Here is a 134,902-nt window from a genome sequence, read left to right as displayed (position 1 = left end):
CAAACTAAATACTGGTATTAGTAAATGAATTATATTGATTGAAATAAGTAGAATTGCTCATCCAGTCATTTCATAACTCCCAGGGCATATTCCAGTTCTTGAATTGAGAAAATCTCCAGCCTTTGTTGAAAGATACTATCCTCTTCCATTTGAACATAGTTCATTGTTCAGAGCTGTATGAACAGACATTTTGACCCTGACGTGATTTGAACATGCGCCCTTCTGATCTGGAATCAGACGCGTTAATTCGCTGGGCATCTTCCAGTTCTTGAATTGAGAAAAACTCCAGCCTTTGTTGAAAGATACTATCCTCTTCCATTTGAACATAGTTCATTGTTCAGAGCTGTATGAACAGACATTTTGACCCTGACGTGATTTGAACACGCACCCTTCTGATCTGGAGTCAGACGCGCTACCGTTGCGCCACAGAGTCATACTTTGGCTACAATTTATCGGCTAACAAACTAAATACTGGTATTAGTAAATGAATTATATTGATTGAAATAAGTAGAATTGCTCGTCCAGTCATTTCATTGTTTTGTAACTCCCTGGGCATATTCCAGTTCTTGAATTGAGAAAATCTCCAGCCTTTGTTGAAAGATACTATCCTCTTCCATTTGAACATAGTTCATTTTTCAGTGATTTAGAAACTGACATATTGACCCTGACGTGATTTGAACATGCGCCCTTCTGATCTGGAATCAGACGCGCTAATTCGCTGGGCATCTTCCAGTTCTTGAATTGAGAAAATCTCCAGCCTTTGTTGAAAGATACTATCCTCTTCCATTTGAACATAGTTCATTGTTCAGAGCTGTATGAACAGACATTTTGACCCTGACGTGATTTGAACACGCACCCTTCTGATCTGGAGTCAGACGCGCTACCGTTGCGCCACAGAGTCATACTTTGGCTACAATTTATCGGCTAACAAACTAAATACTGGTATTAGTAAATGAATTATATTGATTGAAATAAGTAGAATTGCTCGTCCAGTCATTGCATTGTTATGTAACTCCCAGGGCATATTCCAGTTCTTGAATTGAGAAAATCTCCAGCCTTTGTTGAAAGATACTATCCTCTTCCATTTGAACATAGTTCATTGTTCAGAGCTGTATGAACAGACATTTTGACCCTGACGTGATTTGAACACGCACCCTTCTGATCTGGAGTCAGACGCGCTACCGTTGCGCCACAGAGTCATACTTTGGCTACAATTTATCGGCTAACAAACTAAATACTGGTATTAGTAAATGAATTATACTGATTGAAATAAGTAGAATTGCTCGTCCAGTCATTTCATTGTTATGTAACTCACTGGGCATATTCCAGTTCTTGAATTGAGAAAATCTCCAGCCTTTGTTGAAAGATACTATCCTCTTCCATTTGAACATAGTTCATTGTTCAGAGCTGTATGAACAGACATTTTGACCCTGACGTGATTTGAACACGCACCCTTCTGATCTGGAGTCAGACGCGCTACCGTTGCGCCACAGAGTCATACTTTGGCTACAATTTATCGGCTAACAAACTAAATACTGGTATTAGTAAATGAATTATATTGATTGAAATAAGTAGAATTGCTCATCCAGTCATTTCATAACTCCCAGGGCATATTCCAGTTCTTGAATTGAGAAAATCTCCAGCCTTTGTTGAAAGATACTATCCTCTTCCATTTGAACATGGTTCATTGTTCAGAGCTGTATGAACAGACATTTTGACCCTGACGTGATTTGAACACGCACCCTTCTGATCTGGAGTCAGACGCGCTACCGTTGCGCCACAGAGTCATACTTTGGCTACAATTTTTCGGCTAACAAACTAAATACTGGTATTAGTAAATGAATTATACTGATTGAAATAAGTAGAATTGCTCGTCCAGTCATTGCATTGTTATGTAACTCACTGGGCATATTCCAGTTCTTGAATTGAGAAAATCTCCAGCCTTTGTTGAAAGATACTATCCTCTTCCATTTGAACATGGTTCATTGTTCAGAGCTGTATGAACAGACATTTTGACCCTGACGTGATTTGAACACGCACCCTTCTGATCTGGAGTCAGACGCGCTACCGTTGCGCCACAGAGTCATACTTTGGCTACAATTTATCGGCTAACAAACTAAATACTGGTATTAGTAAATGAATTATATTGATTGAAATAAGTAGAATTGCTCGTCCAGTCATTTCATTGTTTTGTAACTCCCTGGGCATATTCCAGTTCTTGAATTGAGAAAATCTCCAGCCTTTGTTGAAAGATACTATCCCCTTCCATTTGAACATAGTTCATTTTTCAGTGATTTAGAAACTGACATATTGACCCTGACGTGATTTGAACATGCGCCCTTCTGATCTGGAATCAGACGCGCTAATTCGCTGGGCATCTTCCAGTTCTTGAATTGAGAAAATCTCCAGCCTTTGTTGAAAGATACTATCCTCTTCCATTTGAACATAGTTCATTGTTCAGAGCTGTATGAACAGACATTTTGACCCTGACGTGATTTGAACACGCACCCTTCTGATCTGGAGTCAGACGCGCTACCGTTGCGCCACAGAGTCATACTTTGGCTACAATTTATCGGCTAACAAACTAAATACTGGTATTAGTAAATGAATTATACTGATTGAAATAAGTAGAATTGCTCGTCCAGTCATTGCATTGTTATGTAACTCACTGGGCATATTCCAGTTCTTGAATTGAGAAAATCTCCAGCCTTTGTTGAAAGATACTATCCTCTTCCATTTGAACATAGTTCATTGTTCAGAGTTGTAGGAACAGACATTTTGACCCTGACGTGATTTGAACACGCACCTTCTGATCTGGAGTCAGACGCGCTACCGTTGCGCCACAGAGGTCATACTTTGGCTACAATTTATCGGCTAACAAACTAAATACTGGTATTAGTAAATTAATTATATTGATTGTAGTAGAATTGCTCGTTCAGTCATTGCATTGTTATGTAACTCACTGGGCATATTCCAGTTCTTGAATTGAGAAAATCTCCAGCCTTTGTTGAAAGATACTATCCTCTTCCATTTGAACATGGTTCATTGTGGCAGCGACACGAAGTGGACCATCTTGCTGAAACCGGTCAACTATAGTCAGGAGGTGGTATGACCGTTGGACCATAGGCAGGCCGGTTACAAAGTCTAGAGAGATGTGGGACATGGGTACGATGGGGCACTGGTAGAGGTAGCAGAAGGCCGGCAGGAGCTTGGTGAGAACGGCTCGGTGATGGAGTCCTCCCCTCCCACAAACAGACGGGAACAGGGCGTCTGGTTTAATGTTGTGGGAACCAGGCCGGTAGGACAGAGAAAAGTTGAACCTGGTGAAGAATAGGGACCACCTGGCCTGCCGGGAATTCAGTCTCTTGGCTGATTGGATGTACGCCAAATTCTTGTCAACATTTAAAAAATAAAATAATATGCTTTTCTGCATAAGAAAACACTCGGATGAAAATTGCTGTTAGGTGTATTTTAGACTAAATGATTACATTTCTTCACCATGCTTCAGGTACACCTTTGGATGAATTACAGGTAAACTCTCTGTGTGTATCAAGCCTTTTGAGGAAAACTGGTCTCAGTCCTCATCATCCCAAATACAAATATCATTAGAGGCAAAACTGACTAACGTGTATAAAACCTTTCAGGCTGGCAATTTACTTTAAGAATTTTAAGTATTCTGCATCTACAACAAGTCTTAAGCCACCGGTTATACTAGTGTGTAAAAACATATGCATGAGTGTACCTGAGGATAGAGGCACTTCGGTTAGGTCGTAGATCTCCTCAGCCGAGTCTTTATCTTTCTTCTTCTTCTTCTCCTCAACGGGTCGAAGGAAGGAGTGCTCCTCAGGGTGACGAATATCTGTGTAGGTAACAGAGAGGAAATGGATGCAGAAGTAATTTGTTTTATTAAACAGACTGGTTCCATCTTTAATCAAAGGCTGGAGATTTTCTCACCCCAAGAACTGAAAAATGTAGTATAGTATGCCAAATGCAGTGTGCCAAAAATACCAGGATGTCCTTCTACCTTCACATTTTGCAGTGTACAAGTCAACATGCTTTCTTGCTATTCTGATCCACAATCCTTTGCACAGCAGATATATGATCATGAGAGTAAAAATTTAAGGCGCGATGTAAGAACAAAGTAGTATGTACCAATTGTTAGCATACTGGAATCAACAATAAATACTGTACTTTGTAAGGGCAGCTGAAGTATGTACTAAAAGTAAAAAGAAAAAGTGGAGGATTTGGAACGCAGCCAATGCTAAGACTGGACAAGCAATTTGATGGAAAAATACTGAATGCTCAACCACAGCAGAGGACAGAGGTGAACAGCTGTTAAATAAACAACTCCAGATCCATCTGTCTCTCTTGCAAACTACCATCTTTATAAACAAAAGAGGAACTGACCCAGAATAGTTCCTTGCTTTGAACTGTGTATAAATACCACGGAGGAGGCAGTCACTCCTCTGAGCAAGCATGAAAGCATTACAACCTGCATGTGGGTTTGAACATCTTTGTTTGTAAGATGACTCTGCTCCTTCTTACAAGAATATCGAATTAAACTCTCATTTGATTTTGATCCTGACTTCCTGGGTTTATTTAAAAAAAATGTTCCCAACAGAATTTAACTGACATAAATAAATACGAGCATTTAAAAATAAATAAATGGAACTTTTCTCTAGACTTGGATGTGAACATAAATGGACAAATAGAATTGGATTAGATTAATTTACAGCCTCAAGTGTTACACTTTTTGGTGAAAGAGTTAAGAGACAGAGTTCATACAGCTCTGAACAATGAACTATGTTCAAATGGAAGAGGATAGTATCTTTCAACAAAGGCTGGAGATTTTCTCAATTCAAGAACTGGAATATGCCCAGGGAGTTACATAACAATGAAATGACTGGACGAGCAATTCTACTTGAATAATTCATTATAATTAATTTACTCAGTACGAGTATTAGTTGTTAGCCGATAAATAGTAGCCAAAGTATGACTCTGTGGCGCAACGGTAGCGCGTCTGACTCCAGATCAGAAGGGTGTGTGTTCAAATCACGTCAGGGTCAAAATGTCTGTTCATACAGCTCTGAACAATGAACTATGTTCAAATGGAAGAGGATAGTATCTTTCAACAAAGGCTGGAGATTTTCTCAATTCAAGAACTGGAAGATGCCCAGCGAATTAGCGCGTCTGATTCCAGATCAGAAGGGTGCATGTTCAAATCACGTCAGGGTCAATATGTCAGTTTCTAAATCACTGAAAAATGAACTATGTTCAAATGGAAGAGGATAGTATCTTTCAACAAAGGCTGGAGATTTTCTCAATTCAAGAACTGGAATATGCCCAGGGAGTTACATAACAATGAAATGACTGGACGAGCAATTCTACTTATTTCAATCAATATAATTCATTTACTAATACCAGTATTTAGTTTGTTAGCCGATAAATTGTAGCCAAAGTATGACTCTGTGGCGCAACGGTAGCGCGTCTGACTCCAGATCAGAAGGGTGCGTGTTCAAATCACGTCAGGGTCAAAATGTCTGTTCATACAGCTCTGAACAATGAACATGTTCAAATGGAAGAGGATAGTATCTTTCAACAAAGGCTGGAGATTTTCTCAATTCAAGAACTGGAATATGCCCAGTGAGTTACATAACAATGCAATGACTGGACGAGCAATTCTACTTATTTCAATCAATATAATTCATTTACTAATACCAGTATTTAGTTTGTTAGCCGATAAATTGTAGCCAAAGTATGACTCTGTGGCGCAACGGTAGCGCGTCTGACTCCAGATCAGAAGGGTGCGTGTTCAAATCACGTCAGGGTCAAAATGTCTGTTCATACAGCTCTGAACAATGAACTATGTTCAAATGGAAGAGGATAGTATCTTTCAACAAAGGCTGGAGATTTTCTCAATTCAAGAACTGGAATATGCCCAGGGAGTTACATAACAATGAAATGACTGGACGAGCAATTCTACTTATTTCAATCAATATAATTCATTTACTAATACCAGTATTTAGTTTGTTAGCCGATAAATTGTAGCCAAAGTATGACTCTGTGGCGCAACGGTAGCGCGTCTGACTCCAGATCAGAAGGGTGCGTGTTCAAATCACGTCAGGGTCAAAATGTCTGTTCATACAGCTCTGAACAATGAACTATGTTCAAATGGAAGAGGATAGTATCTTTCAACAAAGGCTGGAGATTTTCTCAATTCAAGAACTGGAATATGCCCAGTGAGTTACATAACAATGCAATGACTGGACGAGCAATTCTACTTATTTCAATCAGTATAATTCATTTACTAATACCAGTATTTAGTTTGTTAGCCGATAAATTGTAGCCAAAGTATGACTCTGTGGCGCAACGGTAGCGCGTCTGACTCCAGATCAGAAGGGTGCGTGTTCAAATCACGTCAGGGTCAAAATGTCTGTTCATACAGCTCTGAACAATGAACTATGTTCAAATGGAAGAGGATAGTATCTTTCAACAAAGGCTGGAGATTTTCTCAATTCAAGAACTGGAATATGCCCAGTGAGTTACATAACAATGCAATGACTGGACGAGCAATTCTACTTATTTCAATCAATATAATTCATTTACTAATACCAGTATTTAGTTTGTTAGCCGATAAATTGTAGCCAAAGTATGACTCTGTGGCGCAACGGTAGCGCGTCTGACTCCAGATCAGAAGGGTGCGTGTTCAAATCACGTCAGGGTCAAAATGTCTGTTCATACAGCTCTGAACAATGAACTATGTTCAAATGGAAGAGGATAGTATCTTTCAACAAAGGCTGGAGATTTTCTCAATTCAAGAACTGGAATATGCCCAGGGAGTTACATAACAATGAAATGACTGGACGAGCAATTCTACTTATTTCAATCAATATAATTCATTTACTAATACCAGTATTTAGTTTGTTAGCCGATAAATTGTAGCCAAAGTATGACTCTGTGGCGCAACGGTAGCGCGTCTGACTCCAGATCAGAAGGGTGCGTGTTCAAATCACGTCAGGGTCAAAATGTCTGTTCATACAGCTCTGAACAATGAACCATGTTCAAATGGAAGAGGATAGTATCTTTCAACAAAGGCTGGAGATTTTCTCAATTCAAGAACTGGAATATGCCCAGTGAGTTACATAACAATGCAATGACTGACGAGCAATTCTACTATTCAATCAATATAATTAATTTACTAATACCAGTATTTAGTTTGTTAGCCGATAAATTGTAGCCAAAGTATGACTCTGTGGCGCAACGGTAGCGCGTCTGACTCCAGATCAGAAGGGTGCGTGTTCAAATCACGTCAGGGTCAAAATGTCTGTTCATACAGCTCTGAACAATGAACTATGTTCAAATGGAAGAGGATAGTATCTTTCAACAAAGGCTGGAGATTTTCTCAATTCAAGAACTGGAAGATGCCCAGCGAATTAGCGCGTCTGATTCCAGATCAGAAGGGCGCATGTTCAAATCACGTCAGGGTCAATATGTCAGTTTCTAAATCACTGAAAAATGAACTATGTTCAAATGGAAGGGGATAGTATCTTTCAACAAAGGCTGGAGATTTTCTCAATTCAAGAACTGGAATATGCCCAGGGAGTTACAAAACAATGAAATGACTGGACGAGCAATTCTACTTATTTCAATCAATATAATTCATTTACTAATACCAGTATTTAGTTTGTTAGCCGATAAATTGTAGCCAAAGTATGACTCTGTGGCGCAACGGTAGCGCGTCTGACTCCAGATCAGAAGGGTGCGTGTTCAAATCACGTCAGGGTCAAAATGTCTGTTCATACAGCTCTGAACAATGAACCATGTTCAAATGGAAGAGGATAGTATCTTTCAACAAAGGCTGGAGATTTTCTCAATTCAAGAACTGGAATATGCCCAGTGAGTTACATAACAATGCAATGACTGGACGAGCAATTCTACTTATTTCAATCAATATAATTCATTTACTAATACCAGTATTTAGTTTGTTAGCCGATAAATTGTAGCCAAAGTATGACTCTGTGGCGCAACGGTAGCGCGTCTGACTCCAGATCAGAAGGGTGCGTGTTCAAATCACGTCAGGGTCAAAATGTCTGTTCATACAGCTCTGAACAATGAACTATGTTCAAATGGAAGAGGATAGTATCTTTCAACAAAGGCTGGAGATTTTCTCAATTCAAGAACTGGAAGATGCCCAGCGAATTAGCGCGTCTGATTCCAGATCAGAAGGGCGCATGTTCAAATCACGTCAGGGTCAATATGTCAGTTTCTAAATCACTGAAAAATGAACTATGTTCAAATGGAAGGGGATAGTATCTTTCAACAAAGGCTGGAGATTTTCTCAATTCAAGAACTGGAATATGCCCAGGGAGTTACATAACAATGAAATGACTGGACGAGCAATTCTACTTATTTCAATCAATATAATTCATTTACTAATACCAGTATTTAGTTTGTTAGCCGATAAATTGTAGCCAAAGTATGACTCTGTGGCGCAACGGTAGCGCGTCTGACTCCAGATCAGAAGGGTGCGTGTTCAAATCACGTCAGGGTCAAAATGTCTGTTCATACAGCTCTGAACAATGAACCATGTTCAAATGGAAGAGGATAGTATCTTTCAACAAAGGCTGGAGATTTTCTCAATTCAAGAACTGGAATATGCCCAGTGAGTTACATAACAATGCAATGACTGGACGAGCAATTCTACTTATTTCAATCAATATAATTCATTTACTAATACCAGTATTTAGTTTGTTAGCCGATAAATTGTAGCCAAAGTATGACTCTGTGGCGCAACGGTAGCGCGTCTGACTCCAGATCAGAAGGGTGCGTGTTCAAATCACGTCAGGGTCAAAATGTCTGTTCATACAGCTCTGAACAATGAACTATGTTCAAATGGAAGAGGATAGTATCTTTCAACAAAGGCTGGAGATTTTCTCAATTCAAGAACTGGAAGATGCCCAGCGAATTAGCGCGTCTGATTCCAGATCAGAAGGGCGCATGTTCAAATCACGTCAGGGTCAATATGTCAGTTTCTAAATCACTGAAAAATGAACTATGTTCAAATGGAAGAGGATAGTATCTTTCAACAAAGGCTGGAGATTTTCTCAATTCAAGAACTGGAATATGCCCAGGGAGTTACAAAACAATGAAATGACTGGACGAGCAATTCTACTTATTTCAATCAATATAATTCATTTACTAATACCAGTATTTAGTTTGTTAGCCGATAAATTGTAGCCAAAGTATGACTCTGTGGCGCAACGGTAGCGCGTCTGACTCCAGATCAGAAGGGTGCGTGTTCAAATCACGTCAGGGTCAAAATGTCTGTTCATACAGCTCTGAACAATGAACCTATGTTCAAATGGAAGAGGATAGTATCTTTCAACAAAGGCTGGAGATTTTCTCAATTCAAGAACTGGAATATGCCCAGTGAGTTACATAACAATGCAATGACTGGACGAGCAATTCTACTTATTTCAATCAATATAATTCATTTACTAATACCAGTATTTAGTTTGTTAGCCGATAAATTGTAGCCAAAGTATGACTCTGTGGCGCAACGGTAGCGCGTCTGACTCCAGATCAGAAGGGTGCGTGTTCAAATCACGTCAGGGTCAAAATGTCTGTTCATACAGCTCTGAACAATGAACTATGTTCAAATGGAAGAGGATAGTATCTTTCAACAAAGGCTGGAGATTTTCTCAATTCAAGAACTGGAATATGCCCAGTGAGTTACATAACAATGCAATGACTGGACGAGCAATTCTACTTATTTCAATCAGTATAATTCATTTACTAATACCAGTATTTAGTTTGTTAGCCGATAAATTGTAGCCAAAGTATGACTCTGTGGCGCAACGGTAGCGCGTCTGACTCCAGATCAGAAGGGTGCGTGTTCAAATCACGTCAGGGTCAAAATGTCTGTTCATACAGCTCTGAACAATGAACTATGTTCAAATGGAAGAGGATAGTATCTTTCAACAAAGGCTGGAGATTTTCTCAATTCAAGAACTGGAATATGCCCAGGGAGTTACATAACAATGCAATGACTGGACGAGCAATTCTACTTATTTCAATCAATATAATTCATTTACTAATACCAGTATTTAGTTTGTTAGCCGATAAATTGTAGCCAAAGTATGACTCTGTGGCGCAACGGTAGCGCGTCTGACTCCAGATCAGAAGGGTGCGTGTTCAAATCACGTCAGGGTCAAAATGTCTGTTCATACAGCTCTGAACAATGAACTATGTTCAAATGGAAGAGGATAGTATCTTTCAACAAAGGCTGGAGATTTTCTCAATTCAAGAACTGGAATATGCCCAGTGAGTTACATAACAATGCAATGACTGGACGAGCAATTCTACTTATTTCAATCAATATAATTCATTTACTAATACCAGTATTTAGTTTGTTAGCCGATAAATTGTAGCCAAAGTATGACTCTGTGGCGCAACGGTAGCGCGTCTGACTCCAGATCAGAAGGGTGCGTGTTCAAATCACGTCAGGGTCAAAATGTCTGTTCATACAGCTCTGAACAATGAACTATGTTCAAATGGAAGAGGATAGTATCTTTCAACAAAGGCTGGAGATTTTCTCAATTCAAGAACTGGAAGATGCCCAGCGAATTAGCGCGTCTGATTCCAGATCAGAAGGGCGCATGTTCAAATCACGTCAGGGTCAATATGTCAGTTTCTAAATCACTGAAAAATGAACTATGTTCAAATGGAAGGGGATAGTATCTTTCAACAAAGGCTGGAGATTTTCTCAATTCAAGAACTGGAATATGCCCAGGGAGTTACAAAACAATGAAATGACTGGACGAGCAATTCTACTTATTTCAATCAATATAATTCATTTACTAATACCAGTATTTAGTTTGTTAGCCGATAAATTGTAGCCAAAGTATGACTCTGTGGCGCAACGGTAGCGCGTCTGACTCCAGATCAGAAGGGTGCGTGTTCAAATCACGTCAGGGTCAAAATGTCTGTTCATACAGCTCTGAACAATGAACCATGTTCAAATGGAAGAGGATAGTATCTTTCAACAAAGGCTGGAGATTTTCTCAATTCAAGAACTGGAATATGCCCAGTGAGTTACATAACAATGCAATGACTGGACGAGCAATTCTACTTATTTCAATCAATATAATTCATTTACTAATACCAGTATTTAGTTTGTTAGCCGATAAATTGTAGCCAAAGTATGACTCTGTGGCGCAACGGTAGCGCGTCTGACTCCAGATCAGAAGGGTGCGTGTTCAAATCACGTCAGGGTCAAAATGTCTGTTCATACAGCTCTGAACAATGAACTATGTTCAAATGGAAGAGGATAGTATCTTTCAACAAAGGCTGGAGATTTTCTCAATTCAAGAACTGGAATATGCCCAGTGAGTTACATAACAATGCAATGACTGAACGAGCAATTCTACTATTCAATCAATATAATTAATTTACTAATACCAGTATTTAGTTTGTTAGCCGATAAATTGTAGCCAAAGTATGACTCTGTGGCGCAACGGTAGCGCGTCTGACTCCAGATCAGAAGGGTGCGTGTTCAAATCACGTCAGGGTCAAAATGTCTGTTCATACAGCTCTGAACAATGAACTATGTTCAAATGGAAGAGGATAGTATCTTTCAACAAAGGCTGGAGATTTTCTCAATTCAAGAACTGGAAGATGCCCAGCGAATTAGCGCGTCTGATTCCAGATCAGAAGGGCGCATGTTCAAATCACGTCAGGGTCAATATGTCAGTTTCTAAATCACTGAAAAATGAACTATGTTCAAATGGAAGGGGATAGTATCTTTCAACAAAGGCTGGAGATTTTCTCAATTCAAGAACTGGAATATGCCCAGGGAGTTACAAAACAATGAAATGACTGGACGAGCAATTCTACTTATTTCAATCAATATAATTCATTTACTAATACCAGTATTTAGTTTGTTAGCCGATAAATTGTAGCCAAAGTATGACTCTGTGGCGCAACGGTAGCGCGTCTGACTCCAGATCAGAAGGGTGCGTGTTCAAATCACGTCAGGGTCAAAATGTCTGTTCATACAGCTCTGAACAATGAACTATGTTCAAATGGAAGAGGATAGTATCTTTCAACAAAGGCTGGAGATTTTCTCAATTCAAGAACTGGAAGATGCCCAGCGAATTAGCGCGTCTGATTCCAGATCAGAAGGGCGCATGTTCAAATCACGTCAGGGTCAATATGTCAGTTTCTAAATCACTGAAAAATGAACTATGTTCAAATGGAAGGGGATAGTATCTTTCAACAAAGGCTGGAGATTTTCTCAATTCAAGAACTGGAATATGCCCAGGGAGTTACAAAACAATGAAATGACTGGACGAGCAATTCTACTTATTTCAATCAATATAATTCATTTACTAATACCAGTATTTAGTTTGTTAGCCGATAAATTGTAGCCAAAGTATGACTCTGTGGCGCAACGGTAGCGCGTCTGACTCCAGATCAGAAGGGTGCGTGTTCAAATCACGTCAGGGTCAAAATGTCTGTTCATACAGCTCTGAACAATGAACCATGTTCAAATGGAAGAGGATAGTATCTTTCAACAAAGGCTGGAGATTTTCTCAATTCAAGAACTGGAATATGCCCAGTGAGTTACATAACAATGCAATGACTGACGAGCAATTCTACTTATTCAATCAATATAATTAATTTACTAATACCAGTATTTAGTTTGTTAGCCGATAAATTGTAGCCAAAGTATGACTCTGTGGCGCAACGGTAGCGCGTCTGACTCCAGATCAGAAGGGTGCGTGTTCAAATCACGTCAGGGTCAAAATGTCTGTTCATACAGCTCTGAACAATGAACTATGTTCAAATGGAAGAGGATAGTATCTTTCAACAAAGGCTGGAGATTTTCTCAATTCAAGAACTGGAAGATGCCCAGCGAATTAGCGCGTCTGATTCCAGATCAGAAGGGCGCATGTTCAAATCACGTCAGGGTCAATATGTCAGTTTCTAAATCACTGAAAAATGAACTATGTTCAAATGGAAGAGGATAGTATCTTTCAACAAAGGCTGGAGATTTTCTCAATTCAAGAACTGGAATATGCCCAGGGAGTTACAAAACAATGAAATGACTGGACGAGCAATTCTACTTATTTCAATCAATATAATTCATTTACTAATACCAGTATTTAGTTTGTTAGCCGATAAATTGTAGCCAAAGTATGACTCTGTGGCGCAACGGTAGCGCGTCTGACTCCAGATCAGAAGGGTGCGTGTTCAAATCACGTCAGGGTCAAAATGTCTGTTCATACAGCTCTGAACAATGAACTATGTTCAAATGGAAGAGGATAGTATCTTTCAACAAAGGCTGGAGATTTTCTCAATTCAAGAACTGGAAGATGCCCAGCGAATTAGCGCGTCTGATTCCAGATCAGAAGGGCGCATGTTCAAATCACGTCAGGGTCAATATGTCAGTTTCTAAATCACTGAAAAATGAACTATGTTCAAATGGAAGGGGATAGTATCTTTCAACAAAGGCTGGAGATTTTCTCAATTCAAGAACTGGAATATGCCCAGGGAGTTACAAAACAATGAAATGACTGGACGAGCAATTCTACTTATTTCAATCAATATAATTCATTTACTAATACCAGTATTTAGTTTGTTAGCCGATAAATTGTAGCCAAAGTATGACTCTGTGGCGCAACGGTAGCGCGTCTGACTCCAGATCAGAAGGGTGCGTGTTCAAATCACGTCAGGGTCAAAATGTCTGTTCATACAGCTCTGAACAATGAACCATGTTCAAATGGAAGAGGATAGTATCTTTCAACAAAGGCTGGAGATTTTCTCAATTCAAGAACTGGAATATGCCCAGTGAGTTACATAACAATGCAATGACTGGACGAGCAATTCTACTTATTTCAATCAATATAATTCATTTACTAATACCAGTATTTAGTTTGTTAGCCGATAAATTGTAGCCAAAGTATGACTCTGTGGCGCAACGGTAGCGCGTCTGACTCCAGATCAGAAGGGTGCGTGTTCAAATCACGTCAGGGTCAAAATGTCTGTTCATACAGCTCTGAACAATGAACTATGTTCAAATGGAAGAGGATAGTATCTTTCAACAAAGGCTGGAGATTTTCTCAATTCAAGAACTGGAATATGCCCAGTGAGTTACATAACAATGCAATGACTGGACGAGCAATTCTACTTATTTCAATCAATATAATTCATTTACTAATACCAGTATTTAGTTTGTTAGCCGATAAATTGTAGCCAAAGTATGACTCTGTGGCGCAACGGTAGCGCGTCTGACTCCAGATCAGAAGGGTGCGTGTTCAAATCACGTCAGGGTCAAAATGTCTGTTCATACAGCTCTGAACAATGAACTATGTTCAAATGGAAGAGGATAGTATCTTTCAACAAAGGCTGGAGATTTTCTCAATTCAAGAACTGGAAGATGCCCAGCGAATTAGCGCGTCTGATTCCAGATCAGAAGGGCGCATGTTCAAATCACGTCAGGGTCAATATGTCAGTTTCTGAATCACTGAAAAATGAACTATGTTCAAATGGAAGAGGATAGTATCTTTCAACAAAGGCAGGAGATTTTCTCAATTCAAGAACTGGAAGATGCCCAGCGAATTAGCGCGTCTGATTCCAGATCAGAAGGGCGCATGTTCAAATCACGTCAGGGTCAATATGTCAGTTTCTAAATCACTGAAAAATGAACTATGTTCAAATGGAAGGGGATAGTATCTTTCAACAAAGGCCTGGAGATTTTCTCAATTCAAGAACTGGAATTTGCCCAGGGAGTTACAAAACAATGAAATCACTGGACGAGCAATTCTACTTATTTCAATCAATATAATTAAATTACTAATACCAGTATTTAGTTTGTTAGCCGATAAATTGTAGCCAAAGTATGACTCTGTGGCGCAACGGTAGCGCGTCTGACTCCAGATCAGAAGGGTGCGTGTTCAAATCACGTCAGGGTCAAAATGTCTGTTCATACAGCTCTGAACAATGAACTATGTTCAAATGGAAGAGGATAGTATCTTTCAACAAAGGCTGGAGATTTTCTCAATTCAAGAACTGGAATATGCCCAGGGAGTTACATAACAATGCAATGACTGGACGAGCAATTCTACTTATTTCAATCAATATAATTCATTTACTAATACCAGTATTTAGTTTGTTAGCCGATAAATTGTAGCCAAAGTATGACTCTGTGGCGCAACGGTAGCGCGTCTGACTCCAGATCAGAAGGGTGCGTGTTCAAATCACGTCAGGGTCAAAATGTCTGTTCATACAGCTCTGAACAATGAACTATGTTCAAATGGAAGAGGATAGTATCTTTCAACAAAGGCTGGAGATTTTCTCAATTCAAGAACTGGAATATGCCCAGGGAGTTACATAACAATGCAATGACTGGACGAGCAATTCTACTTATTTCAATCAATATAATTCATTTACTAATACCAGTATTTAGTTTGTTAGCCGATAAATTGTAGCCAAAGTATGACTCTGTGGCGCAACGGTAGCGCGTCTGACTCCAGATCAGAAGGGTGCGTGTTCAAATCACGTCAGGGTCAAAATGTCTGTTCATACAGCTCTGAACAATGAACTATGTTCAAATGGAAGAGGATAGTATCTTTCAACAAAGGCTGGAGATTTTCTCAATTCAAGAACTGGAATATGCCCAGTGAGTTACATAACAATGCAATGACTGGACGAGCAATTCTACTTATTTCAATCAATATAATTCATTTACTAATACCAGTATTTAGTTTGTTAGCCGATAAATTGTAGCCAAAGTATGACTCTGTGGCGCAACGGTAGCGCGTCTGACTCCAGATCAGAAGGGTGCGTGTTCAAATCACGTCAGGGTCAAAATGTCTGTTCATACAGCTCTGAACAATGAACCTATGTTCAAATGGAAGAGGATAGTATCTTTCAACAAAGGCTGGAGATTTTCTCAATTCAAGAACTGGAATATGCCCAGTGAGTTACATAACAATGCAATGACTGGACGAGCAATTCTACTTATTTCAATCAATATAATTCATTTACTAATACCAGTATTTAGTTTGTTAGCCGATAAATTGTAGCCAAAGTATGACTCTGTGGCGCAACGGTAGCGCGTCTGACTCCAGATCAGAAGGGTGCGTGTTCAAATCACGTCAGGGTCAAAATGTCTGTTCATACAGCTCTGAACAATGAACCATGTTCAAATGGAAGAGGATAGTATCTTTCAACAAAGGCTGGAGATTTTCTCAATTCAAGAACTGGAATATGCCCAGTGAGTTACATAACAATGCAATGACTGGACGAGCAATTCTACTTATTTCAATCAATATAATTCATTTACTAATACCAGTATTTAGTTTGTTAGCCGATAAATTGTAGCCAAAGTATGACTCTGTGGCGCAACGGTAGCGCGTCTGACTCCAGATCAGAAGGGTGCGTGTTCAAATCACGTCAGGGTCAAAATGTCTGTTCATACAAGCTCTGAACAATGAACTATGTTCAAATGGAAGAGGATAGTATCTTTCAACAAAGGCTGGAGATTTTCTCAATTCAAGAACTGGAATATGCCCAGGGAGTTACATAACAATGCAATGACTGGACGAGCAATTCTACTTATTTCAATCAATATAATTCATTTACTAATACCAGTATTTAGTTTGTTAGCCGATAAATTGTAGCCAAAGTATGACTCTGTGGCGCAACGGTAGCGCGTCTGACTCCAGATCAGAAGGGTGCGTGTTCAAATCACGTCAGGGTCAAAATGTCTGTTCATACAGCTCTGAACAATGAACTATGTTCAAATGGAAGAGGATAGTATCTTTCAACAAAGGCTGGAGATTTTCTCAATTCAAGAACTGGAATATGCCCAGTGAGTTACATAACAATGCAATGACTGGACGAGCAATTCTACTTATTTCAATCAGTATAATTCATTTACTAATACCAGTATTTAGTTTGTTAGCCGATAAATTGTAGCCAAAGTATGACTCTGTGGCGCAACGGTAGCGCGTCTGACTCCAGATCAGAAGGGTGCGTGTTCAAATCACGTCAGGGTCAAAATGTCTGTTCATACAGCTCTGAACAATGAACTATGTTCAAATGGAAGAGGATAGTATCTTTCAACAAAGGCTGGAGATTTTCTCAATTCAAGAACTGGAAGATGCCCAGCGAATTAGCGCGTCTGATTCCAGATCAGAAGGGCGCATGTTCAAATCACGTCAGGGTCAATATGTCAGTTTCTAAATCACTGAAAAATGAACTATGTTCAAATGGAAGGGGATAGTATCTTTCAACAAAGGCTGGAGATTTTCTCAATTCAAGAACTGGAATATGCCCAGGGAGTTACAAAACAATGAAATGACTGGACGAGCAATTCTACTTATTTCAATCAATATAATTCATTTACTAATACCAGTATTTAGTTTGTTAGCCGATAAATTGTAGCCAAAGTATGACTCTGTGGCGCAACGGTAGCGCGTCTGACTCCAGATCAGAAGGGTGCGTGTTCAAATCACGTCAGGGTCAAAATGTCTGTTCATACAGCTCTGAACAATGAACCATGTTCAAATGGAAGAGGATAGTATCTTTCAACAAAGGCTGGAGATTTTCTCAATTCAAGAACTGGAATATGCCCAGTGAGTTACATAACAATGCAATGACTGGACGAGCAATTCTACTTATTTCAATCAATATAATTCATTTACTAATACCAGTATTTAGTTTGTTAGCCGATAAATTGTAGCCAAAGTATGACTCTGTGGCGCAACGGTAGCGCGTCTGACTCCAGATCAGAAGGGTGCGTGTTCAAATCACGTCAGGGTCAAAATGTCTGTTCATACAGCTCTGACAAGCTCCCGTCGGCCAAGGAGATTGCGTAACTGGTTCTGCTGCATGTCTTTCGACTCCATGGACTCCCTACGGATGTGGTCTCCGACCGAGGACCCCAGTTCACGTCCATATTCTGGAGGGAGTTTTGTTCGCTCCTGGGGGCCACCGTCAGCCTATCTTCCGGATTCCACCCGCAATCAAATGGGCAGACAGAACGGAAAAATCAGGAGATGGAGACAGCACTTCGGTGCATGATTTCCAAACATCCCTCGGCCTGGTCTCAGCAGCTCCTGTGGGTGGAATATGCCCACAATACCCTGGTCAGCTCAGCCAGTGGACTGACCCCATTTCAGTGTTCCTACGGGTTCCAGCCGCCACTGTTCCCCGCATTGGAGAAAGAGGTTTCCTGTCCTTCCGTCCAGGCTTTTATTAACCGCTGCCACCGAACCTGGACCCAGGCTTAGAGCTACTCTCCTCTGCTCGACGGACCAGTACGTCAGGGCTGCCAACCGCCACCGCACCGTCGCCCCCAAATACCTAGTAGGCCAGAAAGTGTGGCTGTCAACTCGGGACATCCCGTTACGGGTAGAATCCAAAAAATTGGCGCCTCGGTTCATCGCTCCGTTTGAGATCCAGGAAGTTATCAACTCCGCAGCAGTCAAACTAAAGTTGCCCCGTTCCATGCGGATACATCCGACCTTCCACGTTTCCAGGGTTAAACCTGTGCGGGAGAGCCCACTGGTCCCGGCTGCTCCGCCTCCCCCTCCGCCTCGCTTCATCGATGGCGGTCCTGTATACACCTTTCGCCGCCTCTTTCGTTCCCGCCGCCGGGGAAGGGGTCTGCAATACCTGGTGGACTGGGAAGGTTATGGCCGTGAGGAAAGGTGTTGGGTTCCTGCGTGATACGTCCTGGATGCCCGGTTGATCAGGGAGTTTTCACCGTCGGCAGCCTGACCAGCCAGCTAAGACCACCCCACCATTGGGGGTCCCATCTCAACTGGCTTGCCCCCCTTCTTCATCCGAAGCATCTGACGAGGAGACACCCCCGGAGGCTGAGGAGGAACGGATGGACGTTTCCCGTCCACCTCCTCCTAATTTTAATATTATCCTTTGGCAGTAAATGTGTCTCTTGCAAAAAAAACTATTTTAGATTGCAGACTTTTAACTCTATTTATAACCTGTTAGATTTTTTTGTTTTGTTTTTGCAAGCCTCTGCAATTCCAGGAAGTAAATTTAACTTCCACACCCTGCGACATGACCTTTGACACAGATTAGGTTACCCACATGTACATAAAAATTAAAAATACATTTAAAAAACATTAAGAAACATTAAGAAACATAACACGGATGTTCCAAACCACATCCAACCCTGTGAACCTTTAACCCCTTTCCCGAATGCCTCCACCCTAATGGGCAGCCCCCCCCTCCTCATGTTGATACTTCCTCTTATAGCTGACAGTCACTGTACTCATACAACACATGCTTCAGCTCGACTATACTTCTATTCCTATCCTTTGTTTTACATTACTATCCGCCATGTAATCATAAGAAGTCCCACCAAAAGTAGTTCCACCATACTTAACTAATGGCCAGTGAGCTCAGGAGGAGCCAACATATGTTATGCCGTAACATTCCAGATTATAAAAGTACCAAAATAAAATAAATATGCGTTCATTCTTCAATTTTAAACTGAAGGCTCCACATACCCTTGTCATAAAACGGCAATTACCCGTTTTGTTAAACAACCATTGCAGGGCTTATCACAAATGTAGCTGAATAGCTAGTTATCAGAGACAAATTTAACTTAAATCACCAATCCCCCTAAGGGCTGGCCTCAGTAGTACTTATTAACTCAACCTCATTTAAAGCTATTGCTTTCAAGCTTGCAACTTAAATACGCCATGCAATGTTGGTGAGATACTGAGTAGTATGGTGTAAACATCAAAAATAAAATAAAAACAACCCAGAAATAAGTGCTAGGTCAGGGCTAACGTAATTAGCGTCCCATGTGTGGTATCAGACCCCAATGTTATATATGGTTAGAAAACACTCGTGACCACCGGCACATATTCACAGAACATTTGGTCAGTGTCAGTCATTCAGTTTAAGTAGTTCGATATGTCCGACATATCCAAGATGCCCGACCGCAAATACGAAAATAAGTCATGATACCTGCACATAGTTAGTTCTGACGGATATTATCGAACATCTTCTGCCGCTTGTGCACTCCTGCAGCCAAGTCTGGATAAAATCTCACCTCCTAGTCTTTAAATAGGATCTGTTTTTTTGCCCTGGCTGCCTTCGTTACAACCATCCTGTCCCTGAAGTTTAGAAATTTCATGATCAAAGTTCTTGGTGGGGCATTTGCATCCCTCCTCTGGCCGATTCTGTGAGCTCTCTCCAGTATACACTTTGAACTTAGCGGTGCCAAATCTAACACGTCTGGGATCCATTTCTCGAGGAAAGCACAAGCATCCCCTCTTTCAGCATCTTCTGGCAAGTTCACCACTCTCAAATTGGATAACCTGGATCTTGCCTCCAAGTCTTCAACTTTATCCTCTAGCTTCGTGTTTTTAGCTTCAAGCGTGTTCACTTTAGCTTGCAGGGAGCTCATGTCGTCCTCGGTAGATGAGATTCTTACTTCAGCCTCTGCCATTCGTTCTGAGCATTCCCCTATCTCCTTCCTCATCCACTCTATTGCTGTTAGAATGCCATCAAGTCTTGTGGAAAAGTCCGACTTTAGAGAGCCTATGGCAATCAGGATTTCCTCCGCGCCAGCTTCCCCCAGCCCGGCCTCGCCCGTCTCAATAGAGGTCATGGCTGCCGCAATGCTAGCACTAGCAGAACTTTCTTTAGCTTCCACGTGTAGCTTGGATGCTCCAAAGTTTTTTAGCTTAGACTGAAGTGGTTTTGGTCGTCCTTTAGCTGATTTCCCTGCTGCAGCCGGCATTTCACCGTCTTTTCCGTGGAATAGAAACGACGGGTTGACATAAAACGTGGGTAAAATTAGGATTTATTGGCGGAGCACTGATAGTTGCGTCTTCCTAGCGAGCCGCCATAACCGGAAGTCACCTTTTCAGCTTTTCAATTTAATGATAAAAAACTAAAATAAATTATCAAGTGTTTTTCATTTCAGATTTAATAATGAAACTTAAACGAAAGAAGGACGTTTTGGGTAAATGTATATGTTCCACATCTCCAATATTTCCTTAAAAGTAATTTCCTGAAGCCTCATGGAGGTGTTTCTTTCCATTATAATGATTTAATTTCGGCTTAATGTAATTTTTCATGTAATTGCTTTTCTAGCAGCTACAATCAGTATTCCAAATAACTATTTGTGGATGTTGAATGTAGAAGCCCAATATGGAGTTTGAGTACTGTGCATTTAAAAGCAGAAAGTCCTCTATCTACAATGTGAGCTCCCTAGAACATTTGACTGTATCTATACTTCCTTTGCAGCATCCCGGCCCTGTCTGTATAATGGCATGCCTGCTCACTTTGCCGACTCACCTGAGATGGAGGCCATCTACAAGATGCTGTCAGTCACCCAGCCTCCCCCCGCCCCCGAGGTCATAGCCAAGCAGTACCGCCCAGCCAGCGTGGTGGACAAGGCCCACATCAACGGCAGGTACGCCTTCACACAAATCAGTATGGTAAACGCATCCTACAACAGTCTGTGGATATATAATAACATCATCTTGTTTAGTTTCTCTTGTGGTCCCCCTCAGAATAAAAATGTACTTTGGGGCATAGTCTCCAGTTTTCCGTATTGCTAGTACAGTCATTTAATTGTCCTCTAATTCTGAGGCCATTTTCTAGTTCTTCCATGTGAGAAAGATACAATCCTGTCTGAACACCATCAATTAAAGAGAAACCCTGACCCTGGCGTGATTTGAACACGCAACCTTCTGATATGGAGTCAGACGCGCTACCGTTGCGCCACAGAGTCTATTTCACTCAATGGTCTATCACCGCTCATCTCTTCATTCCTCTTCTATGACTACCTCCCCTGCTTGCCTGTGTTGCTTCTGGCTAGGTCACATATAGCTGTTATCTCAATGCCAATTTTGAGCGGTGCCCCACGCCAAGCCTCTGCCTAGGAAAACAATTGCAAAACCAGTGCAGAGCGGTTTTACTGCTGGTCATGTGAAGGCAGCTTAACACTAGATGGGTTAAATAGATTTTTTTGAATGTAGTTGTCTGTTTAATGTCCAATTTCATTGTTTGCTGTTACACATTGCAAACAAGTTAAGTAATCAGCCCCAAATGCGAGGGGGTGAATTAATTAATTCAGTTAAATGAGTTGAATAAATAATGGTAGGGGAGTGGCATTTAGCTAATTAAACTAATTATCAGGAACTAGTTAGAATAAGCAGCTGCCAAAGCTTAAAAAGTCTGGAGTTTAAACCTGTTAAATCTTATATGCATGTTCATCTATAAAGATATTACTAACTGTGGCCTATCATTGTATTACATTTAGTACTGTTTGAAGGGTTTCAGGCTCGAAGCACTGTCCTTTCAGCTACAGTGAGAACACTCACATCTTCATCAAGACATTTGGCTTTAAAAAATTAATAAAAATGAAACTTGAACTGCTTGTACAAGCATAAAACACAATGTATTAAAAACACGACAATTAGAAACATAAAATAAAACAAATACAGATTAACTTAGTGATAGTCATGAACAGAAATTTGTCAAATGGAAAATATGTCTTTATATACATATGTATATGTTTGATATAAAATATACATTATAAATATGTATGTATCACTGTTGGCTGTTTTGTTTTTTAATTGTTTATTTTTGATGTTGTACTTAAAACAAAATGTTTATGCAATCTCATAGTTAGTGACTTATTTATTCATGTTGAAACGTCAAGAAAGTAGCGCTCAGATACAATGATTGTTTTTTCTGCTTGTGATTGTATGTTTGCAATGGTCATATACTTATTCTCTTTCCCTCTCAGGTGGTTGGACTCATCCCGCTGTCTCATACAGCAAGGTATCCAAGAAAATGACAGAATCTGGCTTCGTTTCAAATACTTTGCCTTCTATGACATAGAACCCAAGGTTTGTGTGTGTGTGTGTGTGTGTGTGTGTGTGTGTGTGTGTGTGTGTGTGTGTGTGTGTGTGTGTGTGTGTGTACATGTTGTTTTTATAGTTATAGTAAGTGTGTTTGCCATTGCATTCCTCTGTTGATTGGACTCTTATTTTTCTCTGGCCGTGCAGTACGATGTTGTGCGTCTGAACCAGCTGTATGAGCAGGCACGCTGGGCCATCCTGCTGGAGGACATCGACTGCACCGAGGAGGAGATGATGCTGTTTGGAGCTCTACAGGTAGAAAACACTGCTGTCGAAGAGGGAATATGTGTTTCAACAGGGGAAGCATGGAAACATAAAAAAAAAGCTAAATGTAAAAAAAAAAAATAATACAGAAAGGGCAATTCCCTCATGTATCTCTTTAAATGTCACCCATATTTACGTACAAATATTTCCAATGAAATATAACTATTAAAGGTTTTAAATTTTGTTTGATATAATAATACACTTTTTACGAGTCAAATTAATGCATTTCTGCAGTTCATGCTTAACTTACTTGCATTAAAAAAGGTTGCGCCCCAGTAGCCCACCTTGTAGCGCGGGCAAGCTATATAAGAAGGTCTTTGCCGCAGCGGCACGGTGTCCGAATCCGACACATTTAAAAGGAATAAAACATTTAAAAGGAAAACAACAATTTGAGAAGTTGGAACCCTGAAATGTATGAAAATCAAAGAAGTTGCTCTTACAGTTAAACTGTCAGATACATTTAGTTGAGTAAAAAGTGCAATATTTCTCTCTCAAATGTAGTAGAGTAGAAGTAGAAAGTGGCATGAGAAAATACTCAATTAAAGTACCTCAAAATTGTGTTTGAGTACAGTACTAGTAAATGTACTTAGTTACATTCCACCTCTGCTCTCCTCTCTTACATTCAAACTCCTGTAGTACCACATCAGTAAGGTGTCTCAGTTGGAGTCCCAGATGCTGAGCTCCAGTGCAGCCATGGACGACCTGGAGTCTGCCCTGCAGTCCCTGGAGGTCAAGATGGAGGGAGAGAGCAGCTCTGCGTCCGAGATGCTGGTCAGACATATTGGATGTACTCGTCTGTCACTGAGAGTCATTTGCTGTCGGGATTATGGTGAAGTTGTCCCATCTTAATCCTGACAGAAGGAGCAGACAATAACTAAACAAATTAATTATTTTTAAAACCTCAACTGCAATTGCATTTTTTTTTTATCTCATTATTTCAGATGTGCAAAAATGTAAGTTATTGATGTAATGATTTTAAGGGACTGTAATTGTTTTAGTCTTCGACATGCCACAGGTCTTTTGGAACAAAACAATGCATTTGGTAAAGGCAAGAGAAGAGTATTATTTTATCCACTGAAAAACATATTTGTCTTTCATCCAGGAAAACATGACTGCACCAGAACTCAACGACTATCTGAAGTTATTCAGGTGAGGTCATTTTACAACTACCCATCGGCATCGGCATAGCCTATGTCCTCCTGAGACCCGGAAGAAAACATTTAGATTTTAAAATTAATTTTATAACATGTGCCTTGTAGTGGACATCGAGTCAATCTTTTCCTCAAAAAGTCAAATACAAGGCATGATTTGATAATGATACAATAATACATTTTCTTGTGTTTGTAGATGTTTTTTATTCAACATGTAAATAAATTGTCAAATGCATATTCCATGGAAGACCTTTTGCACCACCAGGTGTAGGAAATGCCTTCAAATTCCCGCAGAAGGCCTTGGTTGTTGTCTGATTGCCTCCCTTACCCGCCATGAAATGTTCTTGCTGCAATTCCCAAGATTTTTGAAAAGACATAAGATGTGCTCTGTTGTCTGCACCCCCATGTGTGTTACATCACCAGAAAGCCCAGGATGCACTTTTTACATTAGGACTGAAATAAACTGCATTCACGGTGTTTGAATCAAAGGCCTCGGTGCCATGCTCCCAACAGAGGACACAAATGAATTGCCGGGTCTTCAGTGGATTTTACAGATGTTTGCCTCTTCTTTCTTAGATGTGATGTGTGTTAAAATAGACCAAAAAACATATATTTTTCCATTTTCTAACCAATGCGAGTAGATGACATGAGCAATGTGATTGTGTGTTTCAGGCCAAAGAGGCTGACTCTGAAGGCATATAAGCAGTACTGGTTCAAGTTCCAGGATACCGCCATCTCTTACTTCAAGAGCAAAGAGGAGAGCATCGGAGAGCCCATTCAACAGATTAACCTCAAAGGTATTGAATATATTATTGTATTTTACATTATTAGGATATTTTTCTACTATGTTACCAATAACTTATCATCAGTTATCAATAAGTATGTACAAATTAGAGTCTGATAAGGAAGCAGTCCTACTTAAGCAACCTGTTTATTAACCTCTGTGTAACATAACTGCTTGGAAATTGGACCACATTCTGCAGTTTAATGTCATGTTTACAAGGAAACATCAACACACACACAGCTATACACATATATGATTAAAAAGTGAGAGTGCTGCTTTCAAGTCTGTTTCCCTCCTCTGTCTGTGAGAAGGTAATGGGGTCACTGATAATCCTAGATCAGTACTATAAACCACTTAAGGGCTTATGTTAAAAATAATTCTGGGCTCAAAGAAGAAATTAAGCATAACAAAAAAAAAGCGGATGACAACGTAAATACATAAAATTAACTGTGAGTATGACTCAGCAGGCTCAGGGGTGGACCATATACTCAATATGTCATGGAAGTCTGTCAAAGCCGAAAATGTCAAATTGCAGTATTGGGCATTGGTTTGATATTTATCCTGCACACAGGATGTGAGGTGGTTCCGGACGTTAACGTGACAGCACAGAAGTTCCTAATCAGACTCCTGATACCAGCGCCTGAGGGTATGAACGAGGTTTATCTGCGCTGTGAAAACGTGAGGACACAGACACACACACACACACACACACACAGAGACACACACACACACACACACACACACCTCTGTGTGATATCCTGACAATTTCACAGCCTCTTTCAACACCTTCATCTTTGTCTCATTATCTCACCTCTGACCCCAACGTCATGAACAGGGTTGAGTCCAATTATTTTGACATCTAGTTAGTTACTAAATCTAAATTAGATGACAAATTTTGTAATCAGTATAGTAATCCATTAAATTACAAAAATATAATATCAACTGAATACTTTTGTATTACTTAAAAATCAGACATTAGAAATATTGTACCTTTAGATTTACAAATATTATTTTTCTCTACATTTTAAATGAAAACTAAAATAATTTCGCGTATTCAGCATTTACAGTTGTTCTAATGAAATTACCCTTACACAAATAGTAATTGTCATACTTTAAATATATAATCAAAAATGTAATCAGGTAATCCTTGACAATGTAACTATAATCTAATTGCACATTTTTTCAAATGAAATCTGGGTTGATTATAGTTACTTATTTTTATAATCTGATTACCTAATCCGATTACAATTAATCCTTTTTTACTATCCACCTTACTCTCTCCCTCTCTGCTCTGTGTGGTTGTCTCTCGCCCTCCAGGAGCAGCAGTATGCTCAGTGGATGGCTGCGTGTCGACTGGCCTCCAAAGGCAAAAGTCTGGCCGACAGCAGTTTCCAAAGTGAGATCGAGAGCATCCGCTCCTTCCTGGCTATGCAAAAGACCAGGTCCGGTTCCCACGGCAACGCAGCTGCCACCGATGAAATCATTAATACTCACAGTCTGGTGTCGCCACGCTACCATAAGAAGTACAAAGCCAAACAGGTACAAGAGAGGAGAAACTTCTGATCTCATTTACAGTTTGACAATTAGCGACGGGCCAAATCACCAACTGAAATAACTTAAAGGAATACTGTACCTCCCAAACGATCATTTGTGTATATCAATAACTAGCCCTGTGTTACCTTAACTCTCGCATGCTTTCACTGTGAACAAAGAATAATTTCTTTTTAGAAAATTCTGGAGGAATTGAAGTTAACAACAGCTAAACTATATCAAAATATCTGTTTACAAACTCTCACTCATTTATCCAGTCCTATGCTCACTACTTCACAAACATATGGACATTTTCTCATGCTTGCATGCTCGTCCGGCCACCACTGTTTATGTAGGAGTGTTTTAAAAAGTGAGGTTTTAGCAAAAATAAATGTGTTTGGTGAGCATATGACTGGATTGGATTATACTGATCGAGTTGTACGAGAGTTTGTAAACGGACGTACTGCTTTAATCCTTGAATGTGTACCTTTAATTTCTGCACAGCGGCATGATTTTGAACAATTGCGATAACTGAACAATTCCGAAGCTGAACCTCTTGCCCACTTTGTGCATGAGTCAGCAAAAATATAATTACATCCAACCTTTTACCCCTTGCCTGCTCCTCCAGCTGGCCCCTCGTATCCTGGACGCATACCAGAACGTGGCTCAACTCTCACTGACAGATGCAGTGATGCGCTTCCTGCAGATCTGGCAAGCCTTGCCCGACTTTGGGCTATCATACGTCGTTGTCAGGTAAAGTTTGATGTTCAATTAAAAACTTTTCTGAATTTATTAAATTTTGTCAGAATAGAGAGATTACTGCTAAAGTCATGAGTCTATTAAGAACAAAGCAGCACTCACAAGCAGTGGTACTTTAAGAAAAACTGCATTTAAGGCCAAGAAAATAAAGCCAACTAAAGGCCCTGTCACACAGTTCTGTATGGCAGAAACATATGCCGGCGCATATGAAAATTAGCTAAAAATTTGTCAGAGTCCAAATACGTCCAACCTTTCCACAGCGGTGTTGTAGCTGACGTATACATAACGAATATATAACAAATTACTATACGTGTGTCAAACCTATTGATAGCGTATCACTTACTTATACAAAACATATCAGAGCGTCTGGCCAACGGAGCTGGAAAAGTGCCATTTGGTTCACGTCATGCTGATGCTGGAGAACGGCTAGAATGTACTCTTGTCGCAGCCTCTCAGCATCCTCCATGCTCTCTGATGCTGGGTTAATGATGGGTTGATGTATTCATCAAGACGTGCTGTGAAGAAGTGAGGATGAGCTACTCACAGGGACCGTACATACTATATTCATACCCCAATAAGCTCCCAAAACGCTAGCTGTACTGTAGAAACACGTTTAATAAGTTACTCTGTCGTCAGGCATCATCTTAACATAGGGTAGGAATAGGGTATCCACTCGTTATCAATAAATTGGCTGTAGGGTTCACCGTCAGCCGACGTAGCCTATATCTAACGTACCTCTATTCACGTACTGTATTCACGTAGGTATTCACATACTGTATTCACGTATGTCTAACGTAATGTAACTTATGAAGCACACGTCGGGTACATGCGGTAATTTTGAACATGCTCCAAACATCAGCGTGCAACAACGCACCCCAGCGTAACACAGTGAGCTCTTAACGAATACTACTTATGCCTTACCTTCACCAGCGTACACCAGCGTATTGCCGATATTTTGTATACGTTATGCATTTGTTGGGTATTCGTCAGATACATTTTGTATAAGTAAGTGATGCGCTATCAATAGGTTAGACATGCATATCTGTATATGTTCACTTTTCCGATCCGATCCGATGACAAGTTGGACGTATTTGGACTGACAAATTGTGAGCTATTTTCGTATACGTTTCCGCCATACGGATATGTGTGACAGGGCCTTTAGATCTGAAATCATTAAACCTTCCATAGGGATAAATTGAGATTTTAAATTCCTGTCAACCAGAGTAAAGCAGGAAAAGATCCACAACAATTGTCGCAAAGTTTTTGAGGATTAAAGCTTGACTTTTGTCTCAGCAAGATTTTTAGAGAAAGCAAGCTGATGATAGTTTTTGCCTTTCAGGTTTAAGGGCAGTCGAAAAGATGAGGTACTGGGCATTGCTCCCAACCGTCTGATCCGTATCGACCTGGCCGTGGGTGATGTGGTGAAGACCTGGCGCTACAACAACATGAAGCAGTGGAATGTCAACTGGGACATACGACAGGTGCTGTAATGCTTTCATCCACCTTATGTCTGAGGGAGCAGGGCTAAACAATTTAGACAAAATATCTAATTGCAATTTATTTTGACTCACAATATTGGAGGGAATGATCATTTTGACATATTTTGCAATTAACAAATATTGCGCCTCCTGCGTTTTGGATAATGCACCAGTCCATTCTGCGATTTTGATAAAATTACAATTAATTGTTGAGCCCAACATCTCAGACTTTTGATTGCAGGAATATGTGGTACTGAATTACCTAAATTTAGCTAAGGTTTTCCCATGAGTGTTTCAACTGCTTATAGGATATCTTATACAATCTTATCTAAAAGCTATTTGTGATAACTTAACACAAGATCAAAACAGTCCAATTTAAGTAAGGCAAAATTCTGCCAATGTAGGAGAGTGGCCTCATTAACACTACCCGTAATAAAAAGAGTTACAGTTCTTCTGGAACTTTTAAATGAACCCGTAATGTAATTGTATTTTTGCATTGTCTGTAATTTCACGAGTGCAACATTTTATTTAACAGGCAAAATTCAGCTTTCATCTTAAAGGAATCTCATATCTGCTCTTATTTTTATTTATTTTGTGTGTTTCTGACTCCTCCAGGTGGCCATAGAGTTTGAAGGCAACATCAACATTGCTTTTGCCTGCGTGACTGCTGACTGCAAAATCGTTCACGAGTTTATTGGAGGCTACATTTTCATGTCAACACGCAGTCGTGCGAAGAGCGACACGCTCAATGAGGAGCTTTTCCACAAGCTGACCGGCGGCCACGAAGCTCTCTAAGACTAAAACATACAAAACAAATCAGATATCTAGTGTGTCTCAACAGTGGAAAATCATGTTGAATAGAAAATAAACATTAGAACTATACAACAAATGGGCAAAATACGATTCTGTTCATGTGTAAATGTGTTACAACCCACATTGTCAATCCATCCATATATAGCCTTTGCTCCACACTCACACACACACACATCAGTGGATGGACAGCATGTTCAAATATCCGTTTGCTTCTCATGCTGACTTCCCCTTTACTTCAGGATGGACTGCTGCTGGGCACCAGGACATCAGGTCCAGGATAAGCACGCTTTACAACCAAACATCATGGAAATATAAAATCAACCGTTGCATCAGCCAGCAACAACTTTTCTGTTTTGCATCACAGTATCCTGACTTCCTGTCGCTCTGGATACAAAATATTGCTTTGTGCCGAGCTGCAGACTTATTGCCAGCAACCACAATATCACTGCCAAGAAGTAACTTGTTGAGAAAAACACATGCTATTATGAATTGTTTCCCCAAATAAACATTTATTAAAATAAATACAGCAATTTACTTTTCATCCTGTTGTCTTCACTCCTCATGGTTGTGACATGAGGAGGTAATTTCTGTTGTTTCCTACACAGGAAGCTTTTAACTATTTATCTCCCCTCACATGCAGTGTGTGTGTGTCCATATCTCACATGACTGTTACAGTAGTCCGTTAACTAAAACCACAGTGTCTGTATCCTCTGCTTTCCGACGTGACAAACCACAAATTTAAAAATGTCCCTAAAAGACATTTAGAGGCCCAGCTGGTTGTTGCCTGCAGTCTGTTTGTAACCAAGCTTATATATTTTACAACTGCATGGAGAAATTATCTTGGTAGTCGATGTGTGCCATACTTCATTTAGCAGTTACAATGCAATGGAGAAAACAAAGCATCTATACTTATAAATAAAGTGACATTTGCCAGATTGATTGAATTGGCATGTAAGAATAAAGTATGCTTCCTTAAAGCCGTCCTAATCCTTTCAATAATGACACAGGTGTTACCAAGGGAACTAGCATAAGCATCAACCAACCATGATGAGTGCAGTATCCTCTGAAGCTACTGCAGGGGTAGGATGCTCCCTGAAACACAGGACAAAAGTGACTTTAGTGAAGTAAATGGCCCTCAATCCAAGTTTTAAAATAATCTAAATTGAATGCATCAATGTGATTCTTACTTGTTGGTCTCAGACTTAAGGCTCGGCTGAAGTATTTAGGGAGAAGTTTTCCCTCTGCATCGCCTGGAGTCAGCAACACACCGTTATCTGACCAGAAGAACTCTATACCGTCTGTGTACAGATACATAAAACACATGTAAAAGAGATTATTGCACAAACATAAAGACTGAAACAAGCATATTGGCATATTAGCAGTCATTAGTGGTTGAGTTTACCAGCGAGAGCTTTGGGGACGTCAATATACACGGCTAGATCACAGTCTTTCCTCATGCCTGGTGGGAAAATTAGGATTAAGATTAAGATACACCTTTATTGATCTCCAGCGGGAAATTCGGTTGTTGCAGCAACACTAGGACAGAAATAAATTCAAATAAGTAAACTTTAAAAAGTAACATAAATAAATAATAGGAGGTACATAAAATAAAGTCAACACGTCTATATAAACAGTATACACCAGGCTAAAATATGATCAGTTTTTGTCTGTATTAATATAATAGAATATAGTGTGTCACACACACACACACACACACACACACACACACACACACACAAAAAACTGTTTACCGCTGATGACGCCTTCCTCCCCTGGCAGGCCTGGTGCCAGGTGGATGTGTGTCCTCCTCATGCGGCTCAGGCCCTGCTGCTGGATGGAGCTCCAGTTGCGGAGGTAGGAGCCATGAACGGCCTCGACAGGGCAGTCTGGAGAACCACCCAGGACCGGTTTCATCTCCAAATCCATTACCTGACCACAGCAATCGGCTTTAAATCAGATTAAGTTCTAATACACAGAAGTGAACTAACCTGCCTCTTAAGAAAATTCTTAATGGGATGATATTGTTGTTGTTAAAATATTTTAGGGAGCAGGATCAAAATTACATCTTAAGTTCTGCTGACATGTCAATCTTTGCAACAAATGAGGAATAACATAATCAAATAACCTGGTGTAAATTGGTTTATTACATTTGTATGCACTCTGTGGAACACCATGGGATTGTGTTTTGAGCTGTTAAGGGATCTCCCAGAGTTCATTTTCCATCTAAAGAAAGTAAATTGAAGTTATTGAAATTGAAGTTAGCTGGTCCACTAAATCTATCTAAAAGCAATTATGGTGTAAATTAAATGTATATACTGAATACAGCATCCACCTAGGGGGATAAGACATCCTGGCATGCTGGTTTGCTGGTTTGCCCATACTTGTACTGAATGGCCCTGACTGGCTCGAATCTGCAGACGGCCGTCCTCCAGCTGGGGGCGAAGTTTAAAGCGCTGTTTGTCATTTGTGGCCACGACTCTTTCGACGTCTTCCAATGAGTATGAGCTGAACTGCGGGTGAGCCAGGAGTTCCTCCACAAACATGAACCCATCTATGAGGATCAGAGTTGACTATGGTCACATTTCCACAATGGATTTTCTTTTTTGTACTTAATTATAATTAGGTACTTTTACTATGGATCTTAATCCAAATGGATCCTCAATGTAAAGCATGTGTGACGCACCTGTCGAGTGGGCAAACATGATTTATTCCTAAAATATAATAAATACGGTCACATTTTAAGGTATCCTATGTTCAGCTTTCCCTTCTGTTATGTCTGTTTGAACCAGGCCGAGAGAGAAAGATGATCATAGGAAATAATCTGTTGAAATATTTTATGGAAAAATAAATCTTAAATGCATACTTGCTATCAAAGTTAGTTGTATCAGAAACTGTGACCATATGAGTGAAAGGACACAGCTCACCTGAACTCATTTTAAGACCCATCTGGTTGGCTCCATGGCGAAGAGCATAAGACATGGATTTAGACAGGCGGACATCTCTGTCCTGGTAGGGGAGAAGGCATCAGTAATAGTCAGGGTTGGGTAGTAACGGACTACATGTAATTGGGATTACATAATCAGATTTCCAAAAATAAGTAACTAATCAATCTAGATTAAATGTTAAACAATGTGCAGTTAGATTATAGTTACATTGGTTAGGATTAATTGCTAACATTTTTGACATTGCAATTTTATGATAACCAATGCTATTAACTCATGAAAAGCATGTCTGACATAAAGGGTGGCCTTTGATTTAAACAAATTAGCAAAATAATTTATATAGAAGAAACAGCATCCCAAATGTTTAGAATACACACAATAATGTAATTTGTGCCAGTACTCATTTGAAAAGATAATTTGATTTGATATGCTCAAGGAATTTTTATCAGCATTGAAAATGTGATGTTTAAAGAGAAAAAGAATATGTGTGGAACTCAATTTTGTGGCTAGGTCCATTTGTTTGTACAGTATAAGGTGCAATATTTCCAATGCTTGATTTTGAAGTAATCAATAACATTACATATTTTTGTTATTCAATGGATTAGGTTACTAATTGCAAACATAGCCATTTAGTTTGTATTCAGTAACTGACTACATTTCAAAATGATCTGACCCAACCCTGTTCATAGCAGACACACACACTACTATTAAGATATAAGTATAGCTCTGGACTTTAAATATAGGACTTTATCACTGACTTTACCATAAATAACCATTCATATTGCCTGCCATGATAGCCAATATAGGTGTATCAAGAATCTCTGAACTATTAAAGGGATGGGGCAATATCCCAGTTCAAGGGCTACAATCTCTCACCTCTCCCCCACGGTTTCCTCTCCTTCCTCTGCCTCCTCTTCCTCCGCTTCTTCCTCTTTCACTGTTCATTTAAATGCTGGCAGCTCAGATATTCAAACCATTATTTAAAGCTGCCGGATATATGGTACTGATTTTAATTCAGGGAATACCACAGGATCACACTTGTTGTCGGTAAACTCCTGTAAACAAACGTGCAGCTTTTCACTTCCTGTTTATTCTCGTTATTCGCTTATAGGTGGCACTGTCGTGGCGGCCGGGCGGGTGGCGCTAGTGTCATGGGCGGCACCACAGAAGAAGAGCTGCATTCTGTCCTGGAAGAAAACATCAGGCAGACAGCAGCAGCAGGTAAAAAAATATTCAACATATCCACGAAAAATATCGCAACTCTGAATGTAAGCTGGCCATTTCACGGTACCTCACAACTCGTGCAGATGTATCAAAACAAAAACTAAAAAACTGCAGTTACTACAGCTCCCGTTGCTGGATTTTACACAGAGGCTAAGTTGGCTAACTAATGTTAGCATAGTTGAGCTGGAGCTGCCCGTTTTCTACCAGGACAATATTGTTATTTGGGACAATTTGGGTTTTCTATAATGCATTTCATGCTGTTTGCCCTGTTTGTTTTTCTCTCATGCATGCCCTTAGCTGTCTTCTTTGGACATACTGTTACAAATGAAGACGAAGCTGCCAGTGGACTGAAGACTTCGTGCAGGTCACCATGGAAACCTAACGTTAGAAACGTTAGGGATGACTGAATTGTCAATAAACATCAACAAGAGAAAGAAGCAGTACTTTCCGTAAGTCTGCTACTTTTTGTGTTCAAATGTTTATTTTACAACGTGTCCCCTAAACTATTTTTTCTTTTAGTTTTATGTTGAAACTATTTACTTGCTAGTTCAGCTAGGTTAGCTGAATGGCTAGCAACAGATGGATTACAATAAACATTTTAAGGTGTCCCAGTGTTCATTTTGTTGTGTACCGTTGCCATTGCGACCGTTCTAGTGGGCTATCTTCCATATAAACTTAACAGTAACAACAAGCAGTGGAGTGGTACAAAGCATGGAGAGGGTATTTTGTTTCTCCATTACCTTGCTGCTAGAAAATAATTGAGCATTGCTGGATTTAATTAGGTATGGTCCTAACGACTAATTTCTTTAACATTTAAACGGAAGTTCAAATTCAGTTCAGTTAGTCGGCAATTGAAAACTATGAACATATGGTTATATGCTTTTAAGTGTTAAGTGGGAACACATGTTTTTTCGTCATTTAGATGAACTGACCCTTTTTATGAATATTTTTCCAAGAGAGATGGCTGAATGTTAAATTTACAAAGTCGTTATTTTCCAAAGAAGTCACAAAATAACTGCCAAAAAATACTTTTTAAGATCAAGTCTATGCAGCTGACCACAGAGCTGTCTGTCGTGATTTATTACAGTTCCTCTCGTCTTTGTTTTTCAGGTGATGGAGTTCCCCCAGCATTCCCAGCAGCTGCTGTCAGCGCTGCGTTCCCAGCGCCAGCGGGGCTTCCTCTGTGACTGCACCGTCCTGGTGGGCTCATCCCATTTCCTGGCTCACAGGGCAGTTTTGGCCTCCTGCTCACCTTTTTTCCACATGTTCTACTCAGACTCTCCAGGGGTCATCGGTGGAAACGGCACCAGCAGCTCTGTCACTCTCGACAGCGACATTGTTACGGCTGCTGCATTTGGCTTGCTCTTGGACTTTGTCTATGAAGGCGTGCTACAGCTGGGCGAGTCTCTACCAGTGGAGGACATATTGGCAGCTGCAAGCTTTCTGCACATGAACGAGGTGGTGAGAGTCTGCAAGAAGCGACTTCAGAGACGGGGGCCACTGGCTGAGGCAGACAGCACTCGATCTGAAGAGAGCGCTGGAGCGAGAAGGGCAATAGAGACAGGGAGAGAGGGTGGAGGTGACGGTGGAGCTGAGCCAGTGGTGGCCATGGCAGGAGATCACTTGAATCCAGTCGCCATGGCAGCACCATTCTCATCTTTATCTACAATGGCAGAGAGGAGTCAGTTGGAGTCTGTGAAGTCTGAGAGGAGGACTGGGGCGGGGTCAGAAGCACAAGTTCAGACTCCTCTGAGCCCTGACATCGCGGATACAACGCAGCCAGGCATGGACGCCCCTCCTCTGCGCCCAAGCAGAGAGCTGGTGCAGGGACTCCTCACAGGCCGGTCTACCGCGGGAGGTCACGTCAGGTTAGGGTCTGGAGGTCACAGAGAGGGGTCAGCACTCTGCAGCCCTTGCAGTACCACTGAGACATACAGGTAAAAATAAAGGATGGTGCTCCGTGTACTGACGGTAATTTTTAGGATTTTTAAGTTGGTTAACAGAGATGCCCTGATTGCAATTTTCTTGACTGATTCTGTTTTGTTTTTAGTTTTTTTTTTAAAGGTGTGACCTGCTGATTCTGATTTTTTTCATATTTCCGATTGTCTTTCTTTCTAAGAACTACAACTCAGCATACACAAAACATTTTTTTTACTAATGTATGCTGATAATAAAACATTGTAATAACTTACATTTTCCCTTACAACTGCATCAAGTTACAGGATCTTTTTGTTGTCAACTCCTTGCTTTTAAGGTTGTTCCTCCACAGCTTATTTTGGAGTTACAGGTGTTACAAATTGTGAGCTTTATGTCTTCTTTACTCGTACTGAAGAACTCCCACACTGAAGACATAATGTGTGTGTTTGGCTGTACTGTGTACTGTCACCGTGTGTGTGATGTGCGTGTGTAGCTGTACTGATCCGCTGTACAGCAACGTAAAACCATCATGTGGCACACATGTGTAAATTTGACCGGCAAAAATTCTGATATACGAGACTGATCTCGATTTCGATCGGTGGCCGATCGAAAGGTGCATCTCTACTGTTTACAGTATATCTTCCTTTCTTTCTTTCACCAGCCACAGCAGTAACCAGCAGCCCTCATCTTCTTCTTCCTTCCTGGTGCCAGTGAGCCAGGCTGGCGGTCAGTCAGTGGTTGCTTATTCCCAGTCAGGACCGAGCCTCTCCCCCAGCCCCCAACAAGAAGTACCCCGACTGGCACGTGATGACTCTGTAAGGAAACCCTCAGAGGCTGAACACAGAGGTACATTAGGCAGAGAACAACAGATGGTAATGTTAATCCAAGCATCAGCACGAACCTCGCAAAACCCGACACACTTGCCACCACAGCGTGCACTTCCCCAGATTCGAATCCAGAACGCTGTGTCGCTCCAACGCCAAAACTTGGACTTCCACTCGGCTCCTCAGACCCAGTCACCTAAAGGACCTGAGGGGAATATAGGAGCTTTACCCACCAGACAAAATGAAAGATCTCAGCCTCTTATGGGCAGAGTGAGGACAAACAACAATGATGGAGAGAATGTGAACATCAAAGTGGAGGCCATAGTTATATCTGACGAAGAGCTAGAGGAGGAGAAAGAGGAAAGCAGCGAGAGGGAACCAGTGATGGAAGTAGACGATGAGTATGAGGAAGAAGAGGAGCTACACAGCCCTCAGTTTCTCGCCTGCAACCCGCAGGGCCTCTTACAAATGACCTCCCATTCAAATGACTACTCCTTCCCCCTCTCTCCCTCCTCTTCCTCCTCTGGTGCCGGCCCTTCCTCCCAGGACACTTCCTCCTTTGCCCTCATTCCTCCATCCACAGCTCAGCAGCATTCAGACCATCCTGCCTACTTCCAGGACTTCCAGGACGCTATGGGGAACTTTGTAGAGGACGTCCCCACATGTGGAGTCTGTGGAAAGACTTTCTCTTGTACATACACATTAAGGCGCCACGCCATCGTGCACACACGCGAACGTCCTTATGAGTGTCGCTACTGCTACCGGAGCTACACACAGTCAGGCGACCTGTACAGACACATACGCAAAGCTCATGACCACACATTGCCAGCCAAACGCAGCAAGGCAGACATGGAGCCCTCCCTGCCACCACAACCACCACCTCTTAGCTAACACACAAAGACACACACTATTGTACTTCTGTACTTATAATTCTACATTTAAACCGAAATCATGCAGATCTGCAACTAATTCATTTGTTGGTTATTTTCTTAATTAATTAATGTCAGAGAAATTGTGAAAAATGTCTATCACAATACTTATATTTTTATATTTGCACCCAGCAGACACCCATGCTTTTTATTCTACTGAGGACATTTGATCTAGCCTGACATTGCCAGAACAAATCGCAAATGTGAATTAGCCTCTCAGTTCATTTCAGATTTCCAAGGGGTGTTATCAACGGGTTATCAATGTGTCGTAGCGCTGAGCGGTGTAGATGGCCAATCACAGCATATAAGAAAGGAGGGACTAAAATAATAATAATAATAATAATATATTTAATTTATATAGCGTTTTTCAAGACCTCAAAGCCGCTGAGCGACGAGAAATGTAAACGGACTTCACTGTGCAGAGATGAGCTGGTATTTTATGAGGTGGTAAATGAAACTTTTGCTATATTGTCAGAAGTACAGCAAACGCATCTTACTTCTCGAAAAAATGCAGTTGGTTGTTCTTTTAGCGAAAATATACCGAGAGCAAATATAGCGACTTCAACAGAAAGTTCAGCTGCAGCAATCTTAGTTGTTTTTGAAAATGCTTAAACGCCGCTCCTCTTTAAGGTCTTCGACTCAAACTCTCCCCATATTAAATAACTGGTTGTGATTGGCCGGCAGATCTCAAGTTGCTGGAAAACTGTACAAATCGGAGCGAATAAAACATGAGCTTGCAGATCCGTCTGGTTCCCAGACAAATTTTGAGCCCCATAAGTACAGAAATACAAGAACTCATACACCGAATAAACACCAGCGATGTGGCAGGGATATCAGCATCATCATTCATCAAACTAACACGCTTTATGTTCATGTATGACCGTTGTCTCCTTAAAACATTTATAAAAGAACATTTTAAAAGGCATTTTTAGGTTTTACATTTTTTAATACATGTTGCATACATTCGTATGGGTATAAAAATTATCAAAAACTTAACTGTTGTAAGATTCAGATGTTCAATCATGTTTCAATGAATTTTGTGACTTCCTACACGTACACTGACTATTTAATCTCAAAACACAGTTAAGAGAAAGCTGTTGTGTTTTTAATTGAGTTGTAATGTTTACGACTGCTTTGTCAGTGTGCGACTCTGTGCCAGCAAAGTTTGACTGATTGATTAATAGTAGTAGCATTGTATGGCCCAATGTTTTATTTACAGGGTGAAACCATCAGAGCAAATACCTGCAAACTTTAAAATTAGAATCTGATTTGTAATACAAGCTTTTCCTTATATCAATTTTAATAAAGCCCGTTCATTAGCAGATATATACAGCATATCTGATTAAGTAAAAAATCAGCTGTGCCAAATGGCCTTTACTTTGCCTTGTTTCTTCATCTCCGTATCTCCTTTAAAATTCAGTAAAAGGTCTTTGATTAGGAATATTTTTAAATGATGCAACTGACCCAGAAATATCAAAGTAGCAGCCATAAAAACTTATTGAATTGTATGCATTTCCATTGGCTGTCCAGCATTATATACAGTAGTGTGATTATCATAGCACTGTGGCTTTCTTGTCCTAACTTATGACTTTGCTTGGCATTCTTCATCAAGGTTCATTTAAAGTTGTACGGTACCTAAACTTCCAGCCTACATGCAGTAGGATATAAGTGTGTTTGGCTTTTCTTATTGCCCATATGACCTTTCCTTCTGTAGCGTTTCACCTGTAATATGACAGAATATACAGTACGAGCATTCTTTGACACATGCAGTAATTCTGCCTTCTCTTTAAATGTTAAAATTTTATTTAGAAATTCAACTTTAAATGTGCCTAAAAGACCATTTGACACATTGGAATTTTTTGTTCTGTGCCATTTTACATGTTTTAGAGCTACAATTTCTGTATATACTAATGAAAATTGATTGTTACTGGTATTAACATACGAACAAGAGTTTTGGATACATCATCGTGTGCAAAGTCTAAATGTTACTTTGTGAATAAACACTGTTCTGTAGTAACAATGTGGACCTATTGCTGTTTCAGTGAATCACATAATTACTCAGGCTGGTCAGTAAACACTATCTTTTAGTTTTCTTTATTTGACTGCAAAAGAAAATATACAAAAATAAAAACATCTGTTACTTATTATTCTGCAATAGTAACTGAATAGCACTGAACCCGTAGCATTACCTTCACTGCCTGTGGCCAGTAATCAACAAACATTCACAGAGGTGACACCAACCTGCCACCTCTAGGCACAAAGCTTTGTCTCTCTGTTCAGTCTTCTACTGGTCCGTGGATCTGTCAAGAGACAAAATGTCAACATCTGTCAGTATCCTTGTGTTTCCAAATTATATTCTAATAAAATATTGTCAATGTAGATGCTTTTGTCGATGTCGACAGTATTTGCTAGACTGAAGAAAAACAATAAAAAGCACAGAGCCACAACAAAGCAAATTTGCATCCCAGAAATAAAATGTTAAATGAACAATATTGTATATATGAGTCGTACAGATTCTGACACAGCTTAGCATTGTCTTTGATTGAGCAGCCTTTTTAAAGTCAGCTACAAAACAAAAGAACTCACCGCCTCAGCCAACTCTGGCCAATCCATCGCCATTACAACTGTATCGTCAGAGTTCGGAGGCGTCTCCAGGTTCCAGTAGGTCAGCTTGTCAAACACAGAGGATACCTTCACCGTCCTGTCCTGAACACACATCATTTACCATCATGTAGACATAGTAACAAAATCTTCACCTACATAAATAAATCTGATTTTATGCCTTATGTTTGACTGACCCAGACTTCTGGTCAGCGCCAGTTTTTGTGACGTAAAAGATGACATCAGTGATGTTTACCTCTTGGTCAGAGCCGGACTTGTTGATCTCTTTCAGCACCAAGCCAGTGTAGCCATTTGGACAGCTGAGCTCCTGCCCCTTCAACCCACGCCCTCTGAATGACACCGTCTTCTCTGAAATGAGAAAAATGCACAAAGGAATGTTGTTGGAGACTAAAAGCTGTAACTGTGGGATAAAACTTGAAAAAAAACTTTTTTAAATCTGTGGATTATACATATGCTGTTTTGATTTATTATTATTATTATTATTATTATTATTAATAATAATAACAACAGGTAATAATTAGCACCAAAATCTTGGTCAGGTCTAACAGCTGCATACAAGTCCCCTTTACCTTAGAAACAAAGGTATCATATTGGGACCAGTTCTTACAAGATGAAGCTGCATATATGGCTCAAAACCAGTGGAAGCTTGTCATGTTTACATATTATCCTCACTAGAGTGTCCAATTAAAAAAAGGTCCCCAGTATATAGGCAGCTTTTGGGAACTTAATGACTTTCCTGCTCTCCTGAATCTTAAAGAATGAATAAAATCTGATAATTTGTGTAATTATTTTTATGGGTTTTATCTCCACTGCTGTTTTTTTATGAATATTAGACCAGTAACAATCAGCTTTAGCCTACTGTTAGAGAGGCTGAGTGTACCTAGTTTGCAGTCTTTTGTGGTAGCAGTGAGGTATTGTGACACCTGGGCCGGCCCATTGTGTTCGATCTCACAGGGCATGAGGTGGACTGGGACTCGCTGTGCCTCGCCCACAGATGACACAAGAACTCGAGTAACACTGGTGTTAGAGGACATCCTGCAACCAGAAGACAGAAGAAGACAAAACACATGAATAACAGAAAACTACACTCTTGTATACTATACTTAAAATTCCTTGCTGTGATTTGAGACGCATAAGAGGTGAAGTATCTGCTGGATCCAACTGAGATGTATTTCTTTTGTCAAAATTAGAATAACTATGATAATTTATTAACTGCAGGTGTCACCCTAGGTTAGGTGTAACTGTACGTTAATGTGATCTTACCAACTGTAATTACAGTACACAGGCAGTTTGTTCAGAACATAAGGTGTCAATGTTCCTGACTGTCTGATGTTATGTTGCTCTTGTTAGATTTAGATTTATTTTGTGTCTTTTATTTGGTATACACATTTATTTTATTTTTGTCAATTTCTTATTTTATTTAACTTATTTTATTTATTTTATTTTGGGGGGGGGGGGGATCATCTCTTTTAATTTGATTTGCTTATTTTTTGACACTTCAAATCTCAAAATGCAATTCTATATATTTTATATCATGTTTTATATCTGCGAATGCACACTAATATAATTTTATATTTTTTTCATATAGATGGAAACAAAGATGCTCTACACTATATATATTTCTAAACCGTCTCGGATTGAAAGGAGCAATAGACTGTAGCCTATATATAATCTTCTTTGGCTCAATAAAAATGATTGTATGAGAAGCTGACAATAACAACCAGCAGACTTTCCCTAAAATAAACAGTAAGCCTAATCTATTAAAGATTTTTGTCCTATTAGCATGTTTTCTCAATTCCTCTTATACATTAATAAACATGTTGTTACGTGACTTAAATATATGTTTGAGAAATATAACTACAACATTACCTTTTAGCAGTTTTCCAAACGCGTTTGTCAAATTAAATTTCCGGTTCGCGCCAGTGGCTGCGTGTGATTGGACGAAAGCGTCTTCTTCTACGATGCAAGATATGTTTGGCGGGTTTCTTCTGTTCCACCAGAGAATGTCTCCCTCTCCTGGTGAGAGATTATTTTACTTTTTTTGCCCGTCTTAGATTTATTTGTTGTCTTTATTTTTATTTTTTCTCCTTCCTGCCAATATCTTTAATGAACTTTTTTTTTTTTTTAAATACAATTTGTATTCCTATCTATCAAAAACATTTGCATGTGCACTTCCATCCATCCATTCATTTTCTAATTCACTTATCCTGGGCAAGGTCACAGGTATTTCTGCATTTTCCCTTGTTTTTAACATCCAAAATACTGCATAGGTTCTTGTACAGTAGCTAAATAGATTTCAAAATACTAGGAGGAAATTGGGATTTTTATCGCTTGGCAATTTAGAATGAAGACTTTCTAAATGCAATGCAGAATCATAAAGATCCAGATCCAGATATTTTCTATTTGATACCACCTCTTAAAATAGTCCATTTTACTTTGCTAGCAGAACCTTGTAAGACCAAGGTCTATCCAAGTAAACTGCAATCTGTGTATATTCACTTCAGGTACCTTCACACAAACACATAAAAGAAATGTTGGCATTTAGGGGCGTAATCACATAATCACCAAATCAGGAGTAATTTCTGGGGAAATTAGAGTTCAGGAGAACATTTTGCATTAATGGGGGGGGGGGGGGGGACGCGAAAGCAATACAATAAACAATTCAGCAATTAAACATAAAAGTATGGATTTGGCTATAGAAATACAAAAATACAAGGAATCTGGGTTTTGCCTAACGAATATTTTCTAGATTAAACAATTAATTGTTTGGTCTATAAAATTACAGAAAAAAGGGGAAAATGTTTCAGTTTCTCAAGGTCCAAGGGGATGTCTTTAAATGTCTTGTTTTGTGAGTCCAAACCCCAAAGATATTCAGTTTTATATGAACTGAAATAACTGAAAAATCTCCACATTTTCTGCAATTTTTGCATGAAGAATTACTTTAAGGACAAATCAATTATTATTTTAATTGGCTATTATTTTTCTTTCAATTGACTAATTGATAAGTCAACTAATCATTGCAGCTCTAGAAGGAATGAATAAACTCAAACTAAAGACTGCCCATGAGGTCTAATTATCATCCAACATTGCTATAGAAGCCAGTGTATCAGTCAGTTTTCAACAATCTGCAAAACAAAAAATAAGCAGATATAAGCAGTCTTATTATATTCTTACAGTAAGTTATGATAATCACGCCAGTAGCGTTGATTTTCTGTAATGTCCTTATTATTTTTTTGTCCACAAAATATAAACTACATATTGGGGCTTTAGTAGTATGAAGTAAAGTTGGCCCCAAAGTTCTTATTCAACAATAAGAACTTTGTTCCAGTTGGCAGCAGCATCTCTCATCGTGTGGGACGGACTAAACCCCGTCCAATGGCAGCTTTTTATCAACTAAAGTTATCTGGGGGGGGGGTTCTGTTCACAACATTTCATCCAGACAGAATCAAGCTGTGGACAAAGAGACTTCAGGGAAAGAGAAGTGATTTCCTAACAGCTGGCCAGTAGAAACCAGAGGTGAGGTTTTCTTTTCTTTTTTATAAGACAAGTACTGTTGCAGACATGTTGCTGTTCGATACCACAGGGGCTTTCAAATAGATAAAACAAAGATTAGATTTTAAAATGGAGTTAAAAATGCTTTAGTATTCCCACAATATAATCCTTGCCAGCATAACTCTTGATCTGAAAATCTTCATGTCAGTATATATTTAAGTGTTGAGCAAGTAGCAAATCCCTCTTTTAATGAATACATATCAGTTAAACTTCAGCAGTGTTGGATGAATCATTCATATCATTAAGTGGAAGTACTACGATGCAAGGATCATTTATTCTCATTGTACAACACAGGGTTGTGCAATGAAATGCAGTTATTGTTCCATTTTGCTTTACTAATACCACACTGCAAAAATACTCTGTTACATCTGAAGTCCTGCATTGGAAATGTTACTTAAGTAAAAGTATGTCCAGCAAGTATAATCAGGAAAATGTACCTAAAATGTTCAAAGTTAAAGTACTCAATGCAGAAAGATGGCGCTGTAACACCTTCACAATAGTCCAAAACACAACATTAATATAACAATAATTAAAAAAGGAAACGCATCAAACCCTCACATTTATGAAGCTCTAGCCATGAAATGTTTGACCATTATAGTTGCCAATTAATTTTCAAATCTGTACATCACTTGAGTAAATGTACTTAGTTATATTCCATAACTAAGAAAATAAACAGCTTAATTTAACAGACACTTGATGTCCCCTGAGGAAAAGTGATAAATGGAATCAATCCAGCAACATTATTATACATTTCTTAAGTGCTTCTTCTCGATACATGTAATACAGTTAGTTGACTGTTGACACGGTTTGTTTCAGTCATCTGATGTGAAAGGCCTGTGCTTGTGACTGAGATCAGACTCAGTGGTTTCACAGCTCTCAGTACTATCAAAGTGCTGCTTGTGTCTTAAGCTTCATGACATCAGAATATCATCAACCACACTTTTTCATTACATTAGACAGGCCAATCCAAGCATCCAACGAAGTTGCAGGAGAGAACCATGAAGAACTGATGTTACGTTACTGAGCGCCAGTTGGAAAGAATTATACCAAAGATCATTTCCAACAAAAAACTTACTGCAGTTTACAAAACTGGTTGCATTTACCTTTTAATGTTGTTTTTATATCAGTGGTTTTTTTTCAGCTGTTCCAGGTAAACCCTGGTTTTCAAAATCTTTAATCTACTTTATTGTTTGTTGTTATTTAGATTTAATGGATCCAGAAAATCCACGAGGTGATGGAGATTCGTCAGGCCTCATTGGTCACGTGTTGCTGCGGCTCCAGAATGCTGTCGTCAAGAGGATGTCACGCACCCGTCAGAGGATAATACATGGCTTTATTGTGGTCTTTATTGTCTTCCTGCTCCTCTGGATCTCAGTCTTTTTATATGGCAGCTTCTACTATTCTTACATGCCCAATGCGTCTTATTCCACACAAGTGCACTATTACTACAGGTGTGTATGTGAAGTCTTGTCCAGCTGCATCAGGACAACACAGACTGTAGTTTCTGTGTGTTTGATTTTCTCTTTCCTGCTTTTACTTTCACTCAATCATTCACATTTTGTGTCTGCAGGACAAACTGTGACTCTCCTGCCTCTTTGTTCTGCTCTTATCCAGTGGCCAACATTTCTCTGATGAGGAATGAGCAACACGTATGTATGAACATGAGTGTGTGCATCTATCTACACTCATGTTCTATCACAAATGTCATCTTTTTAAAATGTATATTCAGGTGCTGACATTAGGCCAGGCCTATCGGATGTCTCTGCAGCTGGAAATGCCCGATTCTCCGACCAATCAGGAGCTTGGGATGTTCATGATCAAGGCAACCTGTTTCTCTCAGGATGGAGGGCAAGTTGCCTCGTCTGCTCGCTCTGTGAGTTGTTGTTTTGTTCCACTCCTATGTGGCCACATGTGTACATACAATCAAATAGCGTTTTGTTACTAGTACCTGTAAAAACTCCAATGATTCACAGTTGCATTGTTTCTGTGTGTTTCTCAGGCAGGACATCTGCTGTCCGCCTCCAGCTCTCGCTTTGTGAGTACAGCGCTGACGCACAATAACCTTTTAATCACACAGTCTGGTCAGAGCCGGATTAGGGCTGTTTATGCTTGCTGCAGAGCTCCAGTACAACAGAAGGTGATCTCAGTGCTCAGGTGATTGAGGTGACCAACATGTGAACTAATACAACCAATACTTGGAGGTAGTAAAGGTCTTCCAGTGAAGTTAGATGTGTAAGGGATGCCATCATTAAACTTACATTTACAAAGCTAATTTAATAACAGTTAATTTTTTCTCCTTTGTTTGTCAAGTTAGGTTTTCTTTGTCATTTATTTGGGAAGGTGGTCCGTGGAAATGTAACAATCAGAAGTGGGCCTTAATTAAATGACATAAGGTTCAGAACCCCTGACTTTATTAGAAACTGCGTAAACAGAAAAACAATGAACATTGTTATGAAATCAAGTGCAACAGTGCAACCTGAAACTTCATTAAAGAGCTGTTCATTGATATTTTTAAGGCTGTATTTTGTGATGTTTTTGCATAAGATCTTTTGAATATTGTATATACTAATTAGCCTCACAAAATATTCTCTTTAAAACACCTTTCTGTCAAACCCACAGCCACAAAGTAGAGCCTCAAAACTTAAAGAACTGAGTCAACACAAAACCTTTTTTGGTTTAAACAAAAACTGAATTTAGCAGAAGTATTGTATTGCACTTCATATCACTGGACAAGGGGAGTCCACTGAGATCAGCTTTTGTTAGTGTTCGTTAAACCGAGCTCATAACCAAATCATTGAGTTCTACAGAGGGTAAAGTTTTGGCGTTTTTGAGACAACATCAGTCATCCTTTCCAAAATATTCATCATGACATCATTGAAAACATGTGCAGGGTTGTTTCAGATTACCTCGCAATGAAGTCAGTTAATGAATACAATTGTAACGCAATTGCAATTTGTAATTAGGAACGTAATTCATTGGATTAAACATAAAAGTAATCTAATCTGAATACTTTTGGATTACTTTGGATTACTTTATTCAAAACAAATATTCAGTTTTTCTCTCTAAAATGTTTTTCAAATAAAATAAGATCCCTTTAGCATATTCAGCATTTACAGTTGGTCAAATGAGATTACTCTTACTGGCACAAACTACAGGTGCACTGTGTGTATTCTACAACATGTGGGACTTTTTCATGAGTTAATAGCATTGGTTATTATGAAAAAATCTTTCAATATCTTACAATTGCCATATTTTAAAGACCTAATCAAAAATGTAATAAAGTAATCCTTTTAATGTAATAAAAGAGTAGATTTGTTCATCCCCAGGAGACTGAAGTAAATCTTTTCCATGTCTGTGTATGTCTGTGTGGCTGTATTGCCCTGCTGCTCAGAGCATGCTGCGATATCGTTCAGACCTGCTGAGGTTCCTGGGAACGGTGCTGTTACTCCCGGCCTTTCTGACCGGAGTCTCTGAGCAGAAACAAGTCCTGGAGGTGGAGCTCTTCTCAGACTACACGGACAACCCTGTGAGTCCTGCACTGCTTTGTGAATGTGTTAACACGTGTTAATGTGCTTCAACAGCAAGATGGTATTTTGTTGACCTTCTTGTGCTCAGTATGTCCCCTCGGTCACAGCCATCATTGAGATCCTGTCCAACAAGGTGCAGATCTACTCATCTGAGCTCTACATTCATGCTCACCTAACTGGTATAAGGTCAGATGTGAACACCATGCTTAATAACAGCTCTGACAGTAACATATCTGATGATGAAACAAGAAAAGAATCCACATTCTTTAAAGGGACAGTTCACCCCCAAAATCATAAATGCTATTTTCTCACCCTTGTTTCCTAGTGTTTTATTTAATTGTATATAAAAAAGAAAGAAAGTGGGAAATAAAATAACCTACTGACATAGAAGTGAGAGTCAAACTGAGAGGAAGTGGAAGTTTTTTTCAGTATTACATCACAATGTCGGTTTTTTTTTGTTTTTTTCTGTGTCAGATATTTGATGTTCAACTTCCCCCTCCTATCAGCCCTGGTGGGCATGTGCAGTAACTTCATGCTCCTCAGTCTCCTCTTCGTAATCTCCTACGTGAGGCTGATGTTGAAAGTGGATTGAGGACCAGAGCAGGTGAGAGGAGTGGCCTGTTACTGCGGACATTATTTCACTGCAGCTGCAGGGCTGCACACTCTCTGAGTTTGGTGTGAAATATATTCCTCTCAGATGTTGGAGCTCAGACTCAACAAGCTCTCAGTGCATGTTGTCCTGCTTGTTTACAGCTCAGAACAGATGCTGCTGCAGGTACAAAAACACAGGCACATCAGTCACTTGGTACTGACTACAAGAATAAATTCCTTGGCAGGTACCGCAGAACTGATGCGTCCCCTCCAGATGACCCCCCAGATCTGAGCCGGGAGAGGGCTCATCCGCACAGATTGATGAATAAGAGGACAACCTCAGGCCATTAATAAAGAGGGAGAAAGTGTCAAGAGCAATAACAAGATGTAAGGGAGAAGATTTAAGAGAGATATTGTTGAAAATGAAGCACCCACACACCTCTGAGCCGACCTGTTTGCTCTTACATCATGTACTCTATGTTTTGTCTCACGCTGTTTCAGATTTAATGTTATGACCTGATGATTTATGGGATTGACTCACCTAAACCTTGGCACTTCATACACATTGCTCATTGTCAGTGCCTTTGTATTACTTCATAGCTGTGATCCTGAGTTCAATAAAGACATAACACATGGAATTGTAAAATAATCTGATAAATATCATGAATTGTTATGTTATCCTGGCCGGTAATCTTTATTTTTTTATTTTAAAAACTACTGTTTTCCTTCAGTTGTGAAGCGTACGATTGTGGAGCTGTATCTTTGGCAGGTTATAACTATCATGCTTGTTTAAATGTTAATTTAAAATGTTTAAAACCTGCTCACTCTTTACTGCTGAGTCCACTTCACCGATATTGTGAAGTTTAGTTCTTTGAGGTATGTTTGTGTGCTTTAAAAAAGAAAAAGGAGGCATGCTTATCTGGATGCCAAGTATGATGAGGATCCAAATCTTCACAATAAAAACATTTGAATCATTAAAGTAAATGATGCTACATGTTAAAAAGTGTTAAAAACCTTGTGTTAACACCTTTAACAGAAGGTGTTAAAAGCTTAAAACCTGTTTGTTACTTGATTAAAATGTAAAATAGGATTAAAGCATGTCAGACAACCTGTATTTGCCTCTTTTTACTACACAAAAGTATCTCAAATTAAATGACTTTCAAGCCGAATTAAGTATTCTGCATTACATTCTGTTCAACTGTTGCAATAAAACCTTTAAAAAAATGTTCATCAGGCTATTAGTTTAATCTTCTCTGAAAACACTGCCCCTAAACAGTTAACACACAAAGGACACTCTCATATTTGGAGGACACCTATATGTCCACCGAGCTCTCTGGCGTGGTGTCATTCCTAGATGTCCTCGTGAAGCTTTGGAAACTTAATGACGTCACTGCATGCAAAATGTGGCAGGAAGAATGAGAGAGGGATGTAGCTCACTGACGGGCACAGAGCTTTCTAACAGGTGGAAGACACAGGTAAGGTTAGGTAAGTTAGACACATGTGATTATTTGTAGTTTTATATTTCCATTTGTGTCATTTAGTTTAGACATGTAAATTAAGTTCCTCAAACGTATTCAACACTGTGCATCTCTTGAATACATTTCCCTGTTTTTGTGCAAGCACGTGTTCATGGAGTAGAGTCGCCACCTACGCTCACACACTGGACTGGGAGATGGACATGATGACGGAGGATAACCACATGGAGGGGATGGAGATGGAGACAGAGAACATGAAAACTATGGATGAGGACTTTTCTGCCAGAATGTTAGATAAGACGCACCAACATCTGACAATCACTGAAGCGCCTTCCAGCAGCTGCAGGAGGATCCGAGTGAGATCCAGACCCAGAATCCAGTCCACAAAAAGCTTCCCCCCTTACAGTCAGTGTATAGGTGGACTCGGAGACGACATTGAAGGGGACAATGAGCTCAATTCAGAGTCAAGCAACGCTATGAGGGATGACAGAAGTGACGTCTTTCAAGGCATGGAAGGAAAAGAGGACATTGAATTGAAGGCAAGATGTTCAAAGGATGAAATGAAGGAAAAATGGAGGATAAGGAGGAAGGAGAGGCGATGGGGGAGCCATGAAGTTGATACAGATGGATGGGAGAGGTGGAGCGGGAAAAGAAGAGTAGAAGAGAAGAGCGAGCGTGAGGATAAGGAAAGGGAAGGGGGCACACACAGCACGTGGAAACACTGGAGAGGTAGAAATTCCAGTTTTGAAATAGAAAGAAAAGAAGAAGAGGATGAAGAGAGGAACATATCTCTTGTTTCAGCAGCAGAGGGACAGAACAAGGGGAGCGGGGAGACCCCTGAGAGGAAGGATGGAGAGGCCGAGGAGCTGCCGGGAATGAGAGAGGGCTCCACAACACATCAGTGGTCCTCTCCACATCCAATCCTCTCCAAGCTTTTTCACTCCTCCTCATCCACCTCCTCCTGCTCCTCCATCAACTTCTCCTCAGCAGAGAGCGATGACGTCTTCAGCGAAGGAGAGGATATTGGCTCAAAGAGGAGGGAGTACAGGAAGGTGAGAAGGGATGATGCGGTTTAAAACTTAAACATTTTCTGCCATTTGCTAGCCCAGTATATGCACTGGCATGTGGCTGCTGTAGTTTCACACGTAAGAGGCTTATTCAACTGTTCTTTGCACCTGTGGTCCTGGTGATTTGCATTGGCTTTAAAGAGGACTTTGACAATGTCAGATTTGAATGGCGTTTGCATGCCTGGCTGCTGCTGGAACAGGACAGTGGGAGGAGGACTAGGGAGTAGACTTTCTCAATGCAGTCTGCATTTTGCATTGTAGTACACAGTAAGACTGTAAGGGCTGAATAAAAGAGCGCTACATAAGAATGAGACATACGCATCTGCAATTGTTAATCTGCAATTTGAAGGATTCAATCTTATGACATTTTCTGTGTAACAGCGTCTATACTGAGCATGCTCAGGTCTACTTTTGCTTCCCTTGGTTTTTCAATGGCCATGCCTGTGTGTGGTGGAAGCTGTTTTGTGTATATACAAAACAGATCACAACTGTCGAGGTATATGTGTATGTATACACTGTTTGTAAATGCCAAACACACTGACACTCATAACACTTTTTGACGTGCACAGAGGATTTTGAACTGTATAATGTGCCCAAACAAATGCCTCTCAGTCAGCTATATATTTTCAGAGGGTACGCATTAGAGATGCTCCATAGGTCTTTTTCAGACATTTTGACTTGTCACAGGTGTAAATAATGAACTTTTAGCTGCTTCAGTTTCAGGGTCCTGGTATTTGTCATGCTGGCTCACTGTCATGGTTTACTGGGACACTTGAATAGAACAGGGCCATCATTGTTAGTAACACCTGTGCTTTGCCTATTATGACAAGTCAAAATGTCTGCTGTGAAGAAGGCCTGTTAAGGACTGGAAAATGGGAATGTGTTTGAGCAGACAGGAAAAACTCCCTAAACATGGGAGCACCATACTTCTGAGCATTAGATTGGCCAATTATTATAATTAGTAACATAATCCATTGGATTACAAAAACATAATACCATTAATAATACAACAAAAATTACATATTTTAAATAATTGATCTAAAATGTAATTATTTAATCCTTGAAAAATGTATACCCAATGGTTGTGTCCGTAACAGTTCAGCACAGTGGCTGAGCATTGTCACCTCACAGCAACAAGGTTTACCTGTTTGCTGGCCTTTCCACTTTCAAGCAGACATTCAGGTTTAGGTGAACTCTGAAAAGCCTGCAGGTGAATATGTTTCTCTGTGTGCTTATCACCTGTTGACTTGCCTCTTTAAAAACAATGCATGCTGGGATATGCTCCACACCATGTTGGCCTTGCATAAAGACTCTGCTCTTCTTTTGTGCCTCAGAGCCGCACCTGGAAAACCTACCTGACCATGATGCACTGGTCACTGCGTCGGCAGAGCTCCTGGGTCCAGCTGGCTGGACATCAAGGCATGTTCATCGAAAACAGACACGCACAGGCACTCAGAAACGACTGTGATCAAGTCTACAGATGAATATGAGAGGATATGAACACTAAAATGAACTACATTCACGTATACAACTGTGTGTATTCCCACAATATGCTGGATATAGCTCCCTTCACGTAAATATCACTGCTGCACATCACCTTTCATCTCCAGCTTTTCAGAAGCTAAGGAAAACTTGTTTTAGTTTGTCCATTGTACACTTTGAGTTTATTCAGTGTGTTCTAAAACACATTTAATCAAGTAAGGCTTGATAGAGAACTACAATATGTAGACCTGCTTGTTAACTTAAGTTAAACAGGACAATCACACAACTAATGATGGTATGGTGTAGCTAATATTTCTACTTGTTGTCCCTGCCTCGCTGATTGCTGTCGTCACCAGGTAACTTCCAGTTGAGTGAGGGAGGGGAGGTGTTGAAACTGTTCAATGAAGTGGAGGCAAAGTGCCTGGACTGCCTGATGAGAGACGCGCTGAGACCCTTTGTCCCACAGTATCACGGCTTTGTCACCAGAGGGGAGCACTGCTACATCCGCCTGGAGGACCTGCTGAGCGGCCTAAAGAAACCTGTCATTATGGACTGCAAGATGGGAGTCAGGTAGGTTTGAGAGCAATTATTTCTTTCTACCAGAGGCGACCACATGGATGGATTATGAAGCAAATGGACACCTAGGCATGGACATGCAAAAGGTCCCACCATATTTCCTACATAGAAGCAAGATAGACTTTGTGATGCTTCTGCCTTTTTGTTGTTGTTTTGAGCCCCTTTGTCGTTGCACATCTCTTTTGTGTCTCTTTTTGGTCATTTTCTGTCTGTTTGTGGTCACTTTGTCTCTTTCTGTGTCTCTTTCAATAAGAAAAGATTCCAAACATCTGGTTCTGACACATGTGCATAAAAGGAGAATGTAACCTCTCTGTGTTTTTGGGTCATTTTGTGTCTCTTTGTAGTTGCCGAGTGTCCCTTAGTAGTCATTTTATGTTTCTTTGTGATTATTTTGCATTTCTTTTCTGATTGGTACGTGTCCCTTCAAGTGACATTTTGTGGGTGAAGGCCAGGGGGGGCCCTGACTCTTTGGGCCCCTGGGCCTGTACCCGGTAGCCCTATTGAATAATCTATCTATGGGCCTCACCAGTCTTTGTAAAAATGAGTTACTTATGATTAAATTAAGGTCTAATTGGTGGAATCAGTATGTTTTGTTTTTTTTAAAGTATTGTCAGAGTTTCCTTCTCAGGACATACCTGGAGGAGGAAGTGATCAAAGCCCGGGCTAAGGCCACCCTGCGGAGTGACATGTACCAGAAGATGGTGAAAGTAGACCCGTCCGCTCTGTCAGCAGAGGAACACGCACAGAAAGGGATTACCAAGTGTCGGTACCTTCAGTGGCGGGATACAACCAGCTCTACATCCACACTAGGCTTCAGGATAGAGGGCATCATGGTAGGAGTAAAGGGAATCACTGCTCAACTCATGTTACCCAAAATATAATTATTTACCTGAACTGTATACAAGTTTTTTTTATTGTGCCTTGTCTGTGTTGTTGTGTTTCTTTCTGTGTGACTCAGATGGAGAACGGAAGTGTGCAACGGGACTTCAGGAAAATTCAGACTTTAGCTCAGGTCATGGAGGCAATGCTCTTCTTCACCAGGAGTCAGCTGGACATCCTGGTCAGTTATGTCTGTTATGGAAACACGAGTTACATTACACTACTCTTCTTTTAGAAAACATGTCCTAAATACTAAATCATATTATGACTAGTAAGAAAAACATTCTTTTGATATGTATGTGTCTCCAGTTGCTGCCCTGTAGGTGAAGTGAAGACATGATCGAAGCCATATTTAGCTTCCAATACATAATCACTGAACTAATGCCTGCAACAACACTCCAAACGGCCATTGTTTTTAAAAGCTTTTTTTTATGTATTTATTTGTCTTATAGTAATATCTTAAAGGGGGGGTTCAAATAAAATAAAAGCGATAGCACATGATTAAAAAAGAAATATTCATCAATATCCAGTGTGTCTTCTTGGCAAATGAGCATTACAAAATGTATCCACTGTTACAAGAAGTGTTTTACAGACTTTATAATTGTGTAGATTAAATAAAAAGCCTAATCTAAAATTCTGTTGAACTGAAAAGCACTGAAAAACTTCATCATTCAACTAATTAGCCTCCAAATCTTTTCTTTTTCCTGTCATTTCTTTATTTGATGTCCACTCTCCTCAGTTTATTACGTTAATATTTTACCTTTATCTGTTCTGCTAAACCACAACTCTACCCCTATGTGCTCTCAGAAAGCGTACCACTCCAGACTCCTGGCCCTGAGCGATGCTCTGAAGAATTCACTATTTTTCAGAACCCATGAGGTTAGCAGCGACAAATCTTCTCTTTTTAAATTCTGATTTTAATTATATTAAAACCACATTGAGAACAGGGATCTTTATGCTGATCAGATTTCAGAATCTTCTTATAATGAATCTACATATATTCTTTTTCATTTGCTTGTTTATCGTCAACCCACTTTTTATTTTTGTATTTACATATTCAGTTTATAAATAGACTATTTTGACATTATTTTATTATTATGTTAGTTATGTTCATGCTATGTTGGTGTGGTTTGGGATGTAGAGAGAGCCCTTATGTGTATGTCCTTGTTGATGTTGATAGTTTTGTGTGGCTGAATTGTTTAATTTATTATCATTATTATAATTTATTTGCTTAAATGTTTGTTAACTACCATGTGTTGTCCCCCTGCGAAAATAAGAGTGCATCTCAATGGGTTTATCGTTATTTTGAAATAAATAAATATATCTATGTTTGACCCTATCAGGTGATTGGCAGCTCGCTTCTCTTTGTCCACGACCACAGCAGCAAGGCCAGCGTGTGGATGATAGACTTTGGGAAGACGACCCCGATGACTGACACGAGCGAGCTCCGACACAACATCCCGTGGTCCGAGGGGAGCAGAGAGGACGGCTACCTTATCGGCCTGGCGTCCATCATCGCTTCCCTGAGCCAGGCCATCAGTGTGGCCTCCCGTCACCAGGAGGACAGCTGCAGAGAGGAAAAGAGTGTTGCATGAAGTTAACTGAGAGTTGAGGGGGACACTGACAAAACAACCGCTGTTACACTTTGAACTGTTGCCTTATTTCATCCACTGTCTGAAAGAGACAACAGAGGAGGATTTGTTTTTGGAGAATCTGTCTTCACAGGCTGAGGCAGAGGAATGACGGAGCATAATTCAGCTGAAATCCATAGAAATTAGATGTGGTTGTCTTGCAATTGTACATCTGGCATGTACCTACTGTAACACTGTTTTGTAACGAATACTTTTTCTTCTTTATTTTCTTTGCTTCTTTTATCATTCATAAATGACCAAAAACAAAAATTCATTGTGTTGGTCTGCAAAAGCTCAGAGATCTCATCTGTGTTGCAACACAGCCCAAGTTTATTTGTTTACAGCAGAAAAGGAAAAATCATACACACAAACTCGCACGTCCTCGCATGTTCCTGAATTCATCGTAAAAAGAATAACTATATTTATTTGAAATATTTAGCCTATATATAATGCAGCTGAAATGTTTCTTTTCCTCTGATAGACTGTATACAGTTAAATAATATTACAAAACACCTTCACATATTAGACGGTCCAAGCTAAGTGAAATGAACAATGAATGTCTCTATCTGCTCATTCTTCTTATATACAAATCACGAGGATGGTGAACTTGATTAAGAACACAATATATGCAAATGTTTTGTTTGCTTGATACTGACTATATCAGACAGCTGTGTGTTTAAACAAAACAAGAAACTTGTAAAATGCTTCATTGTTGCAAATCTTATTCACACCTCCAGACAAAATAAGCAACTTTTATTTGGCGGAATACAGAGACTAGAGTTTATTATTTGAAAACAGAATGTTCTGCTATTTTAGCATGAACAATTACTTAAACGATTAACCGAGTCTAAGTTGGTGATTATTTCTCTGTTGATTGACTTATCAATTAGTCAAGTGATCTTTGCAGCTCTACACACACTAATACTCAGAACCATCCACCCCTATCATTTGATATTAAATCACCAATAGGTTACAGGCATGTTAACTACAAACAGAATGTAGGAGAGTAAAAAAAAACAATCCCCAACTGGATATGCTTAAGCTATAATGATTGACAGAAGGGCAAAACACTTATAATCATGTGTAATCAATATGGGTGGGGGGAAAACTCAACAACAGTAACAAAGTAGTAACCAAATACAGCGACATGTAACATGCTTAATACACACGATGTAGGTTTTCACCCACAAATTGAAAATTATGTTGTATGACTTTATGCGGTACCTATAACGGTATCATATATATGAGGCCGAGTGAAGACGAAGTGAGAGACCCTCTGGAATGTATGCGCGGACAGACATGATGTAGAGATACTGAGCCCACAATAGTGGCACAAAGCCCAGACCTGGTGGGAGGCCTCAGGGTGAGATTTAGGAGGCCAGGTGGCTAGAAGCCAGGAGCATGTGTATCCGGTCAACTCAGAATGGCCAATCTAATACAATGATCTGACTGAGTGACCACGACCTGATAGGCGTCAGGGAGTGGAAGGATGCGTTTTTTTTCATACAACTAGGATATTAAGGGATATTCAACTTTAAAACAAAATAACATTCTTTATTTAGTTATTTCTCAAATCCCCTTTTACAGCAAAAAGTATTTCAACATAGGTTGATAGTAGTGTATACAATATTATGTTTTTAATATATGTGCAATAATATGTAATATTTATAAATAAAGTCAAACAAATTGAAGTACTAATAAAAATAACACTGTACAATGTAAATAACACAAGTATAGCTATACATGGGTGACATATCTCACTTTTTAAACAATCAATATGACCGAATATTAGATATATTATAGAATCAGGTTTTATACCAAACATAATGAAAAATGATGGTATTCTGGAAGTTATTAGGTTTAGTATAATTAAAACGAACAATTTGAATTATGCATGTGCAAAACATTTGTCTAAATTATGAAAGCCATAAATGGTACTAAAATCCCGTTGGGGAGCCGAAATCAAATGATCCGGTTCACTACAAAAAACCGGAATTCCCACATGATCGTGATCCAGTCAGGTCCAAACTGTCCACCAGCTGGCGTCCTGTTGTTCGTGCGAGAGAAAAGTGAGCGGGACAGTCTGACGGACACCCCCAGGGACTGCAGACATTGGGCAGAGACAATTGGGTCCCATAACATCACGGAAAAAAAAAAACAGACAGAAAGTAAGAGTTAAAAAGAAAAGAAAGCAGAGGTGTACCGGGATGCTGTATCCAAGGCAACCTCACATGTCTGTCTGTCTGTGAGAAGTGTCGGGTCGTGTCTGTGAGTCCAGCCGGATGCCGTGCTAAGCTAACAGCTAACCCTAAATGTGAGCTCACCTGACCGGGGTGAAGTAAGTTTACACAGGGTACCGAGCATGCGGAACTTTTCCTTTTTTTTAATGCTTTCCTTTTAACACGAAAGTGTAAATTGTGACAGTTTTCCTAAAGGCTAAGACTTAAGAGTTTTCCCGGATGGATCGTGTGACTTTGTCCGAGAAAAGCTACCCCAACCTGGCTGTGGTGGCACGTGTGATGACTGACGGTAAGTTTGGTTGATTACGTTCACAGTCGTAAAGCCTCAGTTTAGACAGGTTTTCCTGGGGGTAAAGTCGAGTATGTGTCGGTGTTAAAATATACCTATCACCAGGGATAAGTCTGATGGGGATAATATGTTTTAAATTTTAAATATTTAAAAATAAATAGAGCTTCATTAGGGGAACACTGCGCCATTGCTGTACAGCCCAAATTGTGCCTGCATCAGTGAGTGGCTAACCATATTTCCCTTTATGGTTAAGTTTGTCAGATAAATCAAATGGTGTATTCTTAGATCAAAGATAGCCTAAACCTTGACTCAAGGACACCACGAAAGCCCGTGGCATATGGTAATGTCTCAGGACAGCAGTTGACAACATAAAAACAGATCATTCAAAGGAGCATCTTTAATTTGTGGAAATGGATTAGACTACAAAATAAAAATAATAATATTCTAGACACCAGCAACTTATTTTTCCGTAACTATTCAAAATGTATTTCTAAGTTTAGATGCATTAAATGCACATGTCCAAGTTTAAGAGACAAATTTTAAAAATATTACGTCATACAATGGGAGCAATTTGTCTTTGCTATGGATATGGAATTTGCTATATATATATATATATATATATATATATATATATATATATATATATATTAATATAATATAATATAATATAATATTATATTATATTATATTATATTATATTATATTATATTATATTTTAAGACCACGGATTCAAATAGTTTTGTTTGTTTCTAGTCTCCGCGCTATTTTCTTGCCCCGGAAGAGATACAGTTGTATTTCCGTTGTCTTCCCGTCAACGCACAGGCTGTCGGAGAAGCTAGCTAGCCTAGCCACCAGCTAGTTCGCACTCTCTTCAAACACGCCGTGCTTGTCTTTGTCTCCTCTGAACTGACTTCATCAACAGCGTAGTGTTTGTGGTTTGTGAAAGAGGGAAACGAAGCCCTGCTAATACTGTTTTTCCACGAAGGGCTGTGTATTTTGTATCTTACACAATTTCAGAAATATGGCGGACGGCGGACACTACTACAACAACGGTAAGACCTGTTCACTTCAGCATGAACCTCACATCTTTTGTACCGTTTTTCTTCAGACCGAGGGGACTTAATGGTGAGGAGAGAGGTCAGGAACACTGATTGCATGGTATATGGAGGTAAAATTACATCTTAGGTTCCCCCTGGATATCTAATTACTTTATAGACATAAGTACCTTTCTATAAGTCCAGTACTTCATTATCACGAAACTGTTATTCCAATAACAGAGAATGGGTTATAGTCTTTAAACAGAATACATTGATTACAGTTATTGCATAAGTCAATAAGGGAAGATATTTCTCACACAGTAGTAATTTAAGATGTGTAGGTTTTGCTTTACACATTTATATGGTTAAGCAATATGAGACATTGTGGCTATATTCAATCAGTTCCTAGGTCTCATCATAGGGCATTATTTGGTATATTTAACTCTAATTATGTGATTTCTATGTTCACAGAATGGTATTTTCTAACTTTAGTTTTTGGTTAAACATTTATTTTATTTGATAGTGTGCGTTTGTGGTGTGATATTTAAGTCAAAACTAACCAACTTTTGAACTCTGTTCACTTTCTCAGAACATGACGATAGAACCGCACCACAGTTTCGCAACCGTAAGGGCAGAGGCTCTCACAAGGGTCGGTCCTATGACCGATCCCGCAGAGACCGCCAACGGGGAAGCCAGTCTGGAGGCTTCGGAGGTCCTGGGTCACGGCCTAGGCTTGACGATACTGATGTAGATGTGACTATGAGTGACAGCTCTCAGGACAGCTCTCAGCACAGATTGTAAGCGTGGCTGACTAACTAAGCCAGTGTGTTGTAGTTAAACATTGTCCACACATGTTTGTTAGACTGTGACTCATTGATAAGCTTCAAAAGGAGCACCTCACTTTATAAGGAGGGGACTTTAGAATTGTGCTAAGAGTGTAAGCCAAATAAACTTTAAAGAACAATAAGTTTTAAATGAAGTGACACACAGACAGCAAAACGTAAATTCTTTCATGCAGATTTCTTTCAACCACATATAGTGCTATAGTGACAGATATAGTCACAAGAATAGAAATTAGAACTGACAATTTTCACACATGGCACCCCGGGATACTTTCAGAATATCTAAACGACTGAAAGTCCTCTACCCGAAAAAAGTGAAACTGTAAAAGTAAAGTGTGCTCAGTTTAGTAACTTTGTTTGACTTTTGTATCACTGTTATCTTAGTGCTGTTTTATTTGAACTTACTGGTGACTCAAACGCCACACATTCGGTTAAAATCCTGTTACATTGTTCAGGGACCCCTGCCGATTGCTAATTATGGAAATATATAATTTGACAGAAAAGGCCTGTCAATTCTAAGCGGCTACAAATTAAAATCAGCTTCCATTGTGTGTAAATGTAATAAAGGTGCACCGTGGAGCTTTCCACCACTAGAGCTATAAAGTAATGTTTAGATGAGAAGTTCCCATTATTGTTTGTATCTGGTGCTGGCAACATGTGTTGCACATTCATATTGGTTTTAGAGGAAGTAACAGCTAGTGGCGTAAAAGGATGATGAAAGGTAGCAAAACAGTCATAAAAGATGAGGAAAACAGAGAAGGATGGCTTTTCTTTGATTTTTTTTTTTATGAGGTATGAAGTCGATTCTAAATAAGTGTTACGCCTTAAGGATAGGTGAGAAACATTGAATGTAAACAGACCTGTTTGTTTTCTTTCTACGGTGGATACTGGCTAAAGGACGACCGTTTCAAATTATGGCCTTGTTTTTTTCTTTAGCAACCCATATGGAAGACCTTATCGGAAAGGAGATGGACGCTTCGACAGAGACAGGCGACAAGGCAGAGGGGGGGGAGGAGGTGGTAGAGGAGGAGGCAGCTTTAGAGGAGGAGACCGAGGTGGAGGCGGCAATGGAGGAGGGAAAAGCCGGTCAGGCTGGTTCAAAGTAACGGTGCGTATTATAACGTGACACAGGACATCCATGCTTCTGACTCGTAACCTGTTTAAGGAGATCTTATTTTGCCTTCGTCTGTTTGACAGATACCACATGGAAGAAAATACGACAAAAAATGGTTATTGACGGCTCTTCAGAACATCTGTTCAGTTCCCCACACACCTGTACAGGTGAGGTTCAGCGCTGTCTTATGATTACTAATTATATAAATGCATACATGTGCTTTGAGTTCTGATGAACAGTGACAGTTATTGGTGCTTTATATAAAAAAACTAATAATAATTCTTTCCTGCTGGTAAAAAGGGATAACTCCTTTCCCATCATAAGCTAATGAAGCTAAGAGTTTAAGGAAGGTGACAGCATCTTTGTATGTATGAATTTTAATTATGGCTCCTTCTCCCTTCGTCTGTGCAGTACCATGTTGACCATAACAGGGTCCATTTTTATGTGGATGATTCTTCTGCGGCCAATGCTTTGCAAAAATGTTCTCACAAGATCACAGACACGGATGGTTATAAGGTATGTTGTGGTAATGATGGATTTCTCACACTCTGTTTCCTTAATGAACATGGTGTCTTCATATGTGTCTCTATCTATCTATCTATCTCTCTCTCTCTATATATATATATATATATATATATATAGATAGATAGATAGATAGATAGATAGATGTATAATAAATAAATAAATCTAAAACTCATGTGTACAATACATTTCTATTTACTTATCTCCCTAATGCCAAGTGATTGTTTTGTATTCAAGGTGGAAGTGCACGTCAACCCCAGCGCTCCACCATCCTTCCTCCTGTCTGACTTGAAGCCAGAACACTTGGAGCACCTGAAGGTGAGCTAGAGGAAGAAACAAACTATCTTAAGGCGCTGAGACGGGGACATTTTTAAATGACTGTTATAATCTCACAAACCATGTGGTGAAAACTGCCCCTCTGATGAGTGTGGCGCATTGGTCAAAATACTTTAACTATTTGTGACTAAAGAGGAAATGTACAAATGCAAAAAGCCAAAGTGTAGTAAAATAAACATCTTAATGTGTATTGAAGAAGACATGTTATGGAAGTGAAACTGTAAAAGTAAAGTGTGCTCAGTTTAGTGACTTTGTTTGACTTTTGTATCACTGTTATCTTAGTGCTGTTTTATTTGAACTTACTGGTGACTCAAACGCCACACATTCGGTTAAAATACTGTTAAACTATGTTTTTACCTGTAGTGTCTCGTTTTAAGTAAACAAGGTTTGGTCAGATTTGCACTTAATATGATGGAAGGGGTTTTGAACATTGGAGAGAGTTGGAGTGCTATATTTCCGAAGGAAAAGACTTTGTGGTGTTTTAGGAATTCATTGTTCGTTGGACAACTCCCATTTTATGATTTTATTTTAAAGTAGATTCCCTTTTTGCTCTGCCATCTAACCTAATCAAGATGAATTGGAAACTATTACCGTTGACACATCGTTGCTGTTCAGATAAAGCCTTTTATATTTGCTGATCTTTATCTTTTACAGCAATGCATGGCAAAACGTTTCGATGGCTCCCAGCAAGCACTTGACTTGAACAACATCCGAACAGATCCAGGTAATTGTTATACTCTCCCTTTTATCACCCCTTTAACACACAAATGTGTGTATGTATTGCATGATATTGAACACTGATTCAACCTCACAATCCATGCGAGACTAGTTGTTACAAGTAAATATCTGTTCTTTACTGTTCAGACATTTCTGCTAAACTATTAAAGTACACAAGATGTTTTTATAATGTCTATAATAAAATGTATAATAGTCTTTCTGTGTTCTCAGTAAATGGTCAATACAATGTTGTTTTACATTGAAAATGCAATAGATGCAGCCCGGCTTTACTGTCACTGAAAATGATTTTCAAATATTTGTTTAGTATTTTAATTGCTCATTTTATGCGACAGACCTGGCGTCCCAGAACATTGAAGTAATCTTGAATAGGAAGACAAACATGGAAGCTGTCGTAAAGATCATTGAAGAAAACATTCCAGAGGTAAAATTAATACTGCAGATGTTTTTAATATTGTTTATTAAAATAAGGAAAATAAGTGACAAACTATTTGCTGTTATAATAAAAGTGCACATCGTAGCTGCTTTCTAATAGAGTGATGGGTCAAACTGAATGGTTACACACGTCTCTCTGACTCTTTTTAGCTGACTGGCCTGAACCTGAGTAACAACCGTATTCACAAACTGGATGAACTGACTGATTTGGTTACCAAGGCGCCTAATCTGAAGACCCTAAACCTTTCCCACAATGAGGTGAAACTGGCTGCTCAGTTGAGCGAGAGAATAATAACATGGCCTTGAACCTGAACCTTTTTTATTTTTAAATACTCTCCTCACACCAACTTGTTCTGTTCCCGTGTGCTCGTCCAGCTGAAGACAGACCGGGAGCTGGACAAGGTGAAAGGCTTGAAGCTGGTGGAGCTGTGGCTGAACAGGAACCCTCTGTGCGACGTCTTCAAGGATCAGGCCTCATACATCAGGTCAGTCAGCGATTTTTGAGGGGTGAGGGCAGAAGATATTTTGATGGGAACACAGTAGTTTGACTTGGTGTGCAAGTAGGGGTGCCCCGGAGTCTTTCCTGTATGACGAGTGTGCAAGCCTTTGTCTGCGTGTGTAAGGTGCCTGTATAATAACTGAAACCAGTCCCTTAGCAGTCAAGGAGGAAAGTTTGGACCAAGCCGAACCTGCAGACATTTAACATTAAGTCACTTTATTTCTGTACATGTATGAAGAAAAGAAACGCAGGCACACATTCATTTGTAATCCGTTCAAATGATTCTACTTTTGGGTTTGTTTTACACATTTCTTCCATCTTGATGATTAGTGTTTACTTTTCACACAGCAAACTAAACATTTCTTGCTTCCAAAAGTTGCTGAGAAGACCTCTTAACCACAATGCACTTCCACATTATTTTCTTTTTCAGCTTGCTTAAACTCCACAGTTTGAACAGCCATCTTCTCTCTGCCAGCTTCTCTGTGTGACGAACTTTAAAGCTTTGGTCTATTTTCTGGTTCTCAGTGATGCTGTACCCAGCACTCCCCTGCTGACATCCTGGTTAGTTATCCCATAAACTGCTGTGAAACACCATTGCACTGCTTATAATGTATAATTCTGAGATGGAAGCACTCAAAGAAAATTAAAAAAGACCTTCAGCTTGACAACCCTTTTTAAAATCATTTACTGTGAACTGCTAAAAGAAAGAAAAAGATTCCACAACAATCTCTTGAGCAGTACTGTGTAGATTGTTTATTGGAGAGAGGGCAATCCACAGTCTTCTTGACAAAAGTTTGGATGAAACCAAGAAAAGCTACAGCCAATGATTTCCCCCACCCCTCGTAGCACCCTTGCCCACACGGCCCACTGTATCAGGCGAGTATGGAAGGCTGGATAGCTCATGACGGGTAAGATCCCACCTCAAAACCCCGGGACAACCTAAGGCAGGCACAGTCACGATTACTCGGCCTCAGCCCTTGTGAGCTCTGACTCACTGAAAACGCAAAAAGAAGAAATTAAGAAGATGGGGCTCGACAGAAAAAGCTGTTGGGCTGAGGTGGAGGGGGATACGTGTCATTATCAATGACCAACGATGAGCCAAAGAGAGAAAGCAGTCTGCCTCTTCCACTAAGTTCGTCCTCTTTGGCCTGAAACAGGCCTCTGCCCTTCACTGAATGAAGTGGAGAGTTTGGCAAATGCCCCTCACTAATTTCTGAGGGAAATGTGTTCTGAACTGGAAATTGAAGTCCTGTTTTACCTGGGGGGGAAAAACGTGAAAACACTTCCTCTTCCAGCTTCTGATGGCTCTGACCAGTACAAAAAAGCTCAAATATAAAGAGAGAGCAGAGAATTATCACTCTAGTCCAAATGCTTAATGATCTCAGAGTCCCTCTGTAACCAGAGGTGTCCAAATTAAGCTTGAAAATGAAAAGCTTGCCACATGAAGTCTTGTCCCTGCCGGTGCATGAGGACCCATCTCTTCAGACTTTAACTGATAGATGCTTTGTGTGTGCAGCAGGGGAAGGCAATGGGATGAGTGGTGGGACTGCTGCGTCCAGCTCACTCTGATGCCAGCTGCCTTTTTTTGTTCCGCTCTGTTCTCAGGATCTATCCTTGCTGATAATCATGGGCGCAGACTCACTCACACGATGGATAGCGATTACCATTAATGTTAGACTACTTGTGCCAGTGTTTGTGTGATTGTTAATTTATATTTATTCCCCCAGACCCAGTTTTTGTTTGCTTTTTTAGTGCTGCAGACTCGTCTTCTCCCCAGCATCTTGGCCAAGGTTTGGGGGAGGGGAAGACCAGACTGGTGGTAACCACCTCTCTCCCAGCAGTGCATTACATCTTTATTTCACTAATTCAAAATGGGTGTTTGCTGGTTCCAGCGCAATTTGTGTGTCTCGGCTTGTTTGTGTGCGCTCCTAGAAAAGTGTACTTGTATTGCTTCCCCATGTCAGATCTGTGTATATCTCCATACTGGGGGAGAGGGTGAGTATACCAACTGGTAAGTACACTTTGGGGTGGGATAATTGTCATAGGGCACAGCATGAAACTGAAGGAAGGAGAAGGGCGCAAATCATAGTCCATTTGCGGATTTACTTGGTTTAAAAAGATAAAATCCTTTGTGGAACTGGTTTTATTTACACTCTATTTTCTATTGTATCTATACATGACTGTTTTCTCTCGAATGTTTTTCACTGTCAGCTTAATGGCATAAATTGAAAGGCACAAAGTGACATTAAACTGGTCAGCAGGTGTGACTGATCATGCCATCTACAGTAATGAGCATGATTTATTTGTGGGTGGTGTAGTTTGATGATAACCTGCTCTTGGTTTTTTTTTTTTTTTTGTTCTTGTTCTGTACCAGTGCTGTGCGGCAGAGGTTTCCTCGGATTCTCAAACTCGTAAGTCAACAACTAACCAACAACTTCGCCCCTTTTCAATCATCCTCCCGCCTATTTAGTGGTATTGTGAAGATTGCTTAAATCATGATCCAGCAACTACATTTTTAACACGATGAGATGCGTCGGGATCTGTCTGATTCAGGTGATTTATAGATTTCCCATAGTTGGGAAATGTAAATGTACATTGATTGTTGTGGGTATAAAGGAATACTGTAAAAATTATTTATTTTTGCAATTTCATTTATAGTAACAAATTAGATGTGATGATAAAGGCTTTGAGAGTCTGGACATTTTTGGTTACGGTACCTTGTGGTGATGATGATTAGGAAAGGTTTCTCATGTATCTTCCTTCATATGTGGTTTCTTTTTAAGGATGGTCATGACCTCCCCCCACCCATTGGATTTGATGTGGAAACACCCACCACTATCCCCGCCTGCAAGGTTACTTGTTTATCTCGTGATTACTTGTGTATGTTTACTTGACAGGACATATCGATGATGTCTTCTGGAGCATGTAGCACGTTGTGATTTTATTAGTAATACATTTCAGTAGTTCAAGCTGCATTATCCTCTTTCAGGTCTAAGGACCATTATTATCCTCTTTCAGGTCTAAGGACCATTATTATCCTCTTTATTCACAGACAAATGTTGTTTTTCCATTTGACTATTCAGGGCAGCTGTTTTGGCTCTGATGAAATCAAGGTCATCATCCTTCGGTTCCTGCAACAGTAAGTTTCTACCTTTTTTTTATGTAGACAAATCTTTGTAAGTGCCGGTTTTCCCACGGTTAGCGCATTGGTGACGTGGCTGATTCGCCAGTACTGCTTTTTAATACAACTTCAGTTCCATAAAATGGTTTGTGGGCAAGAAAGAATCACAGGAAGAAACAAAAGAATTAAGTCAAGTGACGTGATCGTGTTGCAGGTACTACAGTATATACGACGCCGGCGACAGGCAGCCACTCCTGGATGCCTACCATGATGGAGCATCGTTATCCCTCACAACACCTTACACCACCCAGAACCCCTCCAGGTAAAAGCACACACAAAGACGCACACTTGTTTAATAACCTATGAATGTGTAAATGTAAAGTTTTAAATGTTTTCCATAGTTGGAATTTGATTTTAGTTGTTTGTTTAAAATAAATGTTGTGTTGTTCCAACCATCATTAGCTCCCTGATCCCTGATCCCACTCTTGACAACTCCACATAGTCTCTGCTGTTTTCACATTTATTCCATCTGTCCCTCTCTTCTGGTTTTAGGAGCAGTCTGGGGGAGTATCACAAGGACACACGAAACCTGAAGCGGATCAAAGACTCCAGTAAGTTTACCCATTGAGTTGTTGACATATCATTGTTGTAGTAAATATTCATCTAGCAAGAACTCTGTATCGAACATATGATAATAGTGTGTAAAATGTCAATGATGTATGATATTCAATACACAATCTGGTTTATAAACATCTACACATGTATATCTACATGTGGAGGTGAAGATATGACAGAATAGTGTATTGTAAGCTCAGAAGGTTGAGAAGCGCTGAGTTTGTAGCCATGAAGAAAAGGGCCCCCTGTGACCTCGGGCGAGTTCTTATTTTCATGTAAGAATAAACTCCATTGTATTTAACTTTGTTCTTCTCCAGTGAATTTATTTTGAATCTGTTATAACCTTAAGACTAAACTATACCAGAACTTCAATCGCTTATTAGATTTAAAGTGTTCGAGGAGGAGGTTCAGACTTCTCTTCTGGCCCGGAGAAAATACTTTTCCCCCGACAGCGTCTGAATTGTTGAGACTGAATGTTTTTGTGATTTCGAGATTCCTCCTGATGTTCCCCTCTCTGAATCTTGTCTTATTTAAAGCGGTTCGGTTTCGACTTCTGAAGCACACACGGCTGAACGTGGTGGCTTTCCTCAACGAGTTGCCCAAAACTCAGCACGACATCGCTTCCTTTAATGTCGACGTAAACACCTTCACGGTGAGATCATGTTTGTTCAGTCAGCCTCAGTTGACACCTTGTCATTTCTCTTTATTAATTCTGCAAAAATGTTTGTCGTTTACAGAACACACTACTATCATTCACAGTGAGCGGAGTCTTTAAAGAAGGTGAGTTCTTCATGATTTTATGTGTTGTTCCTCACTGCTGCAGCGATGAGTGGTGCTGATTGTGTGGTTAATGTGTGTGATGTTTGTTTTTCAGTTGCTGTTGATGGTAAATCCCGAGAGTCCACTATGGCTTTCTCTCGAGTTTTCGTCACAGTCCCAGCAGGGAATTCTGGGTAAGTTTAGTAAGCTTCCAATGGTTTGTATCATCCTCCTGTTGTCCTTCACATTTTCCCTGAGGAGAGGTCAATAGTGCTAAATTAGCACAGTATCATAACAGTTGTGGATCTTCTAGAAAATGAACCTGCTAAGAACTGAACACTAGGGTTATGTGGTATACATCTTAAATGCACAATTCATAGCTTTTCAATATCAGAACAGTTATTTACCTGTGGGGGTTTTAACGTGGCAAAATAATGATAGCCGTTTGTTAAAATTACCTGCAAAACTAAAGCATGTAACATACTATTTGCTCTCTTTTAGTGAAGGGAGAATAAAATAAACTATCTTATCACAAGTATTGATCCAAATACTGGAGTTTGTTTTGCATTTAGATAATTTCACAGTAAAACATTTAAAGTTGGCTTCTTTTAGGAATAATGCTGCCATCTAGTGTTGTGGTTGGGATAATGTGAGCACTTAATTTGTGTCAAAATGATTGAAAATTTAACTCTATTATAAAACTTGACACTTTGAAATTGCCTCTGTGTTTGATAGGTACTATACAAATACATGTGCCTTGGCTTAAGTCCTTAATCTACCTCTTCACCACCATGAGATATCTTATTATCTTTCAACTGGGTTCCTCCTGTGCCACAGTTTGTGCATCGTGAACGACCAGATTTTCATCCGGATGGCAACTACAGAGGAGATCCGCCGAGCCTTTGTTGCTCCTGCCCCGACTCCATCTTCCAGCCCCGTCCCCACCCTCACTGCACCGCAGCAGGAGATGCTCACAGCCTTCTCGCAGAAGTCTGGCATGAACCTGGAATGGTCCCAAAAGTAAGTTTTGTTTTTGTGCATGTAGTGTTTGCATGATATCATTTATTGACTTAAGATATCTAAACACTTACTCTCTTTTGAAGGTGTCTGCAAGACAATGAGTGGGATTTCAACAGAGCTGGACAAATTTTCACTCAGTTAAAGGTAACATGATGGTTCATAGTTCATCTCTATTTCCATAATGGTGTGGTCAATTTTACTCCCTGAAATAACTTTCCTCTTCCTCTTTCCAGGCCGATGGCAAGATCCCCGATGTTGCATTCATAAAATGAAGAGTTGAATCTAGCAGTAATTTTATTTATGCCTTTTGTTATATCCTATACACTTTTTCCTTTTTTGTTTTATTAAAAAATAATGTGGATCAAGTTAACTTTTTTGTTTTAACAGCCAACTGAAGACTGATGTTACGATACCATTTTTGGTTGTCATCGTCGCCTTAGTTTTTGGTCATTTGTATAGAAATTACTATACGTGTTCATAGGAATAAAGAGATGGTCAGTGATCTAACTTGTGCTCATTGATTTGATTGTTTTGTTTGTTTAACAATAATTAAATATTTTGTTACACAACTGATGCATTTCACTTAAGCAACCATGAGAACAAAAATATTGAGCGTTCTTTGGAAATGCTAACTCAAGCTTTCAACCACTTCTTACGGTCACCCTCAATAACGCATGGGAAAATAAAATGAATAGTACAGACATGTAAATTACATAAAGCTGTTAGTGTTATCATGCCTTTTACTTTTTCTGTATTAGGTATCTTTATATTGGAGCCCATACTGTTAAAAAATATTTAAAGGTTAGTTTTAAATGTGCATACTTGTGTCAAAAGTATTTGCCCTGAGGGATAGATGGATAGATGGATTGAGTATACATTGCATGAGTATACATTGCATCTACCATACCTATCTTATGATACTTGCGTAACCAAAAATATTATTTAAAAAAATTAATGAATATAGCAAATTCAGATATGAGACGTTTACAAATTAAACCAAATGTTTACAATAGTAAAGTACGTTTTTAAATTGATACAGCAGAAAGGACAACTAGTCCTCAAAGCTCTTTAAATTTCCTGAGAAAATGTTTAGTGTTGTAATGGCTAAGAACTATTTTGTAATCGACCTCTTTGACTTTGTTGAACAGACTTGGGACCCACAAATGCCATGTACAAATCTATTCCAGTACCTTAAACTATAAGAAATAGAGATGGTCTCTCTGAAACAAAGCAATAATTTTCTTATGATTAAAACATTATTTTTTATCATTTTAAATAATAGAACTATCAACCTCAGCAGGCCATTCACTAGCTACCATCAACTGCTCTGTAAAAAATGTATTCAGAAACATTTAAGTAGAGTAACTAATACTTTTCCTCCTGTTTTTCATCTCCTTTTATGATCATTGAATAAAAATAAGTTTGGGTAAACAATTACATTATGGGCTCTGTATTTGTGTTGTAAAAAATGAAATTATTTAAAAATCAGGTGATTTCATATAAAAAAGAAAAAGAAACTGTACCTTACAAAGATGGCGCCTGGGTCGCGTCGGACGTCATGTCTTTCTTTTCCGGGTTTTGTCACGATGACGCGTGACGCACGTACGTTCGCCATACCATCAGTTGGCGTATGATAACAATAAACAACCCTGAAACAAGAGATACGCAACAACGGGACCTGCCGCTCCAATTCGACACAAACGTACCGGAAATATGAGCCGAGACAGCTGCAGACAGTTTGTGTAACAGTCTCGTCAAGTCGCAGGGGAGTCTCGTCGGTCCTGACAAAGGATTTTCGAGTTTTTGTGTCAAGCCTTGGGGAGAACTAGAGTTACGGTCTACCCCTTCCTTAGCCCCCTGCAGCTAGCTGTGGCTCATTCCTGGTTTCTGCACACTTTGTGTTAGTCTGTTATGCAGTTGCCAGAGGACTGTAACCACCGTTGTTCTCCTCCGCCGCCTCTTCGCTCCCTCTCCCCGCTCTCTCTAGCCCTATGTCTCGCTGGCTTTTCCCCTGGTCAGGCTCAATCAAGAAGCGGGCCTGTCGGTACCTCTTACAGCACTACCTCGGTCACTTTCTGCAGGAACGACTGAGCTTGGACCAGCTGGGCTTGGACCTCTACAACGGCAGCGGTGTCATCAAGGACATCAACCTCGATGTCTGGGTGAGTTTTTATTAAAGATAGGTGGCTGTCAACTTCGCACCACAGCAGCAGTCATCGTGTGTTTTTGTCGGGCTCGTGCACCCTTGGCTGTTTCGCAACTGCACTCGAGTTCAACAACAATCTCTAGCGTCACACTCTTAGCCTAGCTCGCATTTCTTCGAGGAAACGCACTCATAAGAAACACATCACCAGATTAACTTCACCTCTCCCTAGTGTCTTAACATTAAGTGTATATGTATTTCTCCCTGCCATCTTTTGCTTTATACGTCTACAGCCAGAATGATGAGATAATATAAAACACACATTTATTTCACTTTGTGTTTCTTCCTGTCTGCTTCCTCTCTTCTCCAGGCGGTCAATGAGCTTTTGGAGTCTCTTGGGGCTCCTCTGGAGATAGTGGATGGCTTTGTGAGCAGCATAGCAGTGACCATACCCTGGCAAGCCCTCCTGACTGATCACTGCACCTTAGAAGTTTCTGGTCTCCAGATAACATGTCGACCCAAGTACCGGACCAGTAAGTTCACTTGCAGGCAACTTCTTGAGTCAAACTGTGGGATTTACTCTTCTTGGGCCTTCCTCTTGGGACACACAACGTACATCAGTCAGCCACAGGTTGAGTGAGGGGATCTTCCAGGGATCTTCCAGGGATCACCACATGCTGTCTCAGTTTGTGTGTGTGGTCCAAAAGGCTAATTTCTCCCTGTTTCTATTACTGTTTTCCCCAAACTACTCCTGGTGAGCAGTGACCATCCATATCATCTGATATTTAAGTGGTCCACGCAAGATCATTTCTTTTTATCAAATCACTGGCAACTAATCAAGTAATCTATTGATTATATTTTAAATGAATCATTCATCGTTTTCATCAAAGTAGTGAAAAATGTCCATTAAATTTTTCAAGACCCCAATCTGGCATAATCAAATCAGTTGTTTTGTCAGAGCAACAGTCCAAAAACCTAAACATAGTCACTTAAAAGTCAGATATGAGAAAGAACAACAGCAAATTGGAATCAGACTATTTAAAGTTTTTGCCTAAAGGAGTATTTCACCCCCAAAATGATCATTTGTGTATCGGTCACTCACCCTGTTACCTTAGTTTTTCTCACATGCCTCCAAGAAGAACGAAGAATCAAAACTCTGAGAAGATTATTGATGAATTAAGTAAATTTGGGCTGAGTTTTAAGCATTTAAAACACTTCTGCATAAACAGTACTTACACGCTACTCGTTTATGAGTACTGTTTAGGCGGAAGTGTTTTAAATGGTAAGGTATTTATGAAAATACATGTAACTAGTGAGTATACGATTGGATAAATGAGACTTATACTGCACGAGTTGTTACAAATTCCAAGTAACACGGGGTGAGTAATTGATATACAAGTATTCCTTAAAAAAAATACTGAAATGGTTTAATCGGGAATTACATTGTTTGCACGCATGTCACTTACACTGCGTCTCTGTCAAAGGCAAGACATCACTGAATCCCATGTGGTTTTGTTTGCACTCAGGTGGGGGCTGGGACTCCCAAGGCTGGTCATCCAGCATGACCTCCAGCATGCAGCTGGCTCAGGAGTGTCTGAAGGACCCCCCCGAGGCGTCAGAGGAACCTCCGGCCCAGCTGGAGGGCCTTGAGATGTTTGCGCAAACCATTGAGACAGGTGAGTTGAAGCTGTGTGCCCTCACTCTGATGTCTGTATGTTCACAATGTCAGTTCTTCACAAAGTTTCCCCACAGTAATAATGTGAATTATTAGGACTATTTCTCCTATTTAAAACCCAATCTAAGCACACACGGCTAAGAAGAGATGTGTGCTGATGAACCTTTGTATGTCTGTCATCTCATCTGTGTTTGCAGTCCTTCGTCGTATTAAAGTCACCTTCATAGACACTATCGTTCGCATCGAGCACCAGCCCCTGGACCTGGAAACAGGCGTTGCCTTAGAGGTGCACATCAAACGGTACGTCCTAGCTCCCTTTTCAAGATTCACTTAAGAAAATGAGCTGCAAAGAAGAAGAAAAGTATTGTTTTTTTATTCTTGCAACTCCTTCATGATTTGTGTCCTTTATTTTAAGTATTCTAAACATTGTCTTTGTTAATACTGCAGTACGGGTAGGATTTATACATAATGTAGTAAACACATTAATATGCTACTGTTTGCTGCCAAAACATGCTGATGAAGAGCAGCTCTTGGGGCATTTTAAAAAGGAACTTTAAAGGTCACTTTTACAGTCCATTTGGTAATAATATATTTATAGGAAAGCCTACCTGAGTGACCTTTTAATGAATAACACTGCGTTAGAAATACGATAAGGTTCAGCACAGGAGACTCACTTGATTTGTTCGCCATAAGAACATGGTGCACGCCGAGCTACAAAGCTACCTTCATCATATAGAACAGGGCTTCCTGTTATAACTGTGGAACTGAGAAGTTTCCCCTTCTCATTTCTGCTCCATCTGGACCAAAAACATGAAGGTGGATGTGATTTAAAAAATATATATTTTACAAAACAGTGAGAAGCATGCATGGTGTCCATAAACTGACACTTCATATGTTTGTATTTGTGCATCTTTGATTCTCACTTAAATGTGCAAAACCTTTCCTCATTATTTCACTGTTGGGTAACACTGTCATGTGGGCCTCTTTGTCAAAGAACATGTGTGAACAAGTGTTTTTATAAATGGGCTATGGTCATAAAGACATAAAGGTTTCCTGCAGCCCTTGTTGTGAAGGGGATACAGCCTGAAACACAAACTGGATCTGAAGCACGTTAGGTGACAAAAACAAAGAAGGGTGAGCTTTTAAATTAGCACCAGCCAAATGCAGGTAAAATATGCAAGTGGCTGCTAGATTCTCTTCAATCACCAGCCAAAGAAAAGGTCATTTATTGAGTAGCCGATAGATTTTGGAATCCACCAATCGTTGCAGCTCTAGTTGAAAAGGCTTTAAAATGCTGTAAAATACATCAAATCAGTGAGAACATGATCACTTCTCAGTAAATGATTGCCCAAGTCATGATTATTTTATCTACAGTGATCCAACCAGTTAACTATCTGGTTCTCAGCAGCAACAGTGGCCACATATTCATCAATGTCAAGGTCACAGCCTCCCCTGGCATCCTGTATTGACGACGCCTTAAGTACAGTCTGCAGTTATTTGCAGCCACTGATAAAAGCCCGTTCAGGTGAATGACTTTGTCAATACTGACCCTGTTTAAAACGAGCTTCACACTGAGGCTGTCTGACAATTCAAGGCCAAGGAGTGCAAGTTCATTACTGAGCAGGGGCGTCTTCTCCTGATTGCTGAGACGAGCAGAGAGAAAATTAAATCAGATTCTTCCTCTTCCCTGACTGTAATATAAGAGCGGATGTGATAGAGTTACAATATAGAAAGGCATTTCCGTACCCCTTTGTGAGTGATAAAAAGTGAATTGCAACAAAAAAGGAGTTTTCAGCCTTGGAGACTTCCTGCTTTTCTCTGTTTTATATCGCAATAAACTAAATATGTTTTGGGTTTTTGGACTGACTAAACACAACATTGAAAGACATCATCCTGGACTTTGAGAAACCGGGACGGACATTTTTCACTATTTTCTCACATTTTAAATACAAAACGATTAATTGAGAAAATAATCGGCAGATTCACTTGATAATGAAAATGATCTTGGTGGCAGCCCTATTTTCAACATCAGTGGTCAGTCCTAATCAAATCAAATTTACCAATAGTGCTCATGTAACAATATTATTAAAGCTACATTTGCAAAGAGAAGGTAACTGAGCTTATTTCCATTCATTCCCAACTACCCACATCTTTGATGAATCACCAGGTAGCTGCTGTGTTTCTGTGTTTATTTCCACTGGAGCCACATGTCCCACGGCTGTGCTGCCATTTTGTAGCGTGTGTCTCTGTCACACTGCTGTTTTTGTAGCTTATTAACAAAGCTGCTCATGGTGGCTGTGTTGATCTGGGGTCAGTAACCAGAAGGCCCTGTCATCTCAAATGCTTGTTTTCGACAGAACAACTCATTTAAGTCCTGTGAATCATGTTACAGGGGAAGTGTTTATTAAACAGGATGCTATCTGATCATGTGAGATGAAGGTACTGACAGCAAAACTGTACTGCAACAAATGATTGAGTGCTTGTACTGATCAGTATGACATTGTCAGGTGCATTCATTTTAAAACCATAGTAGGATTTCCGTGAACAATTTGATAGAGTTCCTTTCCTTATACCGTAGGGAGTTGTGAGTTTTTCTCAAAATGAAAATCGCATTACCTTAAATCTATTGGTTTGCTGTCGATGCAGGTGTGACTTTTTTCCCGTACGTACTGAATACAAATATTTGCCTTCCGTTAAATAATGTGTGCGTTTGTTTACATGGTTCTCCAGGCTGGAGTACTTTGACGAGGCAGTGCGAGATCCAGCCAGCCAGACTACCTTGCCTGTCGACATCCACCAGCCGCCCGCCTTCCTGCACAAGATCCTCCAGCTGAGCGCCGTTCAGCTGTTCTACGACAGCACCGGCACAGTGCAGGTGACGGAAACTGAGGATTCTTTATGTGTGATCTTTGTATCTATTATTTTGTTATTTCTTTCACACTTTTATTCATTTTATGTTTATGATTTGCATATTCACCTACCTATTTACAGTGTCATGAAAGACAAACTAAAAAATAAAAAATATCAAAGAATAATTCATAAGAAATGTGTAAAAACTCTAAATGATTACTCCACATTCTGCACCACAGCATGAGCAGTCCAGGAGGAGCTGATGTGTATTAAAGGGGTTTATAACTAACTTTGATAAACTAGTGTCTTACTCCCACAATTATTAAAATAAACATTTCTCACTTGCTACTGTTGCAAAGAAATAACCGCTTTAGCCACCACACATTTGTTTTTATGTAAAATGCAAGTTCTTTTCTAGGAAACATTGAGAAAATATCACAATGTATATCAATATGAAAAACTATTATTTAAAACCTTAAATGCTCATAGATTTCTCCTCATTTCTTAGGGTCCTCATAAGCAGGAACATCCTGAATCAGCCACGGCAAGTGAAGGAGAAGAGGAGGAGGAGGAGGAGGAGGAGGAAGAAGGAGGAAGAAGAAGAACAACAAGAAGATGATGATAAGGAAGGGGAGGAAGAAGAAGAAGAGGCAAAGCCCCTGTTAGCCCCTTCCTGTCCTCCATCTCAGCCACTTGCTCATAGGAAGCTGTTCCGGTTTCATCGAGACCACCGTCAAGATCAAACAGAACGACATGCTGCCGGGACCAAAGGTGAGTGAGCATGCTGTAACATTCTGAAGGATTAGTAAATGCAACTGCTCTCTCGTATTGACTTCTGTATCCTGTCTCTGTATCTCTGGTCATCAGTTTGAGTTGGATGGGAAAGTGGGCTGTGTCCACCTGCTGCTGTCTCCAGATCAAATAACCCATCTGACAGACCTGCTGGCAGCCCTCTGCATAGACACCGGTACAGTGAAACTCTGCCACTGTGATAAACACGCACTAATCCTACGTCTGAGTCATTCCTGGCTTTTGCCATTTAACGCTCCAAATGTGAGAACTTTAAGAAGACTGAATCCGATATTAAAATTGTCTTTCTGATCTGGATCTTATTGGCATTACAAGTACATAACGTTGATATTCAACTTCTAAATCAACATTTAAATTGTTTAGTTTTTTTTGCAGGACTTTTCATTCGGTTTTAAATCCGGTATTTCTACGCAGTTAAAAAATAAAGATTAGGCTACACTAATATTATTAGTTTTATAGATTAGATTCCAATTGCGTGCGCGGTGCAGGGAGATTGCTTGCGTGGCGCGGTTTCTATTTAGTTCTCCTTTCTTCCGCTGTGTGTGTGTGTGTGTGTGTGTGTGTGTGTGTGTGTGTGTGTGTGTGTGTGTGTGTGTGTGTGTGTGTGTGTGTGTGTGTGTGTGTCAGCTGCGAAGCCCCGCCCTTCGCAAAACGGAGCGAAGGAGAGAATGTGAATGCGCAAAGTAGACAGTACAAACTGAAATGTGCACTTAAATTAGATCAAGAGCATAAGCGTTTAGTTTATTTAATAAAAGAGCACCTGTCAATGTGAAAAGTGAGTTGTGAATTAAAGAAATATATTTATTTATTTTTAATTCTAGAAAGACAATGGTAGGGGAAACACTGATGTAGAATTCCTCAAAGGCGGGCGGACTTAGACATAGACAAGACGCCTGTTGTCTCCTCTGTAGTTCAGAGCTAGGGGGTCACAGACATAATGCCTCATAAATGTGATGTCACACTCGGCCTCTGCCGCTTTCTCTCTCACACACATTCATAAATCTGTTTCTCTGTCATCTCTCCTCCAGAGACAGAGAATAAGTGTGGTGGAGCACTCAGTCGACCGTTGGATTCAGATGATCTACGTTTGATTGAGGAGGATCTCAGTAAGCAGCTTGGCTCCAGTCCCAGAGACCTGGAGTGGGAAACTGAGCCCGACCTGGAGCCCTACATCACCGGCCTGGAGAATGGAGGTACACAGAGCTTATAAAGTCTGTCTGAGATGCATCATAACCTCAACCGGCCTGCTCCTAAAGATGTAGTCTGTAACCATGTCAGCCACTGTGGGTAAAAGTAGGACTGCACGATTTTGGGGAAAATGATAATCGCAATCTACAATATACAATCATGATTATTCATTGATTTTAGGGGAAAATATTATTATTGTCCTTTCATATTTAAATAAACAGAGCACAGTGCATCTAATAGAAATAAATAAAATTGTACCAAAACCTTTTTACTCAAAGCATTACTCTTCTACTGGAAAGCTTTTCACAGCTGCAGGGTGCATGCGCAGCGGCATGACAGATTGTGGGAAGCCAAAATCGTGATCAAGATGGATGTTTTATTAATTGTGCTGCTCTACAGTGTATATTTATGTATGCAGCATTATCAATCTCATGCTACAGGAAATCTGTCTTTAGCTGGGTTGTATAAAATGCAAACACACAGTCCTAGGTTGCTTTTTGGCGGTCAGTTGAATGAGAAACCTCGGAGGTGTGAACCTTTACTGTTAAATAAGAAGAGTGCTGATCTGGAAATTACTTTGAAAACACTCCTGCCGCTCCTGTCCTTGCAGCAATGTGGCCTGAAGTGTTTGTGTACATTGTAGTATTTAACTTGTCACAACTTGTGTGTGTGCCTGCAGAAATGTTTTTCTCCATGTATCCTGCTGGAATGACCAGTAGCGTGACGTCTGTGCGCTCCGGCAGTGAGTTCTCAGACAGCGATATGGAGTCCTCCACACACAGTCTGGCTAGTTTCACACAACCTGCATCATTGTCTGCACAGGTACATCCTAATGTGTGTGTGTCTTGAGTATTTAGTCAGGGTGTGTGTGTTTTACAGTTCAAACATCTGGCAGATGGCCGTATGTAGAGCAGATAAGCACAGTAAGCTTTAATCCTAAATCATCAATATTGGCATCCTTTAGTATTACTGAAAATATTGTTTTTAATGTTACATTTATTTTATGTTTTTTCTTTTACTTATTGGATTTTGTGAAATTGTTTACACATGGCAGAAAGGGTATTGGCACAAGATATTCCTTGGAACTATGTCTGCTCTTACCTACAACAACAATCAGAGCTAGAACTTGTAAATGTACTCGGCAAATTACAAGCAGTCTGATTTCCACTTTAATTTTCCCTGCCAGGGCACGGGGAACTGTCCCAGGAGGTATCCTGTAGCGGGCTCTCTGTCGAGTCTTCCCCAGGCAAGCGGCCGGACCAGAGGTAAAATCACTGCAGTGCTGAGCTTTGAAGGACTGTGAAATATCAAGTACTGGACTGTCCTCAAAATTATACTTATTTATAAAACTTATATGTTACCGCTTTACACAGATGTTTGATGTTTTTGTCAGAATTTTCCCAAAGAAGTGTGTCTTAAACAAAAAAAACTGAACAGTCATCCTCTACCTTGCAGGACGCTCACACAGCGGAGCAGAGCAGCTAAAGCCGGATGCTTTGTTGCGTCTGACCCTCGGCGGGCTCACCCTAACCCTGCTGCAAGAGGATCCGCCCTCTAAGCCTGACGAAGCATCGTCATTGGCCCAGGTGTCTCGGGTGTTCTTCCGGGAGCTGGCTTTCTTCAAGGACAGCATGTTCAGCGAGAGAGACTTCCACCATCTGAGAGGCGGCTTTGCCAAGGCCTGCCCACACTCCCATCTCAGGTAGACAAACATGAGTAATTGATGTGGACATAGCTTCCCACATAATTTAATTTTACAACAATTTCAGATATGAAGGTACTTTGGCCGTGTAGTATTTTGTGGAAGCTGAATATTTCATAGAAGATTCAGTTGACAATACTGTAAAACTTCCATTTCATAATAAGAAGCTGCTCAATAAACAGTAGGAGTTTCTGAAACGCAATAAACCACGATGAAGTTAAAAAGCCTGCATGTCTGAAGAATGTGTTACACTTCTGCAAGGTTTGTATCAGTATCGGTAAAATTCTCGTCTCCCGTGTCGTTCTCTCTCTGCCAGAGTGACGGGAGCAGCAGTGCAGGTTGCTTGTGAGATGCGGAGCGGGACACGCCACAGTCGGGCCGTGACCTCTGACCTTTCCTTCAGCAGACTGGAACTGTTAGAGTGCCTCTGGGAGGATGGAAAGCCTCAGTACAGCGAGGTAGAAAATCTCTTTCTGTCTGTGTCGCTACATCTTCGTGCCAAGATCTTTCTTTTGTTAGGATGTTCATATTTGGTTATTATATTTTCAATGTGGTAGTATCATTAGTTAGTGATCCCATGAGGTCATTATAAGGTCTAACATCTCAATCTGTCGCAGCGGTTCTTCGTCTTTCTTTTGTACTAGACTCAACGTTATATATGTTTGACTAGTGCCAGCATGGAGTAATTATAAATGTCATGTTGGAGGGACATCCCTTGAATTGTGAGTTACTTTTAACTAAACTTGTACCTGTTGTCTGAAAGTACCTTGAGAGAACTTTCTTTCTGTCTCTTTCCAGCTGCTTCAGTTCCAGAAAGCTGGTCTGTTCACAGTTGGAGCAGCAGCCAGACCGTGTGCCCAACTACACTACGGCCTCACTGAAAAACACCTGCGTAAAGTACGCATTTATACACATACCCTGACTTGATATGTGCTCGTTAATGTGCAAAACCTTTCTTACCTGAAATAAATGTTTAAATTTATTTACAGTTCAGTTTGTATGAAATGTTTCAGTGTATAAAATGTGCTGAACAAATAATGTTAGTTTGGTTTGTGTAGTAGGTAAAGTAGTGTAGTGATGCAATGTTCACACAATATGAAGACTCCTTTTTAAACTCGCTTTATTTTCAAGTATTTTTTTTCCTGTTGTCTTCAATGATTCCTGTCGACCCAAAGCAGCCAGTATTTATTGTTTTCTCCTGGTTCTCTTGTAGTTAGAGAGTTGCATGATATTTTATGTAATGTTGATTGTGGAAACTGGTAAATTAAGACTATTTTAACGAGTATCAAACTTTTTTAACTAAAGTTTCCAAAGGCCTGTATTTTTACAATATATATCAGTACTAAATGTCTTTTAAATATGATTGTTTTTCAAAGAAAGAAAAGCATAACCCTCAAAAATAGCATTCCAAAAAAACTGTGCGCTTAAATCCTGAACTATGACGATGCGAGTTCATAAGCATATTCATGCAGACTAAATCTGTCAAATAAGATAATCGGTAAAGGTTTCCCCTAGTGTAATATAGATTATTATCATACTGAAGTATGAAATTGTCTGTCGGACACATCAATCTATCCTTTAACACGTGTGTGTGTGTGTGTTGGACAGGGTAAACAGCGAGTGGTGCGTCGGGACAGTGTTGTGCGGGTGGAGTTGGCAGAGCTGAGCGCCGAGCTGGACCTGGACATCCTCAGCCGCCTGGGGAACCTGAGCAAAGCCTTCAGTTACTGTCCCACTGAGACTGCCGGACCTGGACTCATGCAGGTGGAACCCCATTACATTTATTACATTATTAAGAAACTAATTACATATAAAAATGTAGACCTGATCAAATGTAGTTGAATGCAGTAGTCAACCAATTAAAACGCATGTCAGCACGTGGGAGACGAAAACTATACTTATCTTATACTTGAAAAGGTAAACCTATCATGTCATTGACCAATCATGTTTGTGACAAAAACAAAATTACCACAAAAGTAAACAAGAACTTTTTCAATTCGATTTCCCTTTTAAGCGGGGTTGTATGAGGTCAAATCAAATTTATTTGTATAGCCCAATATCACAAATTATACATTTGTCTCAGTGCTTTACAGACTGTACAGGATACTCTGTCCTTAGACCCTCGCATCGCACAAGGAAACACTTCCTAAAAGAAACCCCATAATTAAAGGGGGAAAAATGGAAGAAACCTCAGGGAGAGCAACTGAGGAGGGATCCCTCTCCCAGGACGGACAGACGTGCAATAGATGCCGTGTGTACAGGATAAACAACATAGTACAAATACAACATTTGACAGAAATTATGTTGTGTTGGAAAAGAGAACGTTTGGATGAATCCAGGAAAAATGTCAAAAAGGCTTCCCGATGTCCAGCAGGACCAGGTCAGCAGGCGCAGCCACGATTCCTGATCCTGACGTAATCTTTATCAGAGGCAACCTGCCACATGAGAGACACAGAAACTCCGGGGATGATGCCCCGGATGATGAGTTAGTAACATACATTTACATAAATGCATACAGATAGAGAGGGAGAAGAAGAGAGGGAGGGGAGGAGAGAGGAAGAGAAGGAGGAGAGCAGGGAGGTGTCCCCCGGCAGTCTAAGCCTATAGCAGCATAACTAGAGGCTGATCCAGGGCAAACCTTGAGCCAGCCCTAACTATAAGCTTTATCAAAAAGGAAAGTCTTTAGCCTACTCTTAAATGTGGAGAGTGTGTCTGCCTCCCGAACACAAACTGGAAGCTGGTTCCACTGGAGAGGAGCTTGATAGCTGAAGGCTCTGGCTCCCATTGTACTCTTAGAGACTCTAGGAACCACAAGTAACCCTGCAGTCTGAGAGCGCAATGCTCTAGTTGGTTTATAAGGTACTATGAGATCTTTAAGATATGCTGGAGCCTGACCATTAATTGCTTTGTAAGTCAGGAGAAGGATTTTGAATTCTATTCTGTATTTTACAATAGAACGGTACTTAGTTTGCTTATGTTATTGTGTGACTTTGGTTTGTTTGAATTCACCAAAGTCACACAATAACACAAACAAAGTCACAGTAACCGGCAACAGTAGAACAGAAACACATCTGTTCTTTGAGGTAAAATTACTTTTTTTGTAAATGGGGTCTGGTGGCTTTGAAGAGAGCATAGATGACGGCTTCTGTTCCCGGCAAGGTAAAGCGGTGAAAATATTCTAAATATAGCGTACACTTAAACTGATATTGATCTTTTATTTTGATGCCTCCGTTCACAGCAGTACATTGCTTTGCTTCCGTGCCCATACTTCAGGCGTGCCGACCGCCACCTACTGTACAAGACTGTGAATAAGTAAATAAAAACAAAAACCTTTAAGCTGCTAGTAAAGCTTCGACAGTGACTACCACAGAACTGACTGCTGTCTGTAACTCTGTGACTGAATCATCTACCTAAAATCCATATTCAGCCAACACTCTTTAGCTAAATAAATACTTAAAGATTTCTCAATTTCTTTCCTCAGACTCAGAGCAGCGAGCTGTACTCCTCCTTCACCCTCCTCTCCCCGCACGCCATCCTCAGGCTTCGTTTCCCCATACCCGACCTGCGGCCCCTCCCTAAGCGTCGACCTCCAACCCAGAGGGCAGTGCGGCAGGAGACTCTGGTGCTGGAGCTGACAGATCTAGAGGTGAAGCACCAGGAGGCCCCGGACCTCCAGAGTGAGCAGACTGCACCGGGACAGCCGTGGGCTCCCTGCCTCACCCAGCTGCTGGAGGCCTCCTTTACTGACCTGCACGGTGGGAACACAAACAAACGAACCTCTACTGTATAGGGCTGTGTGTTTGTTTCCTGTTTATAATGATGAATCTGTACAAAATGTGTCTGCTTAAGGCTTGATATGTAAGGCTGACTGTAGCTATGTTAGTCTGTAAAGTTGCATGTAGTCCTGTAAAACACAAATCATTATTAAAAGCCGTAACAGCAAATCTGATATGCAGTTATACTGTTTTTGTGTAGTGAAATGCAGACAGTGAACTGATTGGTTTTCTCTCACCAGGGTCATACGAGGGCTGGGAGGGCGGCTCTTTCCCCTGTATCAGAGTGAAGAAGAACCGTGACTCTCCGCCGAGGTTCGTAGTTCTGATTATGAGAATAATAAGATGCATCATTTACAATCTTTAGCCATGGTTCTGTATATTGAAGGCCATCCATTGCACTGTGTTTTTTAAAGGGAACATATTACACTATACTCATTTTCAGGTTCATACTTGTATTTTGAGTTTCCAATAGAACATGTTTACATGCTTTAATGTGAAAAACAAAACATAATTGTTCTATACTGTTTGTCTGAATAGTATTAATAGTTTTCAGCCAGATTTTAATGACTTGTTGAGTTTTATCTGTTGTGTACTGTGTATGTAATGTATGTATTATCTGTTATCTGTAGGAGTTGATTTGGTGGCAAATGAGTTTCCCCAATTGGGATTAATACATTATAATCAGCACTTTACAGTATCTAAGACAAAGTTTAAATTAAGGCATTCTTGTTCATGAAATAAGACAAAAAACACAATTAGTATTACTTACTTTTCTGTTTCTGTGAGCAGATTATCCGTGCGTGTGCGTGGAGGTGAGACTCAGGGCCCGGCAGCAGTTCTGGGTGGGATGAACCTCATCAGAGACCTGGGGGCCGCCTTCTTTGAAAGTCACTGTGAACTCAACGACAAAACCAGCTCCCCGTTCTCCTCCAACCGCACCATGTTTGAGACTGAGGAGGTGCGCAGAAAGAAATACAATTCATGAGCCATTTTATCAAGATTCCAGAGCGATCTCACCCCTCCTCGTCTCTCCTCCTTCCTTTCTTTAGATGGTGATTCCCGCCGACCCAGAGGAGATGCGTCAGTTTCAGGCGCAGTGTGTCGCTCAGTGTCAGTGTGCAGTGGACATCAACCTGCCGCTGGCCTACATCCTCCTGCCCAGCAAACAGGCCTTCCAGAGCTTCTACAACAGGTACGTCAACATTACAGGATGTTGTAAATCATCTTCGGTACAATGTTCTTTTATTGTACAGCAGGTTCACTCTCAGATCAACACCGAGCACGGTCAAGTGTAACAAGTTGCACTTCATATGCCTTTAAACATATATCTTCTTGACTTTTTGGGCTGCTCATGTAGAACTGTATGTAGTTGTGTTAGAACTAGCTTCCATCTTTGTTTCTCTTTTTTGGTCTTTATTTTGGTATTAAATCCTGCATCTGAAGTACCAATAATGTTTCTCACCTACCCCTTTGTCGAAAAGGATCAACAATGATCTGTTGATGTGGGAGCCTCCTCCCCCCTCGGCCCACAGCCCCGACCACAGCCGCCATCACCATGACGAGTTCCAGCTCTGCAAGTCGGCCTTTAGACTGGGTGAGTTTGAAACAACATGTAGATTTATTAGATATAGCAACTCGCCTGCCAAAACATATTTTAATAACCAAACAGGTTAATGTTTCCTCTATCTCTCTTCCATAGACTCTGATTCAGAAGAGGATGACCCTCAGTTCTTCTTGGCCAGTGAATCATCTGGAAAGACACAACAGTCAGCTCCCCGCCCCAACCACAACCTCAGCCTCCTCTCCCTCACTGTGATTATCGGCAAAGGTCGCCTCCAAGCCAGAACAGACAAGAAGGTGAACCATGTGGCTCCTCACAAGTCATGTGTCCAAGACCTGAGACTTGACTTGGACTTAACTTTAAAATAATTTAAAACTACTCCAGCTTGATCCTTTCAAAATGACTAAATATTTTAGCTGTATCCATTTTTTTATCTAGTAATTCTTGTGTTTCTTAACCATTTCCATTTCATTTAATTGATTCAGGAGGACCAGAGTCATGGGGAAATTGTGCTTGATCTGGAAGGGGGGAAGATTTTCAGTGTGGCACAGCACCAGAACGACCCCAATCTCAATTTCCTGTGTCTAGAGAGCAGACGAGTGGAGCTCTACCATCGAGGTACATTGTCATGTTGTTTGCAAACATTTCATTGCAACATAATTCTTATTTTCCCCTTTCAGTAAAATATAAAAAGTAAAGGGATAGTTTGGATGTTTTTAAGTGGGGTTGTATGAGGTACTAATCCACAGTCAGTGTATTACCTACAGTAGATGGCGTTCGGCGCGCCCCCAGTTTGGAGAAACAGACAGGAGAACCAGCACGGAAGTAAAGCAATGTACTGCTGTGGACGGGGGTAGCATTAAAACGTATTTTGAATATTTTCATGGCTTTATCTTGACTTCAGACATCCTTTCCCGAATGAGAACTGAAGTCATTATGTATGTTCTCTTTAAAGCCACAATAACACAAAGTAACTGATCAAGGCAGCGTTAGACCAGCAACCCCAGTGGTTTGTGCTTTAAATGACCAGACTTTTTGTCAAAGAAGTCTGGTGGCTTTAAATAGAGCATATATAACGGCTTTAGTTCGCTGTCGGAAACAAAGACTGTAAGCTGTCTCTCAACAAGGTAAAGCGATGAGAATATTCTAAGTATAGCGTACACATAAACTGATATTACATTTTTGAGGTGCTGTACATTGCTTAGTTTCCGTGCTGATTCTCCTGTCTGCTTCTCCAAACTTGTGGCGTGCTGACTGTCATCTGCTGTAGGTAATACACTGACTATGGATAAGTACCTCATACAACCCCACTTCAAAATATCCAAACTATCCCTTTAATGTAAGTTGTGGGTCATAATTTCTTTACCACTACACCCCTATAGCGGTGCTGAAAGACACCCCCATCCCACAGCGGTTGGAGATGCCCAACTTCAGTCCCCCAAAGCATTTGGACCCCACCATCTACCCTACAGAAGTGGGTGTGAGCAGTGTGAACGGCAAAGAGGGGGAGTTACAGATGTTGTCCACAGCCATCAAAATCACACTGGACCCACAGAGGAGTGTTAAGGTACGTCCTCCATTAGCACCTGATTCTGCAGCTGGTGCGAGTTTGAAATTAAACCATTTTTTTCATCTCCGCTTGTAGGAGTTTCTAGTTGCCCTTCGACTTCAAGGTGCCACCATGCGACATAACGTGACACAGACTAATCACAGCTGGCATGAGCAGGTGAGCCGCCGTATAAGAAAGCAAAAAGGAACACTTTCTCACAGATCATCGTTTTCTCAGTATCTTTGTATTCCTCAGTGTGTTGTTTAAAAGTTCAGTACTGACAATGTATCATGCATTTATTGTTATATTTATTATTTAATTTCTAGGCGTTTCATGGGTTTTTTCTTATTTCATGCTTTACTAGCCTAATGAACATTTTGAAAGAGAAACTGCAGAACTATTTTCAGCTCACTTGATGATTTGGTGTCAGTTTTGGTTTGTTCGCCTCTCTAGACTGATATGAATGTGGATTACAAGAGAGTGAGATGCTTATTTGTCGAGTAGCAATGGACGAGTTTACTGTGCCGTTTACTATCCACTGTTTATTCTGAGCACCGGGTGCAGCTGTTCCTTTGTTAAACTAAAAAAAATCTCACTCTTTCTCAATCTGTTGCTGTTATACATTTAAGCATTAACTCCATAAACTGTGCGTTACCTGCAGCTGTAATCATAATAATAAAAATATACATAAGAATTATAAGTATATTTGTATAGCACTTCTAAAAACAATGTGTACAGAGTGCTGTACATGCAATAAAACGCAATAGCAGCAACAATAAAAATATATATAAAATGTAATATATTATAATAATAAATTTAATTTCTATAGCGCTTTATTAGGGAAACAATAAATATCAAAACTTTTCATAGAAGTAAAATGATTATTTATTTTTTAAATAGGAGTAAAGGGTAATACAGGGGAAGTGCAGGAAAAACAAAGATCCCCTCAGGATCAGAGATGCAAAACACCTAAACAGCAGTGCTTGCCTAATTTCCTCAGGCAGATTGTTCCAAAGTACAGGCGCCCTAATAAAGAAAGTGCCGTCACCTTTAGTTTTGAGCCGGCGTATGAAACAACCAGAAGGGCCTTGCCTGAGGATCTGAGGCTGTGATCCGGCTCATAAAAGGTTAAAAGATCAGCAATATACTGTAGGTCGGGGCTAAACCTTTCCGTGCTTTAAAAACAATAAGTAACATCTTGAATTCTGAATCTTACTGGTAGCGAGTACAGATCTGCTCAGACTGCTGTAATATGGTCACTGCATATACAGACTTACTGTATCCATCCAGAAAGTACATTAAAGAAAACTCCAGAGAGCTCGGACATAAGAACATTATCTCGTCTGCGCTGGTAGCATTAACATCCGCCTGCGTTCCCTCACTGGTCCCACCAGAGCTACATCATCAGCCCTGCCTGGGGGAAAAAAGGTTGCTCCCAGAAATAATTGTAGCCAGTACAGTATGATTCAATTCAACAAATTGCATAAACAAAAGCCAATATTATTATTGCAGCAATCGCAATTTGTTCTGCTTTATTTTCCACTTAAACCATTTAGGTTGTGCAGAAAAAATACAAACCACGCTGAAATCAAATTAGGTGGATGAATTTAAAATGTTCGTCTGTCACTGTCAGCCTGCCAGCTGAGTCTGTGTTTGGTTGTTACAGCTGGTTGACTTCCTGGATGTCATTGATGATCCCATTATGGGATACACAGCACCTGTTGTCATCACTGTCCTCCACACACACCTCGCTACCTGTGCCGTCGACTACAGGTACATACTTTACTGTAAAACAAGACGAGTTCACTTGTGTATGAAGTGTGCTTCACAAATAAAATTGACTTGACTTGTAATTGATAATTTACATTGTACTGTTTTCTTCTTTTTCCACCCTAATTTCAGACCTCTGTATCTGCCACTGCGTGTGTTGTTCACAGCAGAGTCCTTCTCTCTGTCCAGTAATATCATTGTCGACACAGCCACCTTCCACCTCAGGTACAGTCCATCTCTAACTGCACATGAAAACTTGTCCATTAAATAAAACAAATGCTGAAAAGAATTTCCTCCCAAAATCACAACATTATATTGGGTGGGTAATCAGCTCTGTAAATATTCAGAAATGTAATGTCATATAAGCTGGTGACACAGCTCTTTAAGAGCTTTGTCTAAGTTTTTGTTTTGTTTTGTTCAGATTCATCTTGGATGACTCTGCTCTCTACCTCTCTGACAAATGTGAGACTGACACCGTGGACTTGAGGAGAGGTAACACATGATACACGTGTGTTTACATGTTACAGAATAGTTGTAGAAAATACTCCACAGAGAGTGAGGCTTTTGCTCAGGTGCGTTGCATTTGGATGTGTGACAGGCTAGCAGTCTGTTTATCAGTGTTGGAAAGTAACTAAGTACATTTACTCAAGTACTGTACAAATTTGAGATACTTGTGCTTCACTTGAGTTTTTTTAATTGTATTGCTACTTTCTACTTTTACTACACTGCAGGGAGAGAAATACTCTAGTTTTTACTTTACAGATGAAGATTTTTAAAAACCTGTAAGTACGTTTGTTACATTTATTGTACAACGATAAGGAAAATATCTTATTACGTCTTCCACTACTCTTGTTTGTGTTGCGTCTATTAAAGTTACTCAGCATTAAAGGTACAAAGTCCCGTGTAACTTAGAGGAGCTTCAGTCGGTTCATGTTACACGTTCAAATACATTCCCGATGAGTGAAAAGAAGTCAAAAGTGTCAGGATGTTTGTTAGCTGCGTTTACACATACTGTACCCCTGGACTATGGAGACTTTCCGTACAGGACTAGTGTGATTGATATCAGCTGTTGTTAAGCTGAAAGTCAACAGAACAGCTGCAGCTCATACTTAAAGGGATAGTCCAGATAATTTTAGGTGGGGTTGTATATGGTACTTATCCATAGTTGGCGTATTACTTACAGTAGATGACAGTTGGCACGCCCCCAGATTGGAGAAACAGACAGGAGAAACGGCACGGAGGTAAAGCCATGTACTGAAGTGGATCGTGGCAGAAAATATTTTTACTTTTCCCACCTAAAAAAAATCTATATCTGTTTAAGTGTATACTATATATTCAGAACTTTATTTTGTTGTCAGACAGCCCTTTTGACAGGGAACTGAAGCTGTTATCGCTGCTCTTTAAAGACACCAGACTTCATTAACAAAAAACAGTAAATTGACCTCGCTGAACACGGGAGTTGCTGGTCTTGCTGGACCAACCAAATTCACCCAATGACACAAACAAACTAACTGATCCAGTCAGCGATAGACCAGCAACTCCCAAGTTCTGCAAGGTAAAATGATTGTTTTTTTTAATGAAGTCTGGTGGCTCTGATGGGACGATGTATGACGGCAAGGTAAAGCGGTAAACATGTTCTAAGTATAGAGTAAACTTAAACTGATGCTCGCAGCAGCAGAATATTGCTTAGTTCCGTGTGGTAACTCCTGTCTTTCTCCAAACTGGAGGCGTGCTGACCGCCATCTACTGTAAGTAATACACTGACTATAGATAAGTACCTCATACAACCTCACTTCAAACAATCTGAACAATCCCTTTAAACAGAACAGCTGTACCTCCTAGCTAATATGGATTATCTTTAAAATAATCAAACGAAAATTTAGACATGTCCAAAAAAGTGTTTGAAAAGGAGGTCATCTTACAATCAGGGACATCTTATATCGGGGCCAATACAGTAGCTAGTATTAGTGACGTTAACAAGAATCTGTGTCACTCTAATAAAAAGCACCATGTGTTCCTGTGTCACACAGACTATGTGTGTGTTCTGGACATTGACCTGCTGGAGCTCGCCATCACCACATGGAAAGGCAGCAACACGGGCAAGCTGGTGAGTGCTGGCCATCTGTTTACATAACTGTGTTCCCTTCACATTCACACAGCAGCCATAAAGCATCCAGAAAGAAAAGACAACCCCTACCCCTACCATAATTTAGTTTAAGGCCCCGTGTCTATAAATATTTGTTTTACCAGTTTCACTATAATAATAGCTTCAGATCACACGTCGTCCGACAACAATGATGCAGCTGCCCCAATCAGTAACAAGGTGTACAAATGTGAGAAAGGTCACTTTAAAGTCTGTTGTGTAACTGCAACAATGTTTTGTATGTCCTTTTGCATTGTCAGGCTTTCCTTTGAGGCATTTGCTCGAACCATTATATGTTTGTAGTGTTCAGGTGTGTTTTTTTTTATTATTATCTAGTTTTCCTCTTTTCCCATCCTCCCACTTCTCGCATTGCAAATCTCTCTGTCACCACCTTTATTGATTCCCCTGTTATTAATTTAAATGTGCTACCTCTGTATCCTCTCTTTGTTCGCCAGTCTCAGCCTCTCTTTGAGCTCCGTTGCTCCAACAATGTGGTTCACCTTCATACTTGTGCTGATTCCTGCGCTGCCCTGGTCAATCTGCTGCAGTACCTCGTGTCGCAGGGTGACCTGCACCCACCGCCGCGACACACCTCACCCACCGAAATCGCCGGCCAGAAATTACCAGTAAGTCCAGCTATTCACTCAAGGATTTAAATAATAAATTGAGTAAATGTTATTTATGTTGACAAATTTGTCTTCACAGTCTGTTTATTATAGAATGTTTCTTTTTAAACCGCAGGGGGGAAGAACTTTACCCTTAGAAAAAAAATTACAAACTCAAGAGCAATCAAGAAGAGATCAACAGACAGACAATAGGTGTTGTAGCAGTAGTACAATTACAAAATGAATAACAGAATGCTAATGCTCTTCTGCAATATTTTGTATTGTTAGCTGTCAGAAAGTCCTGCGTCTGTGCTGCCCTGCCCTCCAGCTGAAACCGCCGAGATCAACCAGTACGACCTGGCTGATGCCTTAATCGACACCGAGAAGAGCCACCGAGAAGAGAGTTTAGATCCAGGTACTGAAGAGTTTGTCTCTTTTTTACACATCTCAACAACCTGACAGGATACGTTTCAGTAAAGTACCTACGTTTCCTTGCGTATAAGAAGAGGGCTGTGGGCTAATGTATACTGGTTTCCATAAGAGCTATAAAACTGTGGTGACCGATGCAGAGGAGTGTATCGTCGTAACTTTTAGGAAGGAAAAGACAACAGCCCCAGCACAATACAATCTGATGTAGTGTAACGGTGGTGTAATTCACATCTGTGTGCACCGTACCAAGGTTATAATAGTTTTCAATTATTAAGTTTAGTGTAAGTTGGTTTGCAGAGTAGTGTTTTGTTAGTTAGTTTAGTTTCACTTTTCTAGTTTTAGTTTTTATTCAATTTAGTTTTAGCATTTAGCTACATACAGTATACATAAAAGAAAACATGGCTGGAGAGCTGTGTATAACGGCCATAATGTTTTGATTTGGGAATCGACCCGAGTCCTTTATCACTACCACGACCTCAGTTGGTGAACATCAGACTTGAGCTGAATAGTTTAGTGAAATGGTATTTGATCTACAATATTTAACTCGTGTTCTTGTTTTTTAATTGTACTGCATGTGAAAAACAGGGATTAATTGTGAAGCATAGTGCCTCCTGGAATATCAAGTCTGATCTGTTTCTGTGGTTCAATGTCATGAGAGTTTCAGTTTACTTTCAGTTTTAGTTACGATAACAACCCTGCACCATACACGCGTGCACAGGTGGGTGGAGTGTTTACAGTACCATCTTGGCGAGCCCACAAATCTTTGCTTGTTTCTGATTTATTAACCTGACTGACGGTCGTTTGTCCAGGTTCACCCTCCATGCCGAGAGGCTCGCCCGTCTCAGTCTACTTGTTCCCTGGTGAAGCTCCGAAGCGTAGCCCCTCCGTCCTGAAGGATGAGGACTCTGAGCTCGACGGACTGGTTGCCACAGCAACAGAAGCACAGGCAGACATGATGTCGGAGGACGGCTCCGAGGGGTCGACTGACAACGACGATTTTTGCATCTTGGAGGCTCCCGGCATGGGCATTCCTGTGAGTCTCTTTGCCTGCTCTGATGGTCCTGTTTTGTATTTCTTATAAAGTTTTTCTTCCCCATTTAAGGGAAAGAAACCATCTGTAGGTTTACTCACACATGACCAGCTGATCAGTGTCGTATATCTGATTTCTTTTGCCACATGATGATATACTGCAATTCAATCATCCAGTAACCGGGAGTGATTTTACTTTTGAGATTTGTTTGGGTGAGAGTAAGAGACGTTCTTGTAACTGGGTTCAATTTGGGAGAAAATTGAAGTTATTTAATAGTCAATGTTTTATTATGAACATACAATTGAATTAAAATGATCCATGAAGGAGACGTTACTAACTGTTTATGTGTATGCTGTCACTTGTAGTTTCTGATAAAGAAAGGAAATCAGAATCTGCAGTTTGCAGACTTAAAATAATAATAATCACAAATCAGAATTGACCAACCAAATTTCAAATGGCATCTCTATTAAAATGTCCACACGTGGGACTTGTTACAGCCCAGGGACGGGGAGCCCGTGGTGACGGTGTTCTCTGAGGGTCCTATCAGAGTGAAGGAGAGTCACTTCTCCAGACCTCGAGGCAGCTCAGACCTGCTCAGAGCGCCCAGCCGCTTCCCGGTGCCCCAGAGCAGAGTGGTGCTGCGGGAGATCTCTGTGGTCTGGCATCTCTACGGGGGCAAGGACTTTGGTGGCAAGCCCATGTCCATACATGCCCAGAACACAAACCGGTAAAACACACACACACTTAGTTTCTCATACAATATTACACCCTTGGTCATGATCATTTTCACCTTTGTGTCTCTCACCATCTCTATCCTCTCTGCAGAGGTCGTTCTGTCCCCGCAGGTGTTCGTGGGTCCCCCTCTCGCTCTGCCGCTCCCTCCCGTCCCCAGAACTCCTGGCGCTGGGCTGGAGGCAGCGGGCGTCAGCACACAGTGCTGATGGAGATCCAGCTCACCAAGGTAGATTCATACAGTATGTGTGTAAACTGAACTGAGATGAAACTGAGACGTGGTTGTTGAGCTGCCAATCGATTAAACTATTTTATCGCAATTTATTGCTGCAGCGTTCCTCCTCTGTTCATGGGTTTCAGTTAAGGAAGGTGAAACTAACCTCCCAGGAGGAGATAGTTTACTAACAGCTAACATTAAGTATCTCTCTCCCTCCCGATTAGAAACCATGAATTATTGTGCCTTTTCATCTCAGCTGCTGGCTCCACATATAAATCATACAGATATTTATGTGGTATTGATCTTCTCATCTAACTCTTGGCAAGGGAGCAGCGAAATGTCAAACTATTCATTGATATTCAACTTGAAACTAAACTGTACTGCTTTCCTTTCTTAAATGGCTATAACTTTCCCAGTAGAGCAGCTTCACCAGTGAACACATCTAAACATGCAACATATGTATCTTTTTCAACACATTCCTCCTGTTTTGTCCTCCAGGTGTCCTTCCAGCATGAGACCTATTCAATGACAGTAGCAGGGCAGGATGGGGAGGGGTCAATGCTGGCTTGCGCCGGGGTTGGTCCCGGTGGTGAGCAGCCACTCTCCAGGCAGGTGTTCATCGTCCAGGAGCTGGAGATTCGAGACCGACTGGCCTCCTCACAACTCAACAAATTCCTTTACCTCTACACCAGCGAGAGCATGCCTCGCCGAGCCCACTCCAACATGGTGAGACAACAGGGAGGGAGGGGGAAGGACGGACCGAGGGAGTCTTTGATTTATGTACCATCCTGATTTTGGAAATCCCCATTTGTCTTGTAATACTGTACAGTCATGCTAAAGTGAGTACAAATAGCTTCGACAAAGGGTTATTTTGTATTGGGAGGATTTGTAAAAGACAAAAACAATGAGTTACGTCTTGTTTGTGAGACGGCGTGTTTTTGTTTTTACCGACAATGGCCCTAATATGCTGCCGTTTGTATATGACATTGATTGTGTGTTTTCTTTATGCAGCTGACAGTGAAGGCCCTGCAGGTGTGTCCAGAGTCTGGCCTCGGTGGACCAGAGTGCTGTCTTCGAGTCAGCCTGCTGCCTCTTCGACTTAACATCGACCAGGTAACTCCGGCTGCCGAGACCTAATACTAAAAGATGAATCCATATCCAGACTCCGTCAGAGTACATGACACCCACAAGTGGCTGAATAGAGCCTGAAATGTCGTCCTAATATTCACTGTGTAGAAAAGGAAGAAATTGAATGAATGAGTTTTATTCAAAGCTCTTCCGTGATTTAACATATTAATCAGAAATGACCTCATTCACACCAGAACTAGAACTGTATCCGATAAGTATTGTTGATTTGCAGTTGTAACTTTTCCACAACTAACCAGCCTTTTTCTCTCTCCTGTCCAGGATGCATTGTTTTTCTTGAAGGACTTTTTCAGCAATCTAGCTTCCTTTGTTAACCCTTACCTGACTGTGGACCCTGCAACTGAAGGTGAGAGACGTCTGGTGATGTTTTCTTTGCTGCATATTTCATCACTTGTCTTTCATACTTAACGTTCAGGGCTTTTGTCAAAGACATAAATATTAGGATTTCTCTCATTTGCTGCTTGTTGTGGCGTAATGTGTATATACAGTATAAGGACTGCATAGCATCACTGTAGCAGCATTTATTTAACCTTGCTATAGAAATATTTAAATGTTTAAACTATGTTTCCCTCCATATATTTTTCAGTGAAGGCAGACCCCTCCCAGAAGGGCTCTGAGGAGGTGGAGTCAGCCGCTGGTCTGGGACCTGACCTCACAGCGTCTGTGGAAACTACCTACAGCGAGCAGAGCTCCTCCTCTGCCGGCTCCACTTCTTCCTCCGACCAGCCAATCTACTTCCGGTAAGTAAACGCTAACTCACCTGAAGGCTCGGAGAAAGTCTGATTCTGCTTTTATAAACTTAAGGGAATAAAGGTTAAGTGTTACAAACAATAAAGCTTGTTTGTGCGAATGTACAGGGTTGTAAAAATACTCAAAACTTCTCTATGATAATTAATGTTAATCGATAATATGGTCTTTATCTTCCTCCCCTGATCTTCAGGGAGTTTCGATTCACCTCTGAAGTGCCTATCTGGCTGGACTATCAAGGCAAACATGTCGTCATTGAACAGGTCAGAGCTCACACAAACAGCATTAAAGAAATCTGTAGGATTTGTGTATTTTATAAGTAAATAAATGTCCACGCTGGCTGACTGTATTTTCTGTCCTGCTCTTTGTTTCACAGGGAACGTTTGCAGGGATTCTGATCGGGCTGGCCCAGTTAAACTGTTCTGAGTTGAAGCTGAAGAGGCTCTGCTGCAGACACGGGTAGAAATACACACCTCCATCAATATAACGAAAACATACCACACATGCTCAAAATGTTCGGAATCTAGAGGAACATTGTTTCAATGTATAAGGCAATGCAGAAAGACTGAAGAGGGAAGATTGATAATCGAGATCATTTCAGAATGAATCTTACTGAACCCCGAGCTTTTTCTGTTGGGCTCATATCCAGAGAAATTAAATTATAGTCAAAAATGTAGATTTATTTTTAGACCTCAGCTTGCTGTACGCCCAAAAATGTTTTGGAAAAAGATTCAAAGACCAAGCTCTACCCGATGAATAAGATTTTCTTTCTTTGTTTTGTGTCAACGCAGCAGTTATACGTTGTGTTATTTATCATATGAATGTAAACGGCTGTAATAATAGTGTTAATAATTTAACTTCAAATATTGTGTTATTAAAAAATATATGTATATTTAAAATACACACGTCCATACCAACACATCTCATCGGTTGAGACTCGAGCTCCATGTTTGAAAGGCAAACCAGTTGAGTTTTCAGTTGTACGTTTTCTTAGTTTTTCTTTTCTGCAACACTTCGTAGTCTCCTCGGTGTGGACAAAGTGATCCAGTACGCCGTCACAGAGTGGCTGACGGACATCAGGAAGAATCAGCTGCCGGGCCTTCTGGGAGGTGTTGGCCCCATGCACTCGATTGTCCAGCTGTGTGAGTTGATGCTGAACACACGTGTCCAAACACGCTGTTATAAAACAGTGTCAGCTTTTTATCCTGTTTTTGGTTCATTCCCTTTTCCCCTCTTTCCATCTCTTTGCGTTTCTCCAGTCCATGGAGTGAGGGATCTGTTCTGGTTGCCCATAGAGCAGTACAGGAAGGATGGACGCATTATTCGAGGTCTCCAGAGGGGGGCGGCGTCCTTCGGCACCTCCACAGCATCAGCTGCTCTGGAGCTCAGCAACAGGCTGGTGCAGGCCATACAGGTACTCAGTCAGTGCAGGTCACAACCGGGAATTAAAGTTACACAGAAGCTAGATTTAGACCATGCAAAGTTATAATGATTTAGAATTTGGGCACTTTGAGCTGCAATTCTTGTATGAAAGGTGCTATACAAATCAAGCTGCTTATTATATTATTATTATTGTTATTACTCTTTCACTACCAAGCTCAGAAAGAAAACTTTCATTCCGACCCCAGTTACTTAAAGGATGTGTTCTTTTATTTAGTTTCAGTTCCTGACAATGTTTTCCTTTTAGTTTCACCTTTAGTTTACTGTGTGATAATAACCCTGGGACCATTAACATTTTTTAAAAGTGTGAGATAACTCGTTGAAAGATTTCAGGATAAGCATTGATAGCAGACAAGGTGCCTGATGTGCGTCTGCTTCTCTTACAGGCCACAGCAGAGACGGTGTACGACATCTTGTCTCCAACTCCCCCCTTGAACCGCTTTGCCATCACAGAAGGCCGGGTCCCCTCGAGCCGGCCCCGCAGACCTGCTCAGCCTGCAGACCTCCGAGAAGGCGTGGCCAAGGCCTACGACACTGTCAGAGAGGTGCGTCTCCAAACTTAACCCTCACAACATTGATTATGGATCCTTCTAGAGAACAGAGAAAACAAAAATAAGAATTTGCAAACGCTCCTCTTTCATCTTACTCACTTTCTCACATCCTAGTAGTAACTGTGCTGTTGAGTCTCTCGGGATTAGAAGTTTTACGCAGCTTGATTTTCCTTGATGAAAGAGATTTCTTGCCTCATACAACCAGGTTTCTATTCTGGGCCTGGATGTTTATTCTGGAAATCTTTGAATTTTAAAATACAATACAAAAAATAAATAAATAAAAAGCAAATTGAACCGTTCATTTTGGGCTCTTGGAACGATTTTATGAGATTTTATGAACCGAATTAATCGATTTAAGAGTATTTTCTGAATAACCAGATTTCTTGTGTGCATGTAAGTAAATGTACTAAAATACTAAATATTTGTGCTTAATCTCTTCCTGCACTCTCTCGCTCTTCTCCAGGGTGTGATTGACACGGCTCAGACCTTGTGCGATGTAGCATCCCGCGGCCACGAACAGAAGGGTTTGCCCGGCGCTGTGGGCGGTGTCCTTCGGCAGATCCCGCCCACCGTGGTCCGACCCTTAATTGTGGCCTCTGAAGCCACCTCCAATCTGCTCGGTGGCATGAGGAACCAGATCAAACCAGACGCCCGGAAGGAGGATTTCCTGAAGTGGCGCACAGAGGACGGCCAAGAATGATGACGACTTTTTTTTATTGTCTGTGCGTGAGAGAGATTCTGATTTGCGGATGTCTTAGCTAAGGGAGTGACTCCATGGTTTGAATGTGTATTTGCATGTGTGTATGGACTAATGAGGGTCAGTGTGCGCTCCAATGCAAAAACAAAGCAACGACTAACGACTACTGCAGTTACTGACACCCAGTGTTTCATGTGGCTCCATCATACGTGGACTTAACCAGATATAATCCTTTCGTTTTGCATTTGACAAGAACGCTCCTCGTACTCCTCAGTAATACACGAGTTTGCAGATTCTCCTTACTGTCTGTGCAAACATATCACCGTCACTCATCTGGCTTCATTTTCAATCCAACCCGAGGGCAGGTAAGGAACAAGGCATCCTTGTTCATAAGTAAGACACAGATTGTTGGCACATCATGTACTCTGAATTGTACTGCTTGAAACTGTTTATATTCTAAATTAAAGTAGGGATTTCTGGCACAATGTAACCTTCTTCCAAGGTCCATGGAGAAGTAGGAGGAAGAAGAAGGTGAAGTTCTGCCAGAAATCCCTTATCTTTGTATTCCGATTCACCCAACACTTGCTGCTTACTAACTTTTTTAGGGTGCAACGTGTGATGAACTGACACATGATGTAACCCGAGCTTCAGTCTACTTGTTGTCCAGTGATGCTCATAGTGGAGACTGGGAGAATATTTTATTGAAGTGTCCTTTGCTAACACCCTCCAGATGTCTGCAGATGGCTTTCACCCTGATTTCACAACACATTGTCATCGGTTCAGCTTTGGCCCCATTGCTTCTCTCAGTGCTGTTATTCGTGCCATAAAGCTTGCAGAGTGCCCTTTCTAACTAGTTTGTGTTGCCTTCCTCAAACCTGCACCCTCCCTGCTACTGTACAAGTATAACGCATACTGGCTCATATGGATACATACCTGACAAAGAACAAGTTTCCTGACTGAATAAAGATACAGATTGCACAAAGTCTCTAAACTCTGTAGCACATTGGATTAATTTAAAGCTTCACAAAATTTCAGTCGTCTGTAACTCACAGTCCAGCTGTTAGCCAGTGGTTCTTCCTTCTGCATTGCAGCTCATTTGTGCTTCTGCTTCCATGAAGAGTTAAAGACTGGTTCTGAATTAACCTACTCCGTCTTCAGAATTGCATCGCCCTCTTCTTTAGTTGCCTTCCTGCATTTTTTATGTTTCTTTATTTGTTTTTTATTCTGTTAAAACATTAAGTATTGTCATACTCGTTTTCAAAATAAGAGTTGAGATGATGTGAATCTGGTGACAATGGAGGATGAAAAATTGGGGGTATTGTGGTTTTAAAAAAAAGGTTTTACATTTTTATCTTTTTTTGTTTATTAAGTGTAAGGGATATGTGTCCCTGTTTGAGTGTGGGTGTGTGTGTGTGGGTGTGTGTGTGAGTGTGAACGAGTGAGTGTGTTTGTGTGCGCGCATGATGCATGTCTGTGAGGGTGACAGGTTGATGCTTGTTACACCTCTTGTGTGTAATTACTATTTACTATATCATAAACTGTATGAATGACCTGTATAATACAAAGACGAGGAGTATTCAAAATTAATACAAAAAATTAAATATTTGAGTATAAAAACTGAACGCCATCTTTGACTGACATTTTTGCTGCTAATCAACACCAATATGTTCTTATGGCTTATTGTTACATTCACTCAAGTACTGCACTTAAGGACAGTTCTGTGGCAATTGAACTTTCTCCACTTTTATATTTGAGATATTAAATAATGACTTTATAAATGTTTAACCTCACTACTTTTACTTAAGAGCTATAGTTAGTAGTTACTAGAAACATATGATCGAATAATGGAATATGAGCCATTGTTATAAATAAGAATACTACATGACATTTTTAAACATTTTTTAAATTAGCTCAATCTCAAATGCGGCTTACATGTTAATGCATCAGAAACAAATACATGTAATACATTGGTTGTTGTTACTGATGCATTAACATGTAAGCCGCATTTGAGATTGAGCTCATTTTAACATTTAAATATTTAATATTTTAATATTATTGAGAAAATAATATTATTAAATACATGTAATAATATTATTTTCTCAATTATACTGTGAAATTTGAATGCAGGATTTTTCATTGTAATGGGCCATTTCTAAACGTTTTATTTCTACTTTAACTAGAGTAAACAATCTGAGTACTAGTTTTACCACGGGTTATTGTGAATATTATTAAGTTGTTACAGTGTGTCACACTGTCTCTAGTTTGATTTTTTCAGCATGGGATACACTAAACTTTAGTGTTCCGAGTGTTCTCGGTTGTTTTTCAGCCAAGGACCCCTGACAAAATAGAGAATATACCAAGGACCCTATTAGAAAGATATTAGATATGTACTAACAATATTTGCACCATCTCAACACCGAATACCTATAAAACAATGCAACTAACATGTATTCAGTTAGCTGCAAGTAATATTGTTGCTACAACATATCAAAGGCTAATCAAGAGAAAATGGGTAATTTAAAGTGCATCTCAGAACTCACACACACACATATAAGAGTGTTTCAATCTTAGTGCATACATAGTCAAAATAAAACGGGTTTCTTGGTTACAGTATTTAAAATAAACAATTTGTTAGATAACGTGATGGATTAACTTTCATATATTTTCATATATTATGTATATATATGTATGTATGTATATAGATATATGTATATATGTATATATGATAATTATGTATATATTATAGTATATATATATATGTATGTATATATATATGTAGTATAATGTTATATATTATTATAATATTCTATACATTATATATATAGTATATATTTATATATATATATATGATGTATATATATGTATGTATATCTATTTATATATGTACTATTTTTATATATCTATATGTCTGTATATATCTCTATATGTCTCTCTCTATATTTATTTCTGTATATCTATTATTTATTATCTCTATATTTCTGTATCTACTATATCTATCTATGTATCTTTTGTATATAAATTCTCTCTGATGTCATTTCTACTTATCTATCTATCTTTATATTTTTATGTCTCTATTTCTCTTATCTTCTGTCTCTTCATCTATTTCTCTCTATCTATATATGTATCTCTGTCCTATTTCTGTATATCTGATATATATATATATATATATGTATATATATATATATATATCTATATATATATATATATATATATATGTATATTATGTATATATGTATATATTTATATATATATATGTGTATATATATATGTATATATATGTGTGTATATATATATGTATGTATATATGTATGTATATATTTATATATATTTGAAAGTCCCTGCACAAAATAATATTTTTAAAAGCTAAACACCGGCTATAATAACCAAGGAACCAACGGTAGGTAGAGTTAAAACTTCGGGGAACGTTTATAGCGTTGCAACAGCCTCACTTCCGGTCCACATGTAAACGCTGCCGTGTGATTTTTTTTTCATACACAGACGATACAACTGTCAATATCTTTATATATTTATCCAAAAAATACATTTGAACCAGTGACAGCTGTTTGTAAACATGAAGCTACTCACGCACAACTTGTTGACATCCCACGTGAAGGGAGTCGTTAAAGGATACCCGCTGCTCATCAAGGTAAAATGTCAACACCTGGCTAACTACGTAGCTAATGCTAACACTAGTGACTGAAAGCGTCATAATGTTTTGTTTTATTTTTTTGCATTTTGCATTTTGTACTGTGTCATTGGACATGTGATGGGTGTTTGTTTGATTATGTTACAACTTGTGACGTTCAATAACAAGCCAAGTAACGTTATAGGTTGGCAAGCTAGCAGCAGGAAAGAAACATCCTCTCCTTAAACAGCAAAAATAAACAGATTGTTTTAAAATATGCAAAACTAAATTAGAATTACACCTGTAACTTTATGTCTTATTATTATTATTATTATTATTATTATTATTATTATTATTATTATTATTAGTCCAACAATATATGGCAAGTGAATATCAGTAGTAGGCTCTTTAGAAAGCGGGGAGCACCATGTAAACCATGTATTACCAAATAAAAGAGGAAAAAAAATATATATATTTATATAGTTATTAGAAGAAATCCGTTAGCTTGCTTATATAATAACTTTTAAGACATTCATAATGTTTAGTAGTTGTTTGATTTCTTTTTAGAAATCATTTAAATAAATACAATACATTTAGTAAATACATTTACGTTTATTTTAAAGACAAAAACTAAAATAAATAAAGTATTCAAAATAAGTAAATGTTTCTTATTGTCTACTATGATTCCAAATGTAATATAATTTTTGGGTAAAATTGGATTCTAGCCAATCATGCATATCACACCAGAAAGTATTGCTATAATGACAGATATAATGATGATCCATGTAGCTTTATGTCTAATTTGTATATTGGATTTCAATGTTATTTATTATTACAGAATATTTTTGATACTTCTGTGGTCAATATCACGCACCCTGTTTGCTACGTAGTGTAATATATTCAACTTCTGCCATTTAGTTTGAGTTTCTGAATTTTCAATATGAAAAATATGCAATATAATGCCCTCTAAAATACCCTTAACAGAGAGCATGTCCACCAGAGTTTTGACTAAGTAATGCTTACAGATGTGTAAATTACACACGTGATAGTATATTGTACCTGGAAAATGTCAATTTATTGACCCCTGTAGAATAAATTATCAGGTGTTTTTGTCAGTGATAGTAGGGAACAAACGGCAGAGGAAGTGATTTTGAGCACAGCTGTAATGCGTTTGAAGACCCTGAATGTCCTCACTAATAATCTGCGTTGTTTCCTCCTGATGTTTTCTTTGTGCAGGCAACTGAGGTGAAGGTGAATGAGGTGGACTTCAACCCTCAGTTTGTCAGCCGGATGATCCCCAAACTGGAGTGGAGCGCTCTGGTTCAGGCTGCAGAGGAGGCGAGTCAGAACTTGAAATATCTCACGTTACAAACATGGATACAATTTTGGAGTATTCCAGAGAGACGTAACAAAAACCTATATTTTCTCTGATTCACTGTAAGATGTTGTCCTGTGTTCCATAATGGGAAATAAATCTCACTTTATGATCTTTTTTATAGGAGTAGACTCGATGTGAGGGGGGGGGTTGCAGATGAAGGAAGGGTTAACAAAGTGTGTTCTCCTGAGTGTTGGGTATTGTGTGTGTGAATTTACCACTGCCCTGTTTCAACACTGTCTCTATTCCCTCTTTAGTTGGGTCAACGGCAAGACCTGCCGGCTGAGCTGGTGCCAGAATATGAGAACAACGAAGAGTTCCTGAAGAAAGTGCACAGAGTGCTATTAGAGGTGAGAAACAGTCATTCCTGTCTGCAGCGGTGGCTGTTTCTTGACTGGTAACTATTACTACAATATGTAGTAACAGGATGCCTATGAATGTTATTAGGGCCGTGACCAACAATTCTTTCATTATCAAATTATCTGCCGATTGTTTCATCAATTACTTTGATTAATCTTTTGGTCTTTTAAATATAGTTAAACATATTTTTAGACGTCTTCAGATGTCTTGTCTTGTCCAAGCAACAGTTTAAAACCCAGAAACATTTAGTTTAAACTGATATAAAAGCCGCTGCTCCTTTACGTTGAAAGGAGCCAGTTGAGGTGGTTCGGGCATCTAGTAAGGATGCCACCTGGGCGCCTCCCTAGGGAGGTGTTCCAGGCACGTCCAGCTGGGAGGAGACCCCGGGGAAGACCCAGGACTCGGTGGAGAGATTATATCTCCTCACTGGCCTGGGAACGCCTCAGGATCCCCCAGTCGGAGCTGGAGGATGTGGCCCGGAGAAGGGAAGAATTGGGGTTCCTTACTGGAGCTGCTGCCCCCGCGACCCGATCCCGGATAAGCGGTAGACGATGGATGGATGGATGATATAAAAGTCCTCACATGGGAGAATCTGGAACCAGAGAATGTTTAATGACTGAAACCATTATTCGATTATCGAAATATGTAAATGTTCTGTCGATCGACTAATCAATTCACCGACTATTTGGTGCAGCTGTAGTTCTTTTCGCCATGGTAACGAAGATATTCAAATTCACAAGTTGTTTAGCTCTTTAAATTTCAATCAAACCAAAGAATCTCCACAAGCCTGAAATCACTTCTCCATTCTTTATTACTTACTGTGTGGATCCCAGAATTGTTTCCTTTGCTTGTTTCACTTAACACAGTAAATGAGATTATGAGAGCTCTTGTGTAGAACCAGCTTACAGTTTAGTGAAACAGCTTACATAATTCCCTCGCACAGTTACACAGAAAGGTACAGTTGGCACTTCACATCCTATTTCTATTACTGGCAATAGCAATTAGCAGCAAAGCTTTGATGTGGTTGTTTCCTGCACAGTGTCTTGTTTTTCATAACTGCACCACGTCCATTCAGCGGAGGAGAGTGCCATTTATGTTGAGATCAAAGACGGGAACTAAAATACTTACATTTTAGACGTTATTCTAACCTCAATATGTACACTGCACGGTCAAAGTATGTCGACTTCCAAACATTACACACATTTCATTGTTGAACATCTCATTCCAAAACTATTGGCTTTAACGGTAAATAGACTACACGTTTCTACATTAACAAACAAAGAGCTTTATACTCTGCCTCTCATTCACACACTGATGCCGATGGGGGAGCCAGAGATCGCACCGTCAACCCTGTAATTAGTGGAAAGCCCGTTCTTCCTCCCGAGCCACAGCCGCCCGCTATGTCATAGCCACTTTGTGCTGCCATGACAGCCTTTACTGTTCTGGGAAGACTGTCCACACGATTTTGGATCCTGGCTGCAGGGATTTTCTCCCATTCAGCCACAAGAGCATTAGTGAAGTCCAACACTGGTTCCAGTTCATCTGTGGGGTGTTGAATGAGGTTGAGGTCAGGACTCTGCAGGCCAGTCAAGTTCTTCCACACCAGACTTGGAAATGGATTCCAGTGTGGACCTGGCTTTGTGCCTTGTCATGTTGAAACAGGAAAGGGGCTTCCCCAAACTGTTCAAACAATTTCTTGTAAACAAAAGTTACTCACCAAAACAAATTGTGTAACTCCTTGAGGTCCAAAAAAATGTGTTGAATGCATTTCCTTACTCATAAAACACAAAACTGTTTTTGTCTGTGGCATCTTTTCCTGCGCTAGCACACACATGCCTGCAGGTGAGCTCGCCAATTGGAACTTGGAGGCCTGTGCCAAACCAAAAGTATGGCAGAAACAGACCAGGGTGTCCAAATACTTTTTTGTATTTTGCTCTGTGGTGACATCTAGTGTTGGTCTCTAAACTCTTATCGTGGTCTGTGTGTGTTGCAGGTGGAGGTGATCGAGGGCTGTCTGCGGTGCCCGGAATCAGGACGAGAGTTCCCGATATCCAGAGGAATCCCCAACATGCTGCTGAGCGAGGACGAGGTGTAGACTCACACAGACTCACCCCGAGCTGTCACTGAGACGGGATTTTGGGTATTCAGAGAGGAGGGAGGTCGGACTTTAAGTTGGTGCGCTGAGAAAACAGGCCACACTGTTTGGTTGATTGTTATGATATCTAAGTGGCTGATGCTGCCAATGGAGAAAAAAGATTTTAAGGATAACAGATGGAAATGTTTCACCCAGTGGTTTTATCTGTATTTATTTTTGTAACTGTTTGGGTTCTTTCTTTTTTTCAATAAAACTGTCTTGATTTCCACGACAAGCCAAAATTGTTTTAGGTTTTTGTGGAAAATATGGATTCACTTATATTACAGACATGCTAAAATATATGAGGCTCCATTAGTGGGAGGCAAGCTCTGAAGCCCATCTCGCCCTCTCTCAGTGTTTTAAGAAAGTGCTGAGGGCCGGATGACGTGGCAGTGGCTTCTCTATATTTGACTTTGAGGAAAAGAGGCAGAAAAAAGCAGGCGGGCTAGAAGTTGTTTTTGAGGAAGTCTTTCTTTCTTTTTTTTTATATGCCACACATAGCAACACACAAACACACAACACCCCACCTGAGCGGGCTCCTGTGATCTGAGATGCCCCACGGTTTGTCTGGTCTTTTATAATACTGAAAGGAAGAGACAAATTAAGTGTCTTTTCAGTCACTTCTCAGCTGTCAAGTTAGAACAGGAGCTTGTTTGTTTGCAGGCGGCGTTATCATTTATAGAAACCTTGCCAAGACAGACAATGAAGCGGGGGGTTCGCCCTGACCAGAAGCCTTGAGGCAGCCTGAGTCTCCTACCTTTTCCTTCTACTTACAGTAATTACAGGTCTGTACCCGCAACTATAATAATGGTATAATGGGATGGCAGCAGAGCAGCAATAAAAACCACCCTGACAGATTAACAGTCCTCTCCAAGTTCTGAGCTGTAATTAACAAAGAGACCGAAAGAGGAACAGAGGAAAGAAAGGGCCTCGAATGAAAGTTAGAAAAGATAAAGATAAAAAAGGGATGGGCTGGGGAGTGATTTATTAACATTAGGATAAGCCTTAAAGCTACAGGCATGATTGAGTCTAAGATGAAAATTGCACTGAGATCCTTCCTGAAGCTGTGTTTTGAAATCACTGGCATGGACTAAAACATTTCCCCATCTTCTATTTGATCCTTTTGAAGTGTAAAGATTTACATTTTTGGGAAATATGCTTCTTGGCTTTCTGGCTTCTGGGCAGTAAATATGAAGCTGACAGTTGGCTTCTAGGCTGGCTTCATAATTACTGCACTGTTATAAATCTTGTCATCTAACGCTGGGTAAGAAAGCGAATATGTATATTTCCCAAAACGTAAAAACTATTCATTTAAATCTGGGTGTTTACCTGCAGAGGGAGGGTGGTGCAAGCATTTTTGTGGGGAGAAGAAATTGCAAAATGTGTGTGAGAGAGTGAGCGAGAGACAGAAAGAGAGAGAACGAGATGGCTCTTGCCTACATAATCACACACTCCCTTGACGTTGGTGGCACCCCACCCCACCACCACCTCTCTCACATCCAGTCCCTCCCTCCTCCACCTCCTCCCTCTGTCTGAGCATTGCTCACAGAGAATAATGGGAGTCCCATCATGCAGCAGGTCTCAGTGTTTTTTAGCAGTGCTTCCTGGCTGGAGCTCGTTTAGACCGGGGATCTGCAATTTACAGTAACGTTATTTTATTCCCAGCACAAGGACTTCTTTCATATGTTTTTCTGCGTCATAACTTTTTATGTCGTCTGACTTTTTCCGTGTTTTGATGTTTATATGAGATTAACAGGCCCAGCATGGTTTTTCCAACATAAATCAACAGTTCCAACGTTTCAGTGCAGGCTGCTTTCTGTTTACATATACCGGGGAATGAGAGGACCTTATTTGTTTTGTTTTTAAAGCTTTAAGTAGATTTTCTGGAAGTGGGTATGGGCAAGTTTTTTGCTCCACAAATGGGTCTTTCGGAGGTGAATGCACACGAGCCGTGCCGCTTCAGATGAAGTGAGATGAAGTTTTTTGTTTGGAGAATTTGCGACATGGGCTGAGCTCCTGTGATGAGTCTTTTCTCATGAAAGCTGTTCAATTATCCGAGGATGGACGACGGACAACGGACACGGATGAAACTTGACTTATCGGTTAGACTGTAATAAAATATATTTACTTTTACACGTGGAAAGCGCGCACGCACCGGCACGGGACAACACCGGAACTTTCGAGCGCACGAGTCTGCTGAACTTCCAATCACTAAATGTGATAATTGCACAGTGGAGTTTGGTTGTAGTGTTATACCATTTGCCGTGTAGAAGCAGGTCTATTACGTATCTGCTGGTTTTACATGTAATAACTTAAATTATTACTAAAGAATAATCGACAATGCCTCTTTATGTATTTGGTGGTCAAATAAGCAGACGTATATATGAACACTTTTATAAAATTACCGTAGCAGAATAAAAGTAAAATCAGCAGATGTGTTTTTTCTTTCCACAGAAAGTAGTTTTGACCACAATAGTCCGTTAGAACTGGATATTTTTTGGCTTTTTATTCCAGTCGTTTTGGAGGTTTGGTTTCAGTTTTAAACCACTTTACGCACATATTTCTACATTCTTAGTTTTTGGGACTCAGCTTTAGTGACGTTAGACTCCCACAGTGACCCTCAGTGTTTCAACTGGATTTCCTCCACGACCTCTCTGTCCCTCCGTCTCCTCACCGGACAATGTGGCTCCTCCACCTCGCGCTGCTGCTGCTGCTGCTCCGGTTCTCCGGTGTGTTGCTGGTGGAGGGCTTCAACACGTGCCACTCCATCAACCTGGACGCGCAAAAGTCCCGGCGCATTGAGGCGGTGCGCGGGCAGATCCTCAGCAAGCTCCGCATCCGCAGCCCTCCGGACAAGGACGACGAGGACCCGCCGGCTGGCTCCGTGCCCCCGGAGGTCGTGCTGCTCTACAACAGCACGCGGGAGCTGCTGAAGGAGCGCGTGCGTCTGGCCGAGTCCGCGTGCGAGCGCGAGAGCAGCGAAGAGGACTATTATGCCAAAGAGGTGCAGAGGATTGACATGCTGCCCCAACGTACCGACACAAGTGAGTCCATGTATGAGGTTCTCAATGTGTGGTCCGGGGTGCTTATGGGTCACTGAAGGGGGCCCAAAAAGAACCTTTTTTTAAATAAGTTATAAACTGCTTTAAACACAACTAAAGAGTCATTTTTGCTTCTTATATTATTTATTTTGAAGTATATCCAATAATTAATAAAAGCAATAGCAGCAGTCCTATTTGTTATAGTTTTAACTTAGCATTATCATTTAGAGCTACAGCGATTAGATTAGTTGACTAATCAAATAGTTGATCGACTGAAAAAAAATCGCCAACTATTTTGACAATCGATTAATCGTTTGAGTAATTTCATGCAGAAAATGGTGTTTCCAGCCTCAACTTTGGAGACTTCCAGCTTTTCTCTATTTCATATCATATTAAACTGAATGTCTTCTGGTTTTGGACTGACAGAACAAGACATTTCGAGACATCACCTTGAACGTTGAGAAACTGGGATGGATTTTCTGACTTCTTTTTGGATCAAACGATTAATTGATTAATGTAAAAAAGAATCATCAGATTAATCGATAATGAAAACAATTGTTAGTTCCAACCCTATTCATCCTTTTTCTTCTATGTAGCTTATCATATATTTAGAATAAAGTGCACTGACTGATTAGGCTTCACCTCCATCAGTACCATTTCTCATACTGTGTTGAAAGTATTCAGATCCCACTCAATTAAAAGTATGTGCAAGTAAAAATGCTGAATTCAAAATGTTACTCAAGTAATAGTACAGGTGTATTAGCAGAAAAATTGACTTTATTAAAGTGCAAAATGGTCTTTTCCCGACGGTTACATAATGTATCTGATCCAGGTGGTTCTAACTAGGGCTAGGCGATGTAGAGAAAATCAAATATCACTATTTATGACCAAATACCTCAACATCGATATTACGACAATATTGTACAGTTGGTGCTTTCACTGAATATTTACAATGATATTTTTGATAAATATTCATCAGTGATGTGGATATAATGACTAAGTGTGTAAAGGCAAATATTAGAACAGCTAGAACAGTCTGGTAAGTTTAGAAAAGTACATCGCTTTACTGTAATGCAGCCTTTAAAACACTTATACCATGTTAGGATTTACAAAATCTAAGACCATCTCTAAAATGTTTTATATGAATGGTAACTAGTATCTAGAGCTGTCGGGTACAGTGCACGGAGTGAAGAACAACAGTGGTGAACTTATTAGGAGTAATCCTGCCCCCTCCTTCAACAGCTACTGCAGACGTACCTTTGAGCAAGGCAGTGAACTCTGATGCCTTCAGGGCGACACTGTAGTGACAAACTGCCGGCTGCTCATACGAATAGAAACAAAGCTTTGATGGGAGATTTTAGGATTAATGGTACTGGATACTTAATAATATAATACATAATTACACACCTGTCTAGTTGGGAGGTGATGTTTCATACATTAAAATGCAACAATCTCCCGTATATTAAACATAAGACCAGAAGCATTTACTCACTACGTCCAAACCTATAATTTAGTTTTGAGAGACTCATCATCAGTTATTATGTCCGAGACAATGCCTCAGCCCCACAGCGCTTTTTAACAAAATACTATAAATATAACATTGTGAGAGAGGGCATGAGATGTTGTTGGATCATTAGTCATCCTTTTTATGTTTTTTTTCATCCAGATGTGGTACATCCAGCAGCCCCTAGCCCACATTACAGAGTCGTCCACTTCGACGTCAGCGGAGTGGACCTGACCAACAGCACGCTGGTGAAGGCTGAGTTCAGGATCTTCAGAGCTCCCAACCCGCAGGCCCGGGCCTCCGAGCAGAGAGTGGAGATCTATCAGGTAAACAACAATACACCTCTTGGACTGCAGCAGAACCAACATGACCAACATGAAATCAGTGAGAAACAATTGTCTCTCTTTTCACTTTAGTTTTTATTGAGGATTTCAACATTTATAAACATATAAAACCAACAGATTATTGTATAAACAAACAAACAAACCTAAAAGAAAACAAAAATAAAAAGTTTTGGGGCACATTTTTAGTCTCTATCCACTCTCTCAGTGTGATCCACTAAATCAGTTTAATATTTTCAGAATTTCATATACCCTTTGAACTTCTATGTCTTTTTAAGCTTTTACATCCAAATAAACATTTTCTGCAAATATAAAGGATCCATGCTTCTTTAAAATCACATTTCACATTTCACACCTTGCACAGAAGTATGTTTGGCCCCGGGAAAGTGAGTAAACATAATTGACATGCCTGATGGAAAATGTGCAGGTTGTTGTTGGTTTCCATGGCACACAGTGTTAGGCTCTGTGCCATTCATTTAAAAATGAAGGAAGATGAACTCACTGCCCCCTTCACCACGGAGGAAATTATAATATTTACTGACTATCTTTATGGCAGCTACATCACTGTCTTACTCCGTGTGTGTTTTATTGCACTTTGTTTAGTGATTTTCATACAAAAATTGACAATAATGTTAAAGCACTTGTGAGTGACATGTTATAGTAGTGCAATAGAAAAAACAACAAACACAAAGCAACTACAAGACAAACAGACATCGTGGTCATATTTCACATTTTGCAGTAAACATAATAAACTCACCTTCCAGGTCAGAATACAAATTTTAATAAAATGGGGTCTCATTCAGGAATAAATAGGCAAAGAAATGCCCCCATTGTCTTGGAAGAGCCTTTCAATATATTTCAGATTGTTTTAAGCTGTAAATTATTATTTATTTTATCCAACGTGAGATGGTGGTGTTTGTGATTTACACCTCATTATTATAACTGTGTGTGTGTGTGTGTGTGTGTGTGTGTGTTATATCAGCTGCTGAAGCCGGATGAAGAGAGCACATCCACTCAACGTTATATTGACTCCCGCACTGTTCAGCTGAAGACGAAGGGAGCCTGGATCTCTGTGGGCGTCACCGAAACCATCAAGGACTGGGTGTCAGATCCAGGTTTGCCTCAGCGCTTCCTCCACATCATGATTCATATTTATGTATATACGGTGTTTGTGAACTTCATCTCCATCAGTTGATCTCGATGCGTGTCCTTCCTACTGATCAGAGAATAATCTCGGCCTGAAGTTGGGCGTCCACTGTCCCTGCTGCACCTTCGTCCCGGCCACCAACAACATTGTTCCCAACAAGAGTGAGGAGCTGGAGGCTCTCTTTGCAGGTTTGCTGCACTTCCTTTTTTCAATGCATATTATGTTAGCCAAGTCGTGGTACTCATATATGTAGGTGCAGAGTGCATGACTAGAGCAGCCTTCTGAGACTTTGATTAACCCACAGTGTATATAGTGTATATAAACATTTTAATATGTAAAACTGTAACATGTCATTTTAATGATTACTTGAACTATCAAAGGACTAGTGTCGGAACATATCTTTAGCTATATACGTTTACAGTATATCGGACACTGCTTCTGCAACTGTCAGTCTCTCTTTAAGGCCCTGTCACACATATCCGTATGACAGAAACGAATGCCGGCGCATACGAAATATCGACAATAGGTTGATATAAATTAAGGGTAAGTTGTGATCGTTTGAAGGACGCAGACGTTACACCGAACACGCCAGACATACGGCCCTGTCACACAGTTCCGTATGACAGAAACATGCCAGCGTATATGAAAATTAGCTCAAAATGTGTCAGAGTCCAAATACGTCCAACTTTACCACAGCGTTGTTGTAGCTGACGTACACATAACGAATACATAAAGAATTATTATACATATGTCAAACATTGATAGCGTATCACTTACCTATTTAAAACGTATCAGAGCGTCTGGCCAACGGAGCTGGAAAAGTGCCATCTGGTTCACGTCATGCTGATGCTGGAGAACGGCTAACATGCTGAACGCTAGCTGTACTGTAGAAACACGTTAATAAGTTACTCCGTCGTCAGGCATAATGTTAACATAGGGTAGGAATAGGTTATCCACTCGTTATCAATAACTGGCTGTAGGATTCACCGTCAGCCGACGTAGCCTATATCTAACGTACCTCTAACGTAGTCACGTAGGTATTCACGTACTGTATTTACGTAGGTAGGTATTCACGTACTATATTTACGTAGGTAAATATTCACGTACGTATTCCGTATTCACGTATGTCTAACGTAACGTAACGTCGGCATATCTTATGAAGCACACGTCGGGTACGTCCGGTAATTTTGAACATTCTCAAAACATCAGCGTTCAACAACGCACCCCAGCGTAACACAGCGAGCTCTTAACGAATACTACTTATACCTTACCTTATATCTACGTACACCAGCGTGTTGCCGATATTTAGTATACGCCATATTTTTGTATATCTTATGCATTCGTTGGGTATTCGTCTGATACATTTTGTATTAGTAAGTGATACTCTATCACTAGGTTAGACATGCGTATCTGTATATGTTCACTTTTCCGATACGATGAAAAGTTGGACGTATTTGGACTCTGACAAATTTTCATACGTTTCTGTCATACGGATATGTGTGACAGGGCCTTTACTTATAAATAAACAAATAAATAAAAATAATAAAGATTTTTTTTTACTAGAGGAACAATTTTCAAGCCTTCTACAGAATAAATGCTGAGTAGTTTGACCTCCTGTTCCAGAGAAGCTGTTTCATTTCATTGAGAAAGACTTTCCAGAAGTTTCTGTAGATGTGGGTTGTTTGTGAATGACTGGTCAGCATGCAACATTAGTTGTATTTGGGCCAATGTGAAAATTAGCTGTTGAGCTAACCACAACACATAAACACATAACACATGCCCAATGGCGCCCAAAATAAACTGCCTGCCCCAGCTTTGAACTTAGCCTCAGTTTTATCTTATTGGCAATAGAGATGAGAAATTAAAAGCACTTGTGTCAAATTTATCAGCACAGCAACAAAGTCATAAAATGTGAACACAAAGTGGAGACTCTTCTGCAAGGCGCCTCCAAAATGATTCATGAATCACACTATCGTACAGGAATAATGCAGAGACTGTTCTTCCACACACTGTGAATCTGTGTTGCTTCATTTAAGACCAAAATTATGGTGTTTTCCTCAGGATTTACACTCTGAGCCAAATCGGGGTTTTTTTTACTGCTTGGAAGAAATGTCGACTTTTGATATTGATGTAATACAAGTAGGGGCTTGTTTTGAGCTCAGAAATATAAGCATGCAGGCTGTCATTCCTGGCCTAAAAAACAACTGTATCATACATACATATAGTATATCTGTTTCTGTTCAAGACCTTTATTTGTGCCAGAGGGGCAATGGGTTCAGCCGCAGTAGCAATAAAACAACGTAGGGCAAGACACACAACATAAAAAAAGCCATATATAATAAAACACACACATAAAAAAAAGAGTAAACCACATGAAGGACACAAGTTATAATATTAGTGAAAACTAAAGAAAGAGAAAAACAGGATGGTTTGAGATGTGCTGATGCTACACATACTTTACAGAGTTCAGCAGTGAAATGGCGAAGAATTTATATCTGTTAGTTTTGGCTCATGTTTGTCGGGGGGGGGGGGGTACAGTCAGATATAATGGATGATTCGGCCCTCTTTAACAACTGTTGGTTGTACACTTCAGATAGATCTTTCTGTGCCAATAATTTGGCTGCTGACTTTCTTCACCCTTGTTAATAATGCATACCAGAAAATAAATGAAAAAGGTGAATCAGCGATCTGTCAACCTGGAACTTGACAAAACAGAACAAAGCTGGCTTTTCTTACTCAGCATATCTGCATTCCTATCAAAGATCGTCTTATTAAGAACTAGAATGGCACTCGGAGAGCGCAGACCTCCGCCAAGGCCAATGGTGCATTCACGTGCTCCTTGGATATGGTCCGCTAACAACAAGAGAGAACTAATGTCTCAAACAAACACGTTCCTTTTTTCTTCCGTTCCAATAGCATTATGGGTAGTGAAGTCCTTTTTATACAACGTAAGGACTCTTAGCTATCTTCTGTACTTATCACTTCACATATCAGATATTCAAATGAAATGCATAGTCTTCTTTTAACTCAATATTTACCACATTAACTTTTACATTGGATTATTATCTTATTAACAACCCTTCCGTAGGTGTGGATGATGAGCAGCTTCGTCAGATAATAAAGCCCGGGCAGGTTAAAGGCCAGGGGGATTTCAGCACCAAGACGCCGCACCTTATCCTCACCATGCTGCCCAGTAACAGAGTGGACAACCCGACCAAGAAGAACCGCAAGAAGAGGGCGGCCGCCACAGACACCACAACCTGCTCCCGGTAGGGCCGCTGACCAGCCGCAAGTGTGTGTGGTTATGTGTGACTCACTGACATGTAGTTTTATAATGCTGAAATCTAGTTGTGGTGGGTGTTGGAATTTTTCTCCTGACCTAAAACTTCGCAGACTATTGTGTGAAAAAAAACTAACAATATTGACCCTGTGTTTAGACTGCAGGCCAACAGGCGTGTAGCGTTTTATTTAGACTACCTCGCGCTGCAGGGGAAGACTCTGGCAGCCTTACATAGTCATTACCTTGTGATGGCTGGAGCTTCAATGGTGACCCGTTGTCATTTTCCCATGACCCAACTTTGGGCCCTTGCCGCAGACCATGAAAAGCAGGATGGGAGTTGAAATATTTCCATGTGTGTGTGTTGTGTCTCAGAGGCTCAGAACAAGGCTGCTGCCTACGCTCGCTCTACATCGACTTCAGGAGGGACCTAAACTGGAAGTGGATCCATGAGCCCAAAGGCTACAAAGCCAACTTCTGTGCCGGCAACTGTCCTTACCTCTGGAGTGCCAACAACCACTATAACATGGTGAGTTTCTATTTCTGTAAGAAGAGATAAGACCAGGACTGGGGTTTGAAGTTTATTTATTGATTTTCTGCTCGCGAGTCTGTGTGTCATCAGGGCAGAATGTGTTCCTGGAGACACCTACTGTAGCGGGAACTACTACAGAGGAGGATTTGAGTAATTTGCCAATTTCTGTCTGTATATCTGTCTGTGGTTAGATTTTGTTACTGGGATAGCAAGATGCAGTTACGAACCTTTATAGACGTGTAGTTGAGTTTAAAATGAAGATTCGAAGATGGGCATGGTCGTAGCAAAGCAAACTTTTTTTTCCAAATTATATTTTGCAGCAAACTTGAGATTCATGACCTTTTTTCTTTTTAAATAATAATAATTTGACAGACTTCTCAACGTGAGAGATCCACATTTTATAAATAGAAAGTTATGAACAGTTGCTCCAGTACAAACAAAAGCAACTTCAATAACTGAAGTAACTCTTCCGCTTCTGGTTTGGACCAAACTCAAATCCACCTCCAGACAGACTTCAATGTACAGAAACTTTAAAATGCGGGTGACGTTTGCCCTTAAATGAGCTTTATGTGCATTGTTTGTGGCGACTCAACACCACAGTTTGCTATGGTTGGTTAACCCCAGCGCCATAAATGGGCTGTCACCTCGCAGCAGCCAGTGACAGCACATATAGGCTTCCAATCACAGCCTGTTTGTCTCGTAGCTCGTGACGCTGCCTGTGGCCTCACCGACTAATACAGAGCCTTCTGTTTACTTTTTCTTCATACCCTTTGTTGTTATATAGATTTGTTGGATTTTCTTAATTCTTTAATTATTTGACACTTAAGTTTGCTGCAATGACAGCAGCTTTTACAGGATTTGATTTGCTTGGTTTGTTTTTTGAATTTTTGTTGTTTTGTTTGAGAGACAAATAAGGAAACACAAAACCAAAAATATCTTAATATTTAATGTGAAACAATCCCGTTCATATTAGTGTGATGTCTCCTGGCGCGGAACAGACCGGAGTTTAGCATTAAATCATCTTGATCAAAACATACAATCAAAGTTAATCCTTTTTTTCTTTTCGATGGTCAGATCCTGCCGCTGTACAACAAGCTGAACCCTGAGGCGTCCGCCTCGCCCTGCTGCGTTCCTCAGGACCTGCAGCCCCTCACCATTATGTACTTTATAGGCCGCACACCACGTGTTGAGCAACTCTCCAATATGGTCGTCAAATCCTGCAAGTGCCGCTGAGTTCAGAGAACGAGGTGAGGCAGGGGAATGATAACAGGACCAAAACTACAAACTGTTTAAAAAATAATGACGAGAGGACAGACGTCCGTTTGTTCACTGTCACTGTTTGATCACCTTTAGCAGACTTTTGAGATGTTATAATTTTACTCAACTATTCCATTCTTTACAGGCATGAAAACTTGTTCGTTCTCTGGAACTTTGCGTTTGATATAGAACACTGTAAATATGACAACATAGCTGTATTAAACCTGTACTTGGACATTAAAGAGGGTGTTGTGTAATTTGGCCACATGCATTTAAAGGATTCTTTTTATCAGGATTTTGATTCCACCTCGTTGTGTATATTCCTGCGGCCGTGGGCAGCGAAGCGAACTAGACGTGTTTGCTTCAGGTTTGAAGGTGTTGATATGAAGGAGGCAGCGTGGAAAGGTTTTGCAGACTGAGATCTTTAGGAGAAGGAGGCAGATAGAAAAGAGAGAGAGGAGCTGTGTCCAGGCGGAGGCCGTGCCAGCTCTCTGTGGTTCCTGGGCTGAAATCTGCCCGGCGTAAACAGGATGTGAAAGATTTCCAGACACCGACCCGACCACTCACGGAACGCTAGATTTAAATGCTCCCCTCATCTCTCTCTCTCTCTCTCTCTCTCTCTCTCTCTCTCTCTCTCTCTCTCTCTCTCTCTCTCTCTCTCTCTCTCTCTCTCTCTCTCTCTCTCTCTCTGCTGCTCGAGGTTCTGGGATTTGTGGTGGGAGGAGAGAGGGAGAAAAGAGAGGCTTTGAAAATGAGACGTGGGATGATAGGGCTGTATATTTGGAATGGTTACAAGTTTAGAAGGTGGTATTTTGCAGCCTTAGCAAATTTGTACCTCTTTGGGTCTGGCTCAAATATTCCGTAATCACACTCTCATGCTCATTTTCTGAATGTGCATTTATTATCTTTATTGTGAAAAAGCTGTTGACTCATTGCTATTCCTATGCTATGATTATGTTTTTGTCATACCTACGTTTTACCATCAGTCTCACACACACACAGCATGCACACACGCACACACAGTCTCTCTCTACACCCAAGTATCCACATTGACCACTTTTGATAGAATGTCTAAATGCTGAAAATAAAAAACATCCCCAGGGCTCATTTTAAATATAGGCTCTCTGGTATGCCCGTGGTTTCTGTGTGTGTGTGTGTGTGTGTGTGTGTGTGTGTGTGTGTGTGTGTGTGTGTGTGTGTGTGTGTGTGTGTGTGTGTGCGGGTGTGTGTGTGTGTGTGTGGAAGAGAGCGACTGTGTGTGTGTGTGTGTGTGTGTGTGTGTGTGTGTGTGTGTGTGTGTGTGTGTGTGTGTGTGCGGGTGTGTGTGTGTGTGTGTGGAAGAGAGCGACTGTGTGTGTGTGTGTGTGTGTGTGTGTGTGTGTGTGTGTGTGTGTGTGTGTGGAAGAGAGCGACTGTGTGTGTGTGTGTGTGTGTGTGTGTGTGTGTGTGTGTGTGTGTGTGTGTGTGTGTGTGTGTGTGTGTGGAAGAGAGCGACTGTGTGTGTGTGTGGAAGAGAGCGACTGTGTGTGAGTGTGTGTGTGTGTGTGTGTGTGTGTGCGGGTGTGTGTGTGTGTGTGTGTGTGTGGAAGAGAGCGACTGTGTGTGTGTGTGTGTGTGTGTGTGTGTGTGTGTGTGTGTGTGGAAGAGAGCGACTGTGTGTGGTGTGTGTGTGTGTGTGTGTGTGTGTGGGTGTGTGTGTGTGTGTGGAAGAGAGCGACTGTGTGTGTGTGTGGAAGAGAGCGACTGTGTGTGAGTGTGTGTGTGTGTGTGTGTGTGTGTGTGTGTGTGCGGGTGTGTGTGTGTGTGTGTGGAAGAGAGCGACTGTGTGTGTGTGTGTGTGTGTGGAAGAGAGCGACTGTGTGTGTGTGTGTGTGTGTGTGTGTGTGTGTGTGTGTGTGTGTGGAAGAGAGCGACTGTGTGTGTGTGTGGAAGAGAGCGACTATGTGTGAGTGTGTGTGTGTGTGTGTGTGTGTGTGTGTGTGTGTGTGTGGTGTGTGTGTGTGTGTGTGCGGGTGTGTGTGTGTGTGTGTGTGTGTGTGTGTGTGTGTGTGTGTGGAAGAGAGCGACTGTGTGTGTGTGTGTGGAAGAGAGCGACTGTGTGAATGTGTGTGTGTGTGTGTGTGTGTGTGTGTGTCTGGTGAGGTCATTCGGGATAGCACAGACAATATTCCCTGCCTTTTATTGTGATTGTGATGGGGGTGTTCGCAAGGAAGTGGTCCAGTCTGACAATTGCAAGGTCTTCACAACAACAACATCCGGTCGTGGACTGAGCCAGTGGTTTTCATGCATTTACTGAAGTTATATCTGGTTTCTGATTGGCTGGCAGTTGTTTTTTAAAAACAACATTATATAGAGTTGCGGAGGTGGAGAAGCTTTTAAAGAGGTTTTTTTCTTCATTCTGAATTCCCAATTCAATTCTTCCTCAGTGTTGCTCAACATAGAAACACAGGACTCTCCCGGATGATGTAACGATCATCAGTTTTGGAAAAAGTATTCAAAACGTTAACTTAAGTTAAAGTAGCAATACCTACAAGTACAAGTACAAGTCCTGCATTCATAATCTTAAGTAGAAGTGCAGAAGTATGAGCAGCAACATATATTTCAAGTATCAAGTCCTGCATTCAAATATTACTTCAGTAAAAGTACAAAGGTATTAGCATTAAAATGAACTTAAAGTACCAAAATCATAATTGTTGATGCATTTATGTGTTCATCACTTTGATGTTGCAGCTGCTAAATGTGAAGCTAATTTTAATTTGTATACTGCTAGGTAGCTATAAGGTCTTATTGTATCCTATAATAATACATCATCATTTATTTGTTGATTATATTTTGTATTATTAATAAATCTGCAAAGTGACTAAAGCTTTGAAATACAGTAAATGTAGTGGAGTTAAAAGTATTTTCCTGTGGACTGTAGTGGAGTAGAAGTACTACTATTGTACTTAAGTTGCTTTCCACCACTAGATGCCTCTACAGGTACTTTGTTTATTGTTTGTAATTTTGATAAACTGATCCTTTGAGTGTTTCGTCCGAGTGACTGTTAAAATAACTTAAAGAGATACAAACTGTTCTCCAGCCATTGCAGTAAAACTGTTTTTCTAAGCCACAGTAAGTATTCAGCCTTGTGTGTGTGTGTGTGTGTGTGTGTGTGTGTGTGTGTGTGTGTGTGTGTGTGTGTGTCGGGGTGCTAGTCCTCGGGCTGTGGTGAGGCTCCCTCCCCCCCGAGTAAACTAGCCCCAGCATCTGTTAGTCTTTTCCACTTAACTACCCCTTGCTATATCCAACCTGCACTTATCCCACTGTACAGCGCCTTGCTCTGTCTCACACTGGGTCCCACTGTCCTTGGGAGGGAAGTCTATCGACCCCCGCTCACACACACACACACGTCCGTGCCTTTGACCTTGAGAGGGAGTGTACACACACTCACAGACTTCCATACATCCGGCCTCTTCATGGCTCTAGTTCTTCTCATACTGACCAAAAAATGTAAGAGCCCTTGATAACGGTTGTAAACGGTTCTTGGGATGGAAGGTTTAGGATGACAAAAAAGCATTTCTGTCTTTCTCACATGGACCTTGTGGCCTGTGTCATATATAGCTCACATTACAGGTTTGGACGAGACTTTATTCGTCACACACAACTAGATTGAAATTGTTCCTGTTTATTTCTGGCAGTTAAATGAAAATATAGCTCTTGCAGGGCAACAGGACACCATAAACGCAAAATAAAAAGTTATACAAGCAGCGTAGCAGGTAATGAGACACAGGAGTAAACAGAAGATACCGATCTGTGGCCTCAGCAATATTGAAACCATATTCTCCCAGCAGTCAAACTTAAAGCTGTACTTGAGTGGGACGAAACAGCCCGGAGGCCAAACCCACAGAGGCCTGGCTGTCCTGTTTATAAACACAGGAGGGCGACATTTCTGTTTTCTTTTGGGATTCATGGCAGGCTGATTGGATTTAAAGTCAAATGTGACATGAAATCGTGTTTGTTGATAGTTAATTATATCTGTATCGAGCTGAACTTACTGCAACTGTTGAAATCACCTCAGACAGAGAACAGTGTCGGTCATTTTGGCAAGGGTGTGAGTTTTTGGTTTGTTTTTTTCTCGAATTTTGGAAGTTCAACCTCAGCTCCTATAATAAGTCTATAACACAGACACTCAGACCCTTGGGGCAAACATGTCCCCATTGAAACTCATTAAAACCACCATTTTTTGTCCCACAGATGACAGAATCAAAGCATGCATTGAATTATATCAGGAAACATTTTAGTTTTTACTATTTTATTGTTTATTTAATTGAGCCATTTTCTCATGTTTGCCCTTTGTGACACATACATATTTCTGTCTGGTTTCTAGAGGCATTGCTGCTGTATTATGAATGTCAAGGTCAACAATCAATGTTGTTGCTAATCATGGACTATACCAGAGGGCCGTTAATTTGAGCTTCTTACAGTTTACAAACAGCGTCAAGTCAATCATGCAGTTTGAAACACAAATCTGAAATTTAATTTAGAGTTTAACACCACATATTTAGTCTGAGTCATCAGTGAGCCACAATTCAAATATCCGCCTTCTTTATTTTTTGTGTATGAAGAAAAAAGAAACTGAGCGTAAAAACATCCTTTTGTAGGTCAGAACTAAGACTCATACACAACATTACTGATGGGTCGTGGTCAGCACTCGAGTACGTTGCCATGTGAATATCTTTCTCCTTCCAGCCCTCTGTCAATAAATGACAAAATATGTGGGCGCCGAGTTTGGATTCAGTCAGCTACTTATTTTTGGCCCTGGTGGGGGGCAGAATGCCGCCGCGATGGCCTCTTGTAGTATATCCTGGGTCTGAGTAAGCAGGAACTTAAAGTTTATCCACCAAGAGCCGAGTTCATTCAGGACTTTCAGGGTTCAGGTCATTTCACATCTCCTGCTCTCCAGCTGACGACTAACAACAGACTGCAATTTTATACTGAACATTAATTGTTTACAGTGTGTATTATTTACTAGTCTTTTGTTTGTTTGTTTTCCAAGATCTTTCAGGCGCTGTCCATCACAATTTACTTTTTTGTAAATTTATGATTTTCTTTCCAGCTACAAATACAGCCTGGATTTCCTTTTTGCATTGCATTGTGGGAAAAGAAGTCTACATACAACAGCACATTTAAAAAAAATTGTTTTATAGTATGAATACTAACTGTTTTGCCCATACTGAAATTTGAAATTCCAGGGAGAACACACTCAAAAACAGCTTAGATGTGTGGGATGAAATTGGGACACGGGTTTGGTTTTTATCACTCAACATCACAAAGGCACTACAGGCTTTGTACAAGTTAAAGGTGCACTTTGGAGATTTCTTTACTCACCACTGTTGCTTGTATCATTGTGTGGGTCCTTGAGGTCTAACAAATGTGTTAAATACATGTATTTCCTAAAAAAAACATTTCCAAGCAGTCATTGGAAATTGAAAAGACCAGGCAGGTGATTGGTTAAAACATCTGTCAATCAAACTCTTACCAAAGCCAGTCTGGAGAAGAGAAAAGCCTTCAGTGCCATTATTTGCTCCTTTATCAATGAAGAAATACTCTCTAGTTATGATATAACTGATATTTCCACATGTATGCTAACCTCTTTAGGAGCCGCCATTGTTGTTTTCACAAACCAATCCCGTAGCTGCCAGTAGCTCCTCACAGGCATGGAAGACGCTGATTGGTCAGGACACAAGTGGTTCACACTCAAACATTACTTGATGCCTGACAAGATGGATTTTCGTGATATATGTGATCGTGCGAGAATCTAGCTGCAGTGCAAGGTGTATTACTTGATATGTTACTGAAAGTCATCACAATGATGAAAAAAACAAAACACAGGCATCTGCACAGACGAGCTCTGTTATGGTTAATGTCAAATAGCAGTGTGCGTTAGAAGAAGTCTGGTAATCATAACTTTAATGTGTCACCTTGAGGCATCTAACAGGGTTCAACTGAGGACAAATAGTACTCGAAAGATGTGTACACAAGTTTAAAAATCTGCACAGTTATTTATGTCGCAGAGGGGTAGAGTCTTTAAAAATAATAAAACACTAACAAACCGTATCAGCCAAGAGGAAAAGTGGTCACAAGCAGAACTAACAGTTCTTTAAAAGGACCAGTGTGTAGGATTCAGTGGAATTTTATTTGGCAAAGATGAAATATATAGTGTATAATCACATGAAACTAAGAATTGTTGCGTGTCCGTTACCTTTGAATGAGCCCTTTATATTTACATAGAGAGAGAGTCTGCTATGTTGCAGCGCCATGTTTCTACAGTAGCTCAACAAACAAACCAAACTCTGGCTCCACAGAGGGCCTTACATGTTTTTACGTTACCTGAAGGCCGCCGTAGTTCTCCAACCCTTTGGAAAGGGAGGAGTGAGCTGCTAGTTAGTTGCAATCTGCAACCTCACTGCTAGATGCCACTAAATCCTCCACACTCAACCTTTAAGGACACTTGATATTATAGTTGGTTAACGCCACAAACCTTTAAAGTAACTTTAGCTTTGCTTTAGTAGCCCGCTGAACACTTGTATCTAAGGCGAGCACACAAAGATGCTTTTCACGGTGCACAAAAGTTTTAATACAAAAGAGTGGACAGTACCTTGGTCTGACTTTCACCCTTTTTAACCCTTAAAACATTCAAGAGCAGTTTGAACCACCTGCTTCATCCCTCAAACAACTGGACGGTTAAAGGGACAATTCACCCCAAAATTAAAAAATATATATTTTTCCTCTTACCTGTAGTGCTATTTTACGATCTATATTGTTTTGGTGGAGTTGCTGAGTGTTGGAGACATCGGCCGTAGAGATGTCTGCCTTCTCTCCAATGTAATGGCACTGGATGGCACTCGATGGTGCTCAAAGAGCTAAAATAAACAGCAATGTCTCTTTCCAGAAATCATGACCCGGTTACTCAAGATAATCCACAGACCTTGTTGTGAGCAGCTTCATGTAGGAACTATTTATTAAGGTTGGCAGCTCTAGTTCGGTGGAAAGAAAATTGTTCCTACATGAAACTGTGCACCAAAAGCAGAGTACAATCTAGTTCCATTATAATCGAGAGAAGACAGAAATCTTTATGGCTGATATCTCTAACACTAGGCAACTCACACCAAAACCATTTAGATTAATAAATAGCACTACAGATAAGAGGAAATATTGTATTTTGAATTGGGGGTGAACTGTCCCTTTAAATCATGAAGAAAGTTCTCAGTTGTCTTGTATGACATCACACACTGACACACACGCTGAGGGTGAATGATGGCACTGCTGTGCTTTGCTAATAATGTACTGTTGTTCTCCACCCACTTCAGGGTTGCAATGTTCTTAGCCGAAGTGGTAAACTACCCAGATCCTGATGCATCGCGTGTTTTTATTTGTAGATGACGTCCTTAACAAGTCACACTTTTTAAATAAATGTCTGTGTAAAAAAACTCCTCTGCTCTTGTCCCCTGTTCCTTTTCCCTTTTAATGTTGTATTTCGTAAAAGGGTAATATTTGTGTCTGCACTGGTTTTAAAGCTATACATCAGTTTGCATCAAAAAGCCAAATTACATCTGAGTTAGTGCTGAATATGTCTCCCGAGAATCAGTGGAGCTCGATTGGAAGACAAATCAAAGTAGATAATTCTGTGTAATGCCATCTGGATAATGATGTGACTCAGAGAGTCTCTAAACCACTGAAACCTGTGACCAACAGTTTACGCACCAGGTGTGGTCGATTTTAAAGGGAAGCATGATTCCCTTGTTTGGAAGGCAAACAACTTTATCAAAAATGTCTTTGAGAAAAACATAGGTCACAATGTTGGTCGTTTTACCAACTTTAGTCCCGGCTGAAATATCTCAACCACTTCTGGATGGATGGGCGTAATATTTTGTACAGACATTCACGTCGCCCTTTAATATGGTATGAAAAGTTTGTCCGAACAGGCACACTTGTGTAACGTATTTCTGGTAATTGCCAAAGTGCCCGTTTAGTTTATCAAAGCTCACTGGGACCTGCTTGATTATTAAGGACATCGAGTCTTCCAGGCATAATTGGGCTCAGATGATTTTTAAGAAGAAATAGTTAGTCAGATGAAATTCGCTTCAGTAAATTCTCACAGAACCGTTTGCGTGGCTGCAGACTCTTAGTCTCGTTCACTGTTTGAAAAACGGAAGCAAAGATCAGTAAATGATGCAGTACGATATGTTAATGTCTTATCATCCTCATGTCTGAAGGGAAGCAGTTGTCAATCATCTGTCGGATCACAAAGTATCAAAGCAAAACTTGTGGGCTGACTTTGTGAGGCTTATCTTAAATACTAAAAAATATCCTGAACTTCAGCTATATTCATGATGGCGAGATTTGCACGTGCCTTTATACTGTACGTTCTAAGTGGTCGGAGTGTCAAATCTGCTGTAAACCCACAGCTTTATGTTCTGTCACTTGTGAGTGGCTGTCAGAGTGTCGGAGATGAACCTGCCTGGTTCTCCGATCTGGGCACATCTGAAAGAGAGGAGTCTGGCGGTGGTGTGGGGGGATTTGACGGCGGCTGCATGTCACTGTTGGGCTTCCTCACCTGCGGGGGGCTCCACCTGTGCGACAGCTGCCTCCTAATAATCCTCCTTTTGGGCTTTCGTGGCCGTCTCCTTCTTTCCTCGCTTCCTCCTGGCTGAGCACGGTCACTCAGAGTGTCTGAGGACTCGTCGATGTACGCCAGGTTCTCTCCAAAGAAATCCAGCAGCTGGCAGCTTGGTACGGAGGCGGCATGGAGGGGAGGGGAGGGAAGGTGGATTGGATTGCGAGAAGGATGATAAGAAGGACGAAGAGGGGTGAAGCGAGAACGCAAAACAGGAGCAGGTGAACGTCTGTGGCTATTGTTGGCTACAAATACACTTTTCTCTGCTGGAATCAGTTTGTCCTTCTCTTGTGCCGTCTTCATGTCTGCGGCTCTCGCTCCTCCCTCCTCCATGTTGTGGACTGTATGGCATGGCTGCGACTTATGAAGCACCAAAAAGGATGAGGAGACCGAGGAGACGTCTGATCTGGAGTCAAAAGGAGACTCAGACCCAGAGAGAGATCCTCCCTGCGTAGCTGCACCTGGTGCGTCCAGTTCTATGGTGGAGCAGGCCACAGGGAGGGAGAATGAGCGGGCCAGCAGGTGAGGAAGTGACCTGCCCTCCAACTGCGGACCCAAAGGAGGGTCAACTCTCCATGCAGGCCCTGCTCTCGGGACTGTTCCACCTCCAGCACTGACCCGTGGCCTGGACTTGGCCACCAACGCCCTCTCAAGAGAGGAATGGGCGTCGAGCCGGCTCATGGAGCGGGAGAGGCTGGCCCAGCGGTTTGGCAGGTGTCCATTTTCAGATCCTCCACGGGCCATGTATCCCAGAGTGCACTCGCCCCCCCGACGGATGCGGCGACGCTCACTACGTTTCCAGCGCCGGCGCTGCAGGAGGAAAGGGTCGTTGAACTCAAGAGGGTTTGGGATGCGGAAGTCCATGGACATGTTCTGGATGTTCTGGGTCCAGTCTGTAGCGTGGGCCCTCAACTCCTCCATCTGAGAGAGACATGAGACCAAAGATGACCCTCTAAACAATAGTTCCTATTTTTTGAAGTGGGGTTGCTTTGAAGTACTTATCCATAGTCAATGTATTACCTACAGTAGATGGCCTTCAGTACGTCTACTGTTTGGTGAAACAGACAGGAGAACAGACATGGAAGTAAAGCATTGTACTGCTCTGGAAGGGGGCAGCAGCAAAACTTAACGTTAACTAGTTTACTCTATGTTTAGAATATTTTCACTGCTTTACCTTGCCGTTTACAGCCGTTATCTATGCTCTCGCCAAGTGAGTCTGGTGGCTGTGAAGAGAACATGGATAGCAGCTTCAGTTCCCTGTCAGAAAGGGCTTTCTGACTGCAAGGTAAAGTGGTGAAAAGGGATATTTTTGTAGTACATTCCTTAGCTTCTGTGAAGTAACTCCTGCCTGTTTCTCCAAACTGGGGGTGTGGCGACCACCATGTATTGTATACACTGACTATAAATTAAAAGTATCTCATACAACCCCACTTCAAAAGATTTGAAGTATCGCTTTAAATGCAGCTCTTCCTCTCTATCATACATCTCTCACCTCAGCGCGGGTCCTCTTAGACAGCACCCTCAGCCAGTTACCTATCATGGTGAGGATGGAGGCAAAGTAGGCGAGACCAAACACTATCCACAACCACACCAGAGGCTTGAAGAACCAGCCACCTTCACGACCACCACCTGGACACAGAGAAAGTGGGCCTTTTAATGCAATGTTCCACTGATCCCCATAGAGATGCAGTGTTCCCCTTTCTGTTGCCCCCTCACAATGAATAGAGGTCAGAGTCTAATACAGAACAGTCCTGGAGCAGGTAGGGAGACATAGCATCAACATGGGGTCCTGGATGATGAATAATCGCTCTGTCCACCAGACCAATGTCCCACAACTCTCTCACAGACACCTTAAGCAATGCCCACATTAACACCCATGAACAAGTTTTGCACATCAAATCAAATCAAATTTATTTATATAGCCCAATATCACAAATGACACATTTGTCTCAGTGTGCTTACAGACTGTACAGGATACGACACCCTCTGTCCTTAGACCCTCGCATCGCACAAGGAAAAACTTCCTAAAAGAAACCCCATAATTAAAGGGGGAAAAATGAAGAAACTGAGGAGAGAGCAACTGAGGAGGGATCCCTCTCCCAGGACGGACAGACGTGCAATAGATGTCGTGTGTACAGAATAAACAACATAGTACAAATACAACATTTGACAGAAATTATGGATGAATCCAGAAAAATGTCAAAAAGGCTTCCCGGTGTCCAGCAGGACCAGGTCAGCAGGCGCAGCCACGATTCCTGATCCTGACGTAAACTTTATCAGTGGCAACCTGCCACATGAGAGACACAGAAACTCCAGGATGATGCCCCGGATGATGAGTTAGTAACATACATTTACATAAATTCATACAGATAGAGAGGGAGAAGAAGAGAGGGAGGGGAGGAGAGAGGAAGAGAAGGAGGAGAGCAGGGAGGTGTCCCCCGGCAGTCTAAGCCTATAGCAGCATAACTAGGGGCTGATCCAAGGCAAACCTGAGCCAGCCCTAACTATAAGCTTTATCAAAAAGGAAAGTCTTTAGCCTACTCTTAAATGTGGAGAGTGTGTCTGCCTCCCGAACACAAACTGGAAGCTGGTTCCACTGGAGAGGAGCTTGATAGCTGAAGGCTCTGGCTCCCATTGTACTCTTAGAGACTCTAGGAACTACAAGTAACCCTGCAGTCTGGGAGCGCAATGCTCTAGTTGGTTTATAAGGTACCATGAGATCTTTAAAATATGCTGGAGCCTGACCATTAATTGATTTGTAAGTCAGGAGAAGGATTTTGAATTCTATTCTGTATTTTACCGGGAGCCAGTGCAGAGCAGCTAATACAGGAGTAATATGATCCCGTCTCCTTGTTCTTGTCAATACACGTGCCGCTGCATTTTGGATCAATTGAAGAGTCTTAAGTGACGTTTTGGGACAACCTGATAACAATGAGTTGCAGTAATCCAGCCTTGAAGTAACAAATGCATGGACTAGTTTTTCTGCATCATTTTGAGACAGGATGTGTCTTATTTTTACAATGTTACGTAGATGAAAGAAGGCAGTCCTTGAGATTTGTTTTATGAGCACATAACTTCTCCATTCAGTGGTATATCATAAAAAAGTCACAGTATAGTATGTCATTAAAACAAGTCATTTTATTTTAAAAGTCATAAAAAGTCATGGGGTACATCCAAAGTCTCTTAGTTAATATTTCCTCGCTCCTCGCCTAACCCGGAAGTCGTTCTGGTGCGCCATCTTGAGGACCGTCCCAAAGCTCTTATTTCTGCTCGGAGGAGCGAGGATACACGAGGGAAGCCTTCACAGAAGTCTTTTCCCAGCCGACACGCCCCCTTACTGGATATCAGTTATTGATTTCACGCTGCAGCTGATCGGACTCCTCTGATTCACCATCACTGCAGTTTCATACTGGAGTGAAGACAGATGGCAGATTATACTGAAGTGCATCACTCTAAAGTTTTATTGGGGCCTGAGTACCAACAACGTCGGAGCGGAGGACCTATTATTATTATTATTATTATTATTATTATTATTATTATTATTATTATTATTATTATTTGTAGTCTTTGACAGCATATTTGGGGTGCTTGGGATGCTCGAAAACTCGTGAAACTTTGCCCATGTGTAGGGGGTGGCAAAAGTAGATATCTGAAATGGGTCGATGGCTTGGCCGTTTTCAACGTAAAAGCCCCCAATTAAAAATTTCCCGTAGATGTGAAGATTAGTCATAACATTTACAAACAAAGCAGTGTTTATTCCAAAGTTTAGTCATCACAAGGCGCATGTCTATGATGGTGGTAGCAGTTAAATTTAGTCATTTTCAATTATAAGACTGTTTTAGTTGAATGATTTGAAGTGGCCAAAAATATGAAATTATACAATGTTTCACAAGAAGAAAGATATATAAATAAAATAAAAAGACATTTGCTCTTGACCGACCTGCTGTCTGCACGGTTTGAATTAATACATGAGCTTGTGAGAAAATTGTTGTGTGTTGCGTGCTTGTGTCAGTACCTGGTACGTAGTCCCCGAAGCCAACGGTGGTGAGAGTGATGACCACAAAGTAGAGTGACTCCAGAAATGACCAGTCCTCCACCTTCTGAAACACGACTGTTGGCACAGCGAGGAAGATCAGACAACCAATCAGGATGGAGAGAACGGCTGAGATCACACGCACAGTAGTCGGCCGGACCTTACGCTTCTGAGAGAGAGAAAGATAACGGCAAATACAGAGCAGCGTGAATGATAGCGAATACTTAACACGGTAATTAACACACTACTGTATGCAACTGTTCCTGGGCAGGACAGACCACTCTCACCAGGAAAAGAGTTTCAATCTTGGCCACAGCTCTCCGCAGCACTGTGCCCATGTGGTCACCCACTCCAGCGAGCAGTATACCAAACATGGGGATGCCCACCAGGGCGTAGCACACGCAGAACAACTGGCCGTACCGTGTCCGAGGAGACAGGTTCCCAAAACCTGTTAAAAAATATAAAAAACACCAAATCAAATCAAATCAAAACACAATGAAGCAACATAAGGACCTTCAGCTATTTACAAAAGTTATATATATGCAACATCTGAAGAGACTCCTTTCATATCAGTAACTTCAATTTACAGTCCATGTACATGAACAGTGTTTCATCTTCACGATCACTCACATACTGTAACTCAAACATATTTGAATATTTGAAAGGAAACAATGCAGTCGTCATATATTGTTGTCTCGTGGCGTCTAACACCAGACGTGGAGCGGACTGGAGCTAGCTTAGCATGATATAATCATCATCAAAACATACAATCAAAGTTAATATGAACAGCTGGTAATACATTTGACATAAAGCTTCAATATACATAGGTTTCTGCGGGCGTAAAATACTTTTTCCCGCAATTGCATTTATACTGTAAATCCAATTTAGATGTGATTAAAACAGCTTTAAAAGTCTGAATATTTTTGGTTTAGGTACCAAAAAGCTGACGAATCATAAAAGAGGAATGTAAAAAGAAAAGGCCAGCATGTCATTTTTTTTACCCAACGTTTTACCTTCAGTTTACCACTTAGCTCTGCAAGTAGTTAGTTAGTTTTCAACCAAAGAGATAATGTTTGCTTCCAGATCAGCTCAGTTACTTTAAAACGTTGTTATAACTAAATCTACAGTCTGTAGTCAGATCTACTGCAAATCCATGTGAGAATTTATTTTTTAAAAGATATATTTTCTGGTATTTGCACTTTGATTAAATAGATCAAAGAGTCGGTCTCCTGCACCCAACAATCAACACAAGGTTTTGGTTGTCAAGATGATTAAAGGATCAAATTAAACTCTTTTGAATATTACAAAAGCTCTCTGTAAAAAGTTTGTTTCCTTTTAATTATTTCCACAACATATCAGGAATGTAATCTTCACTTCTTCATTTTATATGCGTAGTATCTTTAAAGTGGTGCCTGAAGGTGAGTCCCCGCCTACCTATGGTGGTAATGATGGTACCACAGAAGAAGAAGGCGGAGGCCAGGTCCCAGCGGCTGGTGAAGTTGACAGGAAGGTTGTTCACATCCAGGCCCGCCTCCACCGCAGACACCACTCCCTGCAGGGAGGGATGTCATTTATTTAACTGCACATTTATATTCAACACAGGTAGGTATCTTAGACAGAAAGGCTAGATATCCAGGGACTTAAGCCTTGGGTCTCACTCAAGGACATTTTTTGTCTTTTTAATTTTAAATTGTTCGATCATTTTGGCTAATCATTGACAAATCCCAGACTGTGAAAAAATAATTTGCAGAGTATTTAGTATCCAGAAAATAATAAAGGTTTTGTGTTTTTCATAAAAACAACAGTGGCATTATGTGAACTAGAGACCATCAAAGAGATTGTTGTCCTCTAAGGACATCAAAGCAACTTTTTTTTAAAGTGAGGCACAAGGGTTATGTTATCTACAAGCTGGATTGTGCTACATAGTTTTTATCAGTAATAAAAAGTATTCAGATCCATTATTTATGTAAAAGTACGACTACAATGACCTTAAAAGAATACGATGCATCAATGCAAGAGGAGCAATTTACTGTTGCAGCAGGTCAAGATGGACTTTTCTTTCTTTATATAAAAGGTAAGATAGTTTAGTGCAGTGGTTCCCAACCTGGGGGTCGGGCCCCCTTAAAAAGGGTCACAAGATCATTAACAGGAGAGGAATGAAGAAAATTACACAAACTTGGATATACGGTATATTTTTGGACTTTTAAAATTAAACCTTAGTGAAACTGCTAAAAACTAGAGCCAACTAGACACTGATCTTCTGTAAGAGATCACAATGCATAAATTTGTTTTATTAAAAAATTAACATGAAAAGTATCTTGTAACTATACCTGTCAGAAAATGTAGTGGAGTAAAAAGTTACAAATATTTGGCTCTGAAGCAGAAAGTAGAAGAAAATGTAGCCAAGTCCATGTCACTTTAAATCCCCTTTATGAAACACAATTTCCTGAAAATAAGTAGTTGTAGTGAAGTATTCAATTTTTTTAAAGTATGCCGATAAAGCGATTAGCAGCTTGTATTTGTAATGTAGTGTAAGGAGTATTTTAAAACTCAAGTCCTGGAGTTCTAACAAGTGTTTTGTTTTCTATGATTTCTAAGCATTCTATCAGTGATGCACATTGAAGATAAAATGTGTGTTGTGTCCCTTGTCTAGTAAAATCAGAAAGAGCAGAAACAGAAGAGCAGAAGAAATACTGTATGTCAGAGTGAGAGGGTTTACGTAACAACAGTGTGTCCAAAGATACCTTCACCAGCCTGTGGAAGTCCTGCTCGGTGACACAGGAGTTATTATCAAGAAAGGTGTTCTTGGTAGCGACCAATGTTTCGTACGCCAAATTCTCCTTGGGGAACTCCAGGGTACGGAAAACAAGCGCTCCCATCACCAGGTACAGCATGACCCCCGTCAGCAGGGCCAAGAGGGTGGTACACCGCATTTTCTCCCCGTGGACCCCCCCTGCCCCTCCAGGGTTAGAGGGTCAGAGCTCAGGCCAGGATCTGGTCGGGCTCTCAGTCAGGATACACTGGTGCACAGCTGGCCGTAAACAGGAAGTTCCTTTAGAGAGGTACTGCATGTGTGAGCACGGAAATGTGTAAGCAAGCAACACAAGTGTTCTTGGAAGACTGACAGACATTAACAACCTTTATTTATACATCTGTGCGTCAAAACTAAAGAGACGATCAGTGAGAAGTTAAGAGCTGACAAGGTGTAAAATAAGTAGGTGAACACTCACACTGGTGATAAAGGAGTGCTCCAGCAATTTAGTTCTGTACTTCTCCATTACAGAGATATCCCTAATTATCGGCAGCTAAATAAATCCAGGCCGTTTGTTTCCTGTGTCACACTTTGTGATGTTACCAGAGTTGAATCCTGTTTAACTTGGAGCGTGCCTGTTATCGCTTATTACAATCTAACAAACTTCAGAAAAAAGCGCAGCTGGTTCAGAAGTATGTCCAATGTGACCACACTCAAATGCAGCAATATTGTAATATTGAAAGGAACTATTCTTCAATGCTTTCTGCGGTTTCTTTTATGACGGATAAAGAATGTTTTATTATTGAGAGGATGCTAAAAAAAAATACCTTAAGTCACTGAGGTCAGGAGCTCATCCCATGTTAGAGCTCCACAAATCAGCTGACGGAGAAATCTTTAACTCTTCTTTCCTCTGTATCTCTGCTGTGCCTTCTCTCTGGTTCTCCTGTGTCTTCAATGTTCAGGAGCGGAGGATTGTGGGGCCAATTCCATCTCCTTCAAGGCTTTTAAGTACAACAAAATGCAGAAACAAACCGGCAAACACATAAATGTAAAAGTGTAAATGTAGATTAGAGCATTGAGGAACAGAACAGCTTAAAGTTGGCACATTTCCCTGTTTCTCTCTCTGTTACAGCCGGGTATGAGTGGCATTAAATAAGTGTTCACATTGTAGAGACGTTGTCATAATAACCAGAGAGGGACTGACGTACTCCAGGCCGCCCGGCTAGTGAGCTCACAAATGATTACACTGTGCCAAAGCTCCAAACATACATCTCAACATTAATCGAAAACATGTTTATCGCTTATCTTCATTTGGCTTCTAATGTTTTCTTTGAACTGTGTTACCTTACACACACACACACACACACACACACACACACACACACACACACACACACACACACACACACCTTGACAATGTTCTGATGTTTCCCAGAGTCTGGCGGACTGTTAGCATTCTGCGCTAATGGACTGTTGGCTGTGGTTTGTGTGGACCGTCGTGCTCTCTGCCCCTGGCTTCAACACCGACAGATATTATTAGTTATCATTGTCTAAACCTGCGCTGGCATATTTTGATATTTTGCTAAGATATTGAGTGAGTGGGGCTTAGAAAGAGCAGAAATGTGGCCGACAGGCGGTGATCTAATCTTAAATTAAACAGTGGAGGCAGGTAAAGGAATGAATCATGAGGTGAGCTGTTTGAAAAGAAGCACGAGGCTCAGAGAAGATGTATTCTTTCTGTTCTGAGGTTTACATTAAAAGCAGGTGTACAAGACAAATCTGACCAAACTGAGATTAACTAATGACTATGCAGTTTGTCACTACATGAAACCTTTAGTGCACAAACACCAAGACTAACAATATTGGCATTTTTATATTCTGGACTTTACAATGAGGGAGAAACTATGGAAGCCCTGAGAAAGTGATACATACTGCTGATATATTTTCTAGTTCTGATCTAAATTGTTTTCTCTCCTGTAAATATGATGTAAGAACAGGGGAAAGAAGTTTTTTCCAGGATATTGTCTCAAAGTTACTTTTTTTTTTTTCATTAAAGTTTTGCAGGTGATTTTTTAGTCAGTATCATCGGTCAAGTGTTCGTTGTTGTAATACTCGTTTCAGTCACAAGAGGCTGAAGTGCACCAGTTCTAAATAGGACTAAAAGCATGTTTTCTTCCAGGTGAGGTCATGGGGAGACTCACCTGAAAGGGTTAGGGGGGATCTTTAACCTTGTTCACCTTCTTAAAAAGGATTTTACAAGAATACCAGGAAGTTAGACCTCGTATAAACATAACACAATTAAATTGAAATAACATATATTAGGCACTAGAATAAAATGCTGTATTTCTTAGTCTGCGTAATATACAGTGGCTTATGCATAGCTAATATAAATAAGATACTTTTGTGTCATTATCCTGCTGTGCAGGACAATAATACAACACAAGCACTCCCTGATATTAAAAATATATAAAGAGAGAAAATCTTAGAACTTATATAAAAACTTAACTATTTCCATGTGTGTGTAACATTAATGTTTTCTTTTTACAATGTGTAAGCTTCAGTTTGTGACAAAGGAAAGGCTTACAGCTAAAATACTTTCCTACATATTGGGTTTATTTGAAGTTAGAAGAAAAGAGGAAAACAATGTCGATTTTGCCATATCTATTATGATATTTACAAACACAGCAGTGGGATCTGTGACACTCCAAACTACTAAGAAGTAAAGCTACTGGACTTTAGTGAAGTTATAGCTTTTACCAGTTACAGAAACAGGCTCGTTTATGAATGTGACCGACTGTCTGATTTTGTCCTTTGGCCTTCATCTGTGCTTTTAAACCTCCAGAGATGAATATGACTGTCTGTGGGTGAGGACGTAGTATCTGCTGAAGAATTTACAATTTTGGGAGAATATAAAGGTCCTTTTAGATGTAATTACCCCCTAAAGTATTTGCCTCTTTTTTTGTGAACCAGCACTGACGTCAGAGAGATCACAGGTTACAACTTTTGGTTCTCTGGTTTCATGCTCTGGGAAAGAATGATCCTCAAAAATAATGATAGGACTGTTTGAGCTACAGAAGTCGCATAGAAAAAGATAAACCAGCAGATATTTTTCTCTAAGGCTATAAAACCAAAAAAGAATATTTCCAATTAAATGCTTATCAAATGCAACAGCTGCTCTCTCAAAAACACAGATGCACAAAACCTTAAAATACAGATTTAAGCTAAGTTCCTTTCTAAATGTTGCACTTAAATGACTGTTTTGTCTGTAGTGTCAGGGTTGAGAGAATATATTTTGACAGGAATGTTAGCGCAGGGGATTCATCGTCTCTTTTTAAATCAGTGTGACAGTCTGCTACTATACTTGGTAACCTATAATTAAAAAGAAAAAAGAAAGGCCACACATGCAAACTGGATCTAAAACCAATATTATTTACAAATTCCTGTTCTAAACTAAAAATAAACAACTGTATCAGTCTCAAAAATACTAAACTCTCAGTAACACCCCAGAAAGAACTTATTTTTGCATGTCTTACCTTCAGTATTGAGAAATGTTGCTATCCAAGTTCTCCTCTTACAGCATGTGCCGTTCTCTCACAATTCAGCACTC

The 134,902-nt window shown here is 40.4% G+C and overlaps 10 protein-coding genes and 46 non-coding genes across 60 annotated transcripts; 44 read left to right on the top strand and 12 right to left on the bottom strand.

Moving 5' to 3' along the window:
- Positions 1-361: 361 nt before the first annotated feature.
- trnaw-cca (transfer RNA tryptophan (anticodon CCA)) lies at positions 362-433 on the bottom strand. Its single transcript has one exon. It is a non-coding gene; the product is annotated as a tRNA-Trp (tRNA).
- Positions 434-829: 396 nt separating this feature from the next.
- On the bottom strand, positions 830-901 carry trnaw-cca (transfer RNA tryptophan (anticodon CCA)). The gene has a single exon. It is a non-coding gene; the product is annotated as a tRNA-Trp (tRNA).
- Positions 902-1,127: 226 nt separating this feature from the next.
- On the bottom strand, positions 1,128-1,199 carry trnaw-cca (transfer RNA tryptophan (anticodon CCA)). The gene has a single exon. It is a non-coding gene; the product is annotated as a tRNA-Trp (tRNA).
- A 226-nt stretch (positions 1,200-1,425) lies between these two features.
- trnaw-cca (transfer RNA tryptophan (anticodon CCA)) lies at positions 1,426-1,497 on the bottom strand. The gene has a single exon. It is a non-coding gene; the product is annotated as a tRNA-Trp (tRNA).
- A 218-nt stretch (positions 1,498-1,715) lies between these two features.
- On the bottom strand, positions 1,716-1,787 carry trnaw-cca (transfer RNA tryptophan (anticodon CCA)). The gene has a single exon. It is a non-coding gene; the product is annotated as a tRNA-Trp (tRNA).
- A 226-nt stretch (positions 1,788-2,013) lies between these two features.
- On the bottom strand, positions 2,014-2,085 carry trnaw-cca (transfer RNA tryptophan (anticodon CCA)). The gene has a single exon. It is a non-coding gene; the product is annotated as a tRNA-Trp (tRNA).
- A 396-nt stretch (positions 2,086-2,481) lies between these two features.
- trnaw-cca (transfer RNA tryptophan (anticodon CCA)) lies at positions 2,482-2,553 on the bottom strand. Its single transcript has one exon. It is a non-coding gene; the product is annotated as a tRNA-Trp (tRNA).
- Positions 2,554-2,779: 226 nt separating this feature from the next.
- On the bottom strand, positions 2,780-2,851 carry trnaw-cca (transfer RNA tryptophan (anticodon CCA)). The gene has a single exon. It is a non-coding gene; the product is annotated as a tRNA-Trp (tRNA).
- A 2,143-nt stretch (positions 2,852-4,994) lies between these two features.
- trnaw-cca (transfer RNA tryptophan (anticodon CCA)) lies at positions 4,995-5,066 on the top strand. The gene has a single exon. It is a non-coding gene; the product is annotated as a tRNA-Trp (tRNA).
- Positions 5,067-5,462: 396 nt separating this feature from the next.
- trnaw-cca (transfer RNA tryptophan (anticodon CCA)) lies at positions 5,463-5,534 on the top strand. Its single transcript has one exon. It is a non-coding gene; the product is annotated as a tRNA-Trp (tRNA).
- Positions 5,535-5,759: 225 nt separating this feature from the next.
- On the top strand, positions 5,760-5,831 carry trnaw-cca (transfer RNA tryptophan (anticodon CCA)). Its single transcript has one exon. It is a non-coding gene; the product is annotated as a tRNA-Trp (tRNA).
- Positions 5,832-6,057: 226 nt separating this feature from the next.
- On the top strand, positions 6,058-6,129 carry trnaw-cca (transfer RNA tryptophan (anticodon CCA)). The gene has a single exon. It is a non-coding gene; the product is annotated as a tRNA-Trp (tRNA).
- Positions 6,130-6,355: 226 nt separating this feature from the next.
- On the top strand, positions 6,356-6,427 carry trnaw-cca (transfer RNA tryptophan (anticodon CCA)). The gene has a single exon. It is a non-coding gene; the product is annotated as a tRNA-Trp (tRNA).
- A 226-nt stretch (positions 6,428-6,653) lies between these two features.
- Positions 6,654-6,725, top strand: trnaw-cca (transfer RNA tryptophan (anticodon CCA)). Its single transcript has one exon. It is a non-coding gene; the product is annotated as a tRNA-Trp (tRNA).
- Positions 6,726-6,951: 226 nt separating this feature from the next.
- On the top strand, positions 6,952-7,023 carry trnaw-cca (transfer RNA tryptophan (anticodon CCA)). The gene has a single exon. It is a non-coding gene; the product is annotated as a tRNA-Trp (tRNA).
- Positions 7,024-7,246: 223 nt separating this feature from the next.
- trnaw-cca (transfer RNA tryptophan (anticodon CCA)) lies at positions 7,247-7,318 on the top strand. Its single transcript has one exon. It is a non-coding gene; the product is annotated as a tRNA-Trp (tRNA).
- Positions 7,319-7,714: 396 nt separating this feature from the next.
- On the top strand, positions 7,715-7,786 carry trnaw-cca (transfer RNA tryptophan (anticodon CCA)). The gene has a single exon. It is a non-coding gene; the product is annotated as a tRNA-Trp (tRNA).
- A 226-nt stretch (positions 7,787-8,012) lies between these two features.
- On the top strand, positions 8,013-8,084 carry trnaw-cca (transfer RNA tryptophan (anticodon CCA)). The gene has a single exon. It is a non-coding gene; the product is annotated as a tRNA-Trp (tRNA).
- Positions 8,085-8,480: 396 nt separating this feature from the next.
- Positions 8,481-8,552, top strand: trnaw-cca (transfer RNA tryptophan (anticodon CCA)). The gene has a single exon. It is a non-coding gene; the product is annotated as a tRNA-Trp (tRNA).
- Positions 8,553-8,778: 226 nt separating this feature from the next.
- trnaw-cca (transfer RNA tryptophan (anticodon CCA)) lies at positions 8,779-8,850 on the top strand. Its single transcript has one exon. It is a non-coding gene; the product is annotated as a tRNA-Trp (tRNA).
- A 396-nt stretch (positions 8,851-9,246) lies between these two features.
- Positions 9,247-9,318, top strand: trnaw-cca (transfer RNA tryptophan (anticodon CCA)). Its single transcript has one exon. It is a non-coding gene; the product is annotated as a tRNA-Trp (tRNA).
- A 227-nt stretch (positions 9,319-9,545) lies between these two features.
- On the top strand, positions 9,546-9,617 carry trnaw-cca (transfer RNA tryptophan (anticodon CCA)). Its single transcript has one exon. It is a non-coding gene; the product is annotated as a tRNA-Trp (tRNA).
- A 226-nt stretch (positions 9,618-9,843) lies between these two features.
- On the top strand, positions 9,844-9,915 carry trnaw-cca (transfer RNA tryptophan (anticodon CCA)). Its single transcript has one exon. It is a non-coding gene; the product is annotated as a tRNA-Trp (tRNA).
- A 226-nt stretch (positions 9,916-10,141) lies between these two features.
- trnaw-cca (transfer RNA tryptophan (anticodon CCA)) lies at positions 10,142-10,213 on the top strand. Its single transcript has one exon. It is a non-coding gene; the product is annotated as a tRNA-Trp (tRNA).
- A 226-nt stretch (positions 10,214-10,439) lies between these two features.
- trnaw-cca (transfer RNA tryptophan (anticodon CCA)) lies at positions 10,440-10,511 on the top strand. The gene has a single exon. It is a non-coding gene; the product is annotated as a tRNA-Trp (tRNA).
- A 396-nt stretch (positions 10,512-10,907) lies between these two features.
- trnaw-cca (transfer RNA tryptophan (anticodon CCA)) lies at positions 10,908-10,979 on the top strand. The gene has a single exon. It is a non-coding gene; the product is annotated as a tRNA-Trp (tRNA).
- Positions 10,980-11,205: 226 nt separating this feature from the next.
- Positions 11,206-11,277, top strand: trnaw-cca (transfer RNA tryptophan (anticodon CCA)). The gene has a single exon. It is a non-coding gene; the product is annotated as a tRNA-Trp (tRNA).
- A 224-nt stretch (positions 11,278-11,501) lies between these two features.
- trnaw-cca (transfer RNA tryptophan (anticodon CCA)) lies at positions 11,502-11,573 on the top strand. The gene has a single exon. It is a non-coding gene; the product is annotated as a tRNA-Trp (tRNA).
- Positions 11,574-11,969: 396 nt separating this feature from the next.
- Positions 11,970-12,041, top strand: trnaw-cca (transfer RNA tryptophan (anticodon CCA)). The gene has a single exon. It is a non-coding gene; the product is annotated as a tRNA-Trp (tRNA).
- A 396-nt stretch (positions 12,042-12,437) lies between these two features.
- On the top strand, positions 12,438-12,509 carry trnaw-cca (transfer RNA tryptophan (anticodon CCA)). The gene has a single exon. It is a non-coding gene; the product is annotated as a tRNA-Trp (tRNA).
- Positions 12,510-12,733: 224 nt separating this feature from the next.
- trnaw-cca (transfer RNA tryptophan (anticodon CCA)) lies at positions 12,734-12,805 on the top strand. Its single transcript has one exon. It is a non-coding gene; the product is annotated as a tRNA-Trp (tRNA).
- Positions 12,806-13,201: 396 nt separating this feature from the next.
- Positions 13,202-13,273, top strand: trnaw-cca (transfer RNA tryptophan (anticodon CCA)). The gene has a single exon. It is a non-coding gene; the product is annotated as a tRNA-Trp (tRNA).
- A 396-nt stretch (positions 13,274-13,669) lies between these two features.
- On the top strand, positions 13,670-13,741 carry trnaw-cca (transfer RNA tryptophan (anticodon CCA)). The gene has a single exon. It is a non-coding gene; the product is annotated as a tRNA-Trp (tRNA).
- A 226-nt stretch (positions 13,742-13,967) lies between these two features.
- Positions 13,968-14,039, top strand: trnaw-cca (transfer RNA tryptophan (anticodon CCA)). Its single transcript has one exon. It is a non-coding gene; the product is annotated as a tRNA-Trp (tRNA).
- A 226-nt stretch (positions 14,040-14,265) lies between these two features.
- Positions 14,266-14,337, top strand: trnaw-cca (transfer RNA tryptophan (anticodon CCA)). Its single transcript has one exon. It is a non-coding gene; the product is annotated as a tRNA-Trp (tRNA).
- Positions 14,338-14,904: 567 nt separating this feature from the next.
- On the top strand, positions 14,905-14,976 carry trnaw-cca (transfer RNA tryptophan (anticodon CCA)). Its single transcript has one exon. It is a non-coding gene; the product is annotated as a tRNA-Trp (tRNA).
- Positions 14,977-15,202: 226 nt separating this feature from the next.
- Positions 15,203-15,274, top strand: trnaw-cca (transfer RNA tryptophan (anticodon CCA)). The gene has a single exon. It is a non-coding gene; the product is annotated as a tRNA-Trp (tRNA).
- A 226-nt stretch (positions 15,275-15,500) lies between these two features.
- Positions 15,501-15,572, top strand: trnaw-cca (transfer RNA tryptophan (anticodon CCA)). The gene has a single exon. It is a non-coding gene; the product is annotated as a tRNA-Trp (tRNA).
- A 226-nt stretch (positions 15,573-15,798) lies between these two features.
- trnaw-cca (transfer RNA tryptophan (anticodon CCA)) lies at positions 15,799-15,870 on the top strand. Its single transcript has one exon. It is a non-coding gene; the product is annotated as a tRNA-Trp (tRNA).
- A 227-nt stretch (positions 15,871-16,097) lies between these two features.
- trnaw-cca (transfer RNA tryptophan (anticodon CCA)) lies at positions 16,098-16,169 on the top strand. The gene has a single exon. It is a non-coding gene; the product is annotated as a tRNA-Trp (tRNA).
- A 226-nt stretch (positions 16,170-16,395) lies between these two features.
- Positions 16,396-16,467, top strand: trnaw-cca (transfer RNA tryptophan (anticodon CCA)). Its single transcript has one exon. It is a non-coding gene; the product is annotated as a tRNA-Trp (tRNA).
- A 227-nt stretch (positions 16,468-16,694) lies between these two features.
- Positions 16,695-16,766, top strand: trnaw-cca (transfer RNA tryptophan (anticodon CCA)). The gene has a single exon. It is a non-coding gene; the product is annotated as a tRNA-Trp (tRNA).
- Positions 16,767-16,992: 226 nt separating this feature from the next.
- trnaw-cca (transfer RNA tryptophan (anticodon CCA)) lies at positions 16,993-17,064 on the top strand. The gene has a single exon. It is a non-coding gene; the product is annotated as a tRNA-Trp (tRNA).
- Positions 17,065-17,460: 396 nt separating this feature from the next.
- Positions 17,461-17,532, top strand: trnaw-cca (transfer RNA tryptophan (anticodon CCA)). Its single transcript has one exon. It is a non-coding gene; the product is annotated as a tRNA-Trp (tRNA).
- Positions 17,533-17,758: 226 nt separating this feature from the next.
- Positions 17,759-17,830, top strand: trnaw-cca (transfer RNA tryptophan (anticodon CCA)). The gene has a single exon. It is a non-coding gene; the product is annotated as a tRNA-Trp (tRNA).
- Positions 17,831-21,186: 3,356 nt separating this feature from the next.
- Positions 21,187-30,220, top strand: LOC115014287 (fermitin family homolog 3-like). The gene is made up of 11 exons (XM_029441011.1): positions 21,187-21,463; positions 22,805-22,907; positions 23,067-23,174; positions 23,820-23,954; positions 24,286-24,332; positions 25,007-25,131; positions 25,690-25,796; positions 26,436-26,657; positions 27,277-27,401; positions 28,747-28,888; positions 29,501-30,220. The coding sequence occupies exons 1-11, from the start codon at positions 21,321-21,323 to the stop codon at positions 29,678-29,680; spliced, it is 1,437 nt and encodes a 478-aa protein (XP_029296871.1). The 5' UTR covers positions 21,187-21,320; the 3' UTR covers positions 29,681-30,220.
- On the bottom strand, positions 21,713-21,784 carry trnaw-cca (transfer RNA tryptophan (anticodon CCA)). Its single transcript has one exon. It is a non-coding gene; the product is annotated as a tRNA-Trp (tRNA).
- Positions 30,186-33,731, bottom strand: trpt1 (tRNA phosphotransferase 1). The gene is made up of 7 exons (XM_029441012.1): positions 33,517-33,731; positions 32,623-32,704; positions 32,080-32,249; positions 31,450-31,627; positions 31,101-31,157; positions 30,886-30,996; positions 30,186-30,790 (listed from the first exon to the last, which is right to left on the bottom strand). Exons 1-7 carry the CDS (start codon positions 33,583-33,585, stop codon positions 30,768-30,770), a joined length of 690 nt encoding a protein of 229 aa, XP_029296872.1. The 5' UTR covers positions 33,586-33,731; the 3' UTR covers positions 30,186-30,767.
- Positions 33,732-33,747: 16 nt separating this feature from the next.
- Positions 33,748-39,403, top strand: zbtb3 (zinc finger and BTB domain containing 3). Its single transcript, XM_029441010.1, has 4 exons — positions 33,748-33,861; positions 34,162-34,313; positions 34,975-35,801; positions 36,443-39,403. The coding sequence occupies exons 3-4, from the start codon at positions 34,978-34,980 to the stop codon at positions 37,494-37,496; spliced, it is 1,878 nt and encodes a 625-aa protein (XP_029296870.1). The 5' UTR covers positions 33,748-33,861; positions 34,162-34,313; positions 34,975-34,977; the 3' UTR covers positions 37,497-39,403.
- Positions 39,404-39,600: 197 nt separating this feature from the next.
- On the bottom strand, positions 39,601-42,144 carry rnaseh2c (ribonuclease H2, subunit C). Its single transcript, XM_029441014.1, has 5 exons — positions 42,026-42,144; positions 41,037-41,191; positions 40,392-40,504; positions 40,121-40,240; positions 39,601-39,834 (listed from the first exon to the last, which is right to left on the bottom strand). Exons 2-5 carry the CDS (start codon positions 41,188-41,190, stop codon positions 39,811-39,813), a joined length of 411 nt encoding a protein of 136 aa, XP_029296874.1. The 5' UTR covers position 41,191; positions 42,026-42,144; the 3' UTR covers positions 39,601-39,810.
- A 1,499-nt stretch (positions 42,145-43,643) lies between these two features.
- LOC115014699 (seipin-like) lies at positions 43,644-49,026 on the top strand. 3 transcript variants are annotated; one of them, XM_029441735.1, is made up of 9 exons: positions 43,644-43,672; positions 44,913-45,159; positions 45,279-45,357; positions 45,438-45,581; positions 45,708-45,743; positions 47,100-47,234; positions 47,324-47,421; positions 47,710-47,839; positions 48,072-49,026. In XM_029441735.1, exons 2-8 carry the CDS (start codon positions 44,918-44,920, stop codon positions 47,825-47,827), a joined length of 852 nt encoding a protein of 283 aa, XP_029297595.1. In that variant the 5' UTR covers positions 43,644-43,672; positions 44,913-44,917; the 3' UTR covers positions 47,828-47,839; positions 48,072-49,026. The 3 variants fall into 3 exon arrangements, with proteins under 3 accessions (XP_029297595.1, XP_029297596.1, XP_029297594.1); XM_029441736.1 differs by having other exon boundaries at positions 47,989-49,026; XM_029441734.1 differs by lacking the exons at positions 47,710-47,839; positions 48,072-49,026 and having other exon boundaries at positions 47,324-47,678.
- A 7,957-nt stretch (positions 49,027-56,983) lies between these two features.
- Positions 56,984-69,069, top strand: nxf1a (nuclear RNA export factor 1a). 3 transcript variants are annotated; one of them, XM_029441351.1, is made up of 23 exons: positions 56,984-57,274; positions 57,361-57,465; positions 58,574-58,633; positions 59,092-59,299; positions 60,281-60,452; positions 60,542-60,625; positions 60,870-60,974; positions 61,218-61,298; positions 61,971-62,040; positions 62,387-62,475; positions 62,637-62,744; positions 62,862-62,971; positions 65,360-65,396; positions 65,769-65,837; positions 66,069-66,124; positions 66,321-66,428; positions 66,659-66,717; positions 67,258-67,373; positions 67,459-67,501; positions 67,596-67,674; positions 68,318-68,500; positions 68,584-68,644; positions 68,734-69,069. In XM_029441351.1, exons 2-23 carry the CDS (start codon positions 57,396-57,398, stop codon positions 68,770-68,772), a joined length of 2,007 nt encoding a protein of 668 aa, XP_029297211.1. In that variant the 5' UTR covers positions 56,984-57,274; positions 57,361-57,395; the 3' UTR covers positions 68,773-69,069. The 3 variants fall into 3 exon arrangements, with proteins under 3 accessions (XP_029297211.1, XP_029297213.1, XP_029297212.1); XM_029441353.1 differs by lacking the exons at positions 56,984-57,274; positions 58,574-58,633 and adding an exon at positions 58,483-58,517 and having other exon boundaries at positions 57,355-57,465; XM_029441352.1 differs by lacking the exons at positions 56,984-57,274; positions 57,361-57,465; positions 58,574-58,633 and adding an exon at positions 58,264-58,517.
- A 1,422-nt stretch (positions 69,070-70,491) lies between these two features.
- Positions 70,492-98,883, top strand: atg2a (autophagy related 2A). Its single transcript, XM_029441283.1, is given in 44 exon segments — positions 70,492-70,662; positions 71,014-71,176; positions 72,170-72,319; positions 72,516-72,618; positions 75,049-75,193; positions 75,677-75,756; positions 75,758-75,860; positions 75,862-75,939; positions 76,036-76,135; positions 77,007-77,171; positions 77,846-77,988; positions 78,353-78,431; positions 78,622-78,868; positions 79,185-79,326; positions 79,667-79,765; positions 80,477-80,632; positions 82,350-82,623; positions 82,884-82,956; positions 83,434-83,602; positions 83,694-83,836; positions 84,126-84,238; positions 84,344-84,501; positions 84,691-84,823; positions 85,588-85,772; positions 85,851-85,931; positions 87,421-87,527; positions 87,657-87,749; positions 87,946-88,016; positions 89,555-89,631; positions 90,123-90,293; positions 90,561-90,687; positions 91,511-91,734; positions 92,229-92,458; positions 92,557-92,692; positions 93,179-93,406; positions 93,692-93,793; positions 94,088-94,172; positions 94,413-94,566; positions 94,767-94,836; positions 94,950-95,032; positions 95,594-95,715; positions 95,833-95,987; positions 96,400-96,558; positions 97,028-98,883. Coding segments are annotated over 44 exon segments (6,084 nt in total). The 3' UTR covers positions 97,265-98,883.
- Positions 98,884-100,674: 1,791 nt separating this feature from the next.
- Positions 100,675-104,997, top strand: trmt112 (tRNA methyltransferase activator subunit 11-2). The gene is made up of 4 exons (XM_029441699.1): positions 100,675-100,907; positions 102,123-102,224; positions 102,519-102,611; positions 104,615-104,997. Exons 1-4 carry the CDS (start codon positions 100,833-100,835, stop codon positions 104,714-104,716), a joined length of 372 nt encoding a protein of 123 aa, XP_029297559.1. The 5' UTR covers positions 100,675-100,832; the 3' UTR covers positions 104,717-104,997.
- A 1,348-nt stretch (positions 104,998-106,345) lies between these two features.
- tgfb5 (transforming growth factor, beta 5) lies at positions 106,346-116,040 on the top strand. The gene is made up of 7 exons (XM_029441666.1): positions 106,346-107,799; positions 109,463-109,626; positions 110,624-110,756; positions 110,866-110,976; positions 113,877-114,057; positions 114,441-114,594; positions 115,672-116,040. Exons 1-7 carry the CDS (start codon positions 107,436-107,438, stop codon positions 115,828-115,830), a joined length of 1,266 nt encoding a protein of 421 aa, XP_029297526.1. The 5' UTR covers positions 106,346-107,435; the 3' UTR covers positions 115,831-116,040.
- Positions 116,041-123,611: 7,571 nt separating this feature from the next.
- On the bottom strand, positions 123,612-131,498 carry kcnk4a (potassium channel, subfamily K, member 4a). The gene is made up of 6 exons (XM_029442181.1): positions 131,288-131,498; positions 129,978-130,095; positions 128,831-128,991; positions 128,526-128,712; positions 126,003-126,139; positions 123,612-125,431 (listed from the first exon to the last, which is right to left on the bottom strand). The coding sequence occupies exons 1-6, from the start codon at positions 131,474-131,476 to the stop codon at positions 124,331-124,333; spliced, it is 1,893 nt and encodes a 630-aa protein (XP_029298041.1). The 5' UTR covers positions 131,477-131,498; the 3' UTR covers positions 123,612-124,330.
- Positions 131,499-134,902: the final 3,404 nt, after the last annotated feature.

This window comes from Cottoperca gobio, chromosome 10 (assembly GCF_900634415.1).
Source record: "Cottoperca gobio chromosome 10, fCotGob3.1, whole genome shotgun sequence".
NCBI classification, from domain to species: domain Eukaryota; kingdom Metazoa; phylum Chordata; class Actinopteri; order Perciformes; family Bovichtidae; genus Cottoperca; species Cottoperca gobio.
Note: the sequence above shows the minus strand (reverse complement) of the source record. Positions and strands in the feature narration are given on the sequence as shown.

Coding starts and splice junctions, on each gene's coding strand:
- LOC115014287 (XM_029441011.1), top strand. CDS start 21,321: ATGCCTGCTCACTTTGCCGACTCACCTGAGATGGAGGCCATCTACAAG. Junction 23,955..24,285: donor GCTCTGCGTCCGAGATGCTG/GTCAGACATATT, acceptor TCTTTCATCCAG/GAAAACATGACTGCACCAGA. Junction 27,402..28,746: donor CTATCATACGTCGTTGTCAG/GTAAAGTTTGAT, acceptor TTTGCCTTTCAG/GTTTAAGGGCAGTCGAAAAG.
- trpt1 (XM_029441012.1), bottom strand. CDS start 33,585: ATGAACAGTGAAAGAGGAAGAAGCGGAGGAAGAGGAGGCAGAGGAAGG. Junction 31,158..31,449: donor GGAGGAAGGCGTCATCAGCG/GTAAACAGTTTT, acceptor TTTTCCCACCAG/GCATGAGGAAAGACTGTGAT. Junction 30,997..31,100: donor CGTCCCCAAAGCTCTCGCTG/GTAAACTCAACC, acceptor ATCTGTACACAG/ACGGTATAGAGTTCTTCTGG.
- zbtb3 (XM_029441010.1), top strand. CDS start 34,978: ATGGAGTTCCCCCAGCATTCCCAGCAGCTGCTGTCAGCGCTGCGTTCC. Junction 35,802..36,442: donor AGTACCACTGAGACATACAG/GTAAAAATAAAG, acceptor TTCTTTCACCAG/CCACAGCAGTAACCAGCAGC.
- rnaseh2c (XM_029441014.1), bottom strand. CDS start 41,190: ATGTCCTCTAACACCAGTGTTACTCGAGTTCTTGTGTCATCTGTGGGC. Junction 40,241..40,391: donor AGTCCGGCTCTGACCAAGAG/GTAAACATCACT, acceptor ATGTGTGTTCAG/GACAGGACGGTGAAGGTATC. Junction 39,835..40,120: donor GGCCAGAGTTGGCTGAGGCG/GTGAGTTCTTTT, acceptor GTCTCTTGACAG/ATCCACGGACCAGTAGAAGA.
- LOC115014699 (XM_029441734.1), top strand. CDS start 44,918: ATGGATCCAGAAAATCCACGAGGTGATGGAGATTCGTCAGGCCTCATT. Junction 45,358..45,437: donor TGATGAGGAATGAGCAACAC/GTATGTATGAAC, acceptor ATGTATATTCAG/GTGCTGACATTAGGCCAGGC. Junction 47,235..47,323: donor CAGACTACACGGACAACCCT/GTGAGTCCTGCA, acceptor TCTTGTGCTCAG/TATGTCCCCTCGGTCACAGC.
- nxf1a (XM_029441351.1), top strand. CDS start 57,396: ATGGATCGTGTGACTTTGTCCGAGAAAAGCTACCCCAACCTGGCTGTG. Junction 65,838..66,068: donor CCACTATCCCCGCCTGCAAG/GTTACTTGTTTA, acceptor TTGACTATTCAG/GGCAGCTGTTTTGGCTCTGA. Junction 66,718..67,257: donor GAAGCGGATCAAAGACTCCA/GTAAGTTTACCC, acceptor TCTTATTTAAAG/CGGTTCGGTTTCGACTTCTG.
- trmt112 (XM_029441699.1), top strand. CDS start 100,833: ATGAAGCTACTCACGCACAACTTGTTGACATCCCACGTGAAGGGAGTC. Junction 102,225..102,518: donor TGGTTCAGGCTGCAGAGGAG/GCGAGTCAGAAC, acceptor TTCCCTCTTTAG/TTGGGTCAACGGCAAGACCT. Junction 102,612..104,614: donor TGCACAGAGTGCTATTAGAG/GTGAGAAACAGT, acceptor TGTGTGTTGCAG/GTGGAGGTGATCGAGGGCTG.
- tgfb5 (XM_029441666.1), top strand. CDS start 107,436: ATGTGGCTCCTCCACCTCGCGCTGCTGCTGCTGCTGCTCCGGTTCTCC. Junction 110,757..110,865: donor GGACTGGGTGTCAGATCCAG/GTTTGCCTCAGC, acceptor CCTACTGATCAG/AGAATAATCTCGGCCTGAAG. Junction 110,977..113,876: donor GCTGGAGGCTCTCTTTGCAG/GTTTGCTGCACT, acceptor ACCCTTCCGTAG/GTGTGGATGATGAGCAGCTT.
- kcnk4a (XM_029442181.1), bottom strand. CDS start 131,476: ATGCGGTGTACCACCCTCTTGGCCCTGCTGACGGGGGTCATGCTGTAC. Junction 128,713..128,830: donor AGATTGAAACTCTTTTCCTG/GTGAGAGTGGTC, acceptor TCTCTCTCTCAG/AAGCGTAAGGTCCGGCCGAC. Junction 126,140..128,525: donor CTTCGGGGACTACGTACCAG/GTACTGACACAA, acceptor CTCTGTGTCCAG/GTGGTGGTCGTGAAGGTGGC.